This window comes from Heterodontus francisci, chromosome 40 (genome assembly GCF_036365525.1).
Source record: "Heterodontus francisci isolate sHetFra1 chromosome 40, sHetFra1.hap1, whole genome shotgun sequence".
Classification (NCBI taxonomy): Eukaryota; Metazoa; Chordata; class Chondrichthyes; order Heterodontiformes; family Heterodontidae; genus Heterodontus; species Heterodontus francisci.
This window is the reverse complement of record NC_090410.1, coordinates 11,835,343-11,977,876: the sequence shown is the minus strand read 5'-3', so window position 1 is coordinate 11,977,876 and position 142,534 is coordinate 11,835,343. Positions and strand designations below refer to the sequence as shown.

General features: G+C 46.7%; 2 protein-coding genes across 5 annotated transcripts; both read left to right on the top strand.

Annotated features, from left to right (window-relative positions):
- The first annotated feature begins 16,647 nt into the window (after window positions 1–16,647).
- On the top strand, window positions 16,648–62,654 carry sympk (symplekin). 2 transcript variants are annotated; one of them, XM_068019055.1, is made up of 26 exons: window positions 16,648–16,819; window positions 17,846–17,911; window positions 19,401–19,454; window positions 20,339–20,412; window positions 20,500–20,626; window positions 23,126–23,375; window positions 29,687–29,857; window positions 30,855–31,094; window positions 34,908–35,059; window positions 40,737–40,887; window positions 43,056–43,272; window positions 44,014–44,164; window positions 46,239–46,474; window positions 47,432–47,513; window positions 47,624–47,737; window positions 48,780–48,927; window positions 49,341–49,501; window positions 50,542–50,650; window positions 51,980–52,080; window positions 53,058–53,148; window positions 53,654–53,758; window positions 54,928–55,115; window positions 56,748–56,924; window positions 57,878–57,967; window positions 60,048–60,950; window positions 61,364–62,654. In XM_068019055.1, the coding sequence occupies exons 1-26, from the start codon at window positions 16,700–16,702 to the stop codon at window positions 61,673–61,675; spliced, it is 4,590 nt and encodes a 1,529-aa protein (XP_067875156.1). In that variant the 5' UTR covers window positions 16,648–16,699; the 3' UTR covers window positions 61,676–62,654. The 2 variants fall into 2 exon arrangements, with proteins under 2 accessions (XP_067875156.1, XP_067875155.1); XM_068019054.1 differs by having other exon boundaries at window positions 53,651–53,758.
- Window positions 62,655–65,571: 2,917 nt separating this feature from the next.
- On the top strand, window positions 65,572–139,798 carry rsph4a (radial spoke head component 4A). 3 transcript variants are annotated; one of them, XR_010969810.1, is made up of 7 exons: window positions 65,572–66,645; window positions 75,722–75,956; window positions 79,022–79,783; window positions 80,732–80,873; window positions 81,509–81,626; window positions 84,066–84,691; window positions 139,778–139,798. XR_010969810.1 is itself a non-coding variant. In XM_068019052.1 (6 exons), the coding sequence occupies exons 1-6, from the start codon at window positions 66,443–66,445 to the stop codon at window positions 84,304–84,306; spliced, it is 1,698 nt and encodes a 565-aa protein (XP_067875153.1). In that variant the 5' UTR covers window positions 65,572–66,442; the 3' UTR covers window positions 84,307–85,320. The 3 variants fall into 3 exon arrangements, 2 of the variants coding, with proteins under 2 accessions (XP_067875153.1, XP_067875152.1); XM_068019052.1 differs by lacking the exon at window positions 139,778–139,798 and having other exon boundaries at window positions 79,025–79,783; window positions 84,066–85,320; XM_068019051.1 differs by lacking the exon at window positions 139,778–139,798 and having other exon boundaries at window positions 84,066–85,320.
- The last annotated feature ends 2,736 nt before the right edge of the window (window positions 139,799–142,534 follow it).

Genomic DNA, 142,534 nt, shown 5'->3' with positions numbered 1-142,534 from the left:
CATTTCAAAGCTCTCACACTTTGGGTAATGGCAAGATGATGCCCCAAGGTAATCTTCATCCTATTTGCATTTTCAGAGCTCATATGGAATGGAACATCTCAGACAGCATAAAAAGCGGCAGAACCGCGGATGAGTCAAACGCTGAACTCTCAAAGGAAACGAGAAATGATGGAGTCCACAAAGCTCATTGCTGTCCTCGTTCTGTTGGGAGGTAAGTGATGAGTGAGCAGCTGCAGACCTCAGGGATGTGGTGGAGGAGTTGGGGTAACAGCAAGTGAGGCAACAGCCAAAACTGTGCAGAATTTGGAACTGATAAAGTTGGCAATTGCAGAGAAGGTTAAAAGAAAGGGACTACCCTCCCAGAAACAAAAATAAATTAAGTTTACTTTAAACTGACCTTCCCAGCTGCTCACTCGCTCGCACTCTCTGCTCCCGAAAAAGCTGCTGCAATGATAGGTGCATCTTATTGGGGTCAGTTAGCTCAGTTAGCTAGATGGCTTGAGTATGATGCAGAATAACACCAATAGCATGGGTTCAATCCATATAACCAACTGTGGTAGTTCACGGAGGCCTGCCTGCTCACCTTGCCCCATGATTGCAGAGTGGTGACCCTCAAGCAATACATTACCAAATGTCTCTCTCTAATAGAGAGTGATGTCGTGTGACTGTGATTCATTGTTTTCAACAGTGTGGGAAGATTATTAAAACATTAGGGACCTCTGCAGCATTAATGGCTGACTCAAAAATTAATGATGGTTCACAGCTTTAGTACCCGATTAATATTAGGGGCCCCCTGAAATGTTATGGACACCCTCACAGCATTATGGGGCCTGCAACATTAAAGATACTCACATAGTACGTTAACTATCATGTGTATATTACCGTGTCTCTAACAGTGTGTATATTTGTTTGTACTCTCCTCTTTTACAGGTAAGTCTTGGCACTGATGGTTCCAATGCAGTAACGAGATGTGCAAATCTAATATCGCAGATGCGAATTGCTTCAGAAAGCTCCCAAGCTCCGACTAGCAGTGAGACAGTGGAGATATGATTGAAAGTCACACTGCCAAATGCCTCTCCAATGGAATATTCCAGGTCTGATTGATGGCATTCCTCTTCACTGTCTCACTGATTTCTTGGTCACTGAGCGTCTCTCATGCCTCGGTTTTGTTGCTATTCTCCCTATAATTCCTTGACAATAGTTCACAATTCCTGTGAAACAAAATACAGTGAAGTAGCCTCTGCTACTCAAACTGATTGGAACATGCAGTTCTGTGAGTGGGATTCTTTGTGAATAACATACACAGGAATCGGCCACGGCTGAGGCCAACAGGACCCTGAGGGAGATGAACACCTACCACAGGTGAAGCCATTCTGATGAACCGCAGAGAAACAAAACAGAAGGTATAAAAATAGGACAATTAGCAGAAATTTGCATCATAATTATGGATGAAGTCATCACTTTACATAAACTGTAACCAATGCCCCCAGTCAGGGCTTGTCTAATTTGCACATCATCACATGTCACTGCTAATTCCAAGGCATGCAAGCTTGAATTTCCTCCCAACCAGGCCTAAAGCTACATCAGACTTCCTGACTATTCCTCAGTATAGGGCAGCACTGTGACGCAGTGGTTAGCATCACAGCTCCAGTGACCCGGGTTCAATTCTGGGTACTGCCTGTGCGAAGTTTGCAAGTTCTCCCTGTGACTATGTGGGTTTCCGCCGGGTGTTCCAGTTTCCTCCCACAGCCAAAGACTTGCAGGATGATAGGTAAATTGGCCATTATAAATTGCCCCTAGTATAGGTAGGTGGTAGGGGAATTGAGGGAAGGTGGGGATGTGGTAGGAATATGGGATTAATGTAGGATTAGTATAAATGGGTGGTTGATGGTCAGCACAGACTGAGTGGGCCAAAAGGGCTAGTTTCAGTGCTGTATCTCTAAATAAAATAAATAAAATAAAAAATAGCTCCCACATGACAATATCCCTCACATCAGAGGTCATTCTCCATGTGCGAGCTACAGGTCCTGACTCTCACACAAAGTCAACTCCTATAACTGGAGTACAGTTCTTGAAGGTTATGACTCTGACTGGGTTACAGTTCCTTAAAGTGCTGACTCTGATCGGGGTACAGTTCCTGAAAGTGCTGACTCTCACTGGCATACAGTTCCTGAAGTTGCGGATTTCACTGGGGTGCTGTCCCTGAAGGTGCTGACTCTCACTGGGATACTGTTCCTGAAAGTGCTGACTCTCACTGGGGTACAGTTCCAGAAGGTGCTGACTGTAACTGGGACACAGTTCCAGAAGGTGCTGATTCTCACTGGGACACAGTTCCAGAAGGTGCTGACTCTCACTGGTGTACAGTTCTTGAAGGTGCTGACTCCCACTGGGGTACAGTTCCTGAAGGTGATGCCTCTCACTCGGGGACAGTTCCTGAAGGTGCTGACTCTCACTGGGGGACAGTTCCTGAAGGTGCTGACTCTTGCTGAGGTACAATTCTACCAGATGCCAGTCACCCTCCTGTAACTCACTCGTCTCCATTTTTCCGTGTGTGAGTGCTGACTTCAAGTGTCAACTGGATATTTTTCCATTTGGTGCATTACAATCTATCTGAAACTTCTGCATACTGAACAACCCTGCACAGATCCCCACAGAAATCCTCAGCAGTAAACTCACTAACCTAATAAATGTCCCATGCTCAGCTCTGCAGGGAGGTACAGACTTGTGTAGCTGAGTACAACACTATTCAGTAAATTTACACACTGAATAATGAGGGGAGATCTTTAATCAGACTGTCATAATTAAATGAACTAGACAGGCAATTGTTTAGCACGTACAGTTGTGTGGCTCTGTGTCCTGCACATTGTGCACTGTGACACGTTGCCATTGATCTCACCTGTAAATAGTTAGGTAAGAGAAGCTGAGCCCACCTGCCCCACCCCACATCAGTCATTTCAAAGCTCTCACACTTTGGGTAATGGCAAGATGATGCCCCAAGGTAATCTTCATCCGATTTGCATTTTCAGAGCTCATACGGAATGGAACATCTCAGACAGCATAAAAAGCGGCAGAACCGCGGATGAGTCGAACGCTGAACTCTCAAAGGAAACGAGAAATGATGGAGTCCACAAAGCTCATTGCTGTCCTCGTTCTGTTGGGAGGTAAGTGATGAGTGAGCAGCTGCAGACCTCAGGGATGTGGTGGAGGAGTTGGGGTAACAGCAAGTGCGGCAACAGCCAAAACTGTACATAATTTGGATCTGATAAAGTTGGCAATTGCAGAGAAGGTTAAAAGAAAGGGACTACCCTCCCAGAGAGTGTTTGATGGGACAGTGTAGAGGGAGCTTTACTCTGTATCCCCCATTCTCATTCATGCTGTACCTGTCCTGGGAGTGTTTGATAGGACAGTGCAGAGGGAGCTTTATGCTATAACTAACCTGTGCTGTACCTTACCTGGGACTGTTTGATGGGGACAGTGTAGAGGGAGCTTTGCTCTGTATCTAACCCCATTTTTTCCCCCTGTTTTCTTCTTTCAGAATAAAGATAGATGGAAAATACTACCTTTCAAACTCAGTCTCTCTCCTTGCAGAATCACACAGCCTGCAGCCTACAACACACAGCCACAGTCAGCTGCACCTCGCTGATGCACTCAGCACCTCCAATTAGACAGCAGCAAACCCCGTGCTGTCCCAGTCCTGGGAGTGTTTGATGGGGACACTGCAGAAGGAGCTTTACTCTGTATCTAACCCCGTGCTGTATCTGCCCTGGGAGTATTTGGTGAGATTAGTTCATGGGAATGTCACTCTGCATGTAACCCACACTTCACTTGATGTGTCTGACAGACCCAGTAATACATGAGGGAGAGAATATATCCAATAACTCCAAGGATTCTTTCATCCATTCTTCCTACGGGGTGAGGCTGGGGCAGGGTCAGTTGATGGCAACGGAAATAACTGTAGTTACATTTCAGGACTGGCGCTACCGTTAATGGTAGACAATTGCACTGAAGCTTCTACATGTACCCACCCTCACTCACATACAATTTAGACTGTTCGCATAGGGCTATTGCCACATCCAACCCACACAGTGGTGGCTGATAAAGTCGGAGGATGAGTCAGTGTGCTTGTCAAATGATTGGATTTATCAGTGACTGTTTCAGAATCAATCAGAAATTCAGGAGAAATGTCTTTACCCAGGGAGCTCTGAAAATGCGAAACTCGCTACCACAGAGGGTGGTTGAGGTGAATAGAAGAGATGCCTTTAAGGGGAAGCTAGATAAGTACATGAGGCAGAAAGGAATAGAAAGCTGTGCTGATAAGGTTAGAGAAAGAGAGACAGGAGGAGGCTTGTAAGGCATTAAACCGTTGGGCCAAATGGCCTGTTTCTCAGATGCAATTTGCACAGAATTCACGGATATTCTTTTAGAGGTTGTTTTGTTTGGAAATCCACATGTTGTCAAATTGTCCACTTGCTCACTCTAATTCAGGGGTTTCATGATACACTGATGTTTTTTTGTTGTTTTCTAGCAGAAGTGTTGATTCCTGCTCAGGGTGCTATGATTCAGGGAAAAAATATATTCAACTTTGCAAACACTGTGAATTGTGCCAACCCAAATACTCTCGTGCAAAACGCGCGCTTCGCCGACTATGGCTGCTTCTGCGGGATGGGAGGAAACGGCAACCAGCCACTAGATGAACTTGACAGGTAATATAAAGAGATGTTTGTACAAAAAAAACAACGGCCGTTCAACATGAAGCCAGTGCTGGGACAGGTGCCCTGGGTGAGAAGCAGCAATGGCCTGCTTTAATGACATCAAATTGAATTTCTGCAGTTCAGAATGGGATGTGGCTCCAGGAAAGCAAGGAGAAAACAATGTAATTCATTCGGGAAAGAAGGAACTTGCATTGCGATAGCGCCATTCACTACTTCAAGGCATCCCAAAACACTTTGCAGGCAATCAAGTATTTTTAAATTGTGATCACAGTGGCAAGATAGGGAATCACAGCAGTCAATTTGTGCACAGCAAAGTCCCACAAACAGCTATGAAATAAGTGCCAGATCATCTGTTTAGTGATCAATTTTGGCCAGGACAAAGGGAGAATTCTCCTGCTCTCCTTCCAAGTAGTGCCCTAGGATCATTTCCATTCACTGTAGAAGGCAGACAGGGCCTTAGTTTAACATTTTGTCCAAAAGACAGTGCCTCCAACAGTGCAGCACTCCCTCAGTGCTACACTGTGTGCTCAAGTCTTTGATACTTTAAACTATGACCTTCTGACTTGAAGGGAAGGGTGCTACCCACTGAGCCAAGACTGACACATAGATAGTTAAATCAATCGACATTCCTCTGCCAACTTGTATTGTTGGAAACAAAGCAACTTTATTGGAGCAGCAGCCAGAAAATTAAACTCCAGTCGAGAGTGTGCAGGGTGCCAGAAGGCACAGTGCCTCCAAAGGCACATCTTTGGCACTTGCTCCTGCCCCATGCACCAGGCTGCCCACTCACGAGGGGTTAGCCCTGGCTCAACCCCAAAAACCTGTCATCACCCAATCGGTCCACGAAGCAAGTGGAACAATTAATTTTTAAATACCTTTGTGGGCCTGGTCACATTTCTCGCCTGGACCGCACCACACCAACCCCTCACTACACCACTTCCACCAATACCATTGGGTGGACATGTGCTCTTGGCATGTAGGTACATCTCATCTCACTCAGTGTACTGGTTGTCGCTGATACCCTGTGTTCTAATCCAGGGTCAGAAGCAGAATCTCCCAGCTCAATGATCCCAACATCTGCTATTTGTCTTTTAAGGGTCTGTTGAAAGCTGACAGATACCACGAACGACTCAATGGAACTGGGAGTTCCAATAATCTTCTACAAAACAAATATAAAAACAAGATAAAACAGGTATGCAATATTGTCTTGTAAGTGTGAAACACCAAAAAGTTCAGATGGCCTTGTTTATAGTGGGCAGAGCGTGATCGAGCAGGATGCCATATTGCTTGTGGGTAGGGTGCTGTGTTTGTTTCAGAAAATATTTGGTCTGATGATCGGGATGCCAATTCTAATTGGATGTATTCCTGGAGTGTTCAGTTCATCACATCACCTCCCACCTCCAAACATCCCACAACACACCCATCCCGCATGCTCCCACCATTGGTCGGCTGGCATGCCGATGCTTGGGGTGCCTGCCTTCCCTATTAATTGGAAAGCAAACAGACTCTTTGTCATCTGATTGGATGTTTCGCGACTGTCAGTCAAACATCCTTCCCACGAACCCCCCAATCCATCTCCAATAAACAGCGATCAAAAGCAAATGAGAAAACACTAGTTTTTAAAGCAGTTGTTTGCAGTGAGTGCCCAGGAGATTAATCTTAAATTCCAGAAGATTCCAGGACAATTCTATAGAATTGGTGACCCTCTTGGAGACTGTTTGAATGATTAGGCACTGACTGAGTTTCAGTTTCTTTAGAAAGACTTAGTTCTATGAAATTACATTTCTTGTTTGTCAACCCTCCCAGGTGCTGCTTCGTGCACGATCACTGTTATGATGAAGCTGAAACCAAAATGGATTGCCCCATTTGGACCACGTACTATAGTTTTGTGTGCACTGATGATGCGGTCCCTGTGTGCAGTAAGTAAAACCTCAAACTAAACACGTTCAGATCTTAGGAACCAAATCCTTGTCCCCTCACTTCCTTCAACAGGTAAATGTGAATAAATAACGTACAGGCTGCACAAACCTCAAATTCCCAGATTTGAAGAGGGAAATATTCACAGTGACAACAAGGTTTTAGATGGTTTGCTGCTTCTCAACTGTAGTGTGACTCCGATTGGTTGATTTCACCAGCACATTAGGATTAGCCACAGAAATCACCATGTCAGGGATCCCCAACACATTCGGGACCTGCCTCCCCAACAATATTAGGGAACCCCCACAACATTAGGGACATTCTCCAACGTTAGGTGTACCAACTGTGACCGCCCAACTATTATGGACCATGCACAACATTGAGGAGCCACAACATTAAAGACTTTTCCAACATTGGGGATCCCTACATTTTAAGGCGCACCCACAACATTAGTCTGTGCATTAATGTGTATATAATCAAGTGTACATTATAATGTTTATATTACAATACGTATATTTGTCTATATCCTCTCTTGCAGATAATGGAGTGTTCGCAAGTTGGTTCCAATGCATGGACAAGCTATGTGAATGTGATGTCGCAATTGCTTTGTGCTTCAAAAAGCATTACAGTAGTTTCAATGACAACTATCTGGACTACGATCAAACGCAGTGCAAGACCGTCTAAGCTCCAACTAGCAATGAGGTGGTGGAGATGTGATTGAGAGTCGCATGCCAAGCGTCTCTCCATTGGAATATTCCGGGTGTGGTTGATGGGATTTCTCTTCAAAGTCTCACTGATTTCTTGGTCACTGAGCATCTCTCACGCCTCAGTTTTCTTGCCGTTTTACCTTAAATTCATTGAAAATGTAGTTCACAATTCTGGTGAAATAAAGTACAGTGAAGTAGCCTCTGCTACTCTCACTGCTTGGAGCATGCAATCCTGGGTTTGGAAATGTTTGTTCATAACTGACACAGAAATCGACAATACGGAGCAGGCACACTGCACAGAATCAGCATCATCCCAATAGTTTAGGAAACAGATTTATAAATGTTGCCAAATCTTCAGTATAAAACACATCTTGACCCAAGCTGTCCTCTGTGACGTCTAAAACCAAGAGTGGGTTGGCTCATGGAGGGTGGGGTCAGTGGATGTTTGTGGAGAGAACTGGTGGTGTCGCAGTTGGGGATGGGAGCAGAGTAGAGAAGAAGGTGGGATTACAGTCAACTGAAGGAAGGTGAAGGGTGAGGCTTGTATTTATTTGTGGGGTGTGAGGGGTTGGATGAGGGAGGGATGGGAATACGGAGGAGTGCAATTAGGGAGGCACAGGGTGAGATTGGCAAGGGGTTGAACTGGGGAGGGACGTGTTACCTGAAGTGATCGGCACTCTGTGAATCAAGGTTTAATGCCCTGAAATCAGATTAAACTGACATTGATAATAGTAGACGTCACCCATGAGCAACACATGCAGGCGAAACGTCGATACGCCTACCCTGCAGGAGACCAATCGGAGACCAAAGAGCAAAACCAGTCTCGGCTATACCTAATGCTGAGATTGCCTGCGAGTGAGCTCTAATAGAGTCATAGAGAGACACAGCACTGAAACAGGCCCTTCGGCCCACCGAGTCTGTGCCGACCATCAACCACCCATTTATACTAAACCTACATTAATCCCATATTCCTTACCACATCCCCACCTTCCCTCAATTCTCCTACCACCTACCTATATGCAGGTAATTTGGCCATTGTAAATTGCCCATCAACCTGCAAGTCTTTGGCTGATACATCTTTTTTATCTTTCTTGAGACATCCTGGCTGAGAAAGCATCTTTCAAAGTGGCTCAGTAGATAGCACTCTGGCCTCTGAGTCAAAAATGATTGTGGGTTCAAGTCCCACTCTCAGACTTAAGCACAAAAATCTACATTGATACTCCAGCTCAATAGTGAGGGAGTGCTGCACTGTCAAAGGTGTCGTCTTTCGGATCAGACGTTAAACTGAGGCTCAATCTGCCTTCTCTGGTGACATAAAAGATGCCCTGGCAACATTTGGAAGACGACCAGGGGAGTTATCCCCAGTGTCCTGGACAATATTTTTCCCTCAAATAAACATCACAAAACAGATAATCTGGCATTATCACACTTCTGTTTCTGGGGCCTTTCTATACACAAAATTGGCTGCCTTATTTCCTACAATGCACCAGTACTACACTTCAAAAGTACTTCATTGGCTCTAAAGTGTTTTGAGGCACCCGGTGGCCGTGAAAGTCGATGTATAATTGCAAGTCCTTTTTTTCTGCAACTGTCAAACTGACTTAACAGATGTCATCCATTGACAGGTCCTGGCAGCGTGTAGTCAAGGGGACTATTCGATCCAACTGCACAGCCTTATCCATGTCCGGGTTTCCCTGGAGAGGGAACACATAGTGTCGACTGGTACTTGAGGCCTTCCGCAACTGGGGGGGCACCAGAGGGACTTGAGTTTGTAGCTGGCACTGGAAATAATGTTATGGTTTGACTTTTAATAGGTTTGTTTTTGTTTTAATTATTGTTTGTGGCCATTTAGAAAAAGGAGGTATTTTTGTCAATTTGATGTTTGATTGGTGACACCTTGGTTCACCCTGACCAAGCAGAGAGTATATGTAACAAATCCTTGGGAACTGAAGGTCCCACTTCTGACCTGCATTCCCAATCATGCTGAATACTCGAGTGCGGTACTGGGGGAGTGCTGCACCGCCAGAGGTCCCGTCTTTCAGATGAGACGTTAAATCACGGCTCCGTCTATCCTCTCAGAGGGATGTAAAAGATGCCATGATACTATTTCAAAGAAGAGCAGGGAAGTTATTCCCAGTGTGCTGGGCAATATTTATTGCTCAATCAACATCACAAATTCAGATTTTCTGGATATTATCTCACTGCTGTTTGTGGGAGCTTGCTGTGCTCAAATTGGTTGCACATTTCCAACATTACAACAATGATTGAACACGAATAAAAATTACTTCATTGTCTGTAAAGTACTTTGACACGTCCAGTGGTCACGAAATTGGCTTCATTAGATTCTTTTTGTTATTTGTTTTCAGTTCCATTTGATCCTGCAATGAAACATCTGACTTGGTTTTCCACTTTCTCACACAAAATTTACCCGGAGTTCCCTCACTTTGATTCACAGCAAGTGTCACACCAGACGTTCCTCTTCCTGCAGCCAAATACCTGAGCCTTGTCCTCGGAATCTAGCAGCTTTGACCTGTCCTCTTTAATTATTTATCACTGTTGGCACCAGTTCCTATCTCTCTTCTAATAGGGCAGGGGTCAGTGCGACTGTGCCATAATGGGGCGAGTGTCTGTTCAATGCAAATGTCAGTGTGAGTCTGTCGCAAGCAAGGATGAATTGGTGAGACTTTGCCAAGATGGTGGAGGTTCCCACGTCGGGGTGGTTCCGGGTCTCCGGTTCGTTTGAGTAGGAGGCAGGACTTCCCCATGATATTGCGAGAAGCAGGCATTTAAGAGCCGACAGGCTGGGTAGATGGCCAATTCAGGATGGCGAGTGAGCCTACCACACTTCTGGCCCAACCAGAGGTGTTCTGGAGAGTGATGGCCACTGCTGAGGCAGCAAGGAGAATGCGAGGACACCTGAAACTAGAGACACCCTCAGAAGGGTGAGCATTATGTACACTCTTAAATTGGCTAAGCGGGCCGCCCCGAAGAACGGAAGGGAAACCCCTCCTGCCGTCTTTGCTGCCCCTCCCTGGGCGAAAGTGCTTCCGGTTCTGATGGCTCCCCCTGCCCCCCATCAACCCCCCTCCCCGGGAAGCTGCTCAGAGGCCACCTCCATGCAGCTGGCAGCCTTCACATGCAACAGGAGCCCCTCTGTCACTGGGGGAAAAAAAAATTGCCCTTAATTGGGCCTTTAAGTTTTCAAATTGGCTTTCCAGCTCCGCTTGGTGCCAGAGTGTCTGCTCCATGCAGGGGTAAATGTGACTCCCATACAGGGGTCAGTGTGACCCTGTCCAATTAAAGGCCCAATGGCTGGGCATTCTCGTTTAGGTTGTGATCCTGACATGGGGTCATATCAGGGTCACGACACTCTACGCGCATATGGTGGGACTGCTGGAGGTATTATGCGCTATAGCCAACTAACAGCAATTAAGTAGGAGTGCCAACCAATAATGTTTAGCGGGCGGGAGTTAGTGCTGACAGCAAGCGTGAGGGCGCCATCTTTCAAGGCCCTTCATATTGGCTGCACACAGAGAAGGCTCAGGAAGGGGTGTAGCAGAAGGCAATGTGTGGAGGAATGGAAAGAACCAGAGGATGCGGAGCTCAACGATTTAGTGACCTCTCCCTGGAGCTACTCCTACAGGCGGTGAGGGATAGGAAGTGGGCCCTTTTGCCAGCGGACGGGAGGGGGAGGGGAAGAGGCAGGAGGAGGAGGAGGAGGAGGAGCTGCAGCCAGCCTCACGGAGAAGGTTAGCAGCCGCAGGGTGGTCGCAAGAATCTGGGTGCAGCATCAGAAGTGCTTCAATGACCTTGTAAAGGCTGGCAAAGTGGCAGCCCTGCGTGTGTCATACAGCTGCCATGCGTACTGTGTCTTGGAAGATCCGTGCACAGGGACTCAAAGGGGCCACTCTGTGCATCAGGACAGAGGGAAGCATTACACCAGAGCACCATGGCCAATCATTTGCACGCAAATACGTGCCCAGCATGGATAAATGCCAGCACCAGGCCTCCCAATGCCGCAATGATGACCACTGAAAGTGGAACAGGGGCAGGTACATTGTGTGAGACTATTTCTTTGTGTCTTTGCAGAAGAGAGCTCACAATGCACGAATCATGGACAGGTGGCAGTCCCTTCATTGTAATTGTAACATCGATGGAGGAGGAGGCGATGGAGATTGGTTGGTTGGCAGCAGGCCAGTTTGTTGCCAGTGTCAATCAGGTTTGGAGCCCAGACAGAGTGAGAGCTGTTGAGTGCAGACAGTTGACTCAGTTGACTCATTAGTGTCACCGATGTAGACAATGATGACCATCTGACACTCAGGAGCATATAGAGACAAGGGGTGCTTAGGGATGTTATTAAATGTGCTGTTGTGTCTCCCACAAGGATAGAGGTGGAGGTGGCACAGATGAGGCCATCAGAGCCAGCAAACAGTTCAGAGGAGGAGGTGCTTCTCTAAAGATGCACCACCTCATCAGTCCAGCACACCCTCCGCCAGGGCAGATACTGTCACCTCAGTGCGGCCTGAAGGAGTGGCACCAGCTGGTGACCACGGCACATGCCCACTGGAGCAGGTGACAGAGGCAGTGACAGCTGTGGCCAGTACCCCTTGGAGAACGGAGGACAGGAGCAGTAATGCTCAGCTCCGACCAGATGCTAAGCCTCAGGGGTCATCTGCAAAGCAGGTGCACATGGAGTAGCAGAAGGAAATGTGTGGACATCTGTCAGAGATCCCAGAGGCTGTTTTCTCCCATGCGCGCATAATGCAGGCGTCCATCCATGCCATGAGTGGCGCCATGTCTCTGGCTTATGAGCGAATGGCTTCCTCCATTGAGGGGATGGTGACCTTCTTGGAGAGCAACATGCAGCAGGCCAATGAGTGGATGCAGGAGGTGTCAGTATGGTGTCAACTTTGAGCAATGTTGATCGCTGTGTTGACATTATGGCTCAGAGAAGCATGGACCAGTTGTCAGGTGGGATGCCGCTACTGGTAACCAGGGGTGTGCAAGCTTGTGGCCTCTTGACCCCTCTGATGGTGACACATATGCTGCTTCCAGCCCTGACAACAGAGGCTGCCCCTGCGTAGACGCAGGTGCCACAGCCTATGCTGGGCCCCACAAAGGCATTGCAACCCAGAGGATATCTGCCATCTCATGGGCTGGAGCAGCAAGACCAGTAGGCATCTCCCACATCAGCTCCAGCTGCAGGGGGAGAACAATGTAGAAGCACTCGATAGCTAACTCGTTACCTGGCAAGCCAGTTGCACAAAGGGTCTTGTGGTGATGGATTTCTTTCATGTATGGCACTGTATATTTGCTTATTAGTTAACACATATGCCTCACTTCCATGTCTCCTGTGATTCTTACTCCTTGAGGAGGCCATGCCCAAATGTTGGGACATGGAGTTGAAATGGGTGTTGGTGAGGATGGAGGAGGACCTTGGGAGGGTGTCCTCACCGGGCCCAGGACATTGTATTGGCATGGCATTGCAGGCCATGAGGGCATCCATAGGGAGGCAGCTGGCAAGTGTCCAGTGGCAGCATGGGGAGTCTCAGCTGAATTGTGCGAATGAGGGATTCATGGGTTTCCCTGACATTTATGTCAACGGCTGTAGCCAGCAGCACGCCCTGTGCATCTCCACTGGCCACCTGGTCTTTCCTCCTGTCCCCTCCTCTTCGTCATTGTAGGAGACGCTGAACTCATGAGAGTCATTCGGCGGCAGTTCCAATCCTCTTTGCTGTGCCAGGTTGTGCAGAGTGCAGCACACCACAACAGTATGGAAGACCCTTGAAAGGCTGTATTGAAGGGCTCCCCCTGAACACTCTCAGCATCTGAATCGCATTTTCAAAAGTCTAATGGCTTGCTCAATGGTCACCCTTAAGTGGCTGTGGTTGTAGGTCAGATGCCTCTCCCTGGTGGGGTTCCACACCAGTGTCAATAGTCATGGCTTCAGTGGATAATCCTTGTCACCCAGGAGCCATACATGAAGGCTCTCTGGTGCAATGACAGTTGTGGCTCCTGGGACTGACTCAGTATGAAAGGGTTATAGCAGCTTTTGCGGCGGTTGTAGTAAACCTACACATTGAAAGAGTGGAACTCCTTCCCGTTGAGAAAAGCATCTGCTGCTCTGAGGGAGCTTTGATGGCCATATGCATGCAGTCTATGAGCACTGGACCTGGGGGAATCCTGTCAGGGGCTGTGAAGTCGATTGCCTTCTTGGCCTAACGGCCATTACACGCCTGCCTGATGCAAAGATGGGTCTCAGATTACGAAATCCTGCAAATGTGTTCAGCCGATACCTGGAGGAAACCAGTAGGTGAAAAAGTTGAGAGCTGTGGTCACCTTCAGTGCCATGGGTGCCCACCACATCCCAGTGGCCTCAGCTCCTCCTCCAGCATGCCACACAGGTCAGCGACCATCTGTCTTGATAAACGCAGTCTTTGCAGATACTGCTGCTCCGACAGTTGCATGAAGCTGAGCTGTTGCTTGTAGCCACTGCGCGCTGGGTACTGCCTTCTTCAAGCTTCCAACTGCCTTCCTGCCCCTCTGCACCATCCATGTGCGAGAGGCTGCACTGTGTCATGTCCTCTGACCACTGCTGCCCCTCTCCATGTGGCTGCTGAAGTTCCTCTCTCTCACACTCCTACTGGCTAGAGGAGGCAGCCTCCGAGTACAGAGCAGTCACTTCTTTTTCCAGCCTTCGCCACTCTCTGAGTTTCACCCCCATTGAATGGCCTTGGTTCAATGCAGGCCACCTGTGGGAATGCCTTCTATTTACTGGCCTCAGCAGCAGGCCTTCCACATCGCAACCTCTAAACTACACTCCCTTCCAATGGCAGCCCTGAGCTTTGATGCATGGAAACTCTGCAGGCCTGACCTCCCCATTATGCTCTCCCCTCCTTTGAGCTGATGATACTCCATGGGACCCGTTCACCCTCATTAAAGCCATTGTGCAAAATTGCTGCTAATAACCCCCTTAACAGCCTCAGTTGGATGCCTGCCACTGTCGCCCTGCTCACTCCGCCACCCCCCAGGAAAATTGCCCAGCAATGGGAAGACGTTCGGAAGCCATCCTGATGCAATCTCCCCTAATTTCCTGCACCCCTCCCCTCTCCAGCACCTCAAAACCCATTACTACGGGGTTGGGAAAATTTAGCTCATTGTTTCTGTACCATTCAGGGGTCAGTGTGACTGACCCATACAGGGGTCAGTGTTTCTGTCTTGTACAAGAGCCAGTGTGACTCTGTCCCGTTCATTTAATTTAATCAACTTATAACATAAGGTATAAAACCAAGAAATGCTGGAAATACTCAGCAGGTCTGGCAGCATCTGTGGAGAGAGAAGCAGAGTTAACGTTTCAGGTCAGTGACCCTTCTTCAGAACTGCATTTCAGATTTCCAGCATCCGCAGTATTTTGCTTTTATTTATAACATTAGTTTAAAAACTAAAATAAGATAATTTTATTGAATACATAAATGTTTAGTTTTCATAGATTATTCAATACATAATCGATAAAATATCATGTATTTAAAATCAGTGTTTAATCAATTAGGTGTTTCATAGAAACATAGAAAATATTTTCATCAGATCTAGGTGGGTAAAGTTAAAATTAACTAAAGAGGGATGGTCCTGAGTGGGCTATACCAGAGTTTGGAGTTCCCGGTCACTACTGTTTCACGTCTCTACCAATGATTTGGATTTTGGATGCATGAATTCAGGTGGGCTAATGACTTTCTCATCCATAAGTATCTTGTGAAATAGAGCTGTCAATTGTCAATGAAAATAAGAAAATGTTGGGTATGATGAATAATTACTTTGCATCAGTATTTACAGTTGAGGAAGAAGTCAGCATGCCAGACAACCCAAGGAGACTACTTTTGAAACAGGGACAGAGATTGAACAAAATAAATGTAAACAAGGTAACAGTAATGGAGAAAGTAATGGAACAAAAGAGCAACAAATCCAAACCACCAGATGGTTTCCATCCCAGAATTTTAAAAGTAGCTAAGACTAATACAGATGTCCTAAATATAATGTCTCAAAGTTCTCTTAAATCAGAAATCATTCCTTTAGATTGGAAAATTATACATTTTACTTCACTACTTAACAAAAATGAGAGAGCTAAAGCAGTGACTGTAGACCAGTTAGCCTCACATCTGCTGGAGTCTATAATTAAGGATAGAGAGTCTGGATACCTTGGGCTGGATTTTACAGTGGTTGGCGGGGGTGGTGGGGTGCGGAACCAGTCCACCGGCTGAAATGTCGGTGGTAATGCTGCCTCCGCTGGGCCTTGGGACGTAGACTGAATTTTACGGTCCCCAGGTCCTTAATTGGTCTTGAGCGGGACTTTCATCTCATTGAAGCAGTAAGTCCCACCTAATGGAGCTGCCGGCCAATCAGCAGGCAGCTCTTTGACCCAGCAGCACTACCACCAGGAGTGGCGGCCACTGCTGGGACTACACCCAACTGCCGGTTGTAAACGACGGATGGCCCCAGATAAGAGGTGTTATTTGGGCCTCGACGGGGGCAAGCGGTTGGGCCCTGGCGGGGCAACTGGGCGTGGGGTTAGTTAAGGGGGCTTTGGGGGCAGCCCTCCGTGGGACACAGGGTGCCCAATCAGGAGGGCATTCCCCCCAGCCTGCCTGAAAGCCCCTTAGTTTTATCAGGCGGGTTTTCAGAGGCCTCAGCCACCTGACAGCAAAACATAAAATCCCCTTGGCAATGGGCAGAGGCCCTTAAGGGCCTTAATTGGTCTGCAGCCCCCACCCCATGTAAATTAGCAGCAGGGGTGGGAACAGGTCAGGAAGGCCCCCCTCCCACAGCCTCCCACTCAATTTTACACCCCGCATCCACCTTCCCCCCAAATCCCACCAACAGACCGCTCTTTTGGGAAGGGTAAAATTCCAGCCCTTCATTCAGAAATTGGCTGCGGGGCAGAAGAGAGAGAGTAGGCATAATAGGCAGGTACTCCAACTGGCAGATTGTGACTACTGGTGTCCCACAAGGATCTGTGTGGGAATCTCAACTATCCCTGTTTAGATGACCCAGAGTAATGTTGGGAACAATGTTGCTTTAGAAAATAAAAGAATACTGAGGTTCTGATGAAGGGTCACCGACCTGAAAGGTAAACTCGCTTTCTCTCTCCACAGATACTGCCAGACCTGCTGACTGTTTCCAGCAATTTCTGTTGTTATTTTGGTGCTAATAAAGTTGGTTGTGTTGTGGTTGCCGCGGGGACCGTTGGGAGTTGTAGTTCGGGTGCTGGGTGCGCAGTGGGAGAGTACGCACGCCCTTCGGCACATGCGCAGTGCCGCTCGGAGGACTCAGCGGTCGAAAGTGGGGTGGCCTCCAGAACCAGGCTCGGAGATGGCAACGACCGGTTCGGCCTCGGCCTCGGATAGCGGCTCCTTCCGGCGCTGTCTTGCCACCCAGTACTTCAATGAGGAGGAGAACAACGCGATCGAGAGCCTGACAACCAGCGAGAGGGTGAGGAGGGGGACGTGGGGGTGTAGGGTGGGGTAAGTGGTGGGTGTAGGGTGGGGTAAGTGGGGGGTGTAGGGTGGGGGAAGTGGGGTGGGTATAGGGAGGAGGATGTAGGGAGAGGGAAAGGGGTGGATATAGGGAGGAGGGGGAAAGGGGGTGTAGGGAGGAGGAAGTGGGGGTGTTGGGAGTGGGAAAGGCGGTGGGTATAGGGAGGAGGGTGTAGGAAGGGAGAAAGGGGGTTCGTATAGGGCGGTGGTGCAGGGAGGAGGCTGCGGGTGGGGCTAGGGTAGATCGGGGTGGGCAAAGGGGTAGGGATCATTGTTGGGGTAAGGGAAGGGAGAGTTGAGGTGGGGATGTTGGGGGAGGGCTGGGAGTGGGATAAGGTGGGGGAGGGAGGGAACAGGTGAAGTGAGGAGATAAAGGGATTTGGGATGAAGTGAGAGTACTGGGCGTGGGGTTGGGGGGAAGGGAAGAGGTAGGGGGAGAGACCAGGACCAGGTTGAGGGGAGTGGTGGAACAGATGGAGAGGCGGGGGGAGTGGGGAAGAGCATCCCCTCCAGCCTACTGCTTCATTCAGTTAGATCGTGGTTCTATACCTGAATTCGATTTGCTCTGTAACCTCGAAATAAACTTATCTAACAGAAATCTATCCATCTCAGTCTTGAACCCCAGCATCCAAAGCCTTTTGGGGAAAATGAGTTCCAGATTTCTCGTGTGTGTGAAAGTGATTCTTGATTTCATTCCTAAACCGCCTACCTCTGATAGAAGATTATCTCCCCTTGTTCTGGATTTCTGGACCAGAGGACATAGTTTCTTTCTATCAATTCTATCAACTCCCATAATCATTTTATGCACCTTAATTAAATCAGCCCCAACTGTCTAAAGTCAAACGGCATACAAGCCAAGTTAATGCAACCTGCTGCTGTTCTGACACTTTATATCATCACAATTACTGTGTGTTTACAAAGCAGCACACGTATTCATTGTTGGCGACTGACTGCAGAATAACTGATTCATTTTGTGTTGCAGGTGGTGGAGCTGTTGAATCAGGCGGCGCTCATTGTCACCGATAACAAGATCAGTGTTCTCAAACAGGTGAGTAGTGCGAGAGACTGCGTGGAGCCAATAAGACCACCAATCTTTTGTTTTAACCTATATTAGTGGATTGCCTATTAAAGCATGGCTACCCAACCCGAACCCGACCGGGCCTGACGACATGTGTCAGGATCGGGTCGGGTTGCTCTTCTGGGTCCGGTATTCGGGGCCGGGCCGGACACAGTGACAGCCAGGACATCAAGGTGGGAAACGTGCATTTGGACTCCACACTAGTCTGCAGTGAGCGATTCCATCCAAGTTAGAGCACAACCTCTTCAATAAAGTTGATTTTATTCCAGTGGTCGGGTGCAGGAAAAAGTCAAAGGACTCGGGTCGGATGTGGTTCTGTCGGGCTTGAGTTTCATTTGCAGACCAGAGCAGGCCTTTTTCGCCTATGGCATCGCTGGCTAGGCCAGCATTTATTGCCCATCCCTATATATCCTTGATTCTCAGAGTGCATTTAAGAGTTAACCAAATTGCTGTGGATCTGGAGTCTCATGTAAGGACAGCAGGTTTCCTTCCCTGAAGGGCATTAGTGAACCGAATGGGTTTTTAAAACAATCGACAATGGTTTCATGGTCACCATTAGACTAGCTTTTTAATTCCAGATTTATTCAGTTGAATTCAAATTCACCATCTGCTGTGGTGAGATTTGAACCCATGTCCCCAGAGCACTAGCCTGGGCCTCTGGGCTATTCGTCCAGTGATATTTCCACTACGCCACTGTCTCCCCAAGGGAGATGCTATGGGTCAAATTAGTTAGTTGCAGATTGACAGGTTCTAGGTCAGAAGAAACCAGCACAAAATAACTCTCACTCTCATTGTATAGAGCATTCAGCACAGAAATAGACCATTTGACCCAACGTGTTCCTGTCAGTGTTTATGCTCCACGCAAGTCTCCTCCCAGCCATGTTCATCTCAGCCTATCAGCATATCCTTCTGTTCCTTTCTCCGTCATGCGCTTATCCAGCTTCTCCTTGCATGCATCTATGCTTTCATCTCAACTACTCCATGTATTAGTGAGTTCCACATTCTCACCACACTCTGGGTAAAGACGGTTTCTCCTGAATTCTCTATTGGATTTATTTAATAACTATTGTATTTATTGCCCTTAGTTTTGGTATTCCCAGCAAGTGGAAACAACTTCTCTACGTCTACCCTATCGAATCCTGTCATAAACTTAAAGACATCTATTAGGTCACCCCCTTAACTTTCTCTTTTCTAGAGAAAGAGCCCTGGTCTATTCAGTCCAGATAGGTGTAACCTCTCAGTCCTTGTAAATCTTTTCCACCTTCTTCAGTACCTCCATATCCTTTTTCAAATTCTGAAGACTAGAACTATTCACAGTACTGAAAGTGCAATGGACTCAGTAGCTTGGTTACAGATAGGAGCTGATAGATTAAATCCCCATTGACCTATCTGTCCTCCATTACTGCATACAACATTACAGATTGCGTTTTATTTCAATATTTATTTCTCCCCTCCCCAGGTTCAGGAGCTGATTTTGAATAAGGATCCCACACTCCTTGACAACTTTCTGGATGTGAGTAAGCTGGTACAGCAGCATTCTTTCCTAACTTGCATACAGTTCTTCTCAGCATTAACAACTGCAATGTTTGAATGTAGCCATGAGTAACGCAAGCCTCCCCTGGCTATTGAGAGCAATGAGAGTGGAGTCTTGAGATGACACTGTGAATATCCATGTTTGGTACCTGGTGTTAATTCACTGCTGATTAATGAAGTAACTATCCCCTGAATTGGGAGGGAATAAGTGGTGCAGTTTGCTTGAACAGTGACCCATCCCAGCAGATACCTGATTTTGATTGCAAGAAGAAAGACTTGCATTTACATAGCGCCTTTCACAACTTCAGGATGTCCCAAAATGCTTTCCAGCCATTGACATACCTTTAGTCACTGCTGCAATGTAGGGAACAAGGCAGTCAATTTGTGCACAGCAAGGTCCCACAAACAGCAGTGTGATAGTGACCAAATCATCTGTTTGAGTTGTGTTGGTCAGAATTTCCCTGTTCATCTTTGTAGTAGTGCTGGGGGATCTGTTGCATCCGTCTGAGACAGCAGAAGGGGCCCCAGTTTGATAGCATTTCCACAGTGCTGCATTCCCTCAGTGCTGCACTTGGAGCGACATCCTGGATTTTGTGCTCGAGTCTCTGGAGTGGATCTTCAACCCACAACCTTCTGACACCAGAGTGCTACCCACTGAGCCATGGTTGACCACTAAATCCAGCAGCTTGTCAATATCTTTCAAAAACTACCTGTAGTGCGTTCCCCTCCTCGAGATTGCTGTTTGAACAAAAAGGAAGTCTCGCATTTCTATAGTGCCTTTCACGCGTTGGGATGTCCCAGCACGCTTTACAGGCAATCGAATATTTTTGAAGTGTTGTAATGTGGAAAACTTATTCTTCGCAGGAAATCATTGCGTTTCAGTCGGATAAATCAGTCGACGTTCGTAAGTTTGTGATTGGATTCATGGAGGAGGCATGGTTAGTTTTTTTTTTTTAATTGCTTTTTTCTCTTCTAAAACACTGCAAGTCATCACTTCCGTGATTCCTTCATTTTTCCTCTCCTAGTAAGCGGGATAATGAGCTGCTGCCGAAGCTAATCGCAAACCTCAACATGCTGCTAAAGGACGAGAATGTCAACGTGGTGAAGAAGGTTATTTTGACCATGACACAGCTGTACAAAGTGGCTCTGCAGGTAGGTGGCATGCGGGCCCTGAATCCAAGAGGGCATTGTGTTTAAAATCCCGCAATTCATCTGCCCAGTTCAGTCTGTGAAGTTGCCACTCTATGGAAGGGAATACACAAGTGGTAGGGTACTGAGATATGTAGAGGGACCTTGAGTGCATATCCATGCTTGCTGAAGGTAGGTAGTGGTTATGAAGGCATTGAGGATAGTTTCCTTTATTTACCGATGCATAAAATATAAGAGTAGGGAGGTTATGCTATATAAAACACTAGTTAGGCCACAACTAGAGGGCTGCGTGCAGTTCTGGTCAGCACATTACAGGAAGGATGTGATCATGCTAGAGAGGGTACAGAGGAGATTTATGAGAATATTGCCAGGAATGGAGAATTTTAGCTATGAGGAAGGGTTGGATAGGCTGTCGTTGTTTGCTTTGGAACAGAGGAAACCGAGGAGAGACTTAATTGAAGTGTATAAAATTGAGGAGCCTAGATAGACTGGACCTATTTCCCTTAGCAGAGCAGTCAGTAACCAGGGGGCATCGATTTAAAGTAATTGATAGAAGGATTAGAGGGAGTTGAAGAGATTTTTCACCCAGAGGGTGGTGTGGGTCTGGAATTCACTGCTTGAAAGGGTGGTAGAGGCAGAAACCCTCATTGAATTAAAAAAAATTACTTGGATAGGCACCTGAAGTGCCGTAACCTACCGGGCTACAAACCAAGAGATGAAAAATGGGATTAGGTTGGGTAGCTGTTTTTTGGCTGGCACAGACACAATGGGCCAAATGGTCTCTTTCTGTGCTGTAAATTTCTCTGATTCTGCACATTATAAAAAGCTAACAAGAATGCACATTTATCTAGTGCCTTTAACGTAGTAAGACGTTTTACAAAGTGCTTCACAGTTTTGATGGAGCTGTGCAAAATCATGATGGAGTTTTGATAAGAGTAAATTAGGATAAACTGTTTCCATTGACTGGTCAGTAACTAAAGGATACAGATTTAAGTTAATTAGCAAAAGAATCCATGATTTCTTTTATGATCTGGAATGTGCTGTCTGAAAGGGTAGTGGAAGATAATTCAATATTAACTTTCGAAAGGGATGAAAAGGAAACATTTGCAGCGTGTTGTGGATGACATTAGGTAGAGTGGGGCAGAAGTATTTGGACTCAAGGATGGTAATTTTCGAAAAAGTAATGTAGAATTGACCTCCGAGCTTTGATCCCTAGTTTATACTGAATTAGGTGATCTCAGCAGGGGTGTTTGTGGGTAGTTTGTGGCATCCTGGGTAGGGAGGGAGAAGTAAAAATGCTTCACAACAAATCGACTTGCTACATTACACAGTGACACTTCAAAAGTATTTCATTGCTAATAAGGCGCTTGGGTAACCTGGGGTTGTGAAATATAAATGCAAGTCTTTTTCTTTTCAGTGTCTGCCCCCAACCCCCACCTCCAACACCCCACTGCTCGCCTGTATCCTGCGACCCTGCCCCTCCCAGTGCAAGAGATGGTCTACATTACAAAGGATAGCTGTTGGCTTCAGGTCACTAGCCTGTTGCTGATATTTATGTACTTGACCTTTTACAATTGGTTTAAGTGCTAAAAATAGCCTAAAACGTATACAAAGAGCACCGCCATTGTGGTCCATGCGTGTCTCCCTCTACCAATGTGAGTGCTTCTGTTTTAATTATCCCAACAAAAGCCAGGTTAGTAAAATCATGAGGGGTCTGGACAGAGTAGATAGGGAGAAACTGTTCCCGTTGGCGAAAGGATCCCGAACCAGAGGACACTGATTTAGGGTAATTGGCAAAAGAAGCAACAGTGACACGAGGAAAAAGTCTTTTTATGCAGCGAGTGGTTAGGATCTGGAATGCACTGCCTGAGAGTGTGGTGGAGGCAGGTTCAGTCCGAGGCTTTCAAAAGGGAATTGGATAATTATCTGAAGAAAAAATTTGCAGGGCTATGGGGAAAAGGTAAGGGAATGGGACTGGTTGGGTTGCTCTTGCAGAGAGATGACACAGACATGACAGGCCGAATGGCAGTCTTCTGTGCTGTAACCGTTCTATGAATCTACAATGATAAGTGCTGTTGCATTGTTTAAACGTGACTCTGGCTCTTTTCACCATTTACAGTGTAATGTGACACCAGTTGATAAGCCTCCTTCCTAACTCTCTGCTCACCTCTTATGCATTCCTGATTTTCTTCACTCCACCATTGGCATGTGCCTTTAGCTACCCAGGCCTGAAGCTCTGAAATTTCCTCCCAACACCTTGCCCCCTTTTTTCTCCTCTCCTGCTTTAAGGCTATCCTTAAAATCTATCTCTTTGACCAAAGTTTTGGCCACCTGGCCTAATCTCCTCTTGTGTGGCATGGTGTCAGGATAACGCTTGGGATTTTCTACTTTAAAAGGCGTCAGATAAATGCAAGTTGTTGTATATGCCAGAGTCTAGATGTTGTAAATATCCTGTTCTTCCTGCAGAGAAGGTTTTAACCTATGGTTCTTTTTTTAAATCAGTGGATGGTGAAGTCAAAGGTTATCATTGAAATGCAGGAGGCATGCTGGGACATGGTTAGTAGCATGAAGGATGATATAGTCTCGATGCTGGACTCTGACAATGATGGAATCCGCACTCACGCCATCAAATTCATCGAGAGTTTGATTATCACGCTGTCGCCTCGCACTGCTGATTCAGATGTCCCCAAACGGCAGGAGAATGACATTAGCTTGGATCGCATCATGAAGGATCACTCTTGTGTCAAAGCCAGTAGGTATCCTGCAGAACAACTTGCTACTAGTTCTAAAGAAATAAGACAAGGGGTAGGGTAATGAACCCACGGTCCAAACCATCTACTCTTCAAACTTGTGTGCAGAATTTCTTGGGTTGGGTATTTTGCCAGGTCCAATGGATTCTGCCCTTGTCTGTTCATTTGAGCACAGTAGAAGATTGGGGGATGGCTTGTTCATAGTCATTACGGCGGCACAAAAAGAGGCCATTTGGCTCATCGGGTCCATGCCTGCTCTCTGTAGAGCAATCCAATCATCCCATTCCCCTGTTCCATCCCCATAGTCCTGCAGATTTATTTCCCTCAAGTGCCCTTCCAATTTTCTTTTGAAATCATTCATTGTCTCTACTTCCACCACACTCGTAGGCAGTGATTTCTAGGTCATTACCATCGCTACATATAAAAGTTCTTCCTCACATGCCCCCTGCATCTCTTGGCTAAAACCTCCAATCTGTGTCCCCTAGACCTTGTACCATCAACTAAAGGGAATAACTTTTTTTTGTCTACCTTATCTAAACTTGTCATAATCTTGAACACTTCTGTCAGATCTCCCCTCAATCTCCTTTACTCCAAGGAGAACAACCCCAGCTTCTCTAACCTAACCTTGTAGCTAAAATTCCTCATCCCTGGAATATTCTGGTAAATCTCCTCTGCATGCCCTCACTGACCCTTGCATTTTTCCTAAAATGTTCTAAAACTGGACGCAATACTCTATTTGCGGCTTAACCAGAGCTTCACAAAAGTTTAGCATAACTTCCCTGCTTTGGTACACAATACCTCTGTTTAAGAAGCCCAAGATCCCATATGCTTTGCTAACTACATTCTCAATTTGTCTTGCGACCTTCAAAAGATCTATGCACATGAGTCCCCAGGTCCCTCTGTCCCTGTGCACTCTTTAGAAAAGTGCCATTTAGTCTATATTGCCTCTCCCAATCCCTTCTGACAAAATCCATCACCTCTGCCTTCTATTAAATTCCATCTGCCACTTGTCTTCCCAATCTGCTAGTCTATCTATGTCCGATTTCAATTGATTGGCATTATCCTCACTGTCTGCCCCACCTCCAAGTTTGGTATCAGCAAATTTTGAAATGTTACTCTGTATTCCAATATCTGAGTCATTTATTTATATATCAAAAGCAATGGTCCCAGCATTGACCTTTGGGGAACACCACTGTCTACCATTCCACAGTCTGAAAAACAACCATTTACCACGACTTGCTGTTTTCTGTCCTTAAACCAATTTTTTTTTTATCCGAGCTGACACTGACCCTCCTATTCCATGAGCCTCAGTTTTGTTAACTAACCTTTTAAGTGCTACTTTGACAAATGCTTTCTTAAAATCCATCTAGATGACATCCATTGCTTTTTCTTCATCAACCTTCTCTTCAGTTAGATTAGTCAAGCATGATCTGCCTTTTATATATCCATGCTGCCTCTCCTTAATTAACTCAAACCTCTCCATGTGTCTGATTTTTTTCCCCCAGATTATTGTTCCATAGGATCATAGGAAATAGGAGCAGGAGTGGGACATTGGGCCCATCGAGCCTGCTCCGCCATTCAAACAGGTCACGGCAGATCGTCTACCTCTATGCCATTTTTCCCCACTATCTCCATATCCCTTGATGTCATTAGTATCCAAAAATCTGTCAGTTTCTGTCTTAAACATGTTCAATGATTGAGCTTCCACAGCTCTCTGGGGTAGAGAATTTCACATTCACCACCCTCTGAGTAAAGAAATTCCTTCTCATCTCATTCTTAAATGGCCTGCCCCTTATTCTGAGACTGTGTCCCTTGGTTCTAGACTCACCAGCCAGAGGAAACACCATTTCCACATCCACCCTCTCACACTCTAAGAATTTTGTAAGTTTCAATGAGATCACCTCTTGTTCTTCGAAACTCTGGAGAATACAGGCCAGGTTTCCTTCTCTCCTCATAAGACAATCCCACCATCCCAGGGATTAGTCTGGTGAACCTCTTTTGGGCTCCCTCTTTGGCAAGTATATCCTTCCTTTAGATAAGGAGACCAAACCTGTACATAATACTGCAGTCTCACCAAGGCTTTATACAATTGTAGTAAGACATCTTTACTTCGGCATTCAAACCCCTTTGCAGTGAAGGCCAACATACCATTTGCCTTCCTAATTGCTTGCTGCACCTGCATACTAGCTTTCAGTGACTCATGAACAAGGACACCCAGGTCCCTTTGGACATCAACACTTCCCAACCTCTACCGTTTAAGAGATACTCTGCCTTTCTGTTTTTTCTACCAAAGTGGATCACTTCACATTTATTCACTGAGCCCGTCCAAATCCCCTTGAAGCCTCCTTCATCCTCCTCACAACTTACATTCCCACCTAGTTTTTGTCTCATCAAATTTGGAAATATTACATTTGGTCCCCACATCCAAATCGGTTATATGGATTATGAACAGCTGTGGCCCAATCACTGATCCTTGCGGTACTCCACGATTAACAGCCTGCCATCCTGAAAATGACCCTTTCATTCCTACTCTCTGCTTGCTGTCTGTTAACCAATTCTCCATCCATAGCAGTATATTGCCCCCAATCCCATGTACTCTAATTTTGTTTACTAACCTCCTGTGTGGGACCTTATCAAAAGCCTTCTGAAAATCCAAATATACCAGATCCACTGGTTATCCTTTATCTATGCTACATGTAGCATCCTCAACAGGTTTGTCAAACATGATTTCCTTTTCATAAATCCATGTTGACTCTGCCCAATCATATCATTATTTTCCAAGTGTCCAGTTATCTCATCCTTTATAATAGATTCTAAAATTTTTCCGACTACTGACATCAAACTAACAGGTCTATAGTTCTCCATTTTCTCTCTCGCTCCCTTCTTCATTAGTGGGGTTACATTTGCTACTTTCCAGTCTGTAGGAACCCTTCCAGAATCTCGAATTTTGAAAGATAACCACCAATGCATCCACTGTCTCTTTAGCTACCTCCTTCAATACTCTGGGATGTAGGTCATCTGGTGGATTTATCAACTTTCAGTCCAATTTTTCAAGTGCTACTTCTTTATTGAGACTAATTTCTTTCTAAAACCTGACCCACCACTGATGTTAAACTGACCAGCCTGTAGTTACTAGAAATGTCCTTACACCCTTTCTTAAACAAGAGTGCCACATGTGCCACTCTCCAATCCTCTGGCATCTCCCCTGTATCTAGGGAAGATTGGAAGGTTATGGTAAGCTGCTCTATTGTCTCTACTCCCACTTCCTTTCACAACCTGGGATACAAGCCATCCAGACCAGGTGACTTATCTACTCAAACCATAGCCAGCCTTTCCAGTGCATCCTTCCCATCAATTTTCATCCCATCCATTACCTCCATCATCTCAGCTTCTAGGGGTATTTTGTCAACATCTTCTTTAGGAAATACCGATACAAAGTACTTTTAAGTATTTGAGTCTTGTCCTGTGCCTCGAAGCATATATCATCCTCTTTGTCCCTAATTGGCCCCGCCCCACCTCTTACTACCCGCTTACTATTTACATGCTGGTAAAGATTTTGAGGTTCCCTTTTATGTTAACTGCCATCCTATTCTCATATTCTGTCTGCCAGTCTTATTTTTCTCTTCCCTTCCCCTCTCAACTTATTGTATTTGGCTTGGTTTTTGCTTGAAGAATTCACCTGACATGCTTCATACACGCTTTTGTTTCTTCATATTCGCTATCTCCCTCATGAGCCAAGGAGCCCTGGCTTTGGTTCCCTTATCTTCCGGGTGATGCATGATTTAGAATTAGTGTCTGGGGATGGTACTAACACTCGGGTCTCTTGTGTGGATTACATAGAATTACATCGAATTTACAGCACAGAAACAGGCCATTTGGCCAAACTTGTCCATGCTGGCATTTATGCTCCACTTGCCTCCTCCCATCCTTCCTCATCTAACGATATCATAACTATCTATTCCCTTCTCCCTCGTGCTGATCGAGCTTCCCCTTAAATGCATCTATACTATTCACCTCAACCACTCCCAGTGGTAGCGAGTTCCACATTCTCCTCATTATCTGGGTAAAGGTTTTGTTCGAAATTTCCTATTTGATTTCTTGGTGACTATCTCATATTGATGGCTTCTAGTTTTGCTCGTCCCCACAAGCAGAAACACTCTTTCTGTATCCACTCTTTCAAAACCTTGCATCATTTTAAAAACCTCTAATAGGTCACCCCTCAGCCTTGTCTTTTCAAGAGAGAAGAGACTCATCCTGTTCATCCTTTCCTGATACGTATAAACTAATATTTCTGGTATCATCCTTGTAAATCTTTTTTGCACCCTTCCCAGTGCCTCCATATCCTTTTGATAATATGGTGACCAGAACTGCATGCTTTACTCCCAAGTGTGGTCTAACCGAGGTTCAGTACACGTTTAGCATAACTTTTTATTTATTTATTTAAAAATACAGCACTGAAACAGGCCCTTCGGCCCACCGAGTCTGTGCCGACCATCAACCACCCACTTATACTAATCCTACAATAATCCCATATTCCTACCACATCCCCACCTGTCCTTATATTCCCCTACCACCTACCTATACTAGGGGCAATTTATAATGGCCAATTTACCTATCAACCTGCAAGTCTTTGGTGGTGGGAGGAAACCGGAGTACCCGGCGAAAACCCACGCAGACACAGAGAACTTGCAAACTCCACACAGGCAGTACCCAGAATTGAACCCGGGTCGCTGGAGCTGTGAGGCTGCGGTGCTAACCACTGCGCCGCCCGTATTTCTCTACTTTTAATTTCTATCCTGCTAGAAATAAGCCCTATTGCTTAGTTTGTTTTTGTAATGGTTTATTGACCTGCCTCGCAATTTGTGATTCGTATGTTTATGCTCCCAGATTCCTTTGCTCCTTTACCCCATTTAGATTTGTTTTTTCTAAGTCATATGTGAACTTATTTTTCTTAACAAAATGTAATATGTGCTTCAGTGGCACATTAATAGAATAGAATCTTGCAGCTCAGGAGGAGGCCATACAGCCTGTTCATGCCTGTGCTGACTCTTTGAAAGAATCATGCAGTAAATACAGCACAGGAGGTCTGTTGGCCCATCGAGTCTATGCCAGCTCTGTGTAGAACAATCCAATCAGTCCCATTCCCCCGCTCTATCCCCTTAGTCCTGCAAGTTTATTTCCCTCAAGTGCCCATCCAATTTGATATTGAAATCATTCATTGTCTCCACTTCCACCACCCTCGTAGGCAGCAACTTCCAGATCATTGCCACTTGCTGCGTAAGAAAAAATTCTTCCTCATGTTCCTCCTGCATCTCTTGTCCAAACCCTTAAATCTGTGTCCCCTAGTCCTTGTACCATTAGCTAATGGGAACAGGTTTTTTTTTTTGTTTACCTTATCTAAACTTGTCATAATCTTGTACACCTCTGTCAGATCTCCCCTCAGTCATCTTTGCTGTCCAGTTAATCCCACTCTTGCCCTATCTCCATAGACGGCACAGGACGGCGCAGTGGTTAACACCGCAGCCTCACAGCTCCAGCGACCCGGGTTCAGTTCTGGGTACTGCGTGTGCGGAGTTTGCAAGTTCTCCCTGTGACCCTGTGGATTTCCGCCGGGTGCTCCAGTTTCCTCCCACAGCCAAAGACTTGCAGGTTGATGGGCAAATTAGCCATTGTAAATTGCCCCTAGTGTAGGTAGGTGGTAGGAGAATTGAGGGAAGGTGGGGATGTGGTAGGGAATATGGGATTAATGTAGGATTAGTAAAAATGGGTGTTTGATCGTCGGCACAGACTCGGTGGGCCGAAGGGCCTGTTTCAGTGCTGTATCTCTCTATGACCTGCAATTTTTTTTTCCTCTTTGGGTAACTTCCCAATTCTCTTTCTGAAGTTACTATTGAATCTGCTTCCCCCAGTTTTCAGGCAGCGCATTCCAGATCATAACCCACTGCGTTTAAAGAAAAAAGCAATACTCATCTCCTTCCCTGCCCCCCCTGTTTCTTTTTACCAATTGTCTTAAATCTGTGCCCTCTATTTATTGGCCCACCTGCTGGAACACTTTGGTGTTTGTAACCCTTGTCTTGGGTGCAGGTAGAATGCTATTTCTTTGGGAATCAATTTTGTGGCGGGCAGGAGGCATTAGGGGTAGAGGACTGGTGCATCCATCGTTTAGAGAATATATCCATCATTGCTGACCATTCTGAACCACTGGATTTCAACACTGCAAATTCATACTTTGAGTTGCAAGTTTGTAAAATGAGCATGTGTAACGACCGGTCTCCCAACTATGGAGCTGATGCATTGTGATCTTCTTTTCCAGGCAGTCTTCAGGAAGAGGGTAAAATGGCATTGGATCAACTCCTGAAATTCATGGTACATCCTGCCATTTCCAGTATCAACTTGACTGCCGCACTGGGCTCCTTGGCAACCATTGCTAAGCAACGTCCCATGTACATGTCTGAGGTCATTCAGGCATATGAGACCCTTCATGGTGAGGACATTTAAAGAAAGACTTACGATTATATTGTCCTTTCTTGACCTCAAGATATTCCAACAAGCTTTACAAACAATGAAATACTTCTGAAATTAAGCCACTGTTGTGATATAGGAAATGCAGCAATCAGTTTGCATAAAGCAAGCTCCCACAAATAGCAATGTGATGATGATCAGGTAATTTTTTTTTATGTGATGTTGACTGAGGGATAAATATTGGCCAGGACATCTGGGAGTATTCCCCTGCTCCTCTTCAAATAGTATCATGAGATCTTTTATGTCCATCTGTCAGAGCAGACAGAGCCTCGGTTTAATGTCTCGTTCAAAGGATGGCATCTCCGACAGTGCAGCACTCTGTCAGTGCTGCGCTGGCATGTCAGCCAAAGTTATAGGCTGCGACTTGAACCCAGAACCTTCTGATTTCTGAGGTGAGAGTGCTACACTCTAGGCAAAAGCTGACTCCATTCAAAATGCTCAACTTTCTTGTACTTGTTGGGGAAGCTTAGCAAGAAACCAGGCTTCAAACTTATTTTAGGCTCTCGTGGATTTTCTTTTGAAAGTCGACAAATTTGCCAAAGTGGGTTCCTTAATTTTGTTCGTGTCTGGAGTCAAGAGGCATGTTTTCCTATATTGGCACCAGCTTATGAATCTCTACTTAGGGATATTTGACTTTTTTTGCCTTTTGGCCACCTCCGATGTGTGCTGGCAGCCTCAGCATCAGCTCTATCTGATTCAAAGCTGGTGTTCACTGGGCTCCTGGATTCACATGCCTAGAATGTGCTCAAAAGATCTGCAGAATTTTCCAGGGAGTCTGTGAGGCATGGCCGGCCTTACAGGCAGGTGACATGGGTGAACGCCCAGGGCACCGTGGCCAGGGGAAAGCGAGTGAGCAGTGGCCTGAGCCGCGCTGTGCTCTACCCCATGCTCGCCCCTCCCCTCCCCGCCCCCACCCCGAGGAAAAGCTTAGTTTCTCATTAGCCTGCTTTTGATTTCAGCCAATCTTCCCCCAACACTGGCAAAGTCTCAGGTCAGCAGTGTGCGGAAGAACTTGAAGCTGCACTTGCTGAGCGTGCTAAAGCATCCATCCTCCTTCGAGTTCCACGCCCAGATCACCACGCTGCTGCTGGATCTCGGTACGCAGCAGCAGGAGATCGTCCGCAACATGCCCAACCTGAAGGACGCGAGGAAACGGCACCGAGAAGAGACTGACCAGGGCATGAAGAAAATCAAAATCGGTAAGGGGGCTGTTTGACACTGGAATACCTCAATGTGACGCACCTCCGCAGTAATGGTTTCATCCTGAAAGGTGGTGCATTTTATAATAGGCAGATTACTATTGTGGCATTGTCAGAGATCATGATTGACTTCCAGTTTAAAAATTCCAAAATCCCATCAGTATCTGCTTCCTTAAGCATTTTGAAGGTACATAGGAGCAGGAGTAGGCCATTCAGCCCATCGAACCTGCCCTGCCATTCAATACGATCATGGCTGATCATCCACTGCAATGCCTTTTTCCCACATTATCCTCATACCCCTTTGTATCATTGGTATTTAGAAATCTGTCAATCTCTGCTTTAAACATACTCAATGACTGAGCTTCCACAGCCCTCTGTGGTAGAGAATTCCAAAGATTCACAACCCTCTGAGTAAAGAAATTTCTCCTCATCTGTCCTAAGTAGCTTCCCCCTTATTTTGAAATTGTGTCCCCTGGTTCTAGACTCCACAACCAGGGGGAACATCTTAGCTGCAACTACCCTGTCTATCCCTTTAAGTATTTTGTAGGTTTCAATGAGATCACCCCTCATTCTTCGAAACTCCAGAGAATACAGGCCCAGTTTCCCCAGTCTCTCTTCATAGGTCAGTCTTGCCATCCCGGGAACAAGTTTGGTGAACCTTCATTACACTCCCTCAATGGCAATAATATCCTCTCTAAGATAAGGGGTCCGAAACTGCACACACTACTCCAGGTGCAGTTTAACCAAGCTTCTATACACCTGAAGCAAGACTTTGCTACTCCTGTACTCAAATCCTCTTGCAATGCAGGCCAGCATACCATTTGCTTTAATTGCTTGCTACACCTGCATGTTAGCTTTCAGTGACTTATTGACAAGGACACCCAGGTCCCCTTGTACATCTACACTTTCTAATCTCACCATTTTAAAAAATACTCTGCACATCTGTGCCTCCTAGCAAAGTGGATAACCTCACATTTTTCCACATTATATTCCATCTGTCACATTCTTGCCCACTCACTAAGTCTGTCCAAATCCCCTTGAAGCCGCTTTGCATCATCCTCACAACACACATTCCCACCTAATTTTGTGTCATCTGCGAACTTGGAAATACTACATTTGGTCCCCACATCCAAATCATTGATGTATATTGTGACCAGCTGAGGCCCAAGCACTGATCCCTGCAGTATTTCACTAGTCACAACCTGCCAATGCAAGAATGACCTGTTAATTCCTACTCTCTGCTTTCTGCCTGTTAACTAATCCTTAATCCATACCAGTATATTACCTCTGCTTTCAGTACTTCGTCCCTTTTCCTACTTATGTCATAGGTCCCAATGTGGACCACGACCTCAGGCTGTTCACCCTCCCGCAGAAGGATGTCCTGCAGCCACTCCATGATATCCTTGACCCTGGCACCAGGGAGGCACACAACATCTTGGAGTCGCGTTTACTGCCGCAGAAGCGCCTGTATAATACCCTGACTATCGAATCCCCTATTACTATTGCTCTTTCACTCTTCTTCCCTCCTGTGCAGCTGAGCCATCCGTGGTGCCACGGACTTTGCTCTGGTTGCACTCCCCTGAGGAGCCATCGCCCTCACCATTATCCAAAATGGAAAACTGATTTGCAAACAAGATAGACTCAGGGGACTCCTGCACTGCCTGCCTGGTTCTCTTAGACTGCCTGGCGATCACCCATTTCCTGTCTGTCTGCGTGCTCCTGATTTGCGGTGTGACCACCTCGCTAACCGTGCTATCCACGTAGTCCTCTACCTCGCAGATGCACGACAGTGACTCCAGCCTCTGCTCAAGTTCCGAAACCCAGAGCTCAAGCTTCTGCAGCCGGTGACACTTCCCGCAGATGTTTTCAAGTAGGACATGTGGTGCGTCCATGACTTCCCACATACCGCAGGATGTACATTCCACTTGGCCAAGCTGACCTGCCATACCGTAACTTTGAAAACTTTATTACAATGAAAAGTAGCATAACTTACCAGTGAGTCACCAATCAGCTTCTTCCCCTGCACCAAAGAGAGAGGCAGCTACTGGAGGCTGAAAAAAGGTGAAAGAAAGAAAGGAGCCCCTCCCTAACGCACCAAACTCCCATTTTACACACTCTGCACTCCAAGCAGCTCTTAATGCAGTCAAATTTATTTTATTTCTTAATATATAGTTCCCCTCCTTACCAAACTCCCTTCTTCACACTCTGTGCCCTCCAGCAGCACTCACAAGTTTTTTTTTTTGTCTTCTGCCATTTCTAACCCTTGAGATGAGCTCAATTATGATGTTTCTGGTTTACCCCCAGACTTTTAGTCAAACAGAGCCAAGACTCAGATTCAGGGTGAAAGAAGAAAGGAAGACTTGCATGTAAACAGCACCTTTCAGGATATCTCATTACTTTACAGCCAATGAAGTACTTTTTGAAGTGTCCCCACTGTTGTAATGCAGGAAACATGGCAACCAATTTGAGCACAGCAAACGGGAATGAGGTAATATTGGTAAATGTTGAGAGGGCTGATGGGGGTTTGGTTTAATATCCAAAAGATGACACCTTGAACAGTGCAGCACTCCCTCAGATCTGCACTGGAGTGCCAGTCTGGATTTTGTGCTCGGGTCTCTGGAGTGGGAATTGAACCTTTGTCTGAGGCGATAGTGCTACCTACGGAGCCACTGCTGAGGCTTTGATTGTTGCTTTTTGTGTGCAGATGTTTAAGTGCTGTAATAAAAGCAGAAAATGCTGGCAGTACTCAGCAGGTCTGGCCGCATCTGCGAAGAGAAAAACAGTCAACGTTTCGGGTCGATGGCCTTTCGTTAGAAATGTAATAGCTTTTGAGTAAGTGAAAAGGGGTGGGGGGAGAGAAAGAAGAACAAAGTGGAAGGTCTGTGATAGGGTGGAGGGCAGGAGAGATTAAATGACGAGGTTTCGTGTTACAAAGCCAAAGGGAGTGGTAATGGGACAAGTAAAGAAACAAAAGATGTATCTGGATGACGTATAGATGGCAGAATAGCAGCCATCCGAACGCAAAATAAAGGGATTAAGAAAAAAAGGGGGAACAAAAAAAAAAGAGAAAAATAAAGGGGGCAGAGGTTATGATCTAAAATTGTTGAACTCGATGTTGAGTCTGGAAGGCTGTAAAGTGCCCAGACGAAAGATGAGGTGCTGTTCCTTGAGCTTGCGTTGATCTTTGTTGGAACACTGTTGCTTGTCATTCTCATTCTCCACCTTGCTCCCATTCTGACCTTTCTGCCCTTGACCTGCTACAGTGTTCAATGAAGCTCAATGCAAGCATAAGGAACAGCATCTCATCTTTCAACATGGCACTTTACAGCTTTCTGGACTCAACATTGAGTTCAATTTTGGATCGTAACCTCTGCCCCTTTTTCCCTCCCCTTTTTTCTCTTTTTTTTGCAGGTTTCCCTCCACCTGTTGCTTTCTTAATCCCTTTACTTTATGTTCGGATGCTGCTACGCTGCCATCTACACCTCATCCAGACACATCATTTGTTTCTTTACTTGGCATTGTACAATGAAACCTTCTGTCATTTAATGGCTGGTGCCCTCCAGCCTGTCACAGACCTTCCCTTTGTTGTTCTTCCCCCTTTCACTTGCTCAAAGCCTATTACATTGCTAACCTTTGCCAGTTCTGATTAAAGGTCATTGACCTGAAACGTTAACTTTTCTTTTCTGTCCACAGATGCTGCCAGACCTGTTGAGTATTTCCCGCATTTTCTGTTTTTTGTTTCAGATTTCCAGCATCTGTAGTATTTTTTGGTTAAGTGCTGTGTCTATTGACTGATGTTTGTTTTCCTGACAGAGCCACTAGGGGAGGATGATGAAGACAAGGATCTCGAGCAAGCAGCTGCTTCTGCTCCTAAACCATCATCATCCCAGAGCACGCAGTCTGCCATTGATGTCACAGCCCAGTTTCTAATGCCACTGCTCTCGCCAGAGAACGTGGCAAATCTGGTGAGTTTTGGATTAACTAGGCCACCGTGACTGAAGCTGTGCTCGTCCGGGGTTGCTTGATCTCATGGAGCGTTACGTCAGCAAACCTACTGTCAAGGGCAAAACCTTCTTTGCTCCTTTCAGGAAAGTTTTGTTGAAAAGGATACCCTGTATTTATTGCTCTATGTTGCATGATTCATTTTCTGCAGCTCTGACCTTGGGTGCTGTTCAAATGTAGCACGTCTCTGATTTGAATGGGTCACAATTGCAGGATGGACACAGCTGAGGAAAGACATTCAACTCATTCTGGCTTATCGTAGATTTACTAAAATGATATCTGGACTTATAAAGAGAGATTGCGTAAATTAGGTTGTATACCTTGTAAATTAGGAGATTAAGGTGTGAAATGATCAAAATTTCTATGCTATTAAAGGGAATTGTCAACTTCCTGGGGGTTACCATTGACCAGAAACTGAACTGGAGTAGCTAAAGTGCTGCTCGGGTATAAAATTGAAACCCGGGCCCGGCCCGACCATATCCAACCTGAACCTGACCCGGGCCCGAGTCCTTGAATTTTTTCCTGCGCCCGACCCCACCCGACTACCATAATAACGTTAATGATATCAAACAGGATATTGTGCTGTACCTTGTCAAAATGTTGTGATTCTGTTCATCCGTTCCGGCAGCAGGCTATTCCTGCAGAATCATGCAGATGGAGTTGGGAATCTGAGCTTGATCTTGTCACCAGGAACCAAAGGCACGCCAACCACCCCCGGCCCACCCCCGCACCCCAAACTTTCACAGACGAGCATCCATAGTGCACTGTAGTGTAGAATCACTTTTGGATGCATTGAAGCTACAGCATGAGTGCGATGATGTCATAGAGACGCTCACTTCAGAGTGTGGAGTCCAGACTGCAGGTTTCCTGCCTTGACCTGAATGTTCAATTGAATATTACTTCCTGGAGCAAGGCAGCAGTGTCCACTTCCAGCTCGACCCCACCTGAGCCCGAATGCTGGACCCGTAGAGAGACCCGACCCGAGCCCGACACGTGTCGGGTCTAGTTGGGTTCGGGCAGCCACGCTTTAGGAGTAGCCATATAAATACCCTGGCTACAAGAACAAGTCAGAGGCTAGAAATCCTGCGGCAAGTAACTCACCTCCTGACTCCCCAAAGCCTGTCCACCATCTAAAAGGCACAAGTCAGGAGTGTGATGGAATACTCTCCACTTGCCTGGATGGGTGCAGCTCCAACAACATTCAAGAAACTCGACACCATCCAGGACAAAGCAGCCCGCTTGATTGGCACCCCATCCACAAACATTCATTCCCTCCACCACCGACGCACAGTGGCAGCAGTGTGTACCATCTACAAGATGCACTGCAGCAATGCACCAAGGGTCCTTCGACAGCACCTTCCAAACTGTGGCCTCTACCACCTCGAAGGACAAGGGCAGCAAGTGCATGGCAACAGCACCACCTGCAAGTTCCCATCCAAGTCTCACACCATCCTGACTTGGGAACTATATCGCTCTTCTTCACTGTCGCTGGGTCAAAATCCTGGAGCTCCCTTCCTAACAGCACTGTGGATGTACATACATCACCTGGACTGCAGCGGTTCAAGAAAGCAGCTCACCACCATCTTCTCCAGGGCAATTGGGGATGGGTAATAAATGCTGGCCTAGCCAGCGTCGCCCACAGCCCATGAATGAATTTTTAAAAAAAGATAGAACTTTTTCCACTGTTTGGGGAGTCGAGGACTCGGGGACTTAGTCTAAAAATTAGAGCCAAACCTTTCAGGAGTGAAGATGAGAAACATGTCAACACACAAAAGGGTGGTAATATTTTGGAACTCTCTTCTACAAGCGACAGTTGATGCTAGATCAGTTGTTAATTTTATATCTGAGATTGATATATTTTTGTTCACCAAACGCATTGCGATATGGGACAAAAGTGGGTCTATGGAGTTAGGTCACAGATCAGCCATGATCTGATTTAATGGCGGAACAGACTTGAAGGGCTACATGGCCTCCTCCCGTTCCTATGTTCCTAAGACCTCTCACCAATACAGCCTTCAACCCATGTATTTGCTAAAGAGAAGGATATTGGGGACGAGCAAGGTCCTGAATTGGTTAAAAGCAAGATGAGCGATTCCTTAATAAATAAAAGGAAAGTATTAAGAGAAGTTATTTAATTTGAAGCACAAACTGCCAGGACCTGACAGGTTACACATAAGGATCCTAAGGGAATTGGGGGAAGAAATAGCGGAGGCCCTAGGAAATATATTTTGGGGCTCTATTTAGAGTGGCTGTGGAGGAGCGCAGAGTGGCCAATGTAATATCTGTTTTCAAAACGGGAGACAGCTAACCCAGTTATTTAGAGGCCAATTAGTTTAACATCTATGGGAGGATGCATTTTGGAATCTTTAATTAATGTGGAAATTGCTAAATATTTAAATGGCGAAAAAATAATTCTGTGCAGCTAGTACAGAACTTGTTTCGGAGTCAAGACTCTGGGTAAAAGCAAACTGTGATCGAGTAACTGGGAGGGAAAAATGAATCGCAGGGTGAGAATACCTCCGCTAAACCCCCTGACACAGGGCTGTGTATTTCCCATGTCATAGGTGAGTGAGTGAGCCTGGTAAAAGGCACTGGATTTAAACATTAAGAACATCATGGTGGCTGACACCCTGCCATTACCCATCCACTGTGCTAATGTTCCATCTTATGGCTAAAGAGGAAACTCAGAGACTCGGGAGGAAAGCCGCTGGAGACATTACTGGAGACTGAACCAGTGAGAGCCACCCCAGTGCTCAATACTGGGAAATGGCCCCGCTACCCTGAAAGACAGAAAAGAAGAAAGGCAGACTTGGATTTATATAGCGCCTTTCATGCCCACCAGATATATCAAAGCACTTTGCAGCCAATTAAGTACTTTTTTGAAGTGTACTCACTGTTGTAATGCAGGAAGTGTGGCAGCTGGTATGCGCAAAGCAAGCTCCAACAAACAGCAATGTGTTTAATGACCAAATAATCTGTTTTAGTGATGTTGATTGAGGCATAAATATTGGCCAGGACACCGGTGAGAACTTCCCTGCTCCTCTTCAAACTAGTGCCCTGGAATCTTTTATATCCACCCGAGCAGGCAGGTGGGGCCTCAGTTTAATGTCTCATCCAAAAGACGGCACCTCGGACAGTGCAGCACTCCCTCAGTACTGCGCTGGAGTGTTGACCTTGATTTTTGTGCTCAAGCTCTTGAGTGGGACCTGAACACGGAACCTTGTGACTCAGGCAAGAGTGCTACCAACTGAGTCACAGCTAACACTGCGTAAACTCCAGTGGCACACTTGGACATGTTTGGTGGGGGGGTTCTGTCAACGTGCGTATAAACTCTTTGCAGTTAGGTTAACAGAGTCTGCCTGTCAAGGATCAAGTTTGGAATCCAGATTCAGATCCTGTATTTGTTTCTTGACACTGATTTATTGGAACTATTGATCTCTCATTGCACTGTCCCAGCTCTGAATCATTGTACTGGTGTCTTTAATTGTCACAGTTCCTGGAAGTTCAATTTCTTGCTTCAGCCACTCTCCGCATGTTTCCTTTCTTTGTATGGAGCTTTCCTGAGTATGTCATTGCTTTTAATATTTCTAAGGGGTCATTGGGTTTAGAGGCTCTTCATCTGCTTTTCTTTATATTCAGAAGATTGAACAATTGTGCGAAAGAGATTTTCATCACTCTCTGCCTGTAATTCCCGATGTTCTGTTGCAAGCATTTTGCAGTAGAGACAGAAAGTATCAGGTGTGACATTGAGAAACATAATATAAACAATGAACCTGAGCGGCAGTTTAATCTGCTCCTTGTCCACCAGACCCAATCGTATCAGCTGCTATCTAAAGGGGAATTGTCTGCAGATTGGTTCTGTACCTCTGTGTTGTTCAGGCTGAGGAACACTTGGGGCCTCTGTTACCGTGAGTAAACCAGAGATTGAAACTTGGTTCAATGTGAAATCTTGATAGCTGCAGTCCCCAGGAGAGTCACTGGGTGGCAGCATCACTGATATAAAGTTCCAGCTTCACTTTGTAGCAGCCTTTTTTTTTTACCAGACACCTTGAAACCTTCTGGCATGCCTCTGTTTGGGAACACCCGTTTTTCTCCACTCACCAACACAAAGAACCAACACAGTTCCCAATCGCAATTTTGCGTTCAGAGTCCTTTTTTTGCCTGAAAACTCCCTCATAACTTAATTGTGGATCTGGTGAATTGAGTGGAGTGAATCCTCCTACTGCATATCTAGTCCTTCAGATTTCCACATCTTGTCTGAATTGTTGCTTACGACCAGCAACAAGTTTCACATTAAGTCAAAAATAATAAATATATATATTTAATTATATAACTAATTTTATACAGAAAATAATACTTGCATTGTGTTATAAGGGGGTTCATGGCATTTTTATAACACAAGATGGGGGACTCTGAAGCAAATGAAGCTGGATATAGTGTACATGGATTTTCCGAAATCCTGTTGCATTACACTGCACAAGAAACTATGGAATTAGGGGGAGGCTGTCTGACTGACTGGATCAGAAGGGATGAAACAGAGTAGGATTAAGGGGAGTTTCTGAGTGTTTGGAAGCAGTTCGTGGTGTTCTACGGGGTTCTAGAGTGAGACTGCCTCTATTTACTGTGTATTTCAGTGATTTGGATGCAGGGATAGAAACGCTTGTCTCCAAGTTTGTAGATCATATTAAAATAAGAGTAATAATTCTTAAGGACCAAAGGAGCTTGCATGGGGATGTTGATAAAACTGTTAGAATGATTTTTTTTTTGAAAGTACAGATGGAGTGCAGTCGTTAAGAACATTTTGGTTTAAAGAAAGCATTGTACTATAAGGTGGATGACGAGGATTTTGGGGGTTTGGGTTCGCAACATATTAAAAGCAGCACCTCGAGCAGATAAGACCATTAAAAAGGAACGGAACACTGGGTCTTATGGCAAGAGGTATAGAGTATGAAAGTTGCGATGTAAGTTGAGTCACTTTAAATCTCGTAAGGCCTCAGTTTGCAGTTTTGGGCTCCTTGATACAGGAAGGATGTTGAGACAGTGGAAGACAGTATAGCACAGATTCGCTAGGGTGCTGCCCAGCATGAAGATAAACAAATACAAATAGTCTGATAGAATTGGGGCTTCTTTTCATTAAAACAGATAAAATGAATAATGATTTAACGGAGATATTTAAAAGTAAGAAGGAATGGCACAGAGTAGGTAGAGACAGATAGTTCCATGAGGGGGTTTTATATATATATATATATATATATATATATAAGATTAAATGCAAGAAATTTAGGACAAACACCTGGAGAAATCATTTTACACAAATGGTGTGAAGCTGTGAAATTTACTGCAGGAGTTAATGATTGAAGCAGAGGCCATTTCAATATTTAAGAATAGGGATGTTTTTTCCTATGTTAAAAAGATTGTATAAATCCAGGTTGTTGAAAGGGATTTGGGAATGGAGTGAGAACATTGGATTGGAAATACTGCTTGCGTGGAGGAGAACACCAGCACAGACTGGTTGGTTTGAATGGCCTGTTTCTGTTGTAATTTCTATGCAAAATTCTTAAAGGGCTGCAGGTTTTCATTCGTATTGATGGCTGTGTACAGCGTCAGACCCTGCGATGAGCTACCTTCTGTGTCTTTCAGGTTCTGATCAGCATGGTGTACCTCCCAGATGTGATGCCAGCTTCCTTCCAGGCTATCTACACACCGGTGGAGTCGGCAGGGACAGATGCTCAAATTAAACACTTAGCCCGACTCATGGCCACACAGATGACATCAGCTGGTCTCGGACCAGGTAATGTGGAAAAGCCGGGGTCCATCGGATAGATCGGCCATGAGTGCTCATTGGTGCTAATCCACATGAGGGTTTTACCCCCATCTGAAGTTTTCCTATTCCCACTTTAGTTGGTTAATGTTGCAGCTTGGCGTTGACATCGCCATGTGCATTTGATTGATTGGAATCTGTGGTATGTGTCCATATACCAGGTGAAAGCTCTGCTCTGAAACTGGGGAAGTCCTTTCATAGTCCTTTCTCCCAATAATCCTGCCCGCTAATAGCTCTTTATCATTTAAGTGACCGCATGAAACCTGTTTTCGGTAGGCAGACCATCACTGAGAGGGTAGTGTACATCATTAATATAGATTCGGGCAAGTGGCTGATTTCTGGGTTCCAGTCGAGATCCTGTTCTTTTGTCAACCCCTGGAGCAGCACCACTGTGCACTGTCATTGAGACAAGCATGGAACATAGAGAAGTGGCAATTTTCTTTTGTTCTATACCCCTGAGTTTTCTTCTCAAAGGCTCCATTCTAATCTGGCTGCTTTTTGAGCGATCAGTTGTTTGAGTTCTGTTACGACCGAGGCAGGAGGAGTGCACTGTTTTTCTAGTTCCACTTCTCCACAGGTCACAAAATATATTTAAATCTTTCCCCAGTTACCGATATGGTCAATCATAGACTTTATTTTTATCCCAGAATAAAATCCACCAACCAGGTTTCTTTAATAAACAACAAAATTATCAGTTTATTATAAAATAAGTCGTAACCAGTAACCAAGCAAAGCATTGACACACAGATTGAAATATGAAAGTTCCCTTTTTAAATTAGCCCCTCACATGCACACACACTCACACACATACATACATACATACACACCAGTTAACTGAAAAAATTGAGATTTACTTTTTGGAGCTCTATTACAAAAAAAAAGACGAAAAAGAAAATTTTAGACAAATGCTTGCTAATTCTTGAAGAAAAGAGAGAAGATATGGAAAGATGTCAGCTGTGCTTTGTTTTGGTTTGGCATCCCAAGTATGTGTAGACGGCTGTCACTGGGATCTTCCTGGAATAGTTCATTTCTTTTCAGGCGATGTTGAAGATCAGTTTGGGTAGGCTTTCCAGGAGAAATGCGGCAACAGGGGTTTCAGTCTATTTCTTATGCTTGCTTCTCAGGGTTTCTTAAAGAGATGGAAAAACTGGCAGGCTTTTCAAAGAGCTGGAAAAGGCTGAGTTGAAGGGTCTGTTCTTGGCAGATTGATTCTTCAACTGCTTTTCAAACCACTGTCTATACTCCAACTGCCTGTCCAAAGCAAAACCAAATATCTTGGGCTCAAGCCTTCTGACCCCTATAAATCTTGACCTGTCACTTCTCTATAAACATCTCCCCACCCCCACCCCCCAAAAAAAAGCCCCCTGCAGGGTATTTATCTGAAAACAGGTGCCTTTCAGTAACTATTGTTTACAAGCCAAGTCCAAAAGACCTTCTAATGCCCTCTTTTTTCCCTCTTTTTAAAAAAAAAAACACAGTTCCAGCATCCATGGAATTGTTTTTTTCAGTTTTAGAACACACATCCTCATAATTTAACAAAAAAGGAGCAGTGCAAGTACAGATTCCAGAACCACCTGTATTTAACTTCTGTTGCTCCAGTAATGTGTTTCTATGGCTTGCCAAGTGCCTAGCTGTGCACAGTCAAGTGGTGAGGTGCTGCTGTTCTTGCAATAGATAATACAGGAATGTGGACTGATCAGAGCATAGGGAACACAAACGTTGAAGTGTCACTCTAGCCCAGACCATTACTTTAAATCATTTTGATTTTGGTTGAGACACTTATTTGTCGAAATTGGGGTAAAGATAAAAATTCGGGGATGTTTGCTGCGAAGGTCGTCAAGTGGGATGAAAAGAAAGGCTTGCATTTATGCAGCACCTTTCGTGACCTCAGGATGTTTCAAAACACTTTACTGCCAATGAAATGCTTTCTCGAAGTTTGGTTAGTGTTGCAATGCAGAAAGTGTGCTGTACTTGAGTGTCAGCCTGGATTTTGTGCTCGAGTCTCAGGTTGGGGGTGCAAACTGCCAGACTTTTGTGGCAGTGCTGGTTGGATTAATCTGGAGGGTAAATGGCAGCCGTTTGGGTGCATTTGGGTTTGAGGGGTGGCAATTCTCACTGTACGCTTGTGTTTCCCTCAGGAGTCGATCAACTAAAGCTCCAGACAGATGATGACCTGAAACAGGGAAAAGATGTTAAAAGTGAAGGGCTGGTTATCAAGAGACGCCACTCCACATTGCGACATGGCCAAGCTATCTCTGTTGTTGGAGCACCAGCTCCTTTTGCACCACCCACAAAGGAAGAGGAGATACAAGCAAAGCGCCGGCCAGAACCCATTATGCCATCAAATCAGTCACGGTGAGTGGTCAGTTCACTTTTGGGAAGTAGACACTCATTTGGGTGTGTTGTACAGGAACCTGGCTATGAATTGGTTGCACTGTTGGGATGTGTTCACATGCAGGCTCAACAACAACTTGCATTTATATAGCACCTTTTAACGTAGTAAAATGTCCCAAGGTGCTTCATAGTGTTATCACACAGTTTGACACTCTACTTATAGACAAAGTAGACACGTCTAAAAGCTTGATCAAAAGTAGGTTTTAAGGAGCCACTTGGAGGACAGAGAGGTTTCATGAGGGAACGTCAGAGCTTGGAGCCCAGGCACCTAAAAGCAAGGCCATCAAAGACATGGGAAATTGGGGATGTGCAAGAGGCCAGCACTAGAGGAATGCAGATAGCTGAGGGTTGTAGAACTGGAGAAGGTTACAGGGATAGGGTGGGACGGGGCCATGGAGGGCTCCTGTGCATTGGTTACACGATCAGGGTGCGTTCCACTATCGAAGTGCATTCAACTACCAGCCTCCCATATATTGGTTGCATTCAGGGCATGTTCTTTCTCCAGTTAAGAGTCATGAGGCATTGAGGCCATTTGCTGTCCTGGCAGAGATCAGCTAACTCAACACCGTCCTGAGATTGACGGTAATGTTGTTCCTAACCTGCAGAGTTCTAACTGGCATGCCACCTGATGTTTTACCAGTACCTGGTACATGGGCAGATTGGGACTTTTCCATCAGCTGATTGGTTGTATGCTGTTTACAGGCCAATAGGACAGAGTGGACGGAAGAAGGTTTTCCGACTAGGCGATGTCGTCCAGCAGCTGCCTGCGGATAAGATAGACAAGCTGAAGCTTGGAGCCGTGCAGCGCATCCTCAATGCAGAGAAAGCGGTGGCGCGAGGCGGAGCTGGACCGGTACTGTGTCTTTCTTTTAGCTGGCTGTGGTCTCAGCCCCTCTCTGCTTCTGTGTGGGGACTAAGAAATTAAATCTGGAATTGAAAGTTAGTCTCAGTAATGGTACCATGAAACGTATCATCAATTGACATAAAAAAATCCATCTGGTTCGCTAATGTCCTTTAGGGAAGGAAATCAGCCATCCTTACCTGGTCTGGCCTACATGTGACTGCAGACCCACAGTAGTTGACACTTAACTGCTGTCTGAAATGGCCTAGTAAGCCACTCCGTTCAAGGGCAATTAAGGTTGGGCAACAAATGCTAGCCTTGCCAACGATGCCCACATCCCATGAAAGAATTTTTTAAAATGGGAGCATAAGTAGACCATACAGCGTCTTGAGCCTTCTGCACCAATCAGTAAAATCATGGCTGAATTTCTACTTCAATTCCACTTTCCCGCCCTATCCCCTTATTTCTTGATTCTCACAGTGCCCAAAATTCTATCAACCTCAGTTATGAATGTATTCGACTGAGCAGCTCTACCCTCTGGGATAGAGAATTTCAAAGATTCACAAGCTCCTGAGTGGAGAAAAGTCTTCTCGTCTCAGTGCAAAATGGTCGACCCCTTATCCTGAGAGGGTGTCCTAGTTCTAGATTTTCTGGTACGGGAAACAGCCGCTCAGTATTCACCCTGTCAAGTCCTCTTAAGGATTGAAATTTTATACATTTCAATGAGATCACCTCTCATTCTTCTAAGCTCCAGGCAATATAGACCCATTCTACCCAATCTCTCCTCATAAGGCAGCCCTGTCATCCCAGGAATCAATCTAGTGAACCTTGGTTGTTCTTATATCCTTCCTTGGGTAGGGAGACCAAAACTGTGCACAGTACTCTAGATGTGGTCTTTCACTCAGCAAGATTATATAATTGCTGCAAGACTTCTTCGTCTTGTACTCCAACCTGCTTTCAATAAAAGCTACAATAATATTTGCCTTCCTAAGTGCTTGCTGTACCTGTAACCTCTGTGCCCTTCGTGCTACGGCTGTGCAATCCTATCTAATCCAAGTGTTTTCTTATAACTGGGCAATTAAACATACTGGAGTGCAAAGATGTGTAGGGTTGGAGTCACAGGGTATAAGTCTGCAGAGGTTATGCCTGGACAGAGCTCACTTGTATACTGTGCTCACCAGTTCCCAAGACTAAAAGCAGCAAGACTTGTTCTGAGCTTAAGCTACGTGAAAAGCTTCGACTGACCACATAATATTGAATGGTATGGGATAGTAAAAACAGATGGGAAAATTAGTACTTGAGCTGAATAGCATAGATGCATTTAAAGGGAAGCTAGTTATGTACATGAGGAGAGAAAGGCATGGAAGGAGATACTGATAGGGTGGGAACAGCCTAATGTGGAGCATAAACACTAGTATGGACCTGTTGGACTGAATGGCCTGATTGTGTGCTGTAAAGTCTGTAACAAAATTAGGGATGGAGAATTTAACCTAGTTAAAATAGATATTGAGAAGAATATCTTTATGGAGAGAAAGAGCAAGAAATGCTTGTGCTGATCATCTAGGCAGGGTAATAGAGGCAAAAATAGTTGAAAAAAGTTTAAAATACTGGATCTAATAATGGCAGATGTGTTAATGTGTCAGAAGTGGTTTGAGGTCAGTGCTTGAAATGGCCTTTTAAGTCTTGAACCTTCTACACTACAGAGGCTGACATTGTGAACATGGTTTGGAATACTCTGTCCATCTCCAGCTAAACTGTGAGTGACTACCTGCTTGGTTATCCTGTAACTGTTGAGGAGGATGCAGTGGAGCTGTGACTGATCAGAGCAGCAAATTCCCTGCTGTGAGGGAGCTAAGCGGTTTAATAGATGTGCTTACTGGAGGCGTTGGAAGAGACTGGAGTCAGGACCCTGTTAGCTAGATGGCTGTCCTTATTGGACATGGTTGGTAGCTTACAACATTGGGAGTGATGGGCAGCAGCAATAGTTTCATTAGAAGTATTCAGTTAGTTCACCATTGAATTCCCTTCCCCTGACCAGATACGCTGCTTTATCGTGCAGTTTGTTGACTAATTTTTTTTTATCCAGATTCGTGTCAAGATTCTGGCGCGCCTTGTGACACAATTTGACGGGAAAATGAAAGGCAAGATGATGGCTTTCATCCTGGAGGATATCCGAAGCCGTGTCGACCTTGCGTTTGCGTGGCTGTACCAGGAGTACAACATGTACCTCAGCCAGTGGCCCAATGGCACGCTGGAGAATTACGACGAGTGTCTGACTAGCCTACTGTCGGGGCTGCAGGAGAAACCAGACCAGAAGGATGGGTCAGTAACTGCAGTGACCAACGGAAATTGGGGATGGGGCCTGGGACCTTTTGCGGCGTGTGTGGCTCAGTCACTACACCAGACCATTGGGTAACTTCATTTTAAATGGATGACTGAAGGAATCTGCCCGTTGCCCAGATCAGTGCCGAGGAATGCTGGCCCGAGTAGTGGCTGTTGGTTCACTCTGAAGTAAACTTTAGAAAAATGGATGATTTTGATGGTTAGGAAGTTAGGATTTAATTTATTTTCCTTCAGCTATGTGACTGCAGCTTTGTGAGAGGAGAGTGGTTTGTGTTGTCCTGGCCAGCCTCCCAACCTCAGCTCATCTAAAACTCTGCCTATATCCTAACTTGTGCCAGCCATCGCCCCTGTGCTTGTTGACCTACATTGGTTCCCGGTCCACCACCTCCTTAATTTAAAAAAAAAATTCTCAACCTGGCGTTCAAATCCCTCCATGGCGCCTCTCCCTCTGAGCTGTAGTCTTCTGCAGCCCTATGATCCTCTGAGATCTCTGCATTCTTTCAATTCTCTGGCCTCCTGTGCATCCCTGATTTTAATTGCTCCACCTTTGGTGACTGTGCCTTCAGGGGCCTAAGTCTTAAACTCTTGAACTCCCTTCCTAAACCCCTCTGCTTGCCTTCCTATCTTTTCTCCTTTAAGACGCTGCTTAAAGCCTATTTTTTGATCAAGCTTTTGGTCATCTGCCCCAATATCTCCTTATGTGGCTCTGAAAATGCTCCTGTGAAGTGCCTTAAAGGTGCTATGTAAATACAAGTTGTTGCTTTTATCCACAATTCACACCAGTACGAGCTTATGCCATCAGCGCAACAGCGGATCCTTTGAAAGTAGCACGGATGAAGTAAGGGTTTGTGCTTCCCAGTCCATGCAAGTTGGAACATTTTTTTTGTAATCTGTTATAAATGATATTTTTGCTGACTGTACATCTTCCTTTATTAGGCTGTTTACCAAGCTGGTCCTGGAAGCTCCATCTATTACTGACAGTGCGTTAGAGGTGATCCGCAAGTACTGTGAGGATGAGGTAAGCATCAGGATATTGCCATGGATCTGTTCCGGTGCTATTTATAACGTTGTTTATCCTGTTCACACGTGGAAAGCGCTGACATTGGTCTCCTCTTGTCTTTCCTGCAGACTCGGATCTACCTGGGAATGTCAACACTCAGGGATCTGATTTTCAAGCGGCCCTCAAAACAGCTGCAGTACCTTCACGTGCTGCTTGACTTGAGCTCTCATGAGAAGGATAAGGTAAAGACATAAGATGCAGTTATCTCCCTGGAATTCCCACTTCTCACTTCCAAACCTTACCTCCAGGCCAGTTATCCCTCATTCTCTCTTTTCTTTCCCAGTTTTCTTCCATGATCTCTCCTTCTTCTCGCCTTGAGGCTGTGCCTCATGTTGGGGGGCAGTTCCATGGTCTCCCTCCCCCAGATTTGGTAGCTACCAGTAGGAAGACAGTGGAGCACAAACTGTGGCTGATTTTCCTCTTCCCAACCCAAGGCTGCTGAGGCCAGTTGTTGGCCCCTTAGCTACTGCGGCATCCAAGATCGGCTAATGCAGCACGGATGGGCGATAGAACCTGGGACCTTCCTGATCTGTATGCCTCAGTATCACAGCTGTGGCTCGCTCTTGCCTGTGAGTCAACTCCCACTCCAGAGTCTTGAGGACAAAAATTTAGGTTGACACTAAAGTGCAATACTGGGGGAGTGCTGCATTGTTGGACGTGCTGTCTTTCAGTTAAACCAAGGCCCTGGCTCCCCTCTAGAATGGAAGCAAAAAATAACATGGTACTATGTTGAAGAAGAGCAGGGTCATTCCCCATACTCCTTCCCCATTCCCCCTCCCCACTCCTTCCCATCTCAATGTTCTGGCCAATATTCATCTCCCAACCTACAGCAAAAAGACTATCTTGTTATCACATTGCTGCTTGCGGGATCGTGCTGTGCACACTTTGCCACATTGCAACAGTGACTGCACTTTGCAAATACCTCTTTGGCTGTAAAACACTTTGGCACATCCCGAGGTCATGAAAGGTGCTATATAGATGTAGTCTCCTATTTACTTCTTACTAACCCAGGGAGGCGGCCAGATGTAGTCATGACTGCTGTGTCATCTCAGATCAGCTAAAATGGCACCTGGGACCTTCCTGATCTGTAGGACTCGATACGACAGTGGATGGACCATTTACCCATTGGGCCATTGGGAGCTACCTGCATGCAAGCTGTGGGCATCTAAAATGGGCACCCTACCACCTCCCTCCAAGATATTAATTGTTTTTTTTTATCTCTAGGTCCGCTCCCAGGCACTGATGTTCGTTAAAAGAATGTATGAAAAAGAGCAGCTGCGTGAGTACATTGAGAAGTTTGCCCTGAATTACTTACAGCTGCTTGTTCATCCCAACCCACCCTCCATCCTCTTTGGGGCTGACAAAGACACAGGTGAGAGCTCGCTGCACAGCCGTGCACCCTTCGGACTGTAGGATAGGTGGATGGGGATGTCTGGGGTGGTGTGTCAGTTTTCTGGTTGGGGTTTTGCTGAGCTGTCTGGTTGGGGTATGAGTCAGGTGTCTGGTTGTGAATTGGCTGTCTGGGCACAGGCTTCTCTGGGGTGTGTTAGTGAGCTGGATTGGGTTTGAGTCAGCTATATTGTCTGGGGGGGTAGTGGTGGTGGGTTTGGTTATCATGAGTGATGTTTGTTCCACTATCTGGGTGGGGGTGTAGGTCAGCAGGCTGAGTGAGAGTGTCTGGATAGTGTGTGTGGATCAGATGTCTGGGTTGGAGGGGTGTCTGGATGGGGTGTGGATTAGCTGCACTTCTCTGTTGAATTTCTTTTTAAATCCTTTGACTGACAGAGGTGGCAGCCCCTTGGACGGAAGAGACGGTAAAACAGTGTCTGTACCTGTACCTCGCTCTGCTTCCTCAGAATCACAAACTCATCCACGAGCTCGCTGCTGTCTACACCGAGGCCATCGCTGATATTAAGCGCACAGTGCTGCGTGTCATTGAGCAGCCAGTAAGTATGAACCCACTTGTACCTAGGGACCTCATGAGGTGTCAGCTGTGGCTCAGTGGGTAGCACTCTTGCCTTGGAGTCAGAAGATTGCAGGTTCATTTCCTCTCTGGTGACTTGAACTTATAATCTCAACTGACATTCCCAGTGCAGTTCTGAGGGGGTGCTGCACTGTTGGAGGTGCCGTCTTTCAGAAGAGACATTAAACTGAGGCCCTGGGTTCCCCTCAGGTGGATGTACAGACCCCGTGGCACGAAGAGCAGGGGAGTTCTCCAGTGCTCTGGCCAATATTTATCCCTCGACAAACATAATTAAAACTGATTAATTGGTCATTATCACATTGCTGTTGCTGCGTACAAATTGGCTGACACCTTTCTTATGTTACGCCATTCCTTCAGTGCTGCTCTGGGAGTGTCATCCTAGATTGTGGACTTGAACCCACAACACAGTCGTTGGCTGTGAATGGCATTGGGGCGTCCAAAGATCGTGAAAAGTGTGATCTTCCAAACCCACGATCTCTACCAACTAGAAGGACGAGCAGCAAATGCATGGGAACACCATCAGTTCCCTCCAAGTCACACACCATCCTGACTTGTAACTATATCACCGTTCCTTCACTGTCGCTGGGTCAAAATCCTGGAACTCCCTTCCTAACAGCACTGTGGGTGTACCTACCTCACATGGACTATAGCGGTTCAAGAAGGCAACTCACCACCTTCTCGAGCAATTAGGGATGGGCAATAAGTGCTGGCCTAGCCAGCGACGCCCACATCCCATGAATGAATTTTTAAAAAAATCCTTTTTACATAGTAGACCGTTGAATGGCTGGCCCAAAGGCTGGTGCCCTTCAGCTGAGGGTCCTTTCCTGGGTCTCTTAATCTCTGCCTGTTGGCCCTGGCTCGTGATTCCTGGGATTGGTTTGCTTGGCAGCCTTAACAGTCATTGGTGCAGCTGATAATGTGACGTAGAAAGAAAAGGACATGTGAAAAGCATGTGCCCATGTGATGTGAGTTTGCGTTGTAACGTGTTTTGTGTTGCTTCAGATCCGAGGGATGGGGATGAACTCGCCTGAGCTTCTCCTGCTGGTGGAAAACTGTCCAAAAGGAGCAGAAACCCTCGTGACTCGTTGTTTACACATCTTAACAGACAAAGGTAAACTTTGGAGTCCTGTGCATGTTACTGCCTGTGTCGGTTTGACTTCTTTGTCCAGAGGAAGCAGCTTTCTCTTTCTAGGGTTTTAGTGTGCAGTGATAGATGTGTGAAATACTCACTCTTAGCCTGTCTCTGCAGATAGCATTTTGAGCTGTAGAACACTGGGATGAAGTACTTGGGGATCTGTCCCAAAGTGAGGGCTAGCAATTCAAAGAGGATAAAAAGCATCACATAATTATATTGCACATTAATGCTTATGAGTTGCTGCATTCCTCAGTGGTAACTGAGCCCCGTGATGATGTATTTGCATAATGCAGGATATGTTTTTGCTTCACACTGTCGAGCTGTTTGTGATTCCATTCGTCTTCATGAGTATCACTGCCCCTCATTGGTGGTGGGCAAGTCACTAATGGTTACTACTCTGAAATACTTTGGTTGCATTTACTGGTGTCCTGGGGCAGTGTCTCACGTGTTACGTCTTGATAGTTCAAAAGAAGGTTGGTCTTGCACAGGTAGTGCTAATTGAGTGCACTATGATGGGCTCTAATGCAGTACACGTTCTGTCAGCTCTCTCCTGAGGAATAAGCCTCCTGTCTAACTTGCAGCAAAATGTGCCTGGTCATGCCATTGAATTTGCATGCAGGAATATAGGAACAGGAATAGGCCATTTAGCCCTCAAGCCTATTCTGCCATTCAGTGAGATCATGGCTGATCTGTGACATAACTCCAGATACCCACCTTTGCCCAATTTCCCTAAATTCCTTAGGTTAACAATCTTGCCAATTTCAGGTTTATAACCATCAATTGATCTAGTGTCAACAACCATTTGCAGAATGAAGTTCCAAACATCTACCACCCTTTGCATGGAGAAGTGTTTTCTAACTTCTCTCCTGAAAGGCCTGACTCTAACTTTTACGCTATGCCCCCTAATCCTAGGCTGTCTATACCGTCACCCGTTAAACCCTCTAAATTCCAGGGTCAACCATGTTGTGTGGGTCTGGAATTACATATAGACCAGACCAGGCAGGGAGGTAAGTTTCCTCTCTGAAGGACATTACTGAATCATTTGGGTTTTCATGACAATCTTGCAGCTTTCATGATGATTTTGAATTCAGTTTCACAACTTGCCCTGATGGAATTTTGAAGCCTTACCTTCTGGACCACAAGTCCAACACCATCACCACTGGTCCTCCAACAACACCACCACCAGACCAACATACCCGAGTGTGCCACAGATTCTGATTAAGAAGGAACCATTTTCTTCCTCTGTTGGCTAAAATTTTGTTTTTTTACTGCATGTTGTCAAATAATTGTCCTGTGTCATTCCAGTCCCTCCATCACCTGAGCTGGTAAAGCGAGTCCGTGATCTGTACCACAAGAGGGTCCCAGATGTCCGCTTCCTGATCCCTGTGCTTAACGGCCTTGAGAAGGTAATGAACCATGCAGTCAAAGTAAAAGAAAAATCTGTTTCTGATGTCACATTGGGGGAAAGAGGGGAGAGAAGGGAGGGTGTGTATCCTGTCCCTGATAGGGTATGTGGGGAATGAGGAGATGTTGGTCAGGCGGGGAGAACCCATCCCTGGTGGGTTGTGAGAGGGAGGTCTTCCCAACAGTGTCAGGGGAGATTCCTGTCGGTTGGGGGTGGGGAAATCCCTGACTGGTATTGGGGTGGGTGAGATTCCAGTCCTTGACTGAGATGGGGGGTGGGCTATCCTGCACCTGTTAGTGGTGCCTCTCGATCTGCAGTGACTGTCTCTCCTTGATTTGTTAGTTTTGTTTGCTCATATTTAACCGTGTTGGTCCTGCAGAGTTTATGGTTTCATTTGCCCTCTTTCCCACCCACCCCAATTTTCTCACTCCCTGTCCTGAATAGGTACTGTTCAGTGAGCACTGGTTAACCTTACTGGTCCTCACCCAAGTGGCCTTTCTCTGCACGAGATTGGCAGCATCAGCAATTAATTTGTCTCGGGGAGACCTCACCCATGAGCCTGATCCTGTCATCGCACGCATGTCTCGAACAGGAAGTACCACGTACTGATCAGGAGAGAGAACCCTGGCTGACATGGCCCACTACTTAACTCAAGGGCACGGACTAACTGTAGCAGGGCCTGCTGCTGCTGTCCAACTGAGATCAACTACCTTGGGTAAACTGTGGCGGGAACTTTCCTGGTTTATGTGGTGAAGTACCGCAGTGGCTGAGGTATGTAGTCACTGAACCATTAAGAGGCTGAAGCAAGTTTACTCCATCCCCATCCCGTCAACAGGAGAATGGGAGGAAAGGCAAAGAACTTCTTTATAGAAAACCAATGGAGCAGCAGGGCTGGAGTGTAAACTTTCTTCAGTATGGCCTTGTTTAATGTTTGAACTTTAGGATAATTAGTATCCTTGTACCGACTCTGTTCCACAGAAAGAAGTAATCCAGGCACTGCCCAAATTGATTAAACTCAATCCCATTGTGGTGAAGGAGGTCTTTAACCGGCTTCTGGGGACTACGCATGGTGAGTCATGGCACCATTTACAGTGGAGATAGTGGTGAGGAGCGGTGGGGGGGGGAGGGGGGGGGAAGAGTTGTGTGTAACAGTGGAACTTATATAGGAGAGGACTTGTATCAGTCGGGGATGTTGCTATGGGGAAACATCTGGAATATTACACTGTTACTTGTCCCCAATATCCTGTGTGTGATGTGGGAGCAGTCTAGAATATGGCACTGTTCCTTCTCCCCAGTATCTCTCTGGGATATCTCTGTGGGATAATACTGTGGGAGCAGTCTGGAATATTACACTGTTCTTTCTCCCCAGCACCACTGTGAAATATTAATTAGGGGGCTGGGAGGTGATGTCAGTAGTTTATGGGTGTGTAATATTATTGCAGATGGGGGGAGGCAATGGGATGTTACCTGGGGAGATGTTACTGACTGAGGAAGGGATTTGATTCTCATTATTTCAGTATGTTAAGAACTGCATCCGCGTGGGCGCTGAGATATTTATTTGTTTCCCTCAGTAGGTGAGGGCGTGTCAGCAGCAATTTCACCTTTGACCCCAGGGGACCTGTTGATAGCCCTGCACAACATAGACTCAACCAAATGCGACATGAAATCAATAATTAAAGGTAACTGATATCTACAAACCACCCTCTAACCGTCTTCTCCCCGCTTCCCCCACCCCCACCGCCGGAGCCGCCCTCCCACGCTCACTGATTGCAGATACTCAGAAAGGAACCCGAGAGTTTTATTGGTGGCCCAAGGCCCGCTGTGTTGGACGTGGCCATGGTTAGAACATGTTAATCAGGCGATGGTAGTTGGGTGACACCAACCTTGGCTTTTCAAAGCTTGCGAATTGTAGGATGAGAGGCCCTGAGGGGAGGGAGGAGCTCCACAGGGAAAGAGCAAGTTTGGGAAGGAGATGGACAGGTCTTGAATTCAGCACAAGGAGAAGGGCGAGCATATGGTATTTTCAGCTTGGGTTGAAATCAAAAGGATTGTTCATGGGAGTACTGAGTGGTAGCAGCGATGAGAGAGGCTGGAGGTGAGAGCGATCACAAGTTGGGTGATGAGGTTTTTCTTTGCTGCACAGAACAGATCTGGGAGAGCATGGTTTAAGATTTGGCCTTTATAGAGGGTCAGGAGATCCTTCGCATGAAAATCAAGGACCATCTCCTGTGTGATTGGTTTATTGTCTCCCCCTCTCATGTTGCATTTCAAGAAAATGCTGCATTTAAAGGTGTTAGATGATTGGACAGGTTGTATCCTTGCAGCTTAACCAGATGACAACTTCTCTGAGGGTGTGGTTTATGGGATGTTGGGTGCTGAGGATCATAGAATTGTAGAGCACAGGAGGAAGCCATTTGGCCCATCATGTCTGTGCTGGCTGTTTGGAAACAGCTATCCAATTAGACCCAGTCCCCATAAAATTAGGAGACTTAAATTTACATAATGGCTTGTCATGTCTTTCATGAGTAATTCAAAGCACATCAATGAGTTACTGTTGTATAGATGAACATGGCAGACTAGCCTTCAACTGCCTGGGCCCTAAGCTCTTGAATTCCCTCCCTAAACGTCTTCGCCTCACTCTCCTCCTTTTAAGATGCTTTTTAAATTGTACAACTTTGACCAAGCAGTTGGTCACCTCTCAATATCTCCTTATGTGATTCGGTCTCAAATTCTGTGAAGCACTTTGGGACGTTTTACTGCATTAAAGTTGCTATATAAATGCACGTTGTTGTTGAAACATTTTTTCTTTGGAGTGTATCTGACTGGTTATGACTTTTTATTTTTTAAGCTACGAACCTGTGCTTCGCAGAGAGGAACGTGTACACGTCAGAGGTTCTTGCTGTCGTGATGCAGCAGCTGATGGAACAGAGCCCACTCCCCATGTTGCTGATGCGAACAGTTATTCAGTCGCTTACTATGTACCCGCGGCTTGGGGGTTTTGTCATGAACATCCTGTCCCGACTCATAATGAAACAGGTAACAGGAAAGAAAGGGAGGGTGTGTAGTAGGCAGTGCTGATTGGTTAACATTGGTGTTAATACTCATTCCGTTCAACAAAAAACAATGAGTCTCCACAAACTATTCCAAACTGGATCTATTTAAAGAGAGCCTTTATGAACTACTGCAAAGAACTCATGGTCCAAACTACAGCAAAGTCTCCTGATAAAAGCAGGATCACATCTCCAGCAAAATACAGTGAGTGGAGGATAGTTACGTAATCCATTTTTATGTGAGTAAAATAAATCCCAGTCACAGCATTGCGGTCTCCAGGCAAAATTAACCGGGGAGTTAACCAATCGTCTGTTGTGATATGAAGTCTCATTGTATGCAGTATTTTTTAATTGCATCTCTGGACATGAGCATCACGGGCAAGGCCAGCATTTACTGCCCTTGCACAGATGCTCGTGATTATTCTTCCTGAACTGCTTCAGTCAGTGTATTGAAGGTATTCGCACAGTACTGTTAGGTAGCAGTTCCAGGATTCTGACCCATCAGCAATGAAGGAACGATGATATATTTCCAAGTCAGGATGATGTGTGACTTCTAGCCAGGAATTGCCAGAGAGTCCCAGCTTGGGGACTGACTGAGGCAATGGGTAGTGCTCTGAACTTTCATCTCTGGGATCTAGTTTCAAATTAACCTGTCCTGGGAGCACTTGATAGGACAGTGTAGAGGGAGCTTTACTCTGCATCTAGCCTGTGCTATACCCTTCATGGCAGTGTTGTGGCAGTGCAGAGGGAGTTGTAATCTGTATCCAACCCATGCTTACTTGACCTTGGAGTGTTTCATGGAATGTTACAGCACAGAAGGAGGCCACTCAGCCCATCATGTCCATGCCTGCTGTCTGGAAGAGCAACTCACCTAGTCCCACTTCCCCGCCTTTTCCCCGTAGCCTTGCAAATTTTTTTCTCTTCAGATATTTATCCAGTTCTGTTTTGAAGGCCTCGATTGAACCTGCCTCCACCACAATCCCAGCCAGTGCATTCCAGAAATGATGGGTGGGTTTAGTGGGAAAGTGATTCTGCATGTCGCCTGATTGTTGTGCTGGATGATAACTCTAACAGTACAGCTAGCAAACTCTGAGTCATAGTCATTTATGGCACTGAAGGAGACCATTTGGCCCATTGAGTCCATGCCAGCTCTCCATGGAGCTATCCTCACTCCCCTGCTTGATCCCCGTAGCCCTGCAAGTCTTTTTCTCTCAAGTGGCCATCCAACTTCCTCTTGAAGTCATTGATCGTCTCCGCTGCCATCACCCTTGTGGGCAGCGAGTTCCAGGTCATTACCACCCGCTGCGTTAAAAGAAAAAAGTGCTTCCTCATATTCCCCCTGCATCGTTTGCCCAAAACTTTCATTCTGTGTCCCCGAGTCCTTATACCATTAGTTAATGGGAACGGTTTTTACCTGTCTAACTTATCTAAGCCTGTCATAATCTTGTACACCTCTATCAAATCTCCCCTCAATCTCCTTTGTTCTAAGGAAAACAAACTCAGCCTTTCCAACATAACCTTATAACTAGAATCCTCCATCCCTGGCACCATTCTGATTATAATTTCTAGTGTTTATGGTGCTTTGCTCTTAAAATGAGGTTCCTTTGTGTTGCTGTAGGTTTGGAAATATCCCAAGGTGTGGGAAGGCTTCATTAAATGCTGCCAGCGAACAAAACCTCAGTCCTTTCAGGTGCTGCTGCAACTCCCACCCACTCAACTTGCCAATGTTTTCGAGAAGTGCCCAGAGCTCCGTGAACCACTCTTGACGCACGTGCGATCTTTCACACCCCACCAGGTATGTAGGTTGTGCAGGAAAGGGGTTCTTCCCCTGTATCCGAAGCAATTTAATGTGCATCCTTCCCCCTTCTTAACCTTTGGGTTTCCCCTGTCCATTCAATATGGGTGGTGGTATGCCCCAGGGTCTGTGGATGGATTCATTGGCTTGGACATAGAAGGAATGTTACTGCGGTTTTCTGATGATGCCAAAATTTCAAATTGCTTAACGGGACCACTAGGTCAGAGAGCACAGAGGTGATGGGTGAATGGGATTTAGTGCAAGTTAGGACATGGGCAGCAGAGTTTTGAATGATCTCAAGTTTACAGAGGTCAGAATGTGGAACTCTAGCCAGGAGTGCATTGGTCTGCAGGTAACTAAAGCATAGATGAAGGTTTCAGCCGCAGGTGAGCTGAGGTAGGGGCAGAGTCCATGTTATGGAGATGGAAATAGGCAATCTTAGTGATGGTCGGAAGCTCATCGCTAGGTCTACTATGATGCCAAAGTGTAGCTGCATTCACTTTAATACCATGTGCCTTCTGAAAATCTGCGCAGACAACATCTAGTGTAATTCCTTGGGGAAACAGGAGGGGTTGGGTGGGAGAATGCATACCTAGGGAGAAAGGGCACATACACTATGGATTTATCCCATTCCCTGACTGCTGAATGCATGTTCTAGTTCATTTGGAAGGTAATGTATCGAGTCAGCAGTTGGAGCAGTTTTCAGGGGAAGGGGTTGTTGCAGCAGGGGAATACTTGAGTTAACCGGCTCAATTCCAGTCAGAGTATCAGCAGATCAGAAGAGGAGTCTAATCACTGAGTGACAGGGAGGGCAGGCAGAAAAACAGGCCTAATGATATCACTGCTCCTTGTTCCAAGTGGTCAGCTTCTGGGGACAAGGCACAGCTTTTAGTGGCAGTGTTTACTGGTTACACACTGCAACTTTCACTAATTTTATTCTTGCTCATTTCCAGCAAAACCACATTCCGACGTCGATAATGACTGTGCTGGAGGCCAACTCGAAGCCAGATGTGGAGACTGTAGAGTCCAAGCCCATGAGTGAGGTAGGTACTACATGAAGTGTTGCCTGAAAACTACCGTGGCTTTTAAGTTTTGTTAGCCGGGCCTGAACGTCCTAAAATAATAAAATGAAACTGGAATCCTGACTTTGCATGGTCCCCTGAATTAATGCATCATTCAATAATTGATTGTCACTCAAACCCCACTGTACTTTATCAGTTTTTCAAGGTTTCAGATAAGACTATTGTTGACTGTCGATATTTGTTGAAGTAGTTATAAATTGAATTTCTGTGTGCGTTCTTTGAGGGGTGGCTCTGGACATGGTCTGAACAGAGAGTTGGGTGTTCAAGGTCTGTACACTAGAGAAAACTGGAGTCAGAGACTAAAATTCTTCCCCTCATTTGTTTTGTAATGCAATTAAGACATCCAACTACACTGTGGTCTGTTCCTCACCAGAACAGCTCAGTTACTAACTTTTAACTGTTCAGCTTCTTCAGCTGCTGTCCTTTTTAATTCCTCGTAACTTTTTCAATGGTAAGTTTTCGGCCTAATAATTCTGACAAAATGTTTCACGCTCGGTGTGAAAGGAGCTGTAGCATTTTCCATTTGGAATGTGTGATGGACTGAGTTTTCACACTCGGCGTGGGGTAACTGTGATGCTTCACACTCTGGGTGTGTGAGGGGCTGTTAGGTTTCACACTCTGGGTGTGTGAGGGGCTGTTAGGTTTCATACTCTGGGTGTGTGAGGGGCTGTTAGGTTTCACACTCTGGGTTTGTGAGGGGCTGTTAGGTTTCACACTCTGGGTTTGTGAGGGGCTGTTAGGTTTCACACTCTGGGTTTGTGAGGGGCTGTTAGGTTTCACACTCTGGGTTTGTGAGGGGTTGTAATGTTCCATTCTGGGTCCTGAGAAAGAACTTGCAGTTATCATGGCCATATTATGTTTTCAAGATATCCCAAAATAATTCACAGCTAGTGAATTATTTCTCAAGTGCAGTCATAGACAACATAGATAAGTGACAGTGTCTGATTTGAAGGACGGTACCTCTGGCAGTGCAGCATTCCCTCAGTACAGCACTGAACGTCAGTTGAGATTTTATGCTAAAGTCTCTTGAGCGGGACTTGAACCCAAAACTGCCTGACTCAGACAGGTGTGCTGCCTGTTGAGGCAAGGCTGACACACAAGACAACACTGAGGGGCTGCAACATTTCATGCTTCTTGTTTGCGAGTGTCGTTCAGACTAATGACATTGTGGGTTACAATCTGGGGTGGGTGCCAGGAGCTGATTTGGTAGAATTAGATACTCCGATATGAAGAGCCCGTGTTGTTGCTCTGCTCTCGAAATAAGCAAAAACTTGCAGTCTCCTTGATGGCTCATTGGGTAAATGATCATTCTCTGTCGTACTGAGCCACACAGCCTATGAAGGTTCCAGGTTCCCCAGTCAGTGTCTGACTGATGGGGCGCTACAACTGGCTTTAGTGTCCCTGGATCGGGGAGTGGTGGAGAATCAGCTGGATTTCCTGCTCAAAGGTCTGTTTGTGTGGAATCCTGATGAGGGCAGGAGTATGGTTACTTAGTGGTAACGACTTGCAGCCCTACAACACTCCAAGATCTTTGTGCTCCTATTTTGGCCTCTTGCACCTCCCAGATTTCCTTCACCTCAGCATTGCTGGCCATATCTGCAGGTGTCTAGGCCCTAAGTTCTGGAATTCCCTCCACAAACCTCTTCCCTCACTACCTTCTCTCTCCTCCTCACTACCTCGCCCTCCTCCTTTGTCGCTGCTTTAAACCTGCCTCTTTGAGCAAGCTTTGGATCACCTGTCCTAATGTCTCTGAGGCACAGTGTCAAAATTTTGTCTGATGCACCTTGGGTTGTTCTGTTTTTAAGGCGTTATTTAAATGCAAGTCGTTGTACATACAGCTTGGGTTGTCCTGTTTTAAAGGCACTATATAAATGCAAGTTGTTATACATAGTACTAATGGCCCAGAGGTCATGAGATCAAACCCCACCATGGCAATTAAATTGACTAAACCTGGAAACATGGGGGTTGCTGCCAGATTGTCATAGAAACACAATTCGTTCACTAATGTCCTGACCTCAGGTTGTTACTTGGTGTGTTACAGGAGGATATGCAGCACCTGACCATTGCTCACACACAGAAGGATATGATCACCATGCGCCTGGCACAGGAGAAAGCCTTGAAGAGAAAACTGGAGGAAGAGCAGAAACTCAAACAGCAACAGCATCTGGCTGCCCAAATGCACCCAATCCAAACTGTCACAGCGTCCCCCATTCTGGCCATTCCGGCGGCGCCCCCCATCCTGGCCACCCTGGCCACTCTGGCACCGCCCCCCAGCCTAGCCATCTCAGTGGCGCCCCCTTCCCTGGCCGTCTCAGCGCCGCCCCCAGCCCTGGCCGTCCCAGTGCCGCCCCCCAGCCTAGCCGTCTCAGTGGCGCCCCCTTCCCTGGCCGTCTCGGCGGCGCCCCCCAGCCTAGCCGTCTCGGCGGCGCCTCCCAGCCTAGCCGTCTCGACAGCGCCCCCCGCCCTGGCCGTCTCGACGGCGCCCCCCGCCCTGGCCGTCTCGACGGCGCCCCCCGCCCTGGCCGTCTCGGCAGCGCCCCCCTCCCTGGCCGTCTCGGCAGCGCCCCCCTCCCTGGCCGTCTCGGCGGCGCCCCCCTCCCTGGCCGTCTCGGCGGCGCCCCCCTCCCTGGCCGTCCCGGCGGCGCCCCCCACCCTGGCCGTCCCGGCAGCGCCCCCCACCCTGGCTGTCCCAGCCCCCCCCAGCCAGTCTGCCTCCAAGTCTCCCAGCCAGACCATCCCAGCATCCTCAAGCCAGGCTGTGCCAAGCCAACTGACCACATCCTCTGTGGTGACATCGAAGGATGAGCCAATGGAAGTCAGTGTTCCTGATCCAGCCGTTAGCAGAGACACCGAGAATCCCACAATCATCATCAATGTGAAGGAAGAAGAGGAAGGTCCGATGGCTTTGGATGAGACGTCCCATGGGATGGTCGTCATGGATACTGTACGTGAAGGGCAGATTGTAGTTAGGAAAGCAGCACTTAAATACAAGCTTATACCTGCGCAGTGTGATAGGCAGGCAGTGCAATGCAACTTGATTGCCAGGGTTGCAGACTACAGTTTGTCAAAGGTGCAGCTCAGTTTGCTTTATTTTATCTTGTCACTAGGAAATTAATCGTTTGCGTCCCTGTGTTCTAAGCCCATTCCCAGGCAATTTTGTACCTTTACCATTGACTTTTTGGGTGGGCTGGGAGTTGAGCTGCTCTTGGTTGGTGGGGTCGTGTGGGCTGTGCTCGCTGGGGGTGGGGGAGGTGCATGTGGGATGTGCTCAGGTAATGGGCAGCACCGGGTTTCTTTCAGGAGTGGGCTGACCTTCACAGCTCAGTAACACTGCTCTCAACTTTGCTTTTGTAACAGGATTCTGTTGCAGGAGAACACGCAGGACAGCAGCAGCCTCTGCTCCACGAAGTGGGTCACCTGGTGGCGCGGGACCACGGGGACGTCACTGAGCAGGTCATTCTCATCCGGGATGACCCAGTAGTGGCGGACAAGCCGGCAGCCGACAGCGAGCAGTCAGCCAACCCGCCAGAAGAGCCTATGGAGCAAGGCACGGAGGGAGGGACTGCCGAGGAAAAGGTTGACGAGGACATGCAGAAGGAGCAAGCAGTTGGAAATGGCGCTCAGCAGCCTGTCACCAAACGCAAATCTGCTTTGAGGAAAAGCAGCTAAGGACTTGCCCAGAAATTTCAGCCACAAGTGTTTGCATAGTTGCCTGGCCTCAGTTGTTCATCGATAGTAGCCAGATTCTGGCTCAAAGTGATAGATAACAGCCACACACTTTGAGGGAAGGTGGATCCTGTAGTCTTAACTGCAGCTTCCTTTTTCCGGACTTTAATTAATACAAGGATCCAATTTAAGTTTTGTTTTAAAACAGCAAGGTCCCACCGGCAGTAATTAAATAAGTAACAGTCTGTGTATTTTGGTGATGGTGGTTGTTGACCGATCCTGCTCCTCTTTGAATAGTGGCCTGAGATTGGTCAGTTGGACAGGTCCCTTTGACAGTGCAGCTCTCACTCAGTACTGCACTGAATTGTCAGTTCAGATTATGGGTTCGAGTCTCCGGAATGGGGCTTGAACCCATGACCTTTTGACTGCTGGCACCCAGCTGACACAAGCCCAAACTCTCAACGCCCCTCGGGGCTGTCGAGCCGATTGCGAGCACGGGCCATATTTGAAATGTTCAACTGATTCCTGTTCCCTGGTGCTTTATGTGAACCATAATCGACTTGGATGTGGAAGAACCCACTGAGCCAAATCTCAGCATGAGTACACGGGTGTGGAATGTTGGGGCCACATCTGACCCGAGCAACCCCGAAGTCGAGATTGATTCTGAATGAAGCACAGCCACTTCACGTTCTGTGTTCATAGCACTCTAGATCTGAATATATTCCTTGTGTATTTATAACCGACTTAATTAAAACCTGTTTGTCTGACCCTAAAAGGCTTGAGCAAAGTCTAGATTCATTCCTTTAAAACTCTAGTGAAAACTTTTTTTTATTCAAAAGAAAAAACTGTTGGGGAAGCATGGCTGTTCAAGTTTGTGTAAGGTTTGGCTGTGGAGTGGGACTGGTGTGCTGGATAGGTTTACATCTGAAGCTGTAAGAATGTGAAATGAATAAAAGATTGGAGTGTATTGAGAATTTCCAAATGGAAGTCTGTCTGTATTTAAACCCAGATTGGAAGGGACTTTCTCTTTTTAAAGCAAAACCGAAAAATCCTTGTGCAACCTCTGGGTGTGTATGGGCCTGTACATCAGAATAGTGTTGTTGGATTCCTGATCAAGGAGCATTGATCAACTTTGGTTGAACCCTTGCTCTCTCTCTCTTTCTGTCCTCCTTTCCCCCACCCCCGACCTTGCTGCCTCCTGTCCCCATTCCATCACTCCCCCATCTCCCTCCCCCATATTTCTTGTCTGCAGATTGTTTTACAAGTTATGGTATGAACAAAGAACAGTACAGCACAGGAACAGGCCATTCAGCCCTCCAAGCCTGCGCCGATCTTGATGCCTGCCTAAACTAAAACCTTCTGCACTTCCGGGGTCTGTATCCCTTTATTCCCTTCCTATTCATGTATTTGTCAAGATGTCTCTTAAATGTCGCTATCGTATCTGCTTCCACCACCTCCCCTGGCAGCAAGTTCCAGGCACATACCATCCTCTGTGTAAAGAACTTGCCTCACACATCCCCTCTAAACTTTGCCCCTCTCACCTTAAACCTATGTCCCCTAGTAACTGACTCTTCCACCCTGGGGAAAAGCTTCTGACTATCCACTCTGTCCATGCCGCTCATAACTTTGTAAACCTTTATCATGTCGCCCCTCCACCTCTGTCGTTCCAGTGAAAACAATCCAAGTTTTTCCAACCTCTCCTCTTAGCTAATGCCCTCCAGACCAGGCAACATCCTGGTGAACCTCCTCTGTACCCTCTCCAAAGCCTCCACGTCCTTCTGGTAGTGTGGCGACCAGAATTGCACGCAATATTCTAAGTGTGGCCTAACTAAGGTTCTGTACAACTGCAACATGACTTGTCAATTTTTATACTCGATGCCCCGACCGATGAAGGCAAGCATGCCGTATGCCTTCTTGACTACCTTATCCACCTGCGTTGCCACTTTCAGTGACCTGTGGACCTGTACGCCCATATCTCTCTGCCTGTCAATACTCCTAAGGGTTCTTCCATTTACTGTATACCTCCCACCTGCATTAGACCTTCCAAAATGCATTACCTCACATTTGTCCGGATTAAACTCCATCTGCCATTTCTCCGCCCAAGTCTCCAACCGATCTATATCCTGCTGTATCCTCTGACAATCCTCATCACTGTCCGCAACTCCACCAACCTTTGTGTTGTCCGCAAACTTACTAATCAGACCAGCTACATTTTCCTCCAAATCATTTATATATACTACAAACAGCAAAGGTCCCAGCACTGATCCCTGCGGAACACCACTAGTCACATTTCTCCATTCAGAAAAACACCCTTCCACTGTTATCCTCTGTCTTCTGTGACCGAGCCAGCTCTGTATCCATCTTGCCAGCTCACCTCTGATCCCGTGTGACTTCACCTTTTGTACCAGTCTGCCATGAGGGACCTTGTCAAAGGCTTTACCAAAGTCCATATAGATAACATCCACTGCCCTTCCCTCATCATTCATCTTCGTCACTTCCTCAAAAAACTCAATCAAATTAGTAAGACACAACCTCCCCTTCACAAAACCATGCTGTCTCTCGCTAATAAGTTCGTTTGTTTCCAAATGGGAGTAAATCCTGTCCCAAATAATCCTCTAATAGTTTCCCTACCACTGACATAAGGCTCACCGGCCTATAATTTCCTGGATTATCCTTGCCACCCTTCTTAAACAAAGGAACAACATTGGCTATTCTCCAGTCCTCTGGGACCTCACCTGTAGCCAATGAGGATGCAAAGATTTATGTTGGCGTTCTGTTTCCTAAATTTAATTATGCAGCTGCCTTAATGGCCCATGAAGTTGATTGGCCAAATAGTTGAGCCACAAAGACCAGGAATGTGTTCCTGGCCTGTGCTGGGTTAAGGGTGCTGCAGTTGGCCTCACAGCCCTGGGTTAGGATGGGGCTAAATTAATAAAAGCTCCTACTCCTGTAAAGTGCCATGTGCTCAGCTATATTGGTCTGTGCAGTTGAGTAGCTTGGTGCTTCCTGTCTCGGTTGATGCATTTAAAAATAGGCAGTGCAAGATCTAGCTGTGACCTGTTTATTTTTGGGACAATACTCAGCTAACTAATTACAGATGAACTTACTCAAAAGAAAGATGATGGGCTTGGAACCGATGCGCCAGGTGTTCGACCTGCATTTTACCACCACTGCACAGGCTGAACTACTCTTGGCTCTGCTGTGCTGCCAATTCAGGCATTGAGTACTGTTACTTCAGCCACTAGTCTTCACGGGTGACATAACTCCATGAGAAAATCCCAAAAGCGCACAGCCAAAACATGGCATTCTGTCTTTTTTTAAAATAATGTAATAAATAACAGGAAAACCAGTTTTCCGCTCCATGTTGTTCACTCACTCCATGTCATTCCTTGTTAAGTCATGTTCTACCATTCATTTTCCCCCTCCACACCCCTCCCCCATTCAATCCCCCACCATGTGCATTCCCCTCCCCATTCATTCTCCCTCCGTGTTTTTCCCCCATTCATTCCCCTTCCATGACCTTTTTCTCATTCATTCCCCCTCCATGTCCTTTCCCCCCCCTCCATGTCCTCTTCCCCCCCCCTCCATGTCCTCTTCCCCCCACCCCCTCCGTGTCCTCTTCCCCCCACCCCCTCCGTGTCCTCTTCCCCCCACCCCCTCCGTGTCCTCTTCCCCCCACCCCCTCCGTGTCCTCTTCCCCCCACCCCCTCCGTGTCCTCTTCCCCCCACCCCCTCCGTCCTCTCCCCCCCCCCCCCCCCCCCCCCCAATGCATTCCCTCCCAGTTGATCCATGGAAGCGGTGATGACGTATTGCGCACGTTCTGGAATGTTGACGCTTGCCGTGACGTAGCCGCGCTTTGTTTGGTTTTGCCTCGCAACCGTCACCCGGGAAACGGAGAGGGCCATCCTGGCAGGGCCTGGGAGTGGGGGAGAGAGAAACTGGGGAGAGAGAGTTTGAGTTACATGGAGAGAGAAAGTGAGTGAGTTACAGGTTTATAAAAGGAGAGAAAGTGTTACAGGATTATAGGGAGAGAGTGAGTTGCAGGGAGAGAATAAGTGAGTGTTACAGGATTATAGGGAGAGAGTGAGTTGCAGGGAGAGAATAAGTGAGTGTTACAGGATTATAGGGAGAGAGTGAGTTGCAGGGAGAGAATAAGTGAGTGTTACAGGATTATAGGGAGAGAGTGAGTTGCAGGGAGAGAATAAGTGAGTGTTACAGGATTATAGAGAGGGAGTATTACAGGGTTACAGGGAGAGTTACAGGAGTATAGGGAGAGCAAGTGCTCCAGGGTTAGAGAGAGAGTGTGTTACAGGGAGAGAAAGTGAGTGTTATAGGATTATAGGGAGAGAATAAGTGAGTGTTACAGGATTATAGAGAGTGAGTATTACAGGGTTATCGGGAGAGTTACAGGGCTATAGGGAGAGAGAGCATTACAAGGAGAAAGTGTTCCAGGGTTAGAGAGAGCGTGTGATACAGGGAGAGAAAGTGAGTGTTACAGGGTTATAGAGATAGTGAGTGCCTGTTACAGGGTTGTAGGACGAGAGTGAGTGAATGTTGCAGGGTTAAAAGAGAATTAGTGAGTGTTGCATGGTTATTAGGGAGTGAGAAAATGGCAAGAGTAAGTGAAATAAAGGGAGTGCGAGGAAGAACAACAGGCAAGTAAAAAGGAGGAAATTACATGACATATCAGAAGTTAGGAAAGGGGGAGAAACAAAGAAAACCGATAGATAGGAGAAAGTGCAGAGAGAGCAAGAGAAGGAAACACAAAAATGTCTGAGGTTCCAGATAACGTGTCTAGACCGGACGAGTCTGAGATCAAAGCACAGCAGAGTGAAGATCCGAGCAGCATAAGTAGTCAGGAAGGGTTGGTGCAGATGGAGGCTGAGAGTAACTGGACTTTCTCAAGTGACACCATGATCCAAAATGCAAAGGCTTATTTGCTACAGAAAAGCACCATAAGCAACCTCAACCTGTGAGTATTTAAACTTAATCCAGTAATTTTTATGAATTATGTTTAACAAGTTTATTATCTTTCTCCCCTTCCCTCATCTCACTACCCCTGCCATCTATTCCCCTCATCTTACTACATCTTGCTTGCCATTATTAAATTGCTATGCTGCAGTCCTATCCTTCCTAGCACCATAGGGTAAACTTTGAGAGACCGCTGCTTTCATCGGAGGGCAAGCTGACCTTGAGTACGTGTGGGTGTCGGAGTTTGATTTTAGTGAAGTTTTGTGATGCAATATCTGACCACAGTAACAGCCCTGAGCCCAGTGTTAACACCATGTAAATGAATGAGTTTTGAATCAGTTAAAATCGGGCCCAGCATGTTAGGAACCATTAACTAGCAAGCCCTCATAATGGAACATAGGCATCATGAAAGAGTGTGCACGAATGGGAAATGTTGTGTCGGTTACTTGAAATTATATCTCCCAGAGTTTGCAGCAGTTCACAACTAAGATCTGTGCAATGTTTGATAGACTTCTTCATAACAATGCATTTATTTCTCATTTGGAGCCATGGAGTTGGGTGATTGCATTGACTTAGTAAGTGTCCAACTACCATGCAGCTGGCATCTATGTCGACAGTCCAAATAATAACACCTTCCTTTAGGATCTGCCTTAACATCTACCTCTTTAACCAAGATTTTTATCACCTGTCCTAATATCTCCTTATGTGGCTTGGTGCCAAATTTTGTTAATTTTTGTTATTTGTTTCATGGATTGTGGGTGTCACTGGCAAGGCCGGCATTTGTTTGTTGCCCATCCCTAATTTCCCTTTGTCAGGCAAACCCCCCACGTGCCAAGACTGAGGCACACATGATTTTGCCACATGCACATTAAAACTTACAACTATAAGCCCCTGACTGGAAAAACATTTGCATAGTAACCGACAGGGTTGGAACAATGGGGACCCTGTGGTTGCTTCCCCAATACAGAGTGGCGCAGTGGTTAGCACCGCAGCCTCACAGCTCCTGCGACCCGGGTTTGGTTCTGGGTACTGCCTGTGTGGAGTTTGCAAGTTCTCCCTGTGACCGCGTGGGTTTCCGCCGGGTGCTCCGGTTTCCTCCCACAGCCAAAGACTTGCAGGTTGGCAGGTATATTGGCCATTGTAAATTGCCCCTAGTGTAGGTAGGTGATAGGAGAATGGGGGGGATGTGGTAGGGAATATGGGATTAATGTAGGATTAGTATAAATGGGTAGTTGTTGGTCGGCACAGACTCGGTGGGCCGAAGGGCCTGTTTTAGTGCTGTATCTCTCTAATGCACAGAAGAAGTAGTCAGACCAGTTTTAGTCACATGACCAACTGGCTGTTGCAGAGGTTTGAACTGAGAGTTTTAAAGTGGAGAAAACAGTGTTTGAGAGGAGAAAGCCGTGTGCTCCAGGTTGGAACAGAATCTCCACCCCCATCCTGCCTGCCTCCATCTCTTGCCCACGGAACTGAATCTTGTGATAACACGTGAACCTCAGAGAGAAAAGTCTCCTACGTGAACAAGGTTTAAGAAGAATACTGGCCCCGATGAACAGCAAGACTACCTACAATCAAGTGAGCTTGAAGCACAGTAAACAAGAAACTCTTCTGATATTGCCTCAAACCCCTCTCTACTATATTTTCCTCTCCTCTTCTGTCCCTATTTACATGTGTGTATCGCGGGGGCATGCTAGTGTGGGCGCGTTGTAAATCCATAGGTGTTAACCGTATTAGAGTTTAAGTTTAAATAAAATGTCATCATCTTTAAACCTCAGAAACCCTGTATGAATTGGTTTCTTTGTCTTATAATTGGAAAGCTGTGAACAAGGATTCACAAACAGGAGGGATCTCAAAACAGCGTGTTTAAAAATAAAACCCTATTACAATAAGAGCAGGTAAAGACAGCAAAAAACCCCTAGACACATTTCTCACCTGGTCGTAACACCTTGATAAGGTGGTGGTGAGCTACCTTCGAGAACTGCTGCAGTCCATCTGGGTCCCTGTGGGTTTCACAGTGCTGTTAAGAAGGGAGTTCCAGCATTTTGATTCAGCCGACAGTGAAGGAGCGGTGATGAGTCAGGATAGTGTGAGGCTTGGAGTGGAACTTGCAGATGGTGATGTTCCCATGCGTCTGCTGCCCTTGTCCTTCTAGGTGGAAGCACCTTGGGACATTTTACTATGTTAAAGGTGCCATACAAATGCATGTTGTTTTACATCCTCCAACAGGAGCTCCAACTTTTCAGCATCAAAGGAATCACCAGGCCAGGTTGCCAGCTGAACTGCAACCCTTTAAGAGCTGTTGCATTGAATTTTGCATTCACTCCCCAGCCAAGTGTGCTACAAGCCAAGCCTCTCCTATGGCTGTAGCCTATACAAAAGTAAACCTGGCTTAGCAACCCCCTCAGCTCAGGTATGGCGGTGCTTTGGGCCAGCACAATACCACTTTGCAGGTCTGTTATAATTGGGTCTCATAATTCAGCCAACTGGAAAGATCTTTTTTAAATTTTAGGCTATTTTTCCCTGGCCCAACTGTTTCTCTTACCTTTGGATTCCGCTACCAGTTGAAGTGGCTGATTTTACTTTAGCTGCATGGGAAGGGTTCATAGCTATACCGTTAACATACCATTTGCCTTTGTTCCATGACCTTCTGGTCAGTTATTCTCTGTGACCTTGTCCTACCAACACCTCTTTTGTTATCTCTTGCCCCACCCCCCGCTTTACTTGCTTAAAATCTTTTACATTTCTAATATTTGTCAGTTCTGAAGAAGGGGTCACTGACCTGAAACGTTAACTCTGCTTCTCTCTCCACAGATGCTGCCAGACCTGCTGAGTATTCCCAGCATTTCTTGTTTTTTTTCTCATGTTGCCTCTAGATCTTTTGCCTATCGTTTTAAATCTGTGTCCTCAGGTTACCAACCCTTCTGCCACTGGAAACAGTATCTCCTCATTTACTCCATCAAAGCCATTCATGATTTTGAACACCTCCATTAAATCTCCTCTTAACCTTCTCTTCTCTAAGGAGAACAACTGGAGACTTCTCCACTCCACATAACTCAAGTCCCTCAACCCTACCATTCTAGTAAATCCCTTCTGCATCCTCTCCAAGGCCTTGACATCCTTCCTAAAGTGTGTTGACCAGAATTGAACACAATACTCTAACTAAGGCCTAACCAGTGTTTTATAAAGGTTTAGCATAGCTTCCTTGCTTTTGTATCCAAGTATTAAAGTTAAGGATCCCATATGCTGCTTAAACAGCTGTTACGACCAAGACAGAAGTAATGCACTGTTAATTCAGTCCCACTACTCCACCGGTCATAGCAGCCATGTTTCTTTAAATAACACTAAATTAACTATTTATTAATAAACCGATTTTAAACAATGAGATAAATCGACATGTATGAACAGATTTTATAACTTCTTATTCTTCCTAACCCTCATGCACACACACACATTCAAAACAAACCATTAACTGGTTTTAAAAGATTGGTTTAAGTTAGAACTGTTTCTTAGGAATCATAAAATTGTAACTTCGGGTAGAGTATTTCCGGATTGATGAGGTCCTAGAGTCGAATAGTCAAATGCCACTCAAAGTTTCCAGGTGAAATGAACAAACAATCTGTGGTGGGTCAAAAACAAGAAATGCTGGAATCACTCAGCAGGTCTGGCAGCATCTGTGGAAAGAGAAGCAGAGTTAACGTTTCGGGTCAGTGACCCTTCTTCGGAACTGACAAATATTAGAAAAGTCACAGATTATAAGCAAGTGAGGTGGGGGTGGGGAAAGAGATAACAAAGGAGAAGGTGCAGATTGGACCAGGCCACATAGCTGACCAAAAGGTCACGGAGCAAAGGCAAACAATATGTTAATGGTGTGTTGAAAGACAAAGCATTAGTACAGATTAGGTGTGAATACACTGAATATTGAACAGCAGCAAGTGCAAACCTGAAAAAAACAGTGAGTAAGCAAACTGAACAAACTAAGATGAAATGAAATAAATGCACCTGATTTTGAGAGGCCTGGATAGAGTGGAGGTAAAGGATCTATTCACCTTAGCAGAGAGGTCAGTGATGAAGGGGCATAGATTTAAAGTGATTGGTAGAAAGATTAGAGGGGAGATGAGGATAATTTGTTTCACCGAGAGGGTGGTGGGGATGTGGAACTCACTGCCTGAAAGGGTGGTAGAGGCAGAAACCCTCAACTCATTTAAAAGGAGTCTGGATATGTACCTCAAGTGCCGTAACCTGCAGGGCTACAGACCAAATGCTGGAAGATATGATTAGAATAAGTGAATTGTTTTTCGGTCGGCGCAGACGTGATGAGCCAAGTGGCCTCTTTCTGTGCCTTAAACTTTCTATGATTCTATGATTTCAGGAGCTTCCAAAAAATACAACAGTGCAATAGGACTGGCACTTGAGGTAGAGATTTTTCAGACTGGAGAATACTTTCAGCAATGCAGGCTTCCCATCAGTAAACAAGACTTCCTCCCAAAGCAGTGATTCTCCAGATTGCTGCAACCCCTCTTCCTGGGTCCTCTCTCTCTCTCTCTCTCTCTCTCTCTCTCTCTCTCTCATGAGGCATAAACAGCAACAAGGATTTTAGCTTCCATGCCTTCAATTTGCAATTCCTTCAAAGTTCTTTTAACTTCATGAAGAGATTAGAATTTCCCCTGATACAGGAATTATTTTTCAAGAGAAAGAGTTTCTGGGCTGTCTTCCTCCCCTTCCAGCAGCAAGCTTGAGTTTTGATTTCTTTCAGAGAGTGTTCTCTTGTTCTGGTCTCCAGAACAGGTTCCAGCCAACTGGTCTTTTCTTGCAGAAGAGACACTAAAAACTCCCCAGCAGCCAGTCATGTGACAATCATTTCTCTCTGCTGAGTGGCTTGGAAAAACAGATTGTTTTGCAAGTGCCCCACATTCACATCAGCATTCACCATTCCCAGATAAATCCTTTTCTCAGTCTTAAAGGCACACACCTCTTGTTTTTTTTATTTAAAAAAACAAAGCACTTGTAACACAGCCTTCCCAACTTTTCCCGTTAACTTCAAAGATTTCTATATTTGTTGATATATTTGGCTCTGGTCCCCTACTCAATCCTCAACTCCTTTGCTGAATTCCACACTCTTCATCAGACTCTTTCAGATCACCTGTAGTGCTCCCAACCTCCACTCCTCTCACCATGCATTGGAAAGTTCACTACATCTGTATACTCCCATGCCATTTGGTGCAGTGACAATCCTACAAAACCAGTTTTTAAAAATATCTGTCTCAAGTCTAGCCAACAGCTGCCACCACTTCCCACTGTTTTTTTTCTCATGTTTGTGCTTGTGGCTGTTCAGTTTCAGTCCATTAACATCCTATCTGTACGAATGCTTTGTCTTTCAGCACACCATTAACATATGCCTTTGCTCCATGACCTTCTGGTCAGCTATACTGTGACCTTGTCCTACCAACACCTCTTTTGTTATCTCTTGCCCCGCTCCCGCTTTACTTGCTTAAAATCTTTTACATTTTTTATATCTGCCAGTTCCGAAGAAGGGTCACTGACCTGAAACGTTAACTCTGCTTCGCTCTCCACAGATGCTGCCAGACCTGCTGAGTATTTCCAGCATTTCTTGTTTTTATACCATTTACCTTTTGATGGGTTCAAATGGAATTGACCTCAAATGGAACTCCCATCTTCATTGCTAAAGCTGCTCCCAAGAAGCTCTGTTTCCCTTTTTTATGCTCAACACTTCTGTTCCCTTCAACAGCTCTTAACTCAATAAATTCAAAGTTACACAAAGTCTACAGCACAGAAAGAGGCCATTCGGCCCAACTGGTCTTTGCCGGCATTTATGTTCCACGCAAGCCTCCTGTCACCCCTCTTCATCTAACCCTTTCTGTATATCCTGTTATTCCTTTATCCCTCATGAACTTATCTCGCTTCCCTTTGAATGCAATTCACCTCAATTTACTGCTTGTGGTAGCATGTTCCATATTGTTGCCAGTGTCTTGGTGAAGAAGTTTCTCCTAAATTTGTCATTGTATTTATTTTATACATTACTTTGAATCCTGCTCCCATTACCAGGAAAGAGTTTTCTAACATCTGTCTTGCCCTGCTGGGCAGGAAAAAGCTTCTCATTTGATTCCATTTTAACCTTCAACCTTGAGATTTGCTTTTTTTGTGATACGACCGTGGTCAATGTTCCCCTGGACTTTCATCTTTTGTTCCTCCTATACTTGACGTATGTCATACTACATGAAATTCTTACTAAGACTCATCACACTGTCTCCCAACTAAGTCTTTCCTTGGATTTCAAAACTGTAGAACTCTTCACCCACATCAGTATCCCCTACAAACAAATGAAATGTTAGTCTTTATTGCAAAGGGATTGGAGTATAAGAGTAAAGAAGTCTTACTGCAATTGTGTGGGATGTTGGTGAGACCACACCTGGAGTACTGTGTACAATTTTGGTCTCCTTACCTAAAGAAGGATATACTTGATTTAGAGGATGTGCAACAGAAGCTCACTAGACTGATTCCTGTGATGAAGTTATCCCTTGAGCTAAGAATAATAAGTGATCTCATTGAAATATGTAAAGTTCTTAACGGGCTTAACAGGGTAGCTGCTGGGAGGTTGTTTCCCCTGGCTGGGGAGTCTGGAATTAGGGCTCACAGTCTTAGGATAAGGGGTTGGCCATTTAAGACTGAGATGAAGAGAAACTTCTTCACTCAAAGGGTTGTAAATCTTAGGAATTCTCTATCCCAGAGAGCTGTAAATGCTCAGTTATTGAGTATTTTCAGAACAGAGATCAATAGATTTTTGGGTACTAAGGGAATCAAAGGAAATAGGGATAATGCAAGAAGGTGTAGATGAGGTAGAAAATCAGCTATGATCTTATTGAATGGTGAGGAGGCTTGAAGGGCCAAATGACCTACTCCTGCTCCTGTTTCCAGGATTGGTGTCATCTAGTCACTACTTGATTCAACCCCTCTCTTTACTCTCTTCAGATCTGGTAGAATGATTTGATTCTTGAACTACAGATCTTGACCTTTCATCTCAGTTTCTGCATGACAGATGGAAAGCCCCAAGTTCGTGTGCAATGAGCTCGTCACACTTGGCCTTAAGATTCCTAAAGGAGGTACAAATTGGGCAGTGTTCCTGCTCTTTAATGTCTCCTGATGGAAACTTTGTGTATTTCCACTGTAAACTTGAAGTCATCCAAAACTCTGCTCCCTGTGTCCTTACTCACACCAAGTCCCCAATCACCCACCCATCACCCTTGTGCTCACTAACCTGTATTGGCTCCCGGTTAAGCAACACCTCAATTTTAAAATTCTCATCCTTGCTTTCAAATCCCACCATGGCCTCCCTCTCCCTATCTCTGTAATCTCCTCCAGCCCCATAAACCTCCGGGATACTTACACTACTCTAATTCTGGCCCCCTGATTTTATTTGGTCCACCATTGACCACCAAGCCTTCAGCTGCCTGGACCGTAAGCGCTGGCATTCCTTCCCTAAACGTCTCTACCTCTCTTTCTTTCTTTAAAATGCATCTCAAAGCTTACCTTTTTGACCAAGCTTTTTGCCATCTGCCCTATTATCACCTTAAGTGGCTCAAGTCAAATTCTGCTTTATAATGCTTCTGTGAAGAGCCTTGGCACGTTTTATTATTTAAAAGGCAGTATATGAATACAAATGGTTGTGTGTAGACATATTCACAAAATCCCAGAATTGTTACAACGCAAAAGGAGGCCTTTCAACCCATCTTGTCTGCACCAGCTCTCCGAACGAGCAATTCACCTAATGCCAGTTCCCCGCCTGCTCGCCGTAACCCTGCACATTCTTCCTTTTCAGGTAACAGTCTAATTCCCTATTGAAAACCTCGATTGAACCTACCTCCACCACACTCTCAGGCAGTGCATTCCAGATCCTAACCACTTGCTGTGTGAAAACATTTTTCCTCATGTCGCTTTTGCTTCTTTTGCCAATCACTTTAAATCTGTGCCCCCTCGTTCTTGATCCTTTCATGAGTGGGAACAGTTTTTCCCTATTCATTCTGTCTAGACCCCTCATGATTTTGAATACCTCTCTCAAACTCTATCAAATCTCCTCTCAGCCTTCACCAAGCAAAACAGTCCCAACTTCTCCAATCTGTCTTCATAACTGAAGTTCCTCGTCACTGGAACCATTCCCGTGAATCTTTTCTGTACTCTCTCCAATGCCTTCACTTCCTTCCTAAAGTGCAGTGCCTAGACTGGACACAATACTCCACCTGAGGCCAAACTAGTATCTTATACAAGTTCAACATAACCTCCTTGCTCTATTAATAAAGCCCAGGATACTGTATGCTTTATTAACCGCTCTCTCAACCTGTCCTGCCAGCTGCAATGACTTATGCACATATACACCAAGGTCCCTCCTTTAGAGCTGTACCCTATATTTTTTTATTGTCTCTCCATGTTCTTCCTACCAAAATGAATCACTTCACATTTCTCTGCATTGAACTTCATCTGCCACTTGTCCGGCCATAATTAAGTGCGCACTGGATCATAGAAATACATAGAAGCTACAATATGGAAATGGGCCATTTGTCCCAACTGGTCCATATCAGTGTTTACTCTCCATGAAAGCAAGTAGCTCTGATCACCCTGTTCCCATATCCCTTCAGCCCTTTTTCCTTCGACCACCCATCAAATCTAATCTCGAACGTTGACACAGTTTCTGCTTCCACCCAGAAGTGAGTGCCACAGCCTCACAACTCTGTCAGGGTGTTTCTCCTGTCATCATGTCTTTCACTTAATCTTGTATCTCTGGCTCCCCCATTCATGATCAGGTTGGGTTTTGATACATCCTTCAGTCAAATGTCCTGCTGACTCCCTCACTGTGAAGGCTCATGCAAGGAATGACCGCTTGGGTGAAGGACTGCAGGGCAGCCTCAGCAGGAGCCAGTGCCTTCATGAGAAACTGGTGAGAGAAAAAGATGCAAGAAAATGGGAGTAAGATATGTTTGTAAATGATTGAAATTGAGCAGGAGGTATCCTGTAAGGTGTGATACTAAAACATTTCAGCCTCTTTTTTTTTTTTATTTCCCCTTTAGCTATGATCACCTGTCACAGGTAATGACCAAGCTGTTGGATGAGCGGCCCAACAATGCTGTGGACATCTTTGAAGACTTCAGCGAAAAGGTGAAGCGGGCACAATTCTTCAAGAAGATGGACACACTTCGTGATGAGTACGAGAGCTCAATGGCATTCAGTTTGGCTGAGGTTCAGAAATCTCTCTTTACGAAGGCACTCGAAGCAGAAGAGGGGGCAGATCATGAGGAGGAAGTGGTAAATACTGGTTTGGATGACATGGAGGTCACTGCAGAGAGTGGAAATGTACAGAGGGTTGGATGGGTGGCATGGTGGCGTCGGAGGCTCAAAGCTAGGAACCAATTCCCCTGTTGGTCCATCTGTTCAAGGTACTGGGGTAGAATGATTCCTGCTCCGTGCTGAGGACTATAATTGTCGTCACCATTCCTGGTTACTTGTTAATTGCTATCCAGTGATCTGTGCTGAGAAATGTCTGCAAGAGAGAGTTGGTTTGGCCATGATGTACTCAAACAGGCTGCCAACATCTGACTGGGCACACCCATGAATAATTTTACTTGGGTAAGGAATTAGAAGGTGACTGCACCTGTGGAACTGAACCCCAGCAAGAGCCAGCATCTTTAGGGAGGAGGGGGAGCATGTATCTTTATACGTGTTACAACAGTGTGTGGTATGGGTCCGGACATTTCCCTCTGTCCCCTTGAGTGAAGGGACAACTGGAAGGCGAGTCACGCTGGGCTCACTCTCTGGCATCTACAACATTAGTTCTGAGAGAAGCATTGGCAGAGAGCACGGGGAGCAAGTTGCCTGTCTGCTTGACACAAAGTGGTGTGAGGAATTTAAAGAGTTAACAAAAAGATCTGCCCAGAACCCAAAACCCAAAAATGAAATCAGATGTAGAGCTTTGATTCTCATTGTTAAAGTAAAAATAACTTGATGCTAATTATAGAATCATGTAGCAGAAAAGGAGGCCATTCAGCCCATCATTACTGTACCAGCTCACTTCCCCTCCTTACCCCCCTGGCCCTTCACATTTTCCCCTTTAAGAATACATTCAATTCTCTTTCGAAATGTTCTATTGAATCTGCTTCCATCACCCACTCAGGCAGTGCATTCCAGATCATAACTTACTGTGCAGTTTTTTTTCCTGCTGTTACCTCTAGTTATTTTGCTGCTTGCCTTGAATCTGTGTCCTCTGGTTACTGAGCCTCCTGCCAGTGGAAGGTTACTTATTTACTCTGTCAAAACCATTTAAGATTTTGAACACCACTATTAAATCTCCCCATAACCTTCTCTGCTCCAAGGATCACAATCCCAGCTTCTCTAGTCCCTCCATGTAACTGAAGTCTTTCATAACTGATTCAATTCTAGTAAATCTCTTCTACACCCTCTCTAAGGCCATGAAATCCTTCCTGAAGTGTGGTGGCCAGATTAGACACAATATTCCAGATGGGGCCCACCCTATGTTTTACAAAGGTTTAGCACTTTGTTTTTGTACTTTGTGCCTCTATTCATAAAGCCAAGGATGCAGATGTCTTGTTCACTGCCTTCTCAACTTGTCCTGTTACTTAGAAAAACATGTGTATGTACACGTCCAGCTCTCTCTGTTCCTGCACCCCCTTTAAAACTATGCCATTTAATATTGCTTCTCATTCTTCTTACCAAAATTAATCACTTCACACTTAAATTTCATCTGCCATGTCTCTTCCCATTTCACCAGTCTATATCCTCCTGAAGTCTGTTAACATCTTCCTCACTGTTTACTACATGTCCAAATTACTACATTGCCAAATTACATGCTATCTGCAAATTTTGAAATTATGTCCTGTGTACCCAAGTCTAGGTTATTAATATGTATTAAAAAGAGCAGTGGTTCCAACTCCGACCCTGGGCTTCACCACTGCACATTTCCCTCCATTCTGAAAAGCAGCTGTTCACGACTACTTTCTACTTTCTATCCCTTAAACAATTTCATATCCACGCAACCGTTGTCCCTTTAATCCCACAAGCTTCAACTTTGCTGATTAGTCTATTTTGTGCTTGTTTATCGAACACCTTTTGAAAGTCTGTATACACGACATCAACCGCGCTACCTTCATCAACCCCCACTGTTGCTAAGGCAGGTGTTTATCAGTAAGCCCAGTTAAATGCATTGTTAGCCCTACCTGCTTTCACCCTACCAGACTTGGTGTCAGTCTTGGCTCAGTGGTAGCACTTTCACCTTCTGGCTCAGAAGCTTGAGTGGGACTTGAGCACATTATCTATGCTGACACTCCAGGGGCAGTGCTGCACTGTCAGAGTTACTGTTTTTTGCAGGCGACATTAAATCAAGGCCCTGTCTGCCCCCTCAGGCAAAAGATCCTACAGTACTATTTTGAAGAAGAGCAAGTGATTTCTTCTCAGTGCCCTGGCCACTATTTATCCCTCAACCAACATCACTCAAACAGATGGAGGGAAAAAAGACTTGAAATTCTGTGGCACCTTTCACAATCTCAGGTTCTCCAAAAGCACTTTACAGCCAATGTACTTTCTGAAGTGTAGTCATTGTTGTAATGTACAAAATGCAGCAACCAATTTATTCACAGCAAGGTCCCACAGACAGCAATGTGATATTGATCAAATAATCTGTTGTTTGTTGCTGTTGATTGGGGGCTAAATGTTGGCCAGGAAACTGGGGACAACACTCCTGCTTTTCTTCAAGATGGTGCCATGGAATCTTTTAAGTCCACTGGAGAGAAGGAAGTCAGGGCCTCGGTTTAACATCTCATCCGAAAGGCGACAACTCTCGCCATGCAGCACTCCGTTCAGTACTGCACTGTAGTGTCAGCCCAGATTTTAGTGCTCAAATCTCTGGAGTGGCACTGGAGCCTACAACATTCTAACTCAGAGGCGCGAGTATTATCAGCTGAGCTATGGCTGACCCAGATGGTCTGGTCATTATCATGTTGCTGTTCGTGGTGGCTTGCTGTGTAAAAATTAGTTGCCACTTTTCCCACATGACAACAGTGATGGCACTTTGAAGTATTTTACTGACTGTGAAGCACTTTGGGATGTTCTGAGATTGTGAGAGGTGCTGTATAAAGCAAGTCTTTCTTTTGGTGCAAGTTGTCAGCATCAGTCCCTTTAACACCCTTTAACACGGTTCTGAAGAAGGGCCACTGACCTGAAACGTTAACTCTGCTTCTCTCTCCACAGATGCTGCCAAACCTGCTGCGTATTTCCAGCATTTCTTGTTTTTATTTCAGATTTCCAGCATCCGCAGTATTTTGCTTTTATTTCCTTTAACACCCTTCTGTTTTCTCTAGCAGTTGGATACACCTCTCCCCAATGTAATGGAGATGGCCTATTACTTTGAGCAGGCAGGAATTGGCCTAAGCAGTAATGAGATGTACCGCATCTTTCTGGCACTGAAGCAATTGGTGGAAACGCGTCCGCTGCAGAAGTGCCGGTTCTGGGGGAAGATATTAGGAATTAATAGTAATTACATCATAGCTGAGGTGGATTATCGGGAAGGAGAGGATGACACTGAGGAATTGGGAGAAGAGGAGGATGCAGGGGCAAAGGAGGACGATAAAGACGACGCTGAACATGGTGAGGAGGAAGAGAATGAGGAGTTGGAAGATAAACCTCCAGCATCCACGTATAAACCCCCACCAGTCATCCCGAAAGAGGAAAGTCGCTCTGGCACCAACAGGTATACCTATTTTGTTTGCAGTGAGGCAGCCAAGCCATGGACCAAACTGCCCCCAGTTACACCAGCACAGCTCACAGTAGCCAGGAAGATCAAGAAATTCTTCACCGGCAACTTGGAAGCCCCCGTCATCAGTTACCCACCATTTCCTGGTAATGAGATGAATTACCTGAGGGCACAGATTGCCCGGATATCTGCAGGTACTCAGATCAGCCCATTGGGATTCTATCAGTTTGGAGATGAAGAGGAGGAGGAGGAGGAAGGGGCAATGGGGGATAATTACGAGGAGAATGCAGAATTTGAAGGAATTTCTGTACCAGACCTGTTGGACAGTTTGGCCAATTGGGTCCATCACACACAACACATCCTCCCACAGGTATGCTTGCTTTTTACATTTCTATATTTTATTATATATTCTACCTATACTCATCCCTCACCTACGAGACTCTCACACTATCCCTGGATGAGAGGGCAGTGATGACGGAGTGCAGGTGTATTCCGTGTTATTGATAGGTTCTCAATTTTTGGGCATGTGCTATGAATTGGACATAATGGGCGGAGAGCTGAAGTCTGAAAGATTGTGGGCCTGAAATTGCTGGGAATTCACATTTAAAGGTGTACACCATTAATAATACTTAAAAGTTCCAGCAAATTACAGAGTTGGCAAAATACATCAGGGGTTGTGTTACAACTTGATTCGCTGGAACATTTATGCCGCTCTGCCTAAGCAAATGAAAGTCCTTTCTTGTCACTTAGCTCACTGTTACGGTCAATGTCGATCGTCAGTTTTGCTGGTTTTACACTGTTAATCGCCGTTAACCATGCTGCAACCATTTAAAACTGGAATATAATGGCATAGGTGACCTGATATTGATGTGACCTATGACCCTCAACTGGCTCTCAGCCTGGGAGGCCAACAGAGGGGCAATTAAAGCTGCGGAGCCTCATACCTGCAGTTTGGAAATTGTTCTCGGGAAATATTTTGGCAGTGTTGTGTCAGTTGTCTGTGAAGCCTAGCCAAGGACCCTGCACATGAATCCAGTGTGTTGTGGAAGAGCTTGCGACACCATCGTTCCTCACTACTCCCAACGTTCCCCAACTTATTCAGCAGGGCGGGTGGGGGTTGGGGTGGGGGGGTGTGGTGGATAGAGATGTGGATGGATCCTGGGGGACAAGGCGGACCCATTGAATCCGTGGCTGATGCACCAATCCGCAGTGCCTCACCTCTCCCTAGCTCCTCGACCTCTTTCAAAACTCCAAGATCTCTGGAACCTCCAGTTCTAGTGGTTTGACTTCTTAAATAAAATTGTTTCCTCTGACACAGGGCCGCTGTGTTTGGTTTAATGCTGCTCAGAAAAATGAAGAGGATTTTGAGGAGGAGGAGGAAGAAGAGGAGAAAGAGGCACCAGACGAGCCTGAGCCAGAGGTGGGGCCACCCCTCCTCACTCCCCTGTCTGAGGATGCAGGTAATACAGACATCATTGGAATAATCCCTCTACTGAATATAGCACGAACAGTATTTCATTTTTTTTGTGTGTAATGTTTCTTTTTTTGTTGCAAAATTTCCTCCCATTCTCTCTTGAAGGCTCTGACGACAGAATTTTAAGGAGCAGAAGATCATTAGGCCAGTCAAACCAATGCTGTTACCTTGATCTAATCCCTACCCACCTTGTCCCAGTTATCCTTCAACCCCACCTTCTCCCCATATCTTTCAACTCCACCTAGACACCTTCTTCCCATATCTCTCAACTCCACCTACCCACCTTCTCCCCATATCCCCCAATCCCACTTATCCACCTTCTTCCCATATTCCTCAACCCCAACTAGACACCTTCCCCCCCATATCTCTCAACTCCACCTACCCACATTCTCCCCATATCCCCCAACCCCACATACCCATTATTTCCCCACATTCCTCATTCCCACCTACTCACACACCTACTATCCCTATTTCTCACCATATCCCACAGTCCCATCGAGCCAACCCCAAGAGAGACAGAGAAGTGGGTAAACATGGGAAGAATATCTCCAGTGTCCTGCGATGATGGTGTCAGTAAATGAAATGCTGCTAATGCCCCTTTCTGGTCTTTCATTGTTTTAGAGGTCAACAACATCCCTCCCTGGTCAGTCAAGGCTTCATCCAAGCTGATCGCCCAGTATGCCATTGCTTTGGTCCAGTCCAACCTCTGGCCTGGGGCATACACCTTTGCAATAGGAAAGTAAGTATCCATTGTTTTGGGTGTTTGGAGGATGGAGTGGGGTGCGGTGGGGGCCGTTGCCTGGCTTTGGACATGTTATCTAGGCTGCTCAGTATTTACCATCCTCCTTTAGCCAGGCTGTGTTGGGGCTGGCTAGGTACAGTTCTCCCTTAAATAAAAGCAAAATACTGCAGATGCTGGAAATCTGAAACAAAAAACAAGAAATGCTGGAAATACTCAGCAAGTCTGGCAGCATCTGTGGAGAGAGAAGCAAAGTTAACATTTCAGGTCTGTGACCTTTCATCAGAACTGGCAAAAGTTAGGAAAGAATTAGGTTTTAAACCAGTGAAGGGGACGGGTGTGGGGGAGAGAGCAAAGGGGGTTGATAGGACAGGAGAGACTAAAAAACAAAGCTGTCCTGGGACAAAGGCAAAGCGTGTGTTTATGCTTGTGCTGAAAGACAAAGCATTAGTCCAGAATAATAGCAGACTAATGAGCAGCTCAGGCTATGTGAAAAGCAGGCACATGGTTAGAAAGCAGGCACATGGTTAGAAAATATTAAAAAAAGGCCAGTCATGCTCTGAAGTTATTGAACTCAATGTTCAGTCTGCAAGGCTGTAGAGTGCCTAATCGACCCATTTCTCGCACTTCTGCCCTCACGCCTTCCCCTCCCTTCCAGAACCGCGACAGGGTTCCCCTTGTCCTCATTTTCCACCCCACCAGTTTCCACATCCAGAGTATCATCCTCCGCCATTTCCACCATCTCCAGCGTGATGCACCACCAAATGCATCTTCCCCTGCCCCCCCTCCCCTGTCAGCATTCTGAAGGGATCATTCCCTCCGCAACACCCTGGTCCACTCCTTCATTACCCCCGACACTTTGTCTCCTTCCCACGCAATCGCAGGAGGTGTAATACCTGCCTTTTTAACCTCCTCTCTCCTCACTATCCAAGGCCCCATACACTACTTTCAGGTGACTTGTACTTCTTTCAATTTAGTATACTGTATTCGCTGCTCACAATGCAGTCTCCTCTACATTTGGGAGACCAAATGCAGATTGTGTGACCGCTTTGCTGAACACCTCCACTCAGTCCGAAAGCATGACCCCGAGCTTCCGGTTGCTTGCCATTTCTACACTCCCCACTGCTCTCATGCCAACATTTCTGTCTTTGGCCTGCTCCACTGTCCCAGTGAACATCAACACAAGCTCGAGGAGCAGCACCTGATCTTTCGATTAGACATCAATAACTTCAGAGCATGACTGGCCTTTTTTAATATTTTATTTTCTAACCATGTGCCTGCTTTTCATGTAGTCAGAGCTGCTCATTATTCCACTGTTAACAGTCTCTCTGGACTAATGCTTTGTCTTTCAGCACAAGCATTAACACACACTTTGCCTTTGTCCCAGGACAGCTTTGTTACTTAATCTCTCCTGCCCTATCATTTTGCATTGTTACACCATGTTGTGTGACGTGGATGGTTTCCACTGTTCAACTTCCCACGTAACCGCAGCAAGTGTATTTGAATGAAGAGTTTAGCCCCTTGGTGTTTTATTTTTCAAATAAACTGACAGTGACTGATTTTCTTGTAGGTTTTTAAAAAAAAAGTCAATTGTTTTATTGATCAATACATGTTATCCTGGAATTGTCGTGACCTCATTCACTCATGCAATTGCCCGCGAGTGCGCGCGCACACACACAAACTTTGTTTTCTCCCCCACCCACCTCCCCTTCACTTGCTTAAAACCTAATTCTTTTCTAACCTTTGCCAATTCCGATGAAAGGTCACAGACCTGAAAACGTTAACTCTGCTTCTCTCTCCACAGATGCTGCCAGACCTGCTGAGTATTTCCAGCACTTTTTTAGTTAGTTAGTTAGTTAGTTAGAGATACAGCACTGAAACGGGCCCTTCAGCCCACCAAGTCTGTGCCGACCAACAACCACCCATTTATACTAACCCTACAGAAATCCCATATTCCCTACCACCTACCTACACTAGGGGCAATTTACGATGGCCAATTTACCTACCAACCTGCAAGTCTTTGGCTGTGGGAGGAAACCGGAGCACCCGGCGAAAACCCACGCGGTCACAGGGAGAACTTGCAAACTCCGCACAGGCAGTACCCAGAATCGAACCTGGGTCCCTGGAGCTGTGAGGCTGTGGTGCTAACCACTGCGCCACCCTTACAGTTCTCCCTTGTTGCAAGGCTGAGATAAGAATCTCAGCATTTGTAAGATCAGTGTGCAATTGTGTGCCCTAAAATCTCTGACAAGGCACAGGATGGCAAACAAAAACTCAGGGACAATCTTCAAAAGCCTGAGGTTCAGGTGCCTTGCTGCAAATGAACAAACTTACTATTATCTATTTGAACAAGGCATCACTAGGCTGGCCCCTCGATCACAGGTGCTGTTCCACTGGGCTAAAACTGGGCTTCGACTAAAATGTTCCTCTGTTCAACAGGAAATTTGAGAACATTTATTTTGGCTGGGGCCACAAGTACAGCCCGGAAAACTACAGCCCCGCTCCGGCACCGCCAGTGCAGTTGGAGTTTGCCAGCGGTCCGGATACCACCGAGGTGGATGACCCGACAGTGGAAGAGGAGCAGGCACTGCGGGCCGCGTTGGAGGAGCGGCTGGCGGCAGCGGAGGAGGCTGAGGAGGAAGAGGAAGAGGAGGAGGAGGAGGAGGACGAGGATAACTGAACTAAGGAGGATTTTCTCTTGATAAATATTTTAAATCTTTTCTTTCTGTATTTAATATAAGGTGTAATACTTGCTGTGACCCCGCCCCAACCCACACTTCAAAGAACATGAAATCTGTAAATGCTTTTATTACCAGAAAGAAATGCATAGAGGATAATAAAGATTTTTATTGCTTGAGAAAAATCCAAGCATTTGCTGATGAAAGGTTGTTGATCTGAAACGGTAACTCTTGTTTCTCTCTCCACAGACACTGCCACCTGCTGAGCTTTTTTTGCATTTTTTTCCAGATTTCCAGCATTTTGTATTTGTTCAAGAATTTGCTTTGTCCAGGCTCGAACCCCATCACCCAGACCGTTGAATGGACAGACACCAGAGAAGCAGCAAGGTGAACAAAGAAGGTGGGAGGGAGAGCACAGAGTGTGAGGCTGCGGCAAATAAGGGAGAGAGATAGAGAGGGAGCAGGGTGTGAGGGAGAGATGCAAGTTGCATAGGGAGCATTGCACAGCTAATGTTAGAAGAACATAGAAAAATACAGCACAGAACAGGCCCTTCGGCCCACGATGTTGTGCCGATCCTTTGTCCTCTGTCAAGGACAATTTAATCTATACCCCATCATTCTCCTTTATCCATGTTGCACCCTGACTAGCAGAACAGGGTGCTGCTGCATCATTAATTCTGCTTTCTCCCCTTATTTCCTGAAAAAGCTGATAGCACAGGTCCAACCAATGCCAGACTGCTTCCAATACCTCATTTTTCACGTGGAAGCCAAAGACAGTGAGTGTTGGCATACCAGCCGCAGCTGATGTTCACATGTGCACATTGGCCAGTTGGAAACATCCTGGCTGCATTGCCCCGACTGTCCAGGGCAACAGTCCAGTCAAAACGCTACATGTAATATGGTGATTGGGAGCCATAATTTTCTCCCAATGCATCAGGCCGCTGCAGGATATCCTACCAGTGTCTGTGAGTAGGAAGATGCCTGTACAAAATACAGTCTTACAATTATAATGAATTAAAAGCTTTACAATATCTTGAGACAGGAGTCTGAATGAATGAGGGATTTATGACCAGACATTGGGGTAATTTTGACCTTGTATGACATTACAACTCTCATGATTTTTATTTTCAGATTTGCTCCATGAGCTGCAGCACTTGGCTCAGTCAAGTTGGCAACTTCAAATTGCGACTCCAGGTCCCTCCCCCCTCCCTCCCCCAGCTATCACCATGTAACAGCACAGACGGTGATGGCTGGTGCAGTTACACCAGCAGGTGACACTGTCTCACTACAAAGTGGAAAGACACCAGCACGATCCCGTATCATCTGTAAAAGAAGCTGAAGTATAAAACGTGTGCACAGAAACTGGACGCATTCCCATGGACATCGATATGGTGTCTGTTGCCATGGGAATTATTCCAGGACTCCCATTACCCAAACAAATAGCTGATTTTTAACATTGGTCAGCAGTCAGAATAGGAGACATTCTCTTCGTAAAACCGCATCCTGTCCAGCTTTGCTGAGGGTAAGATTGGGCTCAGCTCTCTCACAATCAGGAACCCTGCTCACACGTGGAAAAATGCCCATTTTCCTAAGGAGAATTAGTGACTTCAGGACAGGAGGGGAAAAGTCTGCAGGAAAGAAAGAGAAGCCTGCATTACCACCCAGTGTCTAACATGCCCTGCACTGCCCCCCGCCCACACCACACCTGCAGTGTGTAAGACGGCCAACATTACAGCCATAGTGTCTAACACTCCCTGCATTCCCACCCAGTGTCTAACATTCCATGCATTCCTGCCCAGTGTGTAACATGGCGTACATTACCACAGAGTGTGTAACACTATTGCTCAGCCAGTCAGTGTGTGATGTTCCCTGTGACACACTCCCTCTGTAACTTTCCTTGCCCTGCTGGTCAGGGTGTGACAGCCCTCTCTTTGCTGGCCAGTGTGCGACACCCCTTGTGACACACTCCCTGGATAACACTCCGTTCCCTGCTGGTCAGTGTATGACACCCCTGTGTGATGTTCCCTGTGACATACTTGCCGTGTAACATTCCTTGTCCTGCTGGTCAGTGTGTGATACTCCCTGTGTGACCCACTCCCTGTGTAACACTCCGTGCCCTGCTGGTCAGTGTGTGATACTCCCTGTGTGACCCACTCCCTGTGTAACACTCCGTGCTCTGCTGGTTAGCAGGTAACAATCCCTCTGTAGTTGGCTATTGTGTGACAATCCAGATTGGCGAAATCCTGATAATTCTTAAATATATTTCTGTAAACACCGTGAAGATTAACACCAGGCACTGACCAATCCTGGTGAGTCATCTTCACAGGTCCCTGAATTATCTGAGGATAAAAGCACAAGAAAAAGAAACGCTGCAATTACATAGCAGATCCGTCAGCAGGGAGTCAGGTCTGACCAGTGCTGAGAAAGGGTCTGAACCTGAACTCTTAACCTGTCTTTCCCCTTTCCAGTGCTGAAAGGACCTGCCCTGTGCTTGCAGCGTCTTCCGCCTGTCTGTAATGAGAATCGACGTTCAATCTGGTGGCCTGTCCGCGTAGTTTTTTTAAAAAAACTTTGATAAAATAAATAAGAGTGTTTCTGTAGATAATTCTGCGCCGAGTGTACTCACTGGGGCCGGGCGGCTGGGAGTCCTACAGGAAGTCTTATGAATAGACACATTGAGCACAGCCTGTGGGCACAGTTGAGGTGCACAGTGCTGTATGTTGATTATTTAGACCGAAGAGGAAGTCTGACTGGCCCAAGATGAATTTAGTTACTGTAATGTAACATTTTCTCTTGTTTTTCTAAATCTTCCCCATTCCACACAAACACAGACTATTTTAGAACATCTTTATTTGTTAACTGTAGCGAGCTGTCTCAGATTCCCAGTGAAAGACACCAAGCCAGTGAGCGGCAGCAACTCCATCACACAGACTCAGTCTGTTCCACTATTGTCCATCAGGATCCACACAACATATGCAGGATTTTAATCGGCCAGAAAGCTGCGTAAACTTGATTCTTCCTTTGCCCACTGTACTCACTCTGTGGGTTTAACGTGTTACACATAACTTGTGTAGTCATGGCTCCATTTAATTCATGTACACCACCCATGTCTTTGGGAGTCTGCTTAATATCACAAAAATCGCAGTGTCCTTGTGTGCAACAGGGTGTAAACACAGTGATGTTGTGTGGGGTAATGTGTGAGCACAGTTCTCTTGTGTGTGTTAATGTGTGAGCACAGTGCTCTTGTGTGGGGTAATGTGTGAGTACAGTGCCCTTGTGTGGGGTAATGTGTGAGCACAGTTCTCTTGTGTGTGTTAATGTGTGAGCACAGTGCTCTTGTGTGTGTTAATGTGTGAGCACAGTGCCTTGTGTGGGGTAATTGTGAGCACAGTTCTCTTGTGTGTGTTAATGTGTGAGCACAGTGCTCTTGTGTGTGTTAATGTGTGAGCACAGTGTCCTTGTGTGGGGTAATGTGTGAGCACAGTGTCCTTGTGTGGGGTAATGTGTGAGCACAGTGCCCTTGTGTGGGGTAATGTGTGAGTACAGTTCTCTTGTGTGTGTTAATGTGTGAGCACAGTGCCCTTGTGTGGGGTAATGTGTGAGTACAGTTCTCTTGTGTGTGTTAATGTGTGAGCACAGTGCCCTTGTGTGGGGTAATGTGTGAGTACAGTTCTCTTGTGTGTGTGAATGTGTGAGCACAGTGCCCTTGTGTGGGGTATTGTGTAAGCACAGTGCCCTTGTGTGTGTTAATGTGTGAGCACAGTGCATTTGTGTGGGGTAATGTGTGAGTACAGTTCTCGTGTGTGTTAATGTGTGAGCACAGTGCCCTTGTGTGGGGTAATGTGCGAGTACAGTTCTCTTGTGTGTGTTAATGTGTGAGCACAGTGCCCTTGTGTGGGGTTATGTGTGAGCACAGTGCTCTTGTGTGGGGTAATGTGTGAGCACAGTGCCCTTGTGTGGGGTAATGTGTGAGTACAGTTCTCTTGTGTGTGTTAATGTGTGAGCACAGTGCTCTTGTGTGTGTTAATGTGTGAGAGCACAGTGCCCTTGTGTGGGGTAATGTGTGAGCACAGTGCTCTTGTGTGGGTTAATGTGTGAGCACAGTGCCCTTGTGTGGGGTAATGTGTGAGTACAGTTCTCTTGTGTGTGTTAATGTGTGAGCACAGTGCTCTTGTGTGTGTTAATGTGTGAGAGCACAGTGCCCTTGTGTGGGGTAATGTGTGAGCACAGTGCTCTTGTGTGGGGTAATGTGTGAGTACAGTTCTCTTGTGTGTGTTAATGTGTGAGCACAGTGCTCTTGTGTGTGTTAATGTGTGAGCGCAGTGCCCTTGTGTGGGGTAATGTGTGAGCACAGTCCTCTTGTGTGGGGTAATGTGTGTTGTTGGAGCTGCACCCATCCAGGCAAGTGGAGTGTATTCCATCACACTCCTGACTTGTGCCTTGCAGATGATGGACAGGCTTTGGGGAGTCAGGAGGTGACTTACTCGCCTCGGGATTCCTAGCCTCTGACCTGATCTTGTAGCCACGGTATTTATATGGCTACTCCAGATCAGTTTCTGGTCAATGGTAGCCCCAAAGATGTTGATAGTGGGGGATTCAGCGATGGTAATGCCGTTGAATGTCAAGGGGAGAGGGTTAGATTCTCTCTTGTTGGAGATAGTCATTGCCTGGCACTTGTGTGGCGCGAATGTTACTTGCCACTTATCCGCCCAAGCCTGGATATTGTCCAGGTCTTGCTGCATTTCTACACGGACTGCTTCAGTATCTGAGGAGTCATGAATGGTGCTGAACATTGTGCAATCATCAGCGAACATCCCCACTTCTGACCTTATGATTGAAGGAAGGTCATTGATAAAGCATCTGAAGATGGTTGGGCCTAGGACACTACCGTGAGGAACTCCTGCAGTGATGTCCTGGAGCTCAGATGATTGACCTCCAACAACCACAACCATCTTACTTTGTGCTAGGTATGACACCAGCCAGCGGAGGGTTTCCCCCTGATTCCCATTGACCTCAGTTTTGCTAGGGCTCCTTGATGCCATACTCGGTCAAATGCTGCCTTGATGTCAAGGGCAGTCACTCTCACCTCGCACAATGTGTGAGCACAGTGCTCTTGTGTGCGGTAATGTTTGATGCACAGTGCTCTTGTGTGGGGTAATGTGTGAGCACAGTGCTCTTATGTGTGTGTTAATGTGTGAGCACAGTGCTCTTGTGTGTGTTAATGTGTGAGCGCAGTGCTCTTGTGTGGGGTGATGTGTGAGCACAGTGCTCTTGTGTGCGCTAATGTGTGAGCACAATGCTCCTGTGTGTGTTCATGTGTGAGCACAGTGCTCTTGTGTGTGTTAATGTGTGAGCACAGTGCTCTTGTGTGTGTTAATGTGTGAGCGCAGTGCTCTTGTGTGGGGTTATGTATGAGTGCAGTGCTCTTGTGTGTGTTAATGTGTGAGCACAGTGCTCTTGTGTGTGTTAATGTGTGAGCACAGTGCTCTTGTGTGGGGTTACGTGTGAGCACAGTGCTCTTGTGTGGGTTAATGTGTGAGCACAGTGCTCTTGTGTGTGTTAATGTGTGAGCACAGTGCTCTTGTGTGTGTTAATGTGTGAGCACTGTGCTCTTGTGTGTGTTAATGTGTGAGCTCAGTGCCCTTGTGTGGGGTTATGTGTGAGCACAGTGCTCTTGTGTGGGGTGATGTGTGAGCACAGTGCTCTTGTGTGCGCTAATGTGTGAGCACAGTGCTCTTGTGTGGGGTTATGTGTGAGCACAGTGATCTTTTGTGGGGTAATGTGTGAGCGCAGTGCTCTTGTGTGTGTTAATGTGTGAGCGCAATGCTCTTGTGTGAATCCATGTGTGAGCACAGTGCTCTTGTGTGTGTTAATGAGTGAGCACAGTGCTCTTGTGTGAATTCATGTGTGAGCACAGTGCTCTTGTGTGTGTTAATGTGTGAGCGCAGTGCTCTTGTGTGAATTCATGTGTAAGCACAGTGCTCTTGTGTGTGTTAATGAGTGAACGCAGTGCTCTTGTGTGAATTCATGTGTGAGCGCAGTGCTCTTGTGTGTGTTAATGAGTGAGCACAGCGTCCTTATGAGGGGTGAAGTGTGAGCACGGTGCCCTTGAGTAGGGTAAAGTGTGAGCAAAGTCCTCTTGTGTGTGTTAATGTGTGAGCACAGTGCTCTTGTGTGTGTTAATGTGTGATCACAGTGCCCTTGAGTGGGGTTCTGTGTGAGCACACTGCTCTTGTGTGTGTTAATGTGCCAGCACAGTGCTCTTGTGTGTGGTTATGTGTGAGCACAGTGCTCTTGTGTGGGGTTATGTGTGAGCACAGTGCTCTTTTGTGGGGTAATGTGTGAGCACAGTGCTCTTTTGTGGGGTAATGTGTGAGCATACTGCTCTTATGTGGGGTAATGTGTGAGCACAGTGCCCTTGTGTGGAGTAAAGTGTGAGCACAGTGCTCTTGTGTGGGGTTATGTGTGAGCACAGTGCTCTTTTGTGGGGTAATGTGTGAGCATACTGCTCTTATGTGGGGTAATGTGTGAGCACAGTGCCCTTGTGTGGAGTAAAGTGTGAGCACAGTTCTCTTGTGTGGGGTAATGTGTGAGCACAGTGCTCTTGTGTGGGTTAATGTGTGAGCGCAGTGCTCTTGTGTGCCTTAATTTGTGAGCACAGTGCTCTTGTGTGGGGTAATTTGTGAGCGCAGTGTTCTTGTGTGTGTTAATGTGTGAGCGCCGTGCTCTTGTGTGTGTTAATATGTGAGCACAGTGCTCTTGTGTGGGGTTATGTGTGAGCACAGCGCTCGTGTGTGTTAATGTGTGAGCACAGTGCTCTGCTGTGTGTTAATGTGTGAGCACAGTGCTCTTGTGTGGGGTTATGTGTGAGCACTGTGCTCTTGTGTGTGTTAATGTGAGCACAATGCTCTTGTGTGTGTTACTGAGTGAGCACAGCGCCCTTATGAGAGGTGAAGTGTGAGCACAGTGCCCTTGTGTGGGCTAATGTGTGAGCAAAGTGCTCTTGTGTGGGGTGATGTGTGGGCTAAAGGGTGAGCAAAGTGCTGTTGTGTGCGTTACTGTGTGTGCACAGTGCTGTTGTGTGCGTTAATGTGTGAGCACAGTGCTCTTTTGTGGGGTAATGTGTGAGCGCAGTGCTGTCTGTTAATGTGTGAGCGCAGTGCTCTTGTGTGTGTTAATGTGTGAGCACAGTGCTCTTGTGTGTGTTAATGTGTGAGCGCAGTGCTCTTTTGTGGGGTAATGTGTGAGCGCAGTGCTCTTGTGTGTGTTAATGTGTGAGCGCAGTGCTCTTGTGTGTGCTAATGTGTGAGCGCAGTGCTCTTGTGTGCGTTAATGTGTGAGCGCAGTGCTCTTGTGTGCGTTAATGTGTGAGCGCAGTGCTCTTGTGTGGGGTAATGTGTGAGCACAGTGCTCTTGTGTGGGGTTATGTGTGAGCACAGTGCTCTTGTGTGCGTTAATTTGTGAGCACAGTGCTCTTGTGTGTGTTAATGTTTGAGCGCAGTGCCCTTGTGTGGGGTAAAGTGTGAGCACAGTGCTCTTGTGTGCCTTAATTTGTGAGCACAGTGCTCTTGTGTGGGGTAATTTGTGAGCGCAGTGTTGTTGTGTGTGTTAATGTGTGAGCGCCGTGCTCTTGTGTGGGGTTATGTGTGAGCACTGCGCTCGTGTGTGTTAATATGTGAGCACAGTGCTCTGCTGTGTGTTAATGTGTGAGCACAGTGCTCTTGTGTGAGTTCATGTGTGAGCACAGTGCTCTTGTGTGGGGTTATGTGTGAGCACAGTGCTCTTGTGTGTGTTAATGTGTGAGCACAGTGCTCTTTTGTGTGTTAATGTTTGAGCGCAGTGCTCTTGTGTGTTAATGTGTGAGCACAGCGCTCGTGTGTGTTAATGTGTGAGCACAGTGCTCTTTTGTGTGTTAATGTTTGAGCGCAGTGCTCTTGTGTGTTAATGTGTGAGCACAGCGCTCGTGTGTGTTAATGTGTGAGCACAGTGCTCTGCTGTGTGTTAATGTGTGAGCACAGTGCTCTTGTGTGAGTTAATGTGTGAGCACAGTGCTCTTGTGTGAGTTAATGTGTGAGCACAGTGCTCTTTTGTGTGTTAATGTTTGAGCGCAGTGCTCTTGTGTGTGTTAATGTGAGCACAATGCTCTTGTGTGTGTTACTGAGTGAGCATAGCGCCCTTATGAGGGGTGAAGTGTGAGCACAGTGCCCTTGTCTGGGCTAATGTGTGAGCAAAGTGCTCTTGTGTGGGGTGATGTGTGAGCACAGTGCTCTTGTGTGTGTTAATGTGTGAGCACAGTGCTCTTGTGTGTGTTAATGTGTGAGCACAGTGCTCTTTGGTTCGGGTAATGTGTGAGCCCAGTGCTCTTGTGTGTGTTAATGTGTGAGCACAGTGCTCTTTTGTGTGTTTCTGAGTGAGCACAGCGCCCTTATGAGGGGTGAAGTGTGAGCACAGTGCTCTTGTGTGTGTTAATGTGTGACCGCAGTGCTGTCTGTTAATGTGTGTGCACAGTGCTCTTGTGTGGGGTAATGTGTGTGCACAGTGCTCTTGTGTGGGGTAATGTGTGAGCACAGTGCTCTTGTGTGTGTTAATGTGTGAGCACAATGCTCTTGTGTGTGTTTCTGAGTGAGCACAGCGCCCTTATGAGGGGTGAAGTGTGAGCACAGTGCCCTTGTGTGGGCTAATGTGTGAGGGCAGTGCTCTTGTGTGCGTTTATGTGTGAGCACAGTGCTCTTGTGTGTGTTAATGTGTGAGCGCAGTGCTCTTGTGTGTGTTAATGTGTGAGCGCAGTGCTCTTGTGTGTGTTAATGTGTGAGCGCAGTGCTCTTGTGTGTGTTAATGTGTGAGCGCAGTGCTCTTGTATGGGGTAATGTGTGAGCACAGTGCTCTTGTGTGGGGTTATGTGTGAGCACAGTGCTCTTGTGTGGGGTTATGTGTGAGCACAGTGCTCTTATGTGGGGTAATGTGTGAGCACAGTGCCCTTGTGTGGAGTAAAGTGTGAGCACAGTTCTCTTGTGTGGGGTAATGTGTGAGCACAGTGCTCTTGTGTGGGTTAATGTGTGAGCGCAGTGCTCTTGTGTGCCTTAATTTGTGAGCACAGTGCTCTTGTGTGGGGTAATTTGTGAGCGCAGTGTTCTTGTGTGTGTTAATGTGTGAGCGCCGTGCTCTTGTGTGTGTTAATATGTGAGCACAGTGCTCTTGTGTGGGGTTATGTGTGAGCACAGCGCTCGTGTGTGTTAATGTGTGAGCACAGTGCTCTGCTGTGTGTTAATGTGTGAGCACAGTGCTCTTGTGTGGGGTTATGTGTGAGCACTGTGCTCTTGTGTGTGTTAATGTGAGCACAATGCTCTTGTGTGTGTTACTGAGTGAGCACAGCGCCCTTATGAGAGGTGAAGTGTGAGCACAGTGCCCTTGTGTGGGCTAATGTGTGAGCAAAGTGCTCTTGTGTGGGGTGATGTGTGAGCACAGTGCTTTTGTGTGGGCTAAAGGGTGAGCAAAGTGCTCTTGTGTGCGTTACTGTGTGTGCACAGTGCTGTTGTGTACGTTAATGTGTGAGCACAGTGCTCTTTTGTGGGGTAATGTGTGAGCGCAGTGCTGTCTGTTAATGTGTGAGCGCAGTGCTCTTGTGTGTGTTAATGTGTGAGCACAGTGCTCTTGTGTGTGTTAATGTGTGAGCGCAGTGCTCTTTTGTGGGGTAATGTGTGAGCGCAGTGCTCTTGTGTGTGTTAATGTGTGAGCGCAGTGCTCTTGTGTGTGCTAATGTGTGAGCGCAGTGCTCTTGTGTGCGTTAATGTGTGAGCGCAGTGCTCTTGTGTGCGTTAATGTGTGAGCGCAGTGCTCTTGTGTGGGGTAATGTGTGAGCACAGTGCTCTTGTGTGGGGTTATGTGTGAGCACAGTGCTCTTGTGTGCGTTAATTTGTGAGCACAGTGCTCTTGTGTGTGTTAATGTTTGAGCGCAGTGCCCTTGTGTGGGGTAAAGTGTGAGCACAGTGCTCTTGTGTGCCTTAATTTGTGAGCACAGTGCTCTTGTGTGGGGTAATTTGTGAGCGCAGTGTTCTTGTGTGTGTTAATGTGTGAGCGCCGTGCTCTTGTGTGGGGTTATGTGTGAGCACAGCGCTCGTGTGTGTTAATGTGTGAGCACAGTGCTCTGCTGTGTGTTAATGTGTGAGCACAGTGCTCTTGTGTGAGTTAATGTGTGAGCACAGTGCTCTTGTGTGGGGTTATGTGTGAGCACAGTGCTCTTGTGTGTGTTAATGTGTGAGCGCAGTGCCCTTGTGTGGGGTAATGTGTGAGCACAGTCCTCTTGTGTGGGGTAATGTGTGTTGTTGGAGCTGCACCCATCCAGGCAAGTGGAGTGTATTCCATCACACTCCTGACTTGTGCCTTGCAGATGATGGACAGGCTTTGGGGAGTCAGGAGGTGACTTACTCGCCTCGGGATTCCTAGCCTCTGACCTGATCTTGTAGCCACGGTATTTATATGGCTACTCCAGATCAGTTTCTGGTCAATGGTAGCCCCAAAGATGTTGATAGTGGGGGATTCAGCGATGGTAATGCCGTTGAATGTCAAGGGGAGAGGGTTAGATTCTCTCTTGTTGGAGATAGTCATTGCCTGGCACTTGTGTGGCGCGAATGTTACTTGCCACTTATCCGCCCAAGCCTGGATATTGTCCAGGTCTTGCTGCATTTCTACACGGACTGCTTCAGTATCTGAGGAGTCATGAATGGTGCTGAACATTGTGCAATCATCAGCGAACATCCCCACTTCTGACCTTATGATTGAAGGAAGGTCATTGATAAAGCATCTGAAGATGGTTGGGCCTAGGACACTACCGTGAGGAACTCCTGCAGTGATGTCCTGGAGCTCAGATGATTGACCTCCAACAACCACAACCATCTTACTTTGTGCTAGGTATGACACCAGCCAGCGGAGGGTTTCCCCCTGATTCCCATTGACCTCAGTTTTGCTAGGGCTCCTTGATGCCATACTCGGTCAAATGCTGCCTTGATGTCAAGGGCAGTCACTCTCACCTCGCACAATGTGTGAGCACAGTGCTCTTGTGTGCGGTAATGTTTGATGCACAGTGCTCTTGTGTGGGGTAATGTGTGAGCACAGTGCTCTTATGTGTGTGTTAATGTGTGAGCACAGTGCTCTTGTGTGTGTTAATGTGTGAGCGCAGTGCTCTTGTGTGGGGTGATGTGTGAGCACAGTGCTCTTGTGTGCGCTAATGTGTGAGCACAATGCTCCTGTGTGTGTTCATGTGTGAGCACAGTGCTCTTGTGTGTGTTAATGTGTGAGCACAGTGCTCTTGTGTGTGTTAATGTGTGAGCGCAGTGCTCTTGTGTGGGGTTATGTATGAGTGCAGTGCTCTTGTGTGTGTTAATGTGTGAGCACAGTGCTCTTGTGTGTGTTAATGTGTGAGCACAGTGCTCTTGTGTGGGGTTACGTGTGAGCACAGTGCTCTTGTGTGGGTTAATGTGTGAGCACAGTGCTCTTGTGTGTGTTAATGTGTGAGCACAGTGCTCTTGTGTGTGTTAATGTGTGAGCACTGTGCTCTTGTGTGTGTTAATGTGTGAGCTCAGTGCCCTTGTGTGGGGTTATGTGTGAGCACAGTGCTCTTGTGTGGGGTGATGTGTGAGCACAGTGCTCTTGTGTGCGCTAATGTGTGAGCACAGTGCTCTTGTGTGGGGTTATGTGTGAGCACAGTGATCTTTTGTGGGGTAATGTGTGAGCGCAGTGCTCTTGTGTGTGTTAATGTGTGAGCGCAATGCTCTTGTGTGAATCCATGTGTGAGCACAGTGCTCTTGTGTGTGTTAATGAGTGAGCACAGTGCTCTTGTGTGAATTCATGTGTGAGCACAGTGCTCTTGTGTGTGTTAATGTGTGAGCGCAGTGCTCTTGTGTGAATTCATGTGTAAGCACAGTGCTCTTGTGTGTGTTAATGAGTGAACGCAGTGCTCTTGTGTGAATTCATGTGTGAGCGCAGTGCTCTTGTGTGTGTTAATGAGTGAGCACAGCGTCCTTATGAGGGGTGAAGTGTGAGCACGGTGCCCTTGAGTAGGGTAAAGTGTGAGCAAAGTCCTCTTGTGTGTGTTAATGTGTGAGCACAGTGCTCTTGTGTGTGTTAATGTGTGATCACAGTGCCCTTGAGTGGGGTTCTGTGTGAGCACACTGCTCTTGTGTGTGTTAATGTGCCAGCACAGTGCTCTTGTGTGTGGTTATGTGTGAGCACAGTGCTCTTGTGTGGGGTTATGTGTGAGCACAGTGCTCTTTTGTGGGGTAATGTGTGAGCACAGTGCTCTTTTGTGGGGTAATGTGTGAGCATACTGCTCTTATGTGGGGTAATGTGTGAGCACAGTGCCCTTGTGTGGAGTAAAGTGTGAGCACAGTGCTCTTGTGTGGGGTTATGTGTGAGCACAGTGCTCTTTTGTGGGGTAATGTGTGAGCATACTGCTCTTATGTGGGGTAATGTGTGAGCACAGTGCCCTTGTGGGGAGTAAAGTGTGAGCACAGTTCTCTTGTGTGGGGTAATGTGTGAGCACAGTGCTCTTGTGTGGGTTAATGTGTGAGCGCAGTGCTCTTGTGTGCCTTAATTTGTGAGCACAGTGCTCTTGTGTGGGGTAATTTGTGAGCGCAGTGTTCTTGTGTGTGTTAATGTGTGAGCGCCGTGCTCTTGTGTGTGTTAATATGTGAGCACAGTGCTCTTGTGTGGGGTTATGTGTGAGCACAGCGCTCGTGTGTGTTAATGTGTGAGCACAGTGCTCTGCTGTGTGTTAATGTGTGAGCACAGTGCTCTTGTGTGGGGTTATGTGTGAGCACTGTGCTCTTGTGTGTGTTAATGTGAGCACAATGCTCTTGTGTGTGTTACTGAGTGAGCACAGCGCCCTTATGAGAGGTGAAGTGTGAGCACAGTGCCCTTGTGTGGGCTAATGTGTGAGCAAAGTGCTCTTGTGTGGGGTGATGTGTGGGCTAAAGGGTGAGCAAAGTGCTGTTGTGTGCGTTACTGTGTGTGCACAGTGCTGTTGTGTGCGTTAATGTGTGAGCACAGTGCTCTTTTGTGGGGTAATGTGTGAGCGCAGTGCTGTCTGTTAATGTGTGAGCGCAGTGCTCTTGTGTGTGTTAATGTGTGAGCACAGTGCTCTTGTGTGTGTTAATGTGTGAGCGCAGTGCTCTTTTGTGGGGTAATGTGTGAGCGCAGTGCTCTTGTGTGTGTTAATGTGTGAGCGCAGTGCTCTTGTGTGTGCTAATGTGTGAGCGCAGTGCTCTTGTGTGCGTTAATGTGTGAGCGCAGTGCTCTTGTGTGCGTTAATGTGTGAGCGCAGTGCTCTTGTGTGGGGTAATGTGTGAGCACAGTGCTCTTGTGTGGGGTTATGTGTGAGCACAGTGCTCTTGTGTGCGTTAATTTGTGAGCACAGTGCTCTTGTGTGTGTTAATGTTTGAGCGCAGTGCCCTTGTGTGGGGTAAAGTGTGAGCACAGTGTTGTTGTGTGTGTTAATGTGTGAGCGCCGTGCTCTTGTGTGGGGTTATGTGTGAGCACTGCGCTCGTGTGTGTTAATATGTGAGCACAGTGCTCTGCTGTGTGTTAATGTGTGAGCACAGTGCTCTTGTGTGAGTTCATGTGTGAGCACAGTGCTCTTGTGTGGGGTTATGTGTGAGCACAGTGCTCTTGTGTGTGTTAATGTGTGAGCACAGTGCTCTTTTGTGTGTTAATGTTTGAGCGCAGTGCTCTTGTGTGTTAATGTGTGAGCACAGCGCTCGTGTGTGTTAATGTGTGAGCACAGTGCTCTTTTGTGTGTTAATGTTTGAGCGCAGTGCTCTTGTGTGTTAATGTGTGAGCACAGCGCTCGTGTGTGTTAATGTGTGAGCACAGTGCTCTGCTGTGTGTTAATGTGTGAGCACAGTGCTCTTGTGTGAGTTAATGTGTGAGCACAGTGCTCTTGTGTGAGTTAATGTGTGAGCACAGTGCTCTTTTGTGTGTTAATGTTTGAGCGCAGTGCTCTTGTGTGTGTTAATGTGAGCACAATGCTCTTGTGTGTGTTACTGAGTGAGCATAGCGCCCTTATGAGGGGTGAAGTGTGAGCACAGTGCCCTTGTCTGGGCTAATGTGTGAGCAAAGTGCTCTTGTGTGGGGTGATGTGTGAGCACAGTGCTCTTGTGTGTGTTAATGTGTGAGCACAGTGCTCTTGTGTGTGTTAATGTGTGAGCACAGTGCTCTTTGGTTCGGGTAATGTGTGAGCCCAGTGCTCTTGTGTGTGTTAATGTGTGAGCACAGTGCTCTTTTGTGTGTTTCTGAGTGAGCACAGCGCCCTTATGAGGGGTGAAGTGTGAGCACAGTGCTCTTGTGTGTGTTAATGTGTGACCGCAGTGCTGTCTGTTAATGTGTGTGCACAGTGCTCTTGTGTGGGGTAATGTGTGTGCACAGTGCTCTTGTGTGGGGTAATGTGTGAGCACAGTGCTCTTGTGTGTGTTAATGTGTGAGCACAATGCTCTTGTGTGTGTTTCTGAGTGAGCACAGCGCCCTTATGAGGGGTGAAGTGTGAGCACAGTGCCCTTGTGTGGGCTAATGTGTGAGGGCAGTGCTCTTGTGTGCGTTTATGTGTGAGCACAGTGCTCTTGTGTGTGTTAATGTGTGAGCGCAGTGCTCTTGTGTGTGTTAATGTGTGAGCGCAGTGCTCTTGTGTGTGTTAATGTGTGAGCGCAGTGCTCTTGTGTGTGTTAATGTGTGAGCGCAGTGCTCTTGTATGGGGTAATGTGTGAGCACAGTGCTCTTGTGTGGGGTTATGTGTGAGCACAGTGCTCTTGTGTGGGGTTATGTGTGAGCACAGTGCTCTTATGTGGGGTAATGTGTGAGCACAGTGCCCTTGTGTGGAGTAAAGTGTGAGCACAGTTCTCTTGTGTGGGGTAATGTGTGAGCACAGTGCTCTTGTGTGGGTTAATGTGTGAGCGCAGTGCTCTTGTGTGCCTTAATTTGTGAGCACAGTGCTCTTGTGTGGGGTAATTTGTGAGCGCAGTGTTCTTGTGTGTGTTAATGTGTGAGCGCCGTGCTCTTGTGTGTGTTAATATGTGAGCACAGTGCTCTTGTGTGGGGTTATGTGTGAGCACAGCGCTCGTGTGTGTTAATGTGTGAGCACAGTGCTCTGCTGTGTGTTAATGTGTGAGCACAGTGCTCTTGTGTGGGGTTATGTGTGAGCACTGTGCTCTTGTGTGTGTTAATGTGAGCACAATGCTCTTGTGTGTGTTACTGAGTGAGCACAGCGCCCTTATGAGAGGTGAAGTGTGAGCACAGTGCCCTTGTGTGGGCTAATGTGTGAGCAAAGTGCTCTTGTGTGGGGTGATGTGTGAGCACAGTGCTTTTGTGTGGGCTAAAGGGTGAGCAAAGTGCTCTTGTGTGCGTTACTGTGTGTGCACAGTGCTGTTGTGTACGTTAATGTGTGAGCACAGTGCTCTTTTGTGGGGTAATGTGTGAGCGCAGTGCTGTCTGTTAATGTGTGAGCGCAGTGCTCTTGTGTGTGTTAATGTGTGAGCACAGTGCTCTTGTGTGTGTTAATGTGTGAGCGCAGTGCTCTTTTGTGGGGTAATGTGTGAGCGCAGTGCTCTTGTGTGTGTTAATGTGTGAGCGCAGTGCTCTTGTGTGTGCTAATGTGTGAGCGCAGTGCTCTTGTGTGCGTTAATGTGTGAGCGCAGTGCTCTTGTGTGCGTTAATGTGTGAGCGCAGTGCTCTTGTGTGGGGTAATGTGTGAGCACAGTGCTCTTGTGTGGGGTTATGTGTGAGCACAGTGCTCTTGTGTGCGTTAATTTGTGAGCACAGTGCTCTTGTGTGTGTTAATGTTTGAGCGCAGTGCCCTTGTGTGGGGTAAAGTGTGAGCACAGTGCTCTTGTGTGCCTTAATTTGTGAGCACAGTGCTCTTGTGTGGGGTAATTTGTGAGCGCAGTGTTCTTGTGTGTGTTAATGTGTGAGCGCCGTGCTCTTGTGTGGGGTTATGTGTGAGCACAGCGCTCGTGTGTGTTAATGTGTGAGCACAGTGCTCTGCTGTGTGTTAATGTGTGAGCACAGTGCTCTTGTGTGAGTTAATGTGTGAGCACAGTGCTCTTGTGTGGGCTTATGTGTGAGCACAGTGCTCTTGTGTGTGTTAATGTGTGAGCACAGTGCTCTTTTGTGTGTTAATATTTGAGCGCAGTGCTCTTGTGTGTTAATGTGTGAGCACAGCGCTCGTGTGTGTTAATGTGTGAGCACAGTGCTCTTGTGTGGGGTTATGTGTGAGCACAGTGCCGTTGTGTGGGGTAATGTGTGAGCACAGTGCTCTTGTGTGGGTTAATGTGTGAGCACAGTGCTCTTGTGTGTGTTAATGTTTGAGCGCAGTGCCCTTGTGTGGGGTAATGTGTGAGCACAGTGCTCTTGTGTGGGGTTATGTGTGAGCACAGTGCTCTTGTGTGTGTTAATGTGTGAGCACAGTGCTCTTGTGTGACTTAATGTGTAAGCGCAGTGCTCTTGTGTGTGTTTACGTGTGAGCACAGTGCTCTTGTGTGACTTAATGTGTAAGCACAGTGCTCTTGTGTGGGGTTATGTGTGAGCACAGTGCTCTTGTGTGGGGTTATGTGTGAGCACAGTGCTCTTGTGTGGGGTTATGTGTGAGCACATTGCCCTTGTGTGTGTTAATCTGTGAGCACAGTGCTCTCGTGTGTGTTAATCTGTGAGCGCAGTGCTCTAGTGTGTGTTCATGTGTGAGCACAGTGCTCTTTTGTAGGGTAAGGTGTGAGCGCAGTGCTCTTGTGTGTGTTAATGTGTGACCGCAGTGCTGTCTGTTAATGTGTGAGCGCAGTGCTCTTGTGTGTGTTAATGTGTGAGCACAGTGCTCTTGTGTGTGTTAATGTGTGAGCACAGTGCCGTTGTGTGGGGTAATGTGTGAGCACAGTGCTCTTGTGTGGGTTAATGTGTGAGGACAGTGCTCTTGTGTGTGTTAATGTTTGAGCGCAGTGCCCTTGTGTGGGGTAATGTGTGAGCACAATGCTCTTGTGTGTGTTTCTGAGTGAGCACAGCGCCTTTATGAGGGGTGAAGTGTGAGCACAGTGCCCTTGTGTGGGCTAATGTGTGAGGGCAGTGCTCTTGTGTGCGTTAATGTGTGAGCACAGTGCTCTTGTGTGTGTTAATGTGTGAGCGCAGTGCTCTTGTGTGTGTTAATGTGTGAGCGCAGTGCTCTTGTGTGTGTTAATGTGTGAGCGCAGTGCTCTTGTGTGTGTTAATGTGCGAGCGCAGTGCTCTTGTATGGGGTAATGTGTGAGCACAGTGCTCTTGTGTGGGGTTATGTGTGAGCACAGTGCTCTTGTGTGGGGTTATGTGTGAGCACAGTGCTCTTGTGTGGGGTAATGTGTGAGCACAGTGCTCTTGTGTGGGGTTATGTGTGAGCACAGTGCCGTTGTGTGGGGTAATGTGTGAGCACAGTGCTCTTGTGTGGGTTAATGTGTGAGCACAGTGCTCTTGTGTGTGTTAATGTTTGAGCGCAGTGCCCTTGTGTGGGGTAATGTGTGAGCACAGTGCTCTTGTGTGGGGTTATGTGTGAGCACAGTGCTCTTGTGTGTGTTAATGTGTGAGCACAGTGCTCTTGTGTGACTTAATGTGTAAGCGCAGTGCTCTTGTGTGTGTTTACGTGTGAGCACAGTGCTCTTGTGTGACTTAATGTGTAAGCACAGTGCTCTTGTGTGGGGTTATGTGTGAGCACAGTGCTCTTGTGTGGGGTTATGTGTGAGCACAGTGCTCTTGTGTGGGGTTATGTGTGAGCACAGTGCCCTTGTGTGTGTTAATCTGTGAGCACAGTGCTCTCGTGTGTGTTAATCTGTGAGCGCAGTGCTCTAGTGTGTGTTCATGTGTGAGCACAGTGCTCTTTTGTAGGGTAATGTGTGAGCGCAGTGCTCTTGTGTGTGTTAATGTGTGACCGCAGTGCTGTCTGTTAATGTGTGAGCGCAGTGCTCTTGTGTGTGTTAATGTGTGAGCACAGTGCTCTTGTGTGTGTTAATGTGTGAGCACAGTGCTCTTTGGTTCGGGTAATGTGTGAGCCCAGTGCTCTTGTGTGTGCTAATGTGTGAGCACAGTGCTCTTGTGTGGGGTTATGTGTGAGCACTGTGCTCTTTTGTGGGGTAATGTTTGAGCGCAGTGCTCTTGTGTGTGTTTCTGAGTGAGCACAGCGCCCTTATGAGGGGTGAAGTGTGAGCACAGTGCCCTTGTGTGGGCTAATGTGTGAGGGCAGTGCTCTTGTGTGCGTTTATGTGTGAGCACAGTGCTCTTGTGTGTGTTAATGTGTGAGCGCAGTGCTCTTGTGTGTGTTAATGTGTGAGCGCAGTGCTCTTGTATGGGGTAATGTGTGAGCACAGTGCTCTTGTGTGGGGTTATGTGTGAGCACAGTGCTCTTGTGTGGGGTTATGTGTGAGCACAGTGCTCTTATGTGGGGTAATGTGTGAGCACAGTGCCCTTGTGTGGAGTAAAGTGTGAGCACAGTTCTCTTGTGTGGGGTAATGTGTGAGCACAGTGCTCTTGTGTGGGTTAATGTGTGAGCGCAGTGCTCTTGTGTGCCTTAATTTGTGAGCACAGTGCTCTTGTGTGGGGTAATTTGTGAGCGCAGTGTTCTTGTGTGTGTTAATGTGTGAGCGCCGTGCTCTTGTGTGTGTTAATATGTGAGCACAGTGCTCTTGTGTGGGGTTATGTGTGAGCACAGCGCTCGTGTGTGTTAATGTGTGAGCACAGTGCTCTGCTGTGTGTTAATGTGTGAGCACAGTGCTCTTGTGTGGGGTTATGTGTGAGCACTGTGCTCTTGTGTGTGTTAATGTGAGCACAATGCTCTTGTGTGTGTTACTGAGTGAGCACAGCGCCCTTATGAGAGGTGAAGTGTGAGCACAGTGCCCTTGTGTGGGCTAATGTGTGAGCAAAGTGCTCTTGTGTGGGGTGATGTGTGAGCACAGTGCTTTTGTGTGGGCTAAAGGGTGAGCAAAGTGCTCTTGTGTGCGTTACTGTGTGTGCACAGTGCTGTTGTGTACGTTAATGTGTGAGCACAGTGCTCTTTTGTGGGGTAATGTGTGAGCGCAGTGCTGTCTGTTAATGTGTGAGCGCAGTGCTCTTGTGTGTGTTAATGTGTGAGCACAGTGCTCTTGTGTGTGTTAATGTGTGAGCGCAGTGCTCTTTTGTGGGGTAATGTGTGAGCGCAGTGCTCTTGTGTGTGTTAATGTGTGAGCGCAGTGCTCTTGTGTGTGCTAATGTGTGAGCGCAGTGCTCTTGTGTGCGTTAATGTGTGAGCGCAGTGCTCTTGTGTGCGTTAATGTGTGAGCGCAGTGCTCTTGTGTGGGGTAATGTGTGAGCACAGTGCTCTTGTGTGGGGTTATGTGTGAGCACAGTGCTCTTGTGTGCGTTAATTTGTGAGCACAGTGCTCTTGTGTGTGTTAATGTTTGAGCGCAGTGCCCTTGTGTGGGGTAAAGTGTGAGCACAGTGCTCTTGTGTGCCTTAATTTGTGAGCACAGTGCTCTTGTGTGGGGTAATTTGTGAGCGCAGTGTTCTTGTGTGTGTTAATGTGTGAGCGCCGTGCTCTTGTGTGGGGTTATGTGTGAGCACAGCGCTCGTGTGTGTTAATGTGTGAGCACAGTGCTCTGCTGTGTGTTAATGTGTGAGCACAGTGCTCTTGTGTGAGTTAATGTGTGAGCACAGTGCTCTTGTGTGGGGTTATGTGTGAGCACAGTGCTCTTGTGTGTGTTAATGTGTGAGCACAGTGCTCTTTTGTGTGTTAATATTTGAGCGCAGTGCTCTTGTGTGTTAATGTGTGAGCACAGCGCTCGTGTGTGTTAATGTGTGAGCACAGTGCTCTTGTGTGGGGTTATGTGTGAGCACAGTGCCGTTGTGTGGGGTAATGTGTGAGCACAGTGCTCTTGTGTGGGTTAATGTGTGAGCACAGTGCTCTTGTGTGTGTTAATGTTTGAGCGCAGTGCCCTTGTGTGGGGTAATGTGTGAGCACAGTGCTCTTGTGTGGGGTTATGTGTGAGCACAGTGCTCTTGTGTGTGTTAATGTGTGAGCACAGTGCTCTTGTGTGACTTAATGTGTAAGCGCAGTGCTCTTGTGTGTGTTTACGTGTGAGCACAGTGCTCTTGTGTGACTTAATGTGTAAGCACAGTGCTCTTGTGTGGGGTTATGTGTGAGCACAGTGCTCTTGTGTGGGGTTATGTGTGAGCACAGTGCTCTTGTGTGGGGTTATGTGTGAGCACATTGCCCTTGTGTGTGTTAATCTGTGAGCACAGTGCTCTCGTGTGTGTTAATCTGTGAGCGCAGTGCTCTAGTGTGTGTTCATGTGTGAGCACAGTGCTCTTTTGTAGGGTAAGGTGTGAGCGCAGTGCTCTTGTGTGTGTTAATGTGTGACCGCAGTGCTGTCTGTTAATGTGTGAGCGCAGTGCTCTTGTGTGTGTTAATGTGTGAGCACAGTGCTCTTGTGTGTGTTAATGTGTGAGCACAGTGCCGTTGTGTGGGGTAATGTGTGAGCACAGTGCTCTTGTGTGGGTTAATGTGTGAGGACAGTGCTCTTGTGTGTGTTAATGTTTGAGCGCAGTGCCCTTGTGTGGGGTAATGTGTGAGCACAATGCTCTTGTGTGTGTTTCTGAGTGAGCACAGCGCCTTTATGAGGGGTGAAGTGTGAGCACAGTGCCCTTGTGTGGGCTAATGTGTGAGGGCAGTGCTCTTGTGTGCGTTAATGTGTGAGCACAGTGCTCTTGTGTGTGTTAATGTGTGAGCGCAGTGCTCTTGTGTGTGTTAATGTGTGAGCGCAGTGCTCTTGTGTGTGTTAATGTGTGAGCGCAGTGCTCTTGTGTGTGTTAATGTGCGAGCGCAGTGCTCTTGTATGGGGTAATGTGTGAGCACAGTGCTCTTGTGTGGGGTTATGTGTGAGCACAGTGCTCTTGTGTGGGGTTATGTGTGAGCACAGTGCTCTTGTGTGGGGTAATGTGTGAGCACAGTGCTCTTGTGTGGGGTTATGTGTGAGCACAGTGCCGTTGTGTGGGGTAATGTGTGAGCACAGTGCTCTTGTGTGGGTTAATGTGTGAGCACAGTGCTCTTGTGTGTGTTAATGTTTGAGCGCAGTGCCCTTGTGTGGGGTAATGTGTGAGCACAGTGCTCTTGTGTGGGGTTATGTGTGAGCACAGTGCTCTTGTGTGTGTTAATGTGTGAGCACAGTGCTCTTGTGTGACTTAATGTGTAAGCGCAGTGCTCTTGTGTGTGTTTACGTGTGAGCACAGTGCTCTTGTGTGACTTAATGTGTAAGCACAGTGCTCTTGTGTGGGGTTATGTGTGAGCACAGTGCTCTTGTGTGGGGTTATGTGTGAGCACAGTGCTCTTGTGTGGGGTTATGTGTGAGCACAGTGCCCTTGTGTGTGTTAATCTGTGAGCACAGTGCTCTCGTGTGTGTTAATCTGTGAGCGCAGTGCTCTAGTGTGTGTTCATGTGTGAGCACAGTGCTCTTTTGTAGGGTAATGTGTGAGCGCAGTGCTCTTGTGTGTGTTAATGTGTGACCGCAGTGCTGTCTGTTAATGTGTGAGCGCAGTGCTCTTGTGTGTGTTAATGTGTGAGCACAGTGCTCTTGTGTGTGTTAATGTGTGAGCACAGTGCTCTTGTGTGTGTTAATGTGTGAGCACAGTGCTCTTTGGTTCGGGTAATGTGTGAGCCCAGTGCTCTTGTGTGTACTAATGTGTGAGCACAGTGCTCTTGTGTGGGGTTATGTGTGAGCACTGTGCTCTTTTGTGGGGTAATGTTTGAGCGCAGTGCTCTTGTGTGTGTTCATGTGAGCACAATGCTCTTGTGTGTGTTACTGAGTGAGCACAGCGCCGTTATGAGAGGTGAAGTGTGAGCACAGTGCACTTGTGTGGGCTAATGTGTGAGCAAAGTGCTCTTGTTTGGGGTGATGTGTGAGCACAGTGCTTTTGTGTGGGCTAAAGGGTGAGCAAAGTGCTCTTGTGTGCGTTACTGTGTGTGCACAGTGCTGTTGTGTGCGTTAATGTGTGAGCACAGTGCTCTTTTGTGGGGTAATGTGTGACCGCAGTGCTGTCTGTTAATGTGTGAGCACAGTGCTCTTGTGTGGGGTAATGTGTGAGCGCAGTGCTCTTGTGTGTGTTAATGTGTGAGCACAATGCTCTTGTGTGTGTTACTGAGTGAGCACAGCGCCCTTATGAGGTGTGAAGTGTGAGCACAGTGCCCTTGTGTGGGCTAATGTGTGTGGGCAGTGCTCTTGTGTGCGTTAATGTGTGAGCGCAGTGCCCTTTTGTGGGGTAATGTGTGACCGCAGTGCTCTTGTGTGTGTTAATGTGTGAGCGCAGTGCTCTTGTGTGCTCTTGTGTGCGTTAATGTGTGAGCGCAGTGCCCTTTTGTGGGGTAATGTGTGAGCACAGTGCTCTTGTGTGGGGTTATGTGTGAGCACAGTGCTCTTGTGTGGGGTTATGTGTGAGCACAGTGCTCTTGTGTGGGGTTATGTGTGAGCACAGTGCTCTTGTGTGGAGTTATTTGTGAGCACAGTACTCTTGTGTGGGGTTATGTGTGAGCACAGTACTCTTTAGTGGGGTTATGTGTGAGTGCAGTGCCCTTGTGTGGGCTAATGTGTGAGCACAGTGCTCTTGTGTGGGGTAATGTGTGAGCACAGTGCTCTTGAGTAGGGTAATGTGTGAGCACAGTGCTCTTGTGTGTGTTAATGTGTGAGCACAGTGCTCTTGTGTGTGTTAATCTGTGAGCACAGTGCTCTCGTGTGTGTTAATCTGTGAGCGCAGTGCTCTAGTGTGTGTTCATGTGTGAGCACAGTGCTCTTGTGTGTGTTATTCTGTGAGCGCAGTGCTCTTGTGTGTGTTAATCTGTGAGCGCAGTGCTCTAGTGTGTGTTAATGTGTGAGCACAGTGCTCTTGTGTGTGTTAATGTGTGAGCACAGTGCTCTTGTGTGTGTTAATGTGTGAGCGCAGTGCTGTTGTGTGTGTTAATCTCTGAGCGCAGTGCTCTTGTGTGTGTTAATGTGTGAGCGCAGTGCTCTTGTGTGAAGTAACGTGTGAGCGCCGTGCTCTTGTGTGTGTTATTGTGTGAGCACAGTGCTCTTTGGTTCGGGTAATGTGTGAGCACAGTGCTCTTGTGTGGGGTTATGTGTGAGCACAGTGCTCTTGTGTGGGGTTATGTGTGAGCACAGTGCTCTTGTGTGGGGTTATGTGTGAGCACAGTGCTCTTTAGTGGGGTTATGTGTGAGTGCAGTGCCCATGTGTGGGGTAATGTGTGAGCACAGTGCTCTTGTGTGGGGTTATGTGTGAGCACAGTTCTCTTGTGTGTGTTAATGTGTGAGCACAGTGCTCTTGTGTGTGTTAATGTGTGAGCGCAGTGCTGTTGTGTGACGTAATGTGTAAGCACAGTGCTCTTGTGTTGGGTTATGTGTGAGCACAGTGCTCTTGTGTGAGTTAATGTGTGAGCGCCGTGCTCTTGTGTGTGTTAATGTGTGAGCACAGTGCTCTTGTGTGGTGTTATGTGTGAGCACAGCGCTCGTGTGTGTTAATGTGTGAGCACAGTGCTCTGCTGTGTGTTAATGTGTGAGCACAGTGCTCTTGTGTGAGTTAATGTGTGAGCACAGTGCTCTTGTGTGGGGTTATGTGTGAGCACTGTGCTCTTTTGTGTGTTAATGTGTGAGCACAGTGCTCTTGTGTGTGTTATTGTGTGAGCACAGTGCTCTTTGGTTCGGGTAATGTGTGAGCACAGTGCTCTTTGGTTCGGGTAATGTGTGAGCACAGTGCTCTTGTGTGGGGTTATGTGTGAGCACAGTGCTCTTGTGTGGGGTTATGTGTGAGCACACTGCTCTGTTCTGGGGTAATGTGTGAGCGCAGTGCTCTTGTGTGTGTTAATGTGTGAGCGCAGTGCTCTTGTGTGAATTCATGTGTGAGCACAGTGCTCTTGTGTGTGTTAATGTGTGAGCACAGTGCTCTTGTGTGTGTTAATGTGTGAGCGCAGTGCTGTTGTGTGAATTCATGTGTGAGCACAGTGCTCTTGTGTGTGTTAATGAGTGAGCACAGTGCCCTCGTGTGGGGTGAAGTGTGAGCACAGTGCCCTTGTGTGGGGAAAAGTGTGAGCACAGTGCTCTTGTGTGTGTTAATGTGTGAGCACAGTCCTCTTGTGTGTGCTAATGTGTGAGCACGGTGCTCTTCTGTGTGTTAATGTGTGAGCACAGTGCTCTTGTGTGTGTTAATGTGTGAGCACAGTGCTCTTGTGTGGGGTTATGTGTGAGCACAGTGCTCTTGTGTGGGGTTATGTGTGAGCACAGTGCTCTTGTGTGGGGTAATGTGTGAGCACAGTGCTCTTGTGTGTGTTAATGTGTGAGCGCAGTGCTCTTGTGTGCGTTAAAATGTGAGCGCAGTGCTCTTGTGTGTGTTAATGTGTGAGCACAGTGCTCTTGTGTGTGTTCATGTGTGAGCACAGTGCTCTTGTGTGTGTTAATCTGTGAGCGCAGTGCTCTTGTGTGTGTGAATGTGTGAGCGCAGTGCTCTTGTGTGAGGTAACGTGTGAGCGCCGTGCTCTTGTGTGTGTTATTGTGTGAGCACAGTGCTCTTTGGTTCGGGTAATGTGTGAGCACAGTGCTCTTGTGTGGGGTTATGTGTGAGCACAGTGCTCTTGTGTGGGGTTATGTGTGAGCACAGTGCTCTTGTGTGGGGTTATGTGTGAGTGCAGTGCCCATGTGTGGGGTAATGTGTGAGCACAGTGCTCTTGTGTGGGGTTATGTGTGAGCACAGTTCTCTTGTGTGTGTTAATGTGTGAGCACAGTGCTCTTGTGTGTGTTAATGTGTGAGCGCAGTGCTGTTGTGTGACGTAATGTGTAAGCACAGTGCTCTTGTGTTGGGTTATGTGTGAGCACAGTGCTCTTGTGTGAGTTAATGTGTGAGCGCCGTGCTCTTGTGTGTGTTAATGTGTGAGCACAGTGCTCTTGTGTGGTGTTATGTGTGAGCACAGCGCTCGTGTGTGTTAATGTGTGAGCACAGTGCTCTGCTGTGTGTTAATGTGTGAGCACAGTGCTCTTGTGTGAGTTAATGTGTGAGCACAGTGCTCTTGTGTGGGGTTATGTGTGAGCACTGTGCTCTTTTGTGTGTTAATGTGTGAGCACAGTGCTCTTGTGTGTGTTATTGTGTGAGCACAGTGCTCTTTGGTTCGGGTAATGTGTGAGCACAGTGCTCTTTGGTTCGGGTAATGTGTGAGCACAGTGCTCTTGTGTGGGGTTATGTGTGAGCACAGTGCTCTTGTGTGGGGTTATGTGTGAGCACAGTGCTCTTGTGTGGGGTTATGTGTGAGCACACTGCTCTGTTCTGGGGTAATGTGTGAGCGCAGTGCTCTTGTGTGTGTTAATGTGTGAGCGCAGTGCTCTTGTGTGAATTCATGTGTGAGCACAGTGCTCTTGTGTGTGTTAATGTGTGAGCACAGTGCTCTTGTGTGTGTTAATGTGTGAGCGCAGTGCTGTTGTGTGAATTCATGTGTGAGCACAGTGCTCTTGTGTGTGTTAATGAGTGAGCACAGTGCCCTCGTGTGGGGAAAAGTGTGAGCACAGTGCTCTTGTGTGTGTTAATGTGTGAGCACAGTCCTCTTGTGTGTGCTAATGTGTGAGCACGGTGCTCTTCTGTGTGTTAATGTGTGAGCACAGTGCTCTTGTGTGTGTTAATGTGTGAGCACAGTGCTCTTGTGTGGGGTTATGTGTGAGCACAGTGCTCTTGTGTGGGGTTATGTGTGAGCACAGTGCTCTTGTGTGGGGTAATGTGTGAGCACAGTGCTCTTGTGTGTGTTAATGTGTGAGCGCAGTGCTCTTGTGTGCGTTAAAATGTGAGCGCAGTGCTCTTGTGTGCGTTAATGTGTGAGCGCAGTGCCCTTTTGTGGGGTAATGTGTGAGCACAGTGCTCTTGTGTGGGGTAATGTGTGAGCACAGTGCTCTTGTGTGGGGTTATGTGTGAGCACAGTGCTCTTGTGTGGGGTTATGTGTGAGCACAGTGCTCTTTAGTGGGGTTATGTGTGAGTGCAGTGCCCATGTGTGGGGTAATGTGTGAGCACAGTGCTCTTGTGTGGGGTTATGTGTGAGCACAGTTCTCTTGTGTGTGTTAATGTGTGAGCACAGTGCTCTTGTGTGTGTTAATGTGTGAGCGCAGTGCTGTTGTGTGACGTAATGTGTAAGCACAGTGCTCTTGTGTTGGGTTATGTGTGAGCACAGTGCTCTTGTGTGAGTTAATGTGTGAGCGCCGTGCTCTTGTGTGTGTTAATGTGTGAGCACAGTGCTCTTGTGTGGTGTTATGTGTGAGCACAGCGCTCGTGTGTGTTAATGTGTGAGCACAGTGCTCTGCTGTGTGTTAATGTGTGAGCACAGTGCTCTTGTGTGAGTTAATGTGTGAGCACAGTGCTCTTGTGTGGGGTTATGTGTGAGCACTGTGCTCTTTTGTGTGTTAATGTGTGAGCACAGTGCTCTTGTGTGTGTTATTGTGTGAGCACAGTGCTCTTTGGTTCGGGTAATGTGTGAGCACAGTGCTCTTTGGTTCGGGTAATGTGTGAGCACAGTGCTCTTGTGTGGGGTTATGTGTGAGCACAGTGCTCTTGTGTGGGGTTATGTGTGAGCACACTGCTCTGTTCTGGGGTAATGTGTGAGCGCAGTGCTCTTGTGTGTGTTAATGTGTGAGCGCAGTGCTCTTGTGTGAATTCATGTGTGAGCACAGTGCTCTTGTGTGTGTTAATGAGTGAGCAGTTTGCCCTTGTGTGGGGTGAAGTGTGAGCACAGTGCCCTTGTGTGGGGTAAAGTGTGAGCAAAGTGCTCTTGTGTGTGTTAATGTGTGAGCACAGTGCTCTTGTGTGTGTTAATGTGTGAGCACAGTGCTCTTGTGTGACTTAATATGTAAGCACAGTGCTCTTGTGTGGGGTTATGTGTGAGCACAGTGCTCTTGTGTGAGTTAATGTGTGAGCACAGTGCTCTTGTGTGAGTTAATGTGTGAGCACAGTGCTCTTGTGTGTGGTCATGTGTGAGCACCGTGGTATTGTGTGGGGTGATGTGTGAGCCCAGTGCTCTTGTGTGTGTTAATGTGTGAGCACAGTGCTCTTGTGTGTGTTAATGTGTGAGCACAGTGCTCTTGTGTGACTTAATATGTCAGCACAGTGCTCTTGTGTGGGGTTATGTGTGAGCACAGTGCTCTTGTGTGAGTTAATGTGTGAGCACAGTGCTCTTGTGTGTGGTCATGTGTGAGCACAGTGCTCTTGTGTGTGTTAATGTGTGAGCGCAGTGCTCTTGTGTGCGTTAATGTGTGAGCGCAGTGCTCTTGTGTGGGGTAATGTGTGAGCACAGTGCTCTTGTGTGGGGTTATGTGTGAGCACAGTGCTCTTGTGTGGGGTTATGTGTGAGCACAGTGCTCTTGTGTGGGGTTATGTGTGAGCACAGCGCCCTTGTGTGGGGTAATGTGTGAGCACAGCGCCCTTGTGTGGGGTAATGTGTGAGCACAGTGCTCTTGTGTGGGTTAATGTGTGAGCACGGTGCTCTTGTGTGTGTTAATGTGTGAGCACAGTGCTCTTGTGTGGGGTTATGTGTGAGCACAGTGCTCTTGTGTGCGTTAATTTGTGAGCACAGTGCTCTTGTGTGGGGTAATGTGTGAGGGCAGTGCTCTTGTGTGTGTTCATGTGTGTGCGCAGTGCTCTTGTGTGTGTTCATGTGTGTGCGCGGTGCTCTTGTGTGGGGTAATGTGTGAGCACAGTGCTCTTGAGTAGGGTAATGTGTGAGCACAGTGCTCTTGTGTGTGTTAATGTGTGAGCACAGTGCTCTTGTGTGTGTTAATGTGTGAGCACAGTGCTCTTGTGTGTGTTATTCTGTGAGCGCAGTGCTCTTGTGTGTGTTAATCTGTGAGCGCAGTGCTCTAGTGTGTGTTAATGTGTGAGCACAGTGCTCTTGTGTGTGTTAATGTGTGAGCACACTGCTCTTGTGTGTGTTAATGTGTGAGCGCAGTGCTGTTGTGTGTGTTAATCTGTGAGCGCAGTGCTGTTGTGTGTGTTAATCTGTGAGCGCAGTGCTCTTGTGTGTGTTAATGTGTGAGCACAGTGCTCTTGTGTGTGTTCATGTGTGAGCACAGTGCTCTTGTGTGTGTTCATGTGTGAGCACAGTGCTCTTGTGTGTGTTAATCTGTGAGCGCAGTGCTCTTGTGTGTGTGAATGTGTGAGCGCAGTGCTCTTGTGTGAGGTAACGTGTGAGCGCCGTGCTCTTCTGTGTGTTACTGAGTGAGCACAGCGCCCTGATGAGGGGTGAAGTGTGAGCACAGTGCTCTTGTGTGTGTTAATGTGTGAGCACAGTGCTCTTGTGTGCCTTAATAGGTAAGCACAGTGCTCTTGGGTGGGGTTATGTGTGAGCACAGTGCTCTTGTGTGAGTTAATGTGTGAGCACAGTGCTCTGTTCTGGGGTAATGTGTGAGCGCAGTGCTCTTGTGTGAATTCATGTGTGAGCACAGTGCTCTTGTGTGTGTTAATGAGTAAGCACAGCGCCCTTATGAGGGGTGAAGTGTGAGCACAGTGCCCTTGTGTGGGGTAAAGTGTGAGCAAAGTGCTCTTGTGTGTGTTAATGTGTGAGCACAGTGCTCTTGTGTGTGTTAATGTGTGAGCACGGTGCTGTTGTGTGTGTTAATGTGTGAGTACAGTGCTCTTGTGTGTGTTCATGTGTGAGCACGGTGCTCTTGTGTGTGTTAATGTGTGAGCACAGTGCTCTTGTGTGGGGTGATGTGTGAGCCCAGTGCTCTTGTGTGTGTTAATGTGTGAGCACAGTGCTCTTGTGTGACTTAATATGTAAGCACATTGCTCTTGTGTGGGGTTATGTGTGAGCACAGTGCTCTTCTGTGTGTTACTGAGTGAGCACAGCGCCCTGATGAGGGGTGAAGTGCGAGCACAGTGCCCTTGTGTGGGCTAATGTGTGAGCACAGTGCTCTTGTGTGTTTAAATGTGTGAGCACAGTGCTCTTGTGTGCGTTACTGTGTGAGCACAGTGCTCTTGTGTGAGTTAATGTGTGAGCGCAGTGCTCTTGTGTGTGTTCATGTGTGAGCACAGTGCTCTTGTGTGTGTTAATGTGTGAGCGCAGTGCTCTTGTGTGTGTTCATGTGTGAGCGCAGTGCTCTTGTGTGTGTTAATGTGTGAGCACAGTGCTCTTGTGTGTGTTAATGTGTGAGCGAAGTGCTCTTTTGTGGGGTAATGTGTGAGCACAGTGCTCTTTTGTGAGGTAATGTGTGAGCGCAGTGCTCTTGTGTGTGTTCATGTGTGAGCACAGTGCTCTTGTGTGTGTTAATGTGTGAGCGCAGTGCTCTTGAGTGTGTTCATGTGTGAGCGCAGTGCTCTTGTGTGGGGTCATGTGTGAGCACAGTGCTCTTGTGTGTGTTAATGTGTGAGCGCAGTGCTCTTGAGTGTGTTCATGTGTGAGCGCAGTGCTCTTGAGTAGGGTAATGTGTGAGCACAGTGCTCTTTTGTGAGGTAATCTGTGAGCTCAGTGCTTTTGTGTGTGTGAATGTGTGAGCACAGTCCTCTTGTGTGTGTTAATGTGTGAGTGCAGTGCTCTTGTGTGTGTTAATGTGTGAGCACAGTGCTCTTGTGTGTGTGAATGTGTGAGCACAGTCCTCTTGTGTGCGTTAATGTGTGAGCACAATGCTCTTGTGTGTGTTAATGTGTGAGTGCAGTGCTCTTGTGTGTGTTAATGTGTGAGCACAGTGCTCTTGTGTGTGTGAATGTGTGAGCACAGTCCTCTTGTGTGCGTTAATGTGTGAGCACAATGCTCTTGTGTGTGTTAATGTGTGAGTGCAGTGCTCTTGTGTGTGTTAATGTGTGAGCACAATGCTCTTGTGTGTGTTAATGTGTGAGCGCAGTGCTCTTGTGTGTGTTAATGTGTGAGCACAGTGCTCTTGTGTGTGATAATCTGTGAGCACAGTGCTCTTGTGTGTGTTAATGTGTGAGCACATTGCTGTCAATGTGTGAGCACAGTGCTCTTGTTTGAGTTCATGTGTGAGCACAGTGCTCTTGTGTGGGGTTATGTGTGAGCACAGTGCTCTTTGGTGGGGTAATGTGTGAGCGCAGTGCTCTTGTGTGTGTTCATGTGTGAGCACAATACTCTTGTGTGTGTTACTGAGTGACCACAGCGCCCTTATGAGGGGTGAGGTGTGAGCACAGTGCCCTTGTGTGGGGTAATGTGTGTGCACAGTGCATTCGTGTTGGGTAAAGTTTGAGCACAGTGCTCTTGTGTGTGTTAATGTGTGAGCACAGTGCTCTCCTGTGTGTTAATGTGTGAGCACAGTGCTCTTGTGTGTGTTAATGTGTGAGCACAGTGCTCTTGTATGAGTTAACGTGTGAGCACAGTGCCCTTGTGTGAGTTAATGTGTGAGCACAGTGCTCTTTTGTGGGGTAATGTGTGAGCACAATGCTCTTGTGTGTGTTACTGAACCAGCACAGCGCCCTTATGAGGGGTGAAGTGTGAGCACAGTGCCCTTGTGTGTGGGGATGATGTGTGAGCGCAGTGCTCTTGAGTGTGTTCATGTGTGAGCGCAGTGCTCTTGAGTAGGGTAATGTGTGAGCACAGTGCTCTTTTGTGAGGTAATCTGTGAGCTCAGTGCTTTTGTGTGTGTGAATGTGTGAGCACAGTCCTCTTGTGTGCGTTAATGTGTGAGCACAATGCTCTTGTGTGTGTTAATGTGTGAGTGCAGTGCTCTTGTGTGTGTTAATGTGTGAGCACAGTGCTCTTGTGTGTGTGAATGTGTGAGCACAGTCCTCTTGTGTGCGTTAATGTGTGAGCACAATGCTCTTGTGTGTGTTAATGTGTGAGTGCAGTGCTCTTGTGTGTGTTAATGTGTGAGCACAGTGCTCTTGTGTGTGTGAATGTGTGAGCACAGTCCTCTTGTGTGCGTTAATGTGTGAGCACAATGCTCTTGTGTGTGTTAATGTGTGAGTGCAGTGCTCTTGTGTGTGTTAATGTGTGAGCACAATGCTCTTGTGTGTGTTAATGTGTGAGCGCAGTGCTCTTGTGTGTGTTAATGTGTGAGCACAGTGCTCTTGTGTGTGATAATCTGTGAGCACAGTGCTCTTGTGTGTGATAATCTGTGAGCACAGTGCTCTTGTGTGTGTTAATGTGTGAGCACATTGCTGTCAATGTGTGAGCACAGTGCTCTTGTTTGAGTTCATGTGTGAGCACAGTGCTCTTGTGTGGGGTTATGTGTGAGCACAGTGCTCTTTGGTGGGGTAATGTGTGAGCGCAGTGCTCTTGTGTGTGTTCATGTGTGAGCACAATACTCTTGTGTGTGTTACTGAGTGACCACAGCGCCCTTATGAGGGGTGAGGTGTGAGCACAGTGCCCTTGTGTGGGGTAATGTGTGTGCACAGTGCATTCGTGTTGGGTAAAGTTTGAGCACAGTGCTCTTGTGTGTGTTAATGTGTGAGCACAGTGCTCTCCTGTGTGTTAATGTGTGAGCACAGTGCTCTTGTGTGTGTTAATGTGTGAGCACAGTGCTCTTGTATGAGTTAACGTGTGAGCACAGTGCCCTTGTGTGAGTTAATGTGTGAGCACAGTGCTCTTTTGTGGGGTAATGTGTGAGCACAATGCTCTTGTGTGTGTTACTGAACCAGCACAGCGCCCTTATGAGGGGTGAAGTGTGAGCACAGTGCCCTTGTGTGTGGGGATGATGTGTGAGCACAGTGCTCTTGTGTTGGGTTAAGTGTAAGCACAGTGCTCTCGTGTGGGGATGTTGTGTGAGCGCAGTTCTCCTGTGTGTGTTAATGTGTGAGCACAGTGCTCTTGTGTGGGGATGATGTGTGAGCACAGTGTTCTTGTGTGTGTTCATGTGTGAGCACAGTGCTCTTGTGTGTGTTCATGTGTGTGTTAATGTGTGAGCACAGTGCTCTTGTGTGGGGTAATGTGTGTGCACAGTGCATTTGTGTGGGGTACGCTGTGAGCACTGTGCTCTTGTGTGGGGTAATGTGTGAGTACAGTACTCTTGTGTGTGTGAACCTCTGAGCGCAGTGCTCTTGTGCGTGTTAATGTGTGAGCACAGTGCTCTTGTGTGTGTTAATGTGTGAGCACAGTGCTCTTGTGTGTTTTAATGTGTGAGCACAGTGCTCTTGTGCGTGTTAATGTGTGAGCACAGTGCTCTTGTGTGTGTTAATGTGTGAGCACAGTTCTCTTGTGTGTGTTAATGTATGAGCACAGTGCTCTTGTGTGTGTTAATGTGTGAGCACAGTGCTCTTCTGTGTGTTAATATGTGAGCACAGTGCTCTTGTGTGAGTTAATGTGTGAGCACAGTGCTCTTTTGTGGGGTAATGTGTGAGCGCAGTGCTCTTGTGTGTGTTAATGTGTGAGCAGAATGCTCTTGTGTGTGTTACTGAGTGAGCACAGCGCCCTTATGAGGGGTGAAGCGTGAGCACAGTTCCCTTGTGTGTGGGGATGATGTGTGAGCACAGTGCTCTTGTGTTGGGTAAAGTGTAAGCACAGTGCTCTCGTGTGGGGATGATGTGTGAGCACAGTGCTCTTGTGTGTGTTAATGTGTGAGCACAGTGCTCTTGTGTGGGAATGATGTGTGAGCACAGTGTTCTTGTGTGTGTTAATGTGTGAGCACAGTGCTCTTGTGTGTGTTCATGTGTGAGCACAGTGCTCTTGTGTGGGGTAATGTGTGAGCACAGTGCTCTTGTGTGGGGTAATGTGTGTGCACAGTGCATTTGTGTGGGGTACGGTGTGAGCACAGTGCTCTTGTGTGGGGTAATGTGTGTGCACAGTGCTCTTGTGTGGGGTAAAGTGTGACGACAGCACTCTTGTGTGTGTGAACCTCTGAGAGCAGTGCCCTTGTGCGTGTTAATGTGTTAGCGCAGTGCTCTTGTGTGGGTTAATCTGTGAGCACAGTGCCCTTGTGTGGGGTCAAGAGTGAGCACAGTGCTCTTGTGTGTGTTAATGTGTGAGAACAGTGCTCTTGTGTGGGTTAATGTGTGAGAACAGTGCTCTTGTGTGTGTTAATGTGTGTGAACAGTGGTCTTGTGTGGGTCAATGTGTGAGAACAGTGCTCTTGTGTGGGTCAATGTGTGAGAACAGTGCTCTTGTGTGTGTTAATGTGTGAGCACAGTGCTCTTGTGTGTTTTAATGTGTGAGCGCAGTGCTCTTGTGTGCATTATTGTCTGAGCACAGTGTTCTTGTCTGGGGTAATGTGTGAGCGCAGTGCTCTTGCGTGGGGTAATGTGTGAGCACAGTGCTCTTCTGTGTGTTAATCTGGGAGCACAGTGCTCTTGTGTGTGTTAATCTGTGAGCACAGTGCTCTTGTGTGTGTTAATGTGTGAGCACAGTGCTCTTGTGTGTGTTAATGTGTGAGCACAGTGCTCTTGTGTGTGTTAATGTGTGAGCACAGTGCTCTTGTGTGTGTTAATGTGTGAGCACAGTGCTCTTCTGTGTGTTAATCTGTGAGCACAGTGCTCTTGTGTGTGTTAATGTGTGAGCACAGTGCTCTTGTGTGTGTTAATGTGTGAGCACAGTTCTCTTGTGTGTGTTAATGTGTGAGCACAGTGCTCTTGTGTGAGTTAATGTGTGAGCACAGTGCTCTTGTGTGTGTTAATGTGTGAGCACAGTGCTCTTGTGTGTGTTACTGAGTGAGCACAATGCTCTTGTGTGTGTTACTGAGTGAGCACAGTGCTCTTGTGTGTGTTAATGTGTGAGCGCAGTGCTCTTGTGTGTGTTAATGTGTGAGCACAATGCTCTTGTGTGTGTTACTGAGTGAGCACAGCGCCCTTATGAGGGGTGATGCGTGAGCACAGTGCCCTTGTGTGTGGGGATGATGTGTGAGCACAGTGCTCTTGTGTTTGGTAAAGTGTAAGCACAGTGCTCTCGTGTGGGGATGATGTGTGAGCACAGTGCTCTTGTGTGTGTTAATGTGTGAGCACAGTGCTCTTGTGTGGGGATGATGTGTGAGCACAGTGTTCTTGTGTGTGTTAATGTGTGAGCACAGTGCTCTTGTGTGTGTTCATGTGTGAGCACAGTGCTCTTGTGTGTGTTCATGTGTGAGCACAGTGCTCTTGTGTGGGGTAATGTGTGTGCACAGTGCATTTGTGTGGGGTACGGTGTGAGCACAGTGCTCTTGTGTGTGTTAATGTGTGAGAACAGTGCTCTTGTGTGTGTTAATGTGTGAGCACAGTGCTCTTGTGTGCATTATTGTCTGAGCACAGTGTTCTTGTCTGGGGTAATGTGTGAGCGCAGTGCTCTTGCGTGGGGTAATGTGTGAGCACAGTGCTCTTGTGTGTGGTGATGTGTGAGCACAGTGCTCTTGTGTGTGTTAATCTGTGAGCGCAGTGCTCTTGTGTGTGTTAATCTGTGAGCACAGTGCTCTTGTGTGTGTTAATCTGTGAGCACAGTGCTCTTGTGTGTGTTAATCTGTGAGCACAGTGCTCTTGTGTGTGTTAATGTGTGAGCACAGTGCTCTTGTGTGTGTTAATGTGTGAGCACAGTGCTCTTGTGTGTGTTGATGTGTGAGCACAGTGCTCTTGTGTGTGTTAATGTGTGAGCACAGTGCTCTTGTGTGTGTTAATGTGTGAGCACAGTGCTCTTCTGTGTGTTAATGTGTGAGCACAGTGCTCTTCTGTGTGTTAATGTGTGAGCACAGTGCTCTTGTGTGTTTTAATGTGTGAGCACAGTTCTCTTGTGTGTGTTAATGTGTGAGCACAGTGCTCTTGTGTGTGTTAATGTGTGAGCACAGTGCTCTCCTGTGTGTTAATGTGCGAGCACAGTGCTCTTGTGTGAGTTAATGTGTGAGCACAGTGCTCTTTTGTGGGGTAATGTGTGAGCGCAGTGCTCTTGTGTGTGTTAATCTGTGAGCACAGTGCTCTTGTGTGTGTTAATGTGTGAGCACAGTGTTCTAGTGTGTGTTAATGTGTGAGCACAGTGCTCTTGTGTGGGGATGATGTGTGAGCACAGTGTTCTTGTGTGGGGTAATGTGTGAGCACAGTGCTCTTGTGTGGGGTAATGTGTGAGCACAGTGCTCTTGTGTGGGGTAATGTGTGTGCACAGTGCATTTGTGTGGGGTACGGTGTGAGCACAGTGCTCTTGTGTGGGGTAATGTGTGTGCACAGTGCTCTTGTGTGGGGTAAAGTGTGACGACAGTACTCTTGTGTGTGTGAACCTCTGAGAGCAGTGCTCTTGTGCGTGTTAATGTGTGAGCGCAGTGCTCTTGTGTGGGTTAATCTGTGAGCACAGTGCCCTTGTGTGGGGTCAAGAGTGAGCACAGTGCTCTTGTGTGTGTTAATGTGTGAGAACAGTGCTCTTGTGTGTGTTAATGTGTGTGAACAGTGGTCTTGTGTGGGTCAATGTGTGAGAACAGTGCTCTTGTGTGGGTCATTGTGTGAGCACAGTGCTCTTGTGTGATTTAATGTGTGAGCACAGTGCTCTTGTGTGATTTAATGTGTGAGCACAGTGCTCTTTTGTGGGGTAATGTGTGAGCGCAGTGCTCTTGTGTGTGTTAATGTGTGAGCACAATGCTCTTGTGTGTGTTACTGAGTGAGCACAGCGCCCTTATGAGGGGTGAAGTGTGAGCACAGTGCCCTTGTGTGTGGGGATGATGTGTGAGCACAGTGCTCTTGTGTTGGGTAAAGTGTAAGCACAGTGCTCTCGTGTGGGGATGATGTGTGAGCACAGTGTTCTTGTGTGTGTTAATGTGTGAGCACAGTGCTCTTGTGTGTGTTCATGTGTGAGCACAGTGCTCTTGTGTGTGTTCATGTGTGTGTTAATGTGTGAGCACAGTTCTCTTGTGTGGGGTAATGTGTGAGCACAGTGCTCTTGTGTGGGGTAATGTGTGTGCACAGTGCATTTGTGTGGGGTACGGTGTGTGCACAGTGCTCTTGTGTGTGTTAATGTGTGAGAACAGTGCTCTTGTGTGTGTTAATCTGTGAGCACAGTGCTCTTGTGTGTGTTAATGTATGAGCACAGTGCTCTTGTGTGTTTTAATGTGAGAGCGCAGTGCTCTTGTGTGCGTTATTGTCTGAGCACAGTGTTCTTGTCTGGGGTAATGTGTGAGCGCAGTGCTCTTGTGTGTGTTAATGTGTGAGCGCAGTGCTCTTGTGTGGGGTAATATGTGAGCACAGTGCTCTTGTGTGTGGTGATGTGTGAGCACAGTGCTCTTGTGTGTGTTAATCTGTGAGCACAGTGCTCTTGTGTGTGTTAATCTGTGAGCACAGTGCTCTTGTGTGTGTTAATCTGTGAGCACAGTGCTCTTGTGTGTGTTAATGTGTGAGCACAGTGCTCTTGTGTGTGTTAATGTGTGAGCGCAATGCTCTTGTGTGTGTTAATGTGTGAGCACAGTGCTCTTCTGTGTGTTAATGTGTGAGCACAGTGCTCTTTTGTGGGGTAATGTGTGAGCGCAGTGCTCTTGTGTGTGTTAATGTGTGAGCACAGTGCTCTTGTGTGTGTTAATCTGTGAGCACAGTGCTCTTGTGTGTGTTAATCTGTGAGCACAGTGCTCTTGTGTGTGTTAATCTGTGAGCACAGTGCTCTTGTGTGTGTTCATGTGTGAGCACAATGCTCTTGTGTGTGTTACTGAGTGAGCACAGTGCTCTTGTGTGTGTTAATGTGTGAGCACAGTGCTCTTGTGTGTTTTAATCTGTGAGCACAGTGCTCTTGTGTGTGTTAATGTGTGAGCACAGTGCTCTTGTGTGTTTTAATGTGTGAGCACAGTTCTCTTTTGTGTGTTAATGTGTGAGCACAGTGCTCTTGTGTGTGTTAATGTGAGCACAGTGCACTTCTGTGTGTTAATGTGTGAGCACAGTGCTCTTGTGTGGGGTAATGTGTGAGCACAGTGCTCTTTTGTGGGGTAATGTGTGGGCGCAGTGCTCTTGTGTGTGTTAATGTGTGAGCACAATGCTCCTGTGTGTGTTACTGAGTGAGCACAGCGCCCTTATGAGGGGTGAAGTGTGAGCACAGTGCCCTTGTGTGTGGGGATGATGTGTGAGCACAGTGCTCTTGTGTTGGGTAAAGTGTAAGCACAGTGCTCTCATGTGGGAATGATGTGTGAGCACAGTGCTCCTGTGTGTGTTAAAGTGTGAGCGCAGTGCTCCTGTGTGGGTTAATGTGTGAGCACAGTGTTCTTGTGTGTGTTAATGTGTGAGCACAGTGCTCTTGCGTGGGGTAATGTGTGAGCACAGTGCTCTTCTGTGTGTTAATCTGGGAGCACAGTGCTCTTGTGTGTGTTAATCTGTGAGCACAGTGCTCTTGTGTGTGTTAATGTGTGAGCACAGTGCTCTTGTGTGTGTTAATGTGTGAGCACAGTGCTCTTGTGTGTGTTAATGTGTGAGCACAGTGCTCTTGTGTGTGTTAATGTGTGAGCACAGTGCTCTTGTGTGTGTTAATGTGTGAGCACAGTTCTCTTGTGTGTGTTAATGTGTGAGCACAGTGCTCTTGTGTGAGTTAATGTGTGAGCACAGTGTTCTTGTGTGTGTTAATGTGTGAGCACAGTGCTCTTGTGTGTGTTACTGAGTGAGCACAATGCTCTTGTGTGTGTTACTGAGTGAGCACAGTGCTCTTGTGTGTGTTAATGTGTGAGCATGGTGCTCTTGTGTGTGTTAATGTGTGAGCACAGTGCTCTTTTGTGTGTTAATGTGTGAGCACAATGCTCTTGTGTGTGTTACTGAGTGAGCACAGCGCCCTTATGAGGGGTGAAGCGTGAGCACAGTGCCCTTGTGTGTGGGGATGATGTGTGAGCACAGTGCTCTTGTGTTTGGTAAAGTGTAAGCACAGTGCTCTCGTGTGGGGATGATGTGTGAGCACAGTGCTCTTGTGTGTGTTAATGTGTGAGCACAGTGCTCTTGTGTGTGTTCATGTGTGAGCACAGTGCTCTTGTGTGTGTTCATGTGTGAGCACAGTGCTCTTGTGTGGGGTAATGTGTGTGCACAGTGCATTTGTGTGGGGTACGGTGTGAGCACAGTGCTCTTGTGTGTGTTAATGTGTGAGAACAGTGCTCTTGTGTGTGTTAATGTGTGAGCACAGTGCTCTTGTGTGCATTATTGTCTGAGCACAGTGTTCTTGTCTGGGGTAATGTGTGAGCGCAGTGCTCTTGCGTGGGGTAATGTGTGAGCACAGTGCTCTTGTGTGTGGTGATGTGTGAGCACAGTGCTCTTGTGTGTGTTAATCTGTGAGCGCAGTGCTCTTGTGTGTGTTAATCTGTGAGCACAGTGCTCTTGTGTGTGTTAATCTGTGAGCACAGTGCTCTTGTGTGTGTTAATCTGTGAGCACAGTGCTCTTGTGTGTGTTAATGTGTGAGCACAGTGCTCTTGTGTGTGTTAATGTGTGAGCACAGTGCTCTTGTGTGTGTTGATGTGTGAGCACAGTGCTCTTGTGTGTGTTAATGTGTGAGCACAGTGCTCTTGTGTGTGTTAATGTGTGAGCACAGTGCTCTTCTGTGTGTTAATGTGTGAGCACAGTGCTCTTCTGTGTGTTAATGTGTGAGCACAGTGCTCTTGTGTGTTTTAATGTGTGAGCACAGTTCTCTTGTGTGTGTTAATGTGTGAGCACAGTGCTCTTGTGTGTGTTAATGTGTGAGCACAGTGCTCTCCTGTGTGTTAATGTGCGAGCACAGTGCTCTTGTGTGAGTTAATGTGTGAGCACAGTGCTCTTTTGTGGGGTAATGTGTGAGCGCAGTGCTCTTGTGTGTGTTAATCTGTGAGCACAGTGCTCTTGTGTGTGTTAATGTGTGAGCACAGTGTTCTAGTGTGTGTTAATGTGTGAGCACAGTGCTCTTGTGTGGGGATGATGTGTGAGCACAGTGTTCTTGTGTGGGGTAATGTGTGAGCACAGTGCTCTTGTGTGGGGTAATGTGTGAGCACAGTGCTCTTGTGTGGGGTAATGTGTGTGCACAGTGCATTTGTGTGGGGTACGGTGTGAGCACAGTGCTCTTGTGTGGGGTAATGTGTGTGCACAGTGCTCTTGTGTGGGGTAAAGTGTGACGACAGTACTCTTGTGTGTGTGAACCTCTGAGAGCAGTGCTCTTGTGCGTGTTAATGTGTGAGCGCAGTGCTCTTGTGTGGGTTAATCTGTGAGCACAGTGCCCTTGTGTGGGGTCAAGAGTGAGCACAGTGCTCTTGTGTGTGTTAATGTGTGAGAACAGTGCTCTTGTGTGTGTTAATGTGTGTGAACAGTGGTCTTGTGTGGGTCAATGTGTGAGAACAGTGCTCTTGTGTGGGTCATTGTGTGAGCACAGTGCTCTTGTGTGATTTAATGTGTGAGCACAGTGCTCTTGTGTGATTTAATGTGTGAGCACAGTGCTCTTTTGTGGGGTAATGTGTGAGCGCAGTGCTCTTGTGTGTGTTAATGTGTGAGCACAATGCTCTTGTGTGTGTTACTGAGTGAGCACAGCGCCCTTATGAGGGGTGAAGTGTGAGCACAGTGCCCTTGTGTGTGGGGATGATGTGTGAGCACAGTGCTCTTGTGTTGGGTAAAGTGTAAGCACAGTGCTCTCGTGTGGGGATGATGTGTGAGCACAGTGTTCTTGTGTGTGTTAATGTGTGAGCACAGTGCTCTTGTGTGTGTTCATGTGTGAGCACAGTGCTCTTGTGTGTGTTCATGTGTGTGTTAATGTGTGAGCACAGTTCTCTTGTGTGGGGTAATGTGTGAGCACAGTGCTCTTGTGTGGGGTAATGTGTGTGCACAGTGCATTTGTGTGGGGTACGGTGTGAGCACAGTGCTCTTGTGTGTGTTAATGTGTGAGAACAGTGCTCTTGTGTGTGTTAATCTGTGAGCACAGTGCTCTTGTGTGTGTTAATGTATGAGCACAGTGCTCTTGTGTGTTTTAATGTGAGAGCGCAGTGCTCTTGTGTGCGTTATTGTCTGAGCACAGTGTTCTTGTCTGGGGTAATGTGTGAGCGCAGTGCTCTTGTGTGTGTTAATGTGTGAGCGCAGTGCTCTTGTGTGGGGTAATATGTGAGCACAGTGCTCTTGTGTGTGGTGATGTGTGAGCACAGTGCTCTTGTGTGTGTTAATCTGTGAGCGCAATGCTCTTGTGTGTGTTAATGTGTGAGCACAGTGCTCTTCTGTGTGTTAATGTGTGAGCACAGTGCTCTTTTGTGGGGTAATGTGTGAGCGCAGTGCTCTTGTGTGTGTTAATGTGTGAGCACAGTGCTCTTCTGTGTGTTAATCTGTGAGCACAGTGCTCTTGTGTGTGTTAATCTGTGAGCACAGTGCTCTTGTGTGTGTTAATCTGTGAGCACAGTGCTCTTGTGTGTGTTCATGTGTGAGCACAATGCTCTTGTGTGTGTTACTGAGTGAGCACAGTGCTCTTGTGTGTGTTGATGTGTGAGCACAGTGCTCTTGTGTGTGTTAATGTGTGAGCACAGTGCTCTTGTGTGTTTTAATCTGTGAGCACAGTGCTCTTGTGTGTGTTAATGTGTGAGCACAGTGCTCTTGTGTGTTTTAATGTGTGAGCACAGTTCTCTTTTGTGTGTTAATGTGTGAGCACAGTGCTCTTGTGTGTGTTAATGTGAGCACAGTGCACTTCTGTGTGTTAATGTGTGAGCACAGTGCTCTTGTGTGGGGTAATGTGTGAGCACAGTGCTCTTTTGTGGGGTAATGTGTGGGCGCAGTGCTCTTGTGTGTGTTAATGTGTGAGCACAATGCTCCTGTGTGTGTTACTGAGTGAGCACAGCGCCCTTATGAGGGGTGAAGTGTGAGCACAGTGCCCTTGTGTGTGGGGATGATGTGTGAGCACAGTGCTCTTGTGTTGGGTAAAGTGTAAGCACAGTGCTCTCATGTGGGGATGATGTGTGAGCACAGTGCTCTTGTGTGTGTTAAAGTGTGAGCACAGTGCTCTTTTGTGGGGTGATGTCTGAGCGCAGTGCTCTTGTGTGTGTTAATGTGTGAGCACAATGCTCCTGTGTGTGTTACTGAGTGAGCACAGCGCCCTTATGAGGGGTGAAGTGTGAGCACAGTGCCCTTGTGTGTGGGGATGATGTGTGAGCACAGTGCTCTTGTGTTGGGTAAAGTGTAAGCACAGTGCTCTCATGTGGGAATGATGTGTGAGCACAGTGCTCTTGTGTGTGTTAAAGTGTGAGCGCAGTGCTCCTGTGTGGGTTAATGTGTGAGCACAGTGTTCTTGTGTGTGTTAATGTGTGAGCACAGTGCTCTTGTGTGGGGGTGATGTGTGAGCACAGTGTTCTTGTGTGTGTTCATGTGTGAGCACAGTGCTCTTGTGTGGGGTAAATTGTAAGCACAGTGCTCTCGTGGGGGGGGATGTTATGTGAGCACAGTGCTCCCGTGGGTGTGGTAATGTGCAAGCACGGTGCTCTTGTGTTTGTTAATGTGTGAGCTCAGTGGTCTTGTGTCCAATAATTGTTGCAGGCTTCTCCTGACCCATGCTTTGCCCACATAGATATTTGTAGTCCTGGTTCGCACTGGTTTCAGGATGTGCCTGAACCACTGTGGTTGAATTTCATCTTTTGTGTTGCGCTGTTCGATGATTCATTCCTTTCTGACAAATCTGAACAGTCCTTCATGAGGCAAGCCCTCAGTTTCATTCTGTAATCTGAAACCTTCATTTCTGTTTTGTGACAGTTACAGGATTTAGAACCGGATATTTGTACACAATGGGAAGTTTCTAAAATACTCAAGTCATTAAACAATAAGAAGATTGCACTTAAGTACTCTTGACACTGATCCATTGTGTTTCTGTGTAAGATCGTTCTTATAAAGGAGCCTTATCTCCTGACTCATTCCCTCCATTTGCTCCAGTGAGTTTGACTCTGGCTGTTACTTTGCTTTTCACTCTTTCTGCAGTCTCTCTCTCTTTGCCCTTCTTGCTGATGAAACCGGTTACTTGGGGATGATTGGGGTTCCTGACTCCCTGATAGCCATGAGTACACACTGGCTGCACAGTGGTTGGCAGAGAGCCAACTGGTAGCAGGACGCTGACTATCTCGTAGGTATTGGTTATCACACAATGAATTTTTGTGTCAATGCCTCACTATGCCTTATCTCATTATCACTGTATGCCCTTGGCCCACACCTGTTACTGCACCTCACCACCCCCATCAATCATTAACTAAAACTTCCTGCTGAGAAAGTGAGAGCAAACAAGAATCTCTTCAACACAAAAACCCATTCACGAAAACACTCAAAAACCATACACTAATACACAGACCCATTCACTGATACATGCACCTATTCACCAAAATACGCAGACCCATTCACTGAAGTACGCACACATTCACTAAAATATGCAGACCTATTCACTAACACATAGACCCATTCACAGGGTTTGGCTCAGTCAGTTGATTGGATGTCTCAGGACTGTTTTTATGCCACTTTACAAGAATGTCTACCACAGGAAGCAGCCAAAGAATGCACCAGCAAATGGAACTGAGGCAGAGCCAAACATGCCACTATTTCACTGAGACTGACCTGTGAACCCTCGTGGATAAAATAGAGCACAGCAGAGACAGAGTGCTGGGAAACCTGTCAAAGGTGTCACTTGTGCCATGTAGAGGGAGTTTGTTCACTCCAGGATCAACACCAAGTTCCAACTCTTTCACTCCAGGATCAACACCGAATCACAGAACTGTTACGGTGCAGAAGGAGGCCATTTGGCCCATCATGTCTGCACTGGCTCTCCAACCCCACTCCCCCACCTTCTCCCCATAACCCTGCACATTCTTCCTTTTCAGATAACTGTCTAATTCCCTTTTGATTGCTTTGATTGAACCTGCCTCCACCACATTCTCAGGCAGTGTATTTCCAGACCTTAACCACTCGCTGTGTGAAAAAGTTTTCCCTCATGTCATTTTTGCTTCTGTTACCAATTAGTTTAAATCTGTGCCCTCTCGTTCTAGACCCTTTCACGAGCGGGAACAATTTCTCCCTGCCTGCTCTGCCCGGAGCCCTCATGATTCTGAATACTTCCGTCAATTCTCCAGTCAGCCTTCTCTTCTCCAAGGAAAATAGTCCCAACTTCTCCAATCTATCTTCATAACTGAAGTTCCTCATCCCTGCAACCATTCTCTTGAATCTTTTCTACACTCTCTCCAATGTCATCACATCTTTCCTGAGGTGCGGTGCCCAGAACTTGTCGCAATACTCCAGCTGAGGCCTAACTAGAGTCTTATACAAGTTTAACATAACACCGTGTGGCAGCTCTCTTTCACTCCAGGATCAACACCGAGTGCCAACTCTCTCTAACTCTGGAATCAACACCGAGCGCCAGCTCTCTCTAACTCCGGGATCAACACTGAGCGCCAACTCTCTGTCACTCCGGGATCAACACCGAGCGCCAACTCTCTCTCACTCTGGGATCAACATCGAGCGCCAGCTCTCTCTAACTCCGGGATCAACACCGAGCGCCAACTCTTTCTCACTCCGGAATCAACACCGAGCGCCAGCTCTCTCTCACTCCGGGATCATCACCGAGCGCCAGCTCTCTCTCACTCTGGGATCAACATCGAGCGCCAGCTCTCTCTCACTCTGGGATCAACATCGAGCGCTAGCTCTCTCTCACTCTGGGATCAACATCGAGCGCCAGCTCTCTCTCACTCCGGGATCAACAGCGAGCGCCAACTCTCTCTCACTCCGGGATCAACACCGAGCGCCAACTCTCTCTCACTCTGGGATCAACATCGAGCGCCAACTCTCTCTCACTCTGGGATCAACACCGAGCGCCAGCTCTCTCTCGCTCCTGGATCAACACCGAGCGCCAGCTCTCTCTCGCTCCTGGATCAACACCGAGCGCCAACTCTCTCTCACTCCGGGATCAACATCGAGCGCCAGCTCTCTCTCACTCTGGGATCAACATCGAGCGCCAACTCTCTCTCCGGGATCAACACCGAGTGCCAGCTCTCTCTCACTCCGGGATCAACATCGAGCACCAACCCTCTCTCACTTTGGGATCAACATCGAGCGCCAGCTCTCTCTCACTCTCGGATCAACACCGAGCGCCAGCTCTCTCTCACTCTCGGATCAACACCGAGCGCCAGCTCTCTCTCACTCTGGGATCAACATCGAGCACCAACCCTCTCTCACTTTGGGATCAACATCGAGCGCCAGCTCTCTCTCACTCTCGGATCAACACCGAGCGCCAGCTCTCTCTCACTCTCGGATCAACACCGAGCGCCAGCTCTCTCTCACTCTGGGATCAACATCGAGCACCAGCTCTCTCTCACTCTGGGATCAACATCGAGCGCCAGCTCTCTCTCACTCCGGGATCAACATCGAGCGCCAACTCTCTCTCACTCTGGGATCAACATCGAGCGCCAGCTCTCTCTCACTCTGGGATCAACATCGAGCGCCAACTCTCTCTCACTCTGGGATCAACATCGAGCGCCAGCTCTCTCTCACTCCAGGATCAACATCGAGTGCCAGCTCTCTCTCACTCCGGGATCATCATCGAGCGGCAGCTCTCTCTCACTCCGGGATCAACATCGAGCACCAGCTCTCTCTCACTCTGGGATCAACATCGAGCGCCAGCTCTCTCTCACTCTGGGATCAACATCGAGCGCCAACTCTCTCTCACTCTGGGATCAACATCGAGCGCCAGCTCTCTCTCACTCTGGGATCAACATCGAGCGCCAACTCTCTCTCACTCTGGGATCAACATCGAGCGCCAGCTCTCTCTCACTCCAGGATCAACATCGAGTGCCAGCTCTCTCTCACTCCGGGATCATCATCGAGCGCCAGCTCTCTCTCACTCCGGGATCAACATCGAGCGCCAGCTCTCTCTCACTCCGGGATCAACACCGAGCGCCAGCTCTCTCTCGCTCCTGGATCAACACCAAGCGCCAGCTCTCTCTCACTCCAGATCTTCAGACCAGTGATGGGAAAAATTTAATAATATGACCAGGACAGGCAAGATAATGCACTCTTCCTTTTCTTCCCTGGGAACCAGTGCACTCTTCACCATATAAAAGACACTGCTTTAGAATTTGCTGGCCCTTCACAATATATTCTGTTAAAGCAGGATGGAGCATTAGCCTACAGATGGTGAGCCATCTCCCTTACCAACACTTACCAGCTTGCGCAGCCCTAAACCCCCATCCTCCACTTTAACAGGGTGATACTGTCTCATCTTTTACTTTCCATACTGCTCCTCAAATTGCTGGCTTTCCTCTCATTGACTCTACTTGCAGGAAACGAGCAAAGCAAGCAGTAGTTGAAATATTTTGCTTGCGCAGATGGTCGTTGGTATATAGAATACCCGACCAGAAACAGTGAGGGAAGCAGAATCCAGAACAACTTTAAACAGGGAAATGGATACATATTGAAAAAATAATACTTTGGTGAAAGAGCAGGGGAATAGGACTGAGTGAAGAGCTCTTGTAGACAGAGGGCTGTATGGCCACCTGTGTAATAAAATTCTGCAGTTCCTTCTCAAGATAAAAGGTTGAGGGGGTGATCTATTCAATGTATTTAATATGTTAAAAGGTTTCGTTAAAGGGGTAGATACAGGGAAACTATTTCTATTGATGGGCGCATCAAGAATGAGGAGACAATCTTAAAATTTGAGCTCGGACATTTAGGAGGGAAATCATGAAGCACTTTTCCCACACAATGGGGTTGTAGGAATCTGGAATTCTCTCTTCCCAAAAGGCCATGAATTCTGGGACAGTTGCAGCTTTGAAGACTGTGATTGATAGATTTTTGTTAGGTAAGGGGTGTCCAGGGTTCTGAAGCAATTTTGGGTAAATGGAATTGAAATGCAGATCAGCCATGATATAACTGAATATTAGAGCACACTAGAGGGGCTGAATGGCCTCCTCCTGTTCTTATGGTAACAGATCTTGGTGTTCGGATTTAGGATTTATCTAGCTGGACTATACAGGATAAAGGTTTTAATTTCCTCTGATTGAAGCAGCACACAAAGGAATTTAACATGAGCAGGTTGATCAGTGGCCATCATAGGCAAGGAAACCCTTGAATGTAAAACTATTCAAAGGGATTATTACAGAAGGGATATGGGTGACAGCAGGTTCTGAGAAACTGCAAACAAGGACAATGAATATTCCGCAGTCGATAGATACACCTCCAGGATCTAACTAATATGCAAATACAATCCACAAAATTAGCAAACAATCGCTGAATATTAGCATGTGCTCACAACACATGCACCTGTGCGGGAAACTGTAATGCAGGAAATCCTAAACCAGAATGGATTAAGAGTTCTGAGGGTGGGTTAGAGTGTGAGTTAGGATCTATAACCCCATTTTAATGTGGATTAGGATCTAGAAACCTATTTTAGTGTGGGTTAGCATTTAGAACCCTATTTTACTGTGGGTTAGGGTCTAGAAAATCCTATGGCAGTGTGGAGTAGGGTCTAGAATATTTAGCAGTGTGGGTTTGGGTCTAGAACACTATGTCAGCAGGGGATAGGGTCTATAACCTCATGACAGCATGGGTTAGGATTAAGATTGTGAACACTATGACACTGGTTTAGGATCTAGAACCCTATTTTAGTGCAGTTTGGGGTCTAGAACTACATCACAAGGGTTCAGGTCTAGAACCCCATGTTGGTGAGAGTTAGAATCTAGAACACCATGTCAATATGGGTTACTTTAATATCCCACCTCACCTAAATCCACTCTCCTTCTCACTCGCCATACCCAACCCAGCTTAGCCCCACTCTCCGTGTTACTCCCCATACCATTTGATAACCCACCCAGTCTAATCCCAATCTTTTGCTCACTCCCCATATTCTTTTAATATTCCATCTAGTCTAATCCTGCTCTCCTGCTCACTCCCCAAACCCTTTAATACCCAACCCAGTCAAACCCCACTCTCCTCACTCTCCATACCCTTGAATATTCCTCTTTTACAAACGAATTCCTTTTTTAAATAACTCATGGACTCTGCTTCAACAACAGTTTGTGGCTGAGAATTACACATTATAACGCCCTCAGTGTAAGGACATTTTCCCAACTTTGCCTACATTTCTTTTTCTGAGCATTCAAAATTCATATCTTGATGACTACTGCAAACAAGCTCTCAAATATTTACCTTATCAGTAGGCTTTGCAGTCTTCAAGACCTCTATCTGTGTGAGGCGCTTTTTGGAACATTGCCTACAGGTTTGGGTGGACTCAATATATTGAAGTTGATTCAGGAACAGAGACTTGAGGTGAGTAAAACCTTAAAACCTACTGCTTTGACCAAGCTTTTAGTCACCTGTCCTTAAAGCTCTATATGTGGCCCCAAGTCCAAGTTTCTTTCATAAAGCTTCTGTGAAGCACCTTGAGACGTTTTACTATATTAAAGGTGCTATATAAATGCAAGTTGTTGTTCATTCTGAGAGCTGTGGTCATAGTGTTTTAAAGAAAGACTCAGACAGAACTGGTTAGGAGAGATTACACCAACTGGGGTCGTATTCCCTGGAATTTAGAAGGTTAAGGTGTGATTTGATCAAAGTTTTCAAGATATTAAGGGGAACTGACAGGGGAGATAGCAACTATTTCCACTGGTTGGAGAGCCTAGGACTAGGGGACATAGCCTGAAAATTACAGCCAGGCTCTTCAGGAGTGAAGTTAGAAAATATTTCTACATGCAAAGGGTGGTAGAAATTTGGAGTTCTTTTCCACAAACGGCAGTTGATGCTGAGTCAATTGTTAATTTTAAATGTGACATTGATAGACTTTGGTAAACCAAAGATATTAAAGGATACAGGGCAAAGAGGGGTATGTGGAGTTTGGTCACACACCAGGCATGATCACATTGAATGGCAGAAGAGGCTCGAGGGACTGAAAGGCCTCCTCCTGTTCCTGTGTTCTCATTGCAGGGAAGGAGATTGATAGGGAGAGAATGTGTAAAACGCCAAGAGGAATGGACAGTTACAGATGCGAGCTAGGCATTTAACCGGGAGAATGTGTACAGAAACAGAGGCAACAGGTCAATGATCGAGCAAGATTGTAAATTTCCATTCAGATTGGTGGTTACATATCAGAAAATGTTGTTACTATGATGTTGGCCAATTGCATCATAAAACAAGCTGACTGTGTACTTACTTAGGAATGGGACTGAAGTTTTCAGGGGAAACAGGATACAATACAACCAGCCCAACCAATTTGTTGGCATCAGGGAGTTCTGATTATAATGGTACATTTAACAGAGAATAAATCTAAATGAGCCCTGTCCCCATGAGGCTAGGGTCCTATTGCCTCGACGCTGAATGACACCCTGCGATTATTTGAACAGGCACTGTGAGCAGCAGCTTGAGAGTTAAGCATTCCCGTTGTAGTAGTTCACTGCAGGAGGTGGTGGACAGGCAGTTTTATTCAGCATGTTGTTTGCTCGCAGACAGCTGGGTCCCTCAATCACTGAGCAGCAAGGTGCGGCCAGGCACCTGCCTTTCTACCTTCTGATTGCGTTGCCATAGTTTCTGCAACTCTGAAGCTTGTCACTAGTCCCATTCTCTATGTTCAGAGCTGTCACTCCCTATGTACAAGGCATACGGAGTAATGTATTTGGGTGCATGCTTGTCTGTGTTCACCATTTTGTACTACTGTGATACATAACAACAACTTGCATTTGTATAGTGCCTTTAACATAGTCAAATATCCCAAAGCGCTTCACAGAAGTGTAATTCGACAACAAGTGACACGGAGCCACATAAGGGTTACAGGTGACCGAAAGCGGGGCCAAAAGAGGTAGGTTTTAGGGAAGAGAGGGAGGTAGAGAGGCTTAGGGAGGGATTTTCAGAGCTTAGGGCCTAGGCTGCTGAAGGCACTACCACCAATGGTGGAGTGAAGGAGGTGGAAGATAAACAGGAGGTCAGAACTGGAGGAATACAGAATTCTCGGAGGGTTGTAGAGCTGGAGGAGATTATAGGGATAAGGTAGGGGGGAGGCCATGGAGAGATTTGAACGCAAAGGTGAGAATTTTAAAATTGAGGTGTTAATGGACGGAGCCAATGTAGGTCGGCAAGCACAGGGGTGTCTTAGAGTCATCACAGCACAGAAGGAGGCTGTTCGGCCCATCAGGTCCATGCCAGCTCTCTAGTGCAATCCAATCATAGGAACAGGAGTAGGTGATTCAGCCCTTCAAGCCTGCTCTGCCAATTTAGTTTAAATCCTCTCCAACCACACTAATGAACCTCCCCATGAGGACATTTGTCCCTGTCCTGTTGAGGTGCAACCCTTTTGAATATGTGCTTCCTGCCCCAGAACTGAATCCAATGTCCCAAGAATCTGAAGCCCTCCCTCCTGCACTCGCCTCGAGCCACACATTGATCCTCCCGATCTTTCTATTTCTACTGTCGCTAGTACGTGGCACTGGGTGTAATCCAGAGGTTACTACCTTCGAGGTTCTACTTTTTAACTTCCTCCCTCGGTCCTGAAAATCTGACTGTAGGACCTCAATACCTGCTTTTGCTATGTCATTGATACTGACGTGTACCACAACCTCTGGCTCACTCCCTTCCACCTGCAGACTATTCTGTACCATCTCCATGAAGTCCTATACCCTGGCACCAGGGATACAACACACCATGCGGGACTTATGATGACAGATACAGAAATGCTTGTCTGTTGCCCCAACTATGGAATCTCTTATAATGACTGCTTTGGTACTCTTTGTTGTTTGCTCCTGCGCAGTCCCTTGCCCATTGGTGCCATGGTCTGGACTGCACTTCTTCAAGGTATCCTCACTCCCAGCTGTCTCCAGTGCTGAGTACCAGCTTGAGAATGACACACACCCCAAAGACTCCTGCATCTCCTGCCTCTTCTCTTTCGTATGGCCCATCCACTATCCTGAACCCTTAAGTGACCACCTCCTGGAATGTATGATTAAGGAAACTCTCATCCTCCCTGATGCTCCACAGTGACTCCAGCTACTCCCCAAGCTTGGAAATCCTGAGCTCGAGCTCAAGCAGTTGGAGATACTTCCTACACACATGGTTCCCCGAGGTACATGATGTGTCCTGCTGGGTGCTTGGTGAACAGAGCTTGTCGTGAGTTAGGATATATGCGGCAGTGTTTTGAATGAACTCAAGTTTATGGAAGATGGGAAGCCAGGCAAGAGAATATTGGAACGGTCATGTCTAGCGGTAACCAACGCATGGATGAGGGTTTCACTGATCTGATATGAGTTGCTGGGAATTCCGATTGAATCTGAATTGATTCTGGAGGAAATTTTGGAAATCACTTCAAGGCTAATGCATTAATAGAAAGACCAAAATTGTTCTGGCACAGATGATGCACAAGCGAGGGTCACTGAGCTAAACATTCATGATACCCATTGTGTCCTACTGCATGATTTCTGTATCTGTGCCAACTCTATTGTTTATTAGTAGATACTTCACTCCACTGTGTCTCCCTAACATATGGTCTCTAAGACTGCAGTTCAAAACAATGTTATTGGTGTGGGGGACGACTGTCTGCCTATAACATTGTTAATTATCAGTTAATGATGTTGGGCCAATATCTGGCTTGGACTGGAGCCGAATCGGATAAGTACCGACTGCTACAGTCGAATAGTCTGCAGACCGTTGCTGTGGAATGGAAGAGGAGGGGAGTGAGGCGCCATTCCTGCATTTTTGTTCTATCGCCTGCAGCAGTCAAGGAGATACTTCCCGATTTGCTTCCGCTGCCTGGGAAGACTGATGGGATTATGGAAACAACAGCACAGAACAGGGCCACTTGGCCTATCACTGCTAGATTTTTAACTGGAGTTTTCTACTCTAAACACATCTCCCTGTCCTTTTCCCTGTATCCATTCACATTCTTCCTTTTCAGATCCTTATTCAATTCCCTTTTAGACAATATGACAGTCTCTGTCTCAATAGCACCTTGTGGTAAAGCATTCCATTTTCTAATTCTCCGCCTTGTATGAAAATATGCCTCCTCACTTCCTTTTTAGTCCTTTTATGCCTTGATCATGTTCCTAATTCAATCGCAGTAGAAAGAATCTTTCACTATATTTCCTCCCATCTGCTTCCTATATTAATCCAGCCATTGAGAATGCCACTAGTTCCATGTGTTACTGTACTGAATGGTGTGAATGTGGAACTCGCTGCCACATCAAGTGGTTGAGACGAACAGTATAGATGCATTTAAAGGGAAGCCTAGATAAACACATGAGGGAGAAAGGAATAGAAGGATATGCCGATAGGGTGACATGTCATAGGGTGGGAGGAGGCTCATGTAGAGAATAAACAACAGCATGGAGTGAATGGCCTATTTCTGTGCTGTAAAATTCTGTGCAATTCAATGTAACTATCCCCTTTTGAAATCTTTAGATGTGGAAGGTGATTGAAGTGAAAGTTCAGTGTAATGGCAGTTGCTGCATCCATTCTGTCCACTGATTAAGTCACAATCCTCAGCACTGGTGCACTTTAGAACAATGCCTGTCTGTCACCAGAGGGGCACGGACTGAAATACGGCCTGGAGACGACCAAATAAAACAATCCCCAACATGGAGGAACAATGGCCACCTGTCAGCCCACTAGCAGGTTTTGAAATATGGTCAGTGGCCTCTAACGCAATCAGTGGTGCATACTCCAGTACAGGAGAACAATCGCATCCTTCACCCCAAGACCAACTGATAGACTACAGCACGAGAGCATCATTGATGGACTTCCAACGTGCAGCAACAAAGAGGCCATCATCCCCTAGTAACATGTTCTAAATATGGTCGATAGACTGTAAATGTTTGACCAAATTGGGCCCCATTTTCTTCCCTGCCTTTGATAGTATTCTAAAATGTGATTGATACTCAATGTTTTTTTTCAGGTGAATATTGCTTTTGCTTTAGAATCAAAATCACAAAGATAAAGCCAGGTGAGGGAGGAGGACATTCAGTCCATCTACCTCAACCTTCGATAAAGTCCCCTATCACAGAATCTGTCTCTTGAATGTTTCAATGTTTTTTGCCTTCATTTCCCACTCCACTTTCCCCACCCTGGGGGCCATTCTGAGTATAGATCACTGTCTGAAATGCCCCAAGGACATCAGTCCTGACGCAACAAAAGGAAATACATCATATGATGTAGTTTGAGCTCTAGCAAGGGACAGCTGTGCGTCCCTGGTGTAAACATAAAAGGCTGTTTCAGTAATGAAATCAAGTTAAGAGTGATCAACTGCATAACCAAACTGGTCTAACAGGAAACTGGAATTATATATTGAAAAAAAATTTCCTGATTGCTCCTTGGCATTGTCCGGGCTGATCCCTGCCCCCAGGCTCAATCGAGGCGTCAAAGTAACTAATTCTGGTGCTCTGCACGATATTTAAATGGGGTTCAGTCTGGGCAGTGGGGTATGGTCAGGGGTGCAGCCAAGGGGAAGATGGAAGTTTGGCCCCTCTGGCCATTTGCTGGTGTTGCAGAAGACAGGATATTAACCTCCTCTTGTACCTCAGTCAGTTTCCACTGTCCATTGCCAACCTGCAATGACTGGACATGGTCAGTCTTGAGTCTACCATCACTTCAATAGGTTTCTTTCAGCCTCCACCCCCCCCCCCCCCCCCACCCCCCACCATTCCAGCACTTATCTGTACTGGATTCCATTTGCCCACCTGCAAATATTGTCTGGGTCTTTCTGTATATCCTTGACTGCTTCGTGACACTTTACAATATCCTCTTCACCACCCTCCTCCACTCTAATACCATCATGACCAACATACACTGTGTTCCTGAATCTATATCATTTATGTAGATCAGAAAGATTAGGAGCCCCTAGCACTAATATGAACACATTTCCTCACCTGAATTCACAGTTCTAACTAGTAACTGAAGATTCCTCTCTCAACCCATTCCTTATCCATATCTAAGTTTTACCTAAGATACTCACTATCTCTGAAAGCAGCCTTTCGTGTGGAACTTTATTATAGGCTTTCTAGAAGTGTGAACTAAAGAAAAGAACTTGAATTTATACAGCGATTTTCACAACCTCAGGATGTCCCAAAGGACTTTACAACAAATGAACTGCTTTTGAATTGTTGTCACTCTTGTCATATAGGAAACCCAGCAGCTAAATTACACACAGCAAGATCCTACAAATAGCAATATGATCATGACTGTTTTAGTGCTTTTTGGTTGAGTTCTACATTATTGGCCAGGATACTGGAGAGAACTCTGCTGCTCTTCTTCGACACAGTGCCATGGAATCTTTTACGTCCCCCTGAGAGGGCAGACGGGGCCTCAGTTTAATGCCTTATCTGAAAGATGGCCCCTCCAACAGTGTAATGCTCTTTCAGTACTGCTTTGCAGGTGCAATGGGGAGGATTGTCCTCTTCACTGGCTGTGCTGTAATCTGGAAGGACAGATTGCATGCAATTTACAGAAACTGTCCGATAATATATTGAAAATGGGGCTGGCTTAGATCAATGTCTCGACATCATCTACATCTTCATCTCTCCATCTTTGGCCTCCTTGTCTCGGGAGACAATGGGTAAGCGCCTGGAGTGGCTATAAAGGCCAATTCTAGAGTGACAGGCTCTTCCACAGGTGCTGCAGAAAAATTTGATTGTCGGGGCTGTTACACAGTTGGCTCTCCCCTTGCGCTTTTGTCTTTTTTCCTGCCAACTGCTAAGTCTCTTCGACTCGCCACACTTTAGCCCCGCCTTAATGACTGCCCGCCAGCTCTGGCGAACGCTGGCAACTGACTCCCACTACTTGTGATCAATGTCACAGGACTTCATGTCACGTTTGCAGACGTCTTTGAAGCGGAGACATGGACGGCCGGTGGATCTGATACCAGTGGCGAGCTCGCTGTACAATGTATCTTTGGGGATCCTGCCATCTTCCATGCGGCTCACATGGCCAAGCCATCTCAAGCGCCGCTGATTCAGTAGTGTGTATAAGCTGGGGATGTTGGCCGCCTCGAGGACTTCTGTGTTGGAGATACGGTCCTGCCACCTGATGCCAAGTATTCTCCGGAGGCAGCGAAGATGGAATGAATTGAGACGTCGCTCTTGGCTGACATACGTTGTCCAGGCCTCGCTGCCATAGAGCAAGGTACTGAGGACACAGGCTTGATACACTCGGACCTTTGTGTTCCGTGTCAGTGCGCCATTTTCCCACACTCTCTTGGCCAATCTGGACATAGCAGTGGAAGCCTTTCCCATGCGCTTGTTGATTTCTGTATCTAGAGACGGGTTACTGGTGATAGTTGAGCCTAGGTAGGTGAACTCTTGAACCACTTCCAGAGCGTGGTCGCCAATGTTGATGTCTCGACAATGAAGGTGAAAATCTACCCTCCATCTACACCCCCTCCCCCCATCCAGATCCGAGGATTCTCCAACATCCTCTTGGAATGTCACTTTCTAAAAGGTCAAGAGGTTGGTTAGTCAGATTCTTGTTCAATAAATTGTGGACGGCCATTTATTTGCATATTTGCAGGTGGCCATTTAATAGGTTATTTTCACACAGGTTCTTGGTCCTAATGATCACTTCCATCATTTTGCCGGTTACTGTTCGCTATTGTCTTTCTTTAAAATAGGCACCTTTTTGTCTTGTTGCAAACCCAGTGAGACCTCCACTTTGCCAACCTGGCAAAATTTCCCTAGCCAGAGTTGGCATTCTTAGGCGATAGCATGTATTCTGGAGTCTTGTTGGTTTTGAACCATCAGCCATGATCAAATTGAATGGCAGAACAGGCTTGAGGGGACGAATAGCCTCCTCCTGTTCCCATGTTCTGGCTAGAATATAATGTATGTCAAGACTATTACTCTTCTAAAGATGATCTTCAGTCTGTGCCCATTGTTGTCAACTCCCCAAAAAATGGAAACAACTTTTCAATATTTACCTCCTGAAACCTTGCTAATTTTATTAGTATCCCCCCCCCCCCCCCCACCACCCCCCCCACCCCCCCGCCACTGTTCCAGTGTAAAAGACAACTTCTCATTCCTGGGTTCAGACTAGTGAATCTTCGATGTCCCTTTCAGTTTTCTCCATTCCACCATGAACCATTCTGTGGCTGAAAGGGTTAAATCACAAGGACACGTTGCATAGACTAAGCTTGTATTCCCTTGAATATCGAAGATTGAGGAGTGATCTGATTGAGGTGTTTAAGATGATTAAAGGATTTGGTATGGCGGGGGAATCCGGAACAAGGGGAGATAACCTTAAAATTCAAGTTAGGTCATTCAGGGTGATGTAACAAAGCACTTCTTCACACAAAGGGTAATGGAAATCTGGAACGCTTCCCCTGTCTAAAAAGCTGTTGAAACTGGAAGGGAGCAATTGAAAATTTCAAAACTGGGATTGATAGATTTTTGTTGGGTAAGGGTATTAAGGGTTATAGACCCAAGACAGCTAGATGGAGTTAAGATAGAAATCAGCCAAGATCTATTTGAATGGTGGAACAGGATCAAGGTGCTGAATGACCTCCTCCTGTACCTATTCCCAGTCAATGCAATCAGATGTAGAGTGAAGTTCCCTCTACTTTTGTTCCAGCAACAGGCCTCAACCAAAACTTCAGGTGAGCTACTACTGCACCAAACCATCCTTTGTGTGAGAACTGCGGAGTATCGCAATAGGAATGATTCTATTCTCCACCTTTAGGCATCAGTACAGCTAGAAGAGAGAGAAAACATTCATCCTGTCAGTCTGAGCTGCATGCAAATCCAGTTCCCAGAAGTGAAAGGCCAGTGTCTGACCTGCTGCACCAACTCAGGTATGGTAGCATAATGGTAATGTTATTGGGTTCGTAAGCTAGTAGGACTGGGCTAATGATCCAAGGATATGAGATCAAATCACACCATGGCAACTAGGGAAATTCAATTCAACAAATACATTTGGAATAAAATGCTCGTGATGGTCATGAAGCTACCAGATTGTTGTTTAAAAAGCCTATCTGGTTCACTGGTGCTCCTTCAGGGAAGGAAATCTGCTGTCCTACCTGTGACTCCAGACATGTGGTTGACTCTTAAATGCCCTCTAAAATGGTCTAGCAAGCCACTCAGTTTAAGAGCAATTAAGGATGGGCAACAAATGCTGGCCTTGCCAGTGATGCCCATGTTGTGTATAATGAAGGGAACTGTTCCCCTGGCCTTAGTTCATGGAGAATAAGCAGAGAGCTATACAGATCTTGTGGAGCAGTGAAGACTCTGTTGAACCCCTTGTGCAGCCCAAACTGCACACTGTCCAGGAAATGAATAATCAATCAGAACTGAAAAACTGTCTCACCCACCACTTAATCATTAACCTCAGACTCCCTGCCAAAAGTACCCACACTCATTTCAATAAGCTGGTGTTTGTTACTGAATAAAATATGAAAAATATCATTTATAGTCTGGTGAGCAGGATGTAAATGTATTTAAATTACTATCCGCACTCCGACGTTCCATTTACTTCATATAAAAGCTCTATATGGCTTTTATATTCTGCTGTGAGAGTATAAGCTTTCGGCAATATTGGTATTGCTACGATTAACTTTATTTCTTTAAGTGTGTTAGGATGATATGCTGTACTGAAAACACACTGTTATCGAGCCCAGTTCTGACAAAAAGTCACTGGCCTGAAATGTTAACCCTTGTTTCTCTCTACATGGATGCTGCCTGGCCTGCTGAGTATCTCCAGGTTATCTATTTATATTCTAGTTATTTACCAGTTTTCTCTCCTCAACGGGATACAGGTTACACAGAATCTGTTTCTCACTGTGGTATGGGTTCCATGGGTATTTACTCTCACTGGGGTATGGGTTCCATGGATATTTACTCTCACTGGGGTATGGGTTCCACAGGCATTGATTCTCACTGCAATTTGGGTTCCATGAGCATTCACTTTCCCTGGAATATGGGTTCCATAATCACTCAATCTCCCTGGAGTATGGGTTCCATAGGTGCTGATTCTCACTGGGGTACAGTTCCACAAACACTGACTCGCTGAGGTACAGGTTCCAAAGGCACTGACTCTCTCAAGGGTATGGATTCCACAGGCACTCCTTCTCCCCAGACTATGCGTTCCAGAGGCAATGACTCTCCCTGGGCCACTGGTACCACAGGCACTCACTCTCCAAGGGGTATACGTTCCACTGGCACTAACTCTCACCCGGGCACTGAGTCACAGAATCACAGAATAATACAGTGCAGAAGAGACCCTTCGGCCCATCGAGTCTGCACCGATGCATGAAAGACACCTGACCTGTCTACCTAATCCCATTTGCCAGCACTTGGCCCATAGCCTTGAATGTTATGACGTGCCAAGTTCTCATCCAGGTACTTTTTAAAGGATGTGAGGCAACCCGCCTCTACCATCCTCCCAGGCAGGGCATTCCAGACCGTCACCACCCTCTGGGTAAAAAAGTTCTTCCTCAAATCCCCCTTAAACCTCCCACCCCTCACCTTAAACTTGTGACCCTTCGTAACTGACCCTTCAACTAAGGGGAACAGCTGCTCCCTATCCACCCTGTCCATGCCCCTCATAATCTTGTACCCCTCGAACAGGTCACCCCTCAGTCTTCTCTGCTCCAGCGAAAACAACCCAAGCCTATCCAACCTCTCTTCATAGCTTAAATGTTCCATCCCAGCCAACATCCTGGTGAATCGCTTCTGCACCCCTTCCAGTGCAATCACATCCTTCCTATAATGTGGTGACCAGAATTGCACACAGTACTCCAGCTGTGTCCTTACCGAAGTTCTGTACAACTCCAACATGACCTCCCTGCTTTTGTAATCTATGCCTCGATTGATAACAGCAAGTGTCCCATATGCCTTTTTCACCACCCTATTAACTTGCCCTTCTGCCTTCAGAGATCTAAAGACAAACACACAAAAATCCCTTTGTTCCTCGGAACTTCCCAGTTTCAGGCCATTCATTGAATACTTCTGTGTCACATTACTCCTTCCAAAGTGTATCACCTCACACTTTTCAGGGTTAAATTCCATCTGCCACTTTTCTGCCCATTTGACCATCCCGTCTATATCTTCCTGTAACCTAAGACACTCCACCTCACTGTTAACCACTCGGCCAATCTTTGTGTCATCCGCGAACTTACTGATCCTACCCCCCACATAGTCATCTATGTCGTTTATATAAATGACAAACAATAGGGGACCTAGCACAGATCTCTGTGGTACACCACTGGACACTGGCTTCCAGTCACTAAAACAGCCGTCTGTCTTCACTCTCTGTCTCCTACAGAGAAGCCAATTTTGAATCCACCTTATCAAGTTACCCTGTATCCCATGTGCATTTGTTTTCTTGATAGGTCTCCCATGTGGGACCTTGTCAAAGGCTTTGCTGAAATCCATGTAAACTACATCGACTGCACTACCCTCATCTACACACCTGGTCACATGCTCAAAAAATTCAATCAAA

Bases quoted from the DNA above. Each gene is read 5' to 3' on its own strand.
- sympk (XM_068019054.1), top strand. From the start codon at position 16,700: ATGGCAACGACCGGTTCGGCCTCGGCCTCGGATAGCGGCTCCTTCCGG. The intron at 47,514-47,623 runs GTAAGCATCAGG...TCTTTCCTGCAG, and splicing joins GCAAGTACTGTGAGGATGAG to ACTCGGATCTACCTGGGAAT. The intron at 52,081-53,057 runs GTAATGAACCAT...TCTGTTCCACAG, and splicing joins TGCTTAACGGCCTTGAGAAG to AAAGAAGTAATCCAGGCACT.
- rsph4a (XM_068019051.1), top strand. From the start codon at position 66,443: ATGTCTGAGGTTCCAGATAACGTGTCTAGACCGGACGAGTCTGAGATC. The intron at 66,646-75,721 runs GTGAGTATTTAA...TTTCCCCTTTAG, and splicing joins ACCATAAGCAACCTCAACCT to CTATGATCACCTGTCACAGG. The intron at 81,627-84,065 runs GTAAGTATCCAT...TCTGTTCAACAG, and splicing joins TACACCTTTGCAATAGGAAA to GAAATTTGAGAACATTTATT.